Below are 144,179 nucleotides of genomic sequence, written 5' to 3'. Positions count from 1 at the left end.
CTTTGATGGAGAGTGGAGAACTCACATGTGTCATTGTGGGCATACCACAGCCACTGCCTAAGCCCAACACTATGGATCTTACACTTATGACACACAGGGGTAACGGTGATACCCCTAATCTTCTTGGTGTTGCTTCGCATCTTGATGAGACGTTAGTTGATAGTGCATTTCGTATACCTTTTCGTATTGTGAAAAGTATACCTCGTGCTTGTCGTTTGAGTTTTTCTGGTGCACTGAAATCTGCTCTCTGGGATATTACGGCTGACCCTGGTTCAGTTATGCCTTGGGTTCATTTCCTTCTTCTGCTGCGCTACACTCTGCAAGTTTTTCAACCATAGAATCGTCAAGAACGTCGTTCTGGTACTAGAAAAAACCTTAAGCAGAAACAAATTCTCCATGCTTTGACGACATGGAATGAGCCTGGTGGGGTGTTTCGTCTCTTATAATCTGTAATAGAGCCTCCTTCAATCCAGTCAACCAGGAAATCTGTCTCCACTCAGAATGTGCGTCGATGTTTACAGAAAATTGCTGATGGATATTTTGCTGCAGTAGTAAAAGTGTTGTCATCATCAGGGGTTGTCTCCAATATTGCGGAGACTGTACATACATTAAAAGAGAAACACCCGATGTGACAACCACCTGTGAAACCAACGGTTCCTCTTGTTGAGCCCCTTTTATTGGTAGAGAGAGACACATTATCGTCATGCATTAAGTCATTTCCGAAAGGCACTTCTTGTGGTCGTAATGGTCTCTGGGCTCAACACTTGTTAGATGCTATGAGTGGTGCTGCAGCAGCTATATCGTCTTACCTGTTAGATGCCTTAACTCATGTGGTGAATCTTTGGTTACAGGGACGATGTCCATAGCCGTTAGCGGAATTTGTAATGAGTGCTCCGCTTACCCACTCTTTAAGTCGGATAATAGCATTCGTCCGATAGCCATGGGTATGGTTTGGCAACGTCTTGTTTCTAAGATTACAATGAAAGGAGTTTCCAAAGATGTGATGGGGTACTTGCAGGATTTTCAGTATGTGGTCGGTGTCCTTGGTGGAGCAGAGGCGATTTTGCATGTTGTCAATCGCACGGTATACGCTAACGGTGACAGTACATCTCTTTCTATGTTGCTAGTAGATTTTCAGAATGCCTTTAACATCGTTGATCGGACTACTATGTTGAGAGAGGTTCGCATTCGTTGCCCCATTATTGCTCCTTGGGTCGAGTATTTGTATTGTCAGCCTGCGAGATTATACTTGGGGGATGATTACATACGATATGCTTCTGGGGTTCAACAAGGTGATCCTTTGGGTCCCCTTCTCTTTGCACTTGTGTTGCACCTTTTGATCCTACAGATCTAGTCCAGCTGTCAGTTATTGCTCCAGGCTTGGTACTTAGATGATGGGACTCTGATTGGGGATACAGAATAGGTGGCGACATCTCTGCATATGATTCAGGAAGAAGGACTTTCTTATGGGTTGGTTCTTAATATGGCTAAGACTGAGATATTTTAGCTATCACTGGATCCACATCGCTCCACTCTCGGTCTCTTTCCTTCAGATTTATCCTGTCCTTAGATGGGGGTCAGGTTGCTTAGAGGGGCAGTCTACACTGATTCTTCTTTTGTCATGAGCCTTACTCGCAAGCATGTTGAAAAGGCTATGACTTTGATGTATCGTTTAGCTGTATTGGAGGATCCACAGTGTGAGTTAGCACTCTTACGAGCATGTGTTGGGCTCTCCAAGTTGGTATTTGCGATTCATACTTGTCCATCATCATTTTTTAGGGATGAACTAAGACTTTTGATCAGCACCTTCGCATGGTTCGGCAGGGTATTATAGTTTCTGATGGTCCTGGCTTTGGGGATTTGTAGTGGCGTTTAGCGACGCTTCCATTACGCCTTGGTGGGGTAGGTATCTATTGTGCATTTGATGTCTCTGCTTTTGCTTTTGTGGCATCCCATTTTCAGACTTTAGAGCTTTAGAACCACATTCTTAGGAGTTATGGTCCAGTGCCTATGGGTGAGATCCTTAATGATGCCACTAGTGCATTGCATCTCTGTCTTTCTGATTTTGACCTTGATTCTTTGGCTGTGAATGTTACTGTCTCCTCAAAACCACAAAAAGTTTTGGCGGAAGTTTTCTACGGTAAAATTGTTGTTAGTATTAAGAGGGAGTTTGAGTTATATGCTCGTTAGAAAGCAGTCATAGGATGCTTACAGTCGGAACATGCAAAAAAATTTCTACTTGCTATTCCAATGGAGGGACTTGGACAGCATATGTCATAGGTGGAGTATCATGCCATTCTCCGGTACCGTTTTATGGTTCCTCTGTAATCTGATGGTGGTCTTTGCCCTGTATGCAAAAAGAGTAGATTAGATGCTTATGGGGACCATGCAGCGTATTGTAGACATTTTTCGGGTTTTAAATACCGACATGATCATGTTATATTAGAGACATTTTGTGTGATGCATTTTGGAGGGCTGGAGTACAAGTAAAGAAAGAAGCTCCTGTTAACTTTCTCACTAATCCGAATGAGGGCAGATCAACACTTTGGCCTGCGGATGTCTTGGTTTACAGTTCGTCTAAGGGAAAACATGCATGTGTTGATGTAACTGGAATCTCTCCATTGGTAGGGTTGGGGAATGGTGACTTTGAGGTGGGATAAGCAGCTAAGAGAGCAGCGACTGGGAAGATGGAGAAGCATGAGGAAGCTTGCAGGGCTAACCAGCATTGCTTCATTCTGTTTAGTTTCGACACTTTCGATTTCTTGGAACAACAGTCTGTTGAGCTCCTCAAGAGACTTTAGAAAGTTATGGACAGTAACGTTATGACAAATGGTTCTAACGAGTTTGTTTTTAGAAGGATAAGATTTGCTATTCAGAAGGACTTGCGGCGTAGCTTGTTACACGTTTGTCCTAATTATTTGTAAAATTCGTTATCATTATCAATAAAATTTCCACTTAGAAAAAAAAAAAAAAAAAAAATCGCCTCCAAACCATTTCTCACTTCCCACCTTTAATTTCCCCTACAAAATTCGCTACAATTCCCGATTTCCCATTTGAAACTCAAAGTAGGATTAACATCGTAATTTATTGTTTCCATGGTTTATTAATATTGTGAATATTTTTGCTTTGCACAATGTTCTAACATTTATTTCTGGGATTGTTACAATTTCAGAATACTGCCATGATTCAAGATTTGCAGTTCCCGTCTTACACTTCAAACGCGCAACTATGGTCTTATGCCCCTTTTTCTGAAATTTAGTTCTCTATTTTTATTTTAGTTTTTTTTACATGTATGTTGTTGGATTACTATATATGTATTTCTCATTCATGTCAAATATATTTAGTAATCATTAATTTTGTGGTTCCTTTTCGACAAATTCTTTTTTTTTGTTCCTCTCTATTTAACACTTAATTTGTGTTTAGTATTTAATAATAATTTTTATTGATTATCAAAAAATAAAGCAATCATTTTTATTGGGAAACTATTGTGTATGTGGTCTCATCATAGTCTTTGGTTTCCAATGCTTTGATAATACTTCTTTCCAAATTTGTATGTCACAACTTCTGTCAATATTTCTCATTCTAAAATGTGTTTGAACCTTTACCACATTGAATGATAGGTTATCCTTGTTTTCATTGAAGTACTATGAACTTCATCACATATTGATCTGAATGGATATTAAATATATATGTACAAAAAAAAAAAAAATGAATACACTATTTAAGTTTTAAATGTTTGTAGATTGTTCACTTGGGTTGGTCGCTTAAGATATCGGTTCTCATTCATATTTCCTCAATCTCATTTTTACTTATATCGACTCAATTTGGAACTTACTTGAGGCTTGAGCTGACTTGATTTTAATGTAAATACAGATTTTTATTTGGTTTTCATTAAGGCATTATATATCATGTAAACGACCATTTGAGTTAGCAATGAACATGCTTTGATTTTATTTCGTAATAGTTTGGTGCAATTTTAACGTAATGTATATAGATTGAAAAGTGACCATTCTTGCAGGTTGCTTGACCAACCAATTGTGATGAAATAAATGTGGCATATACCTTTACTCTATCACTGCCCAATGCTTGAGGGTAGAACAACTACCGTTGATTAAACAAAGGTTTGCTTCTCTCCTTTATACTATTTCCAGTCCACAACCACGACACAAATATTATTCATTTTTTCTACCGTTGATGATTGAAAATTGGAAATCGACATTTGAAAGAACTACTACTTAATTACAGTATTGATTTTGGAATTTATATATTTTTTGGTAACTATGTTGAGTATTTGTCCAACAAAATGTTTATTATTGAGAGAAAAGTATGAATTGTCTACTAATGATTGTTACTAATTGAATTATAATCAAATTGCTTCTACTCTGCTAAACTCATGGATTGTCCCTCTCGAGTTCCATTTTGATCTGGCTACAAACATGACATGTTTTGTGGTGATCGTGTTGAGTCCCATCGAGGTTTTGCTTTGACTCCTCTCTATTATTCCATTACACTATATATTTTCTGAATGTTTATAATTAGTTAGTAACTTACGGTTTTTAGTTTTTAGCCCCTACACAATGTCATCACTAACAATCACAACATAAACAACTCTAATTTTCCATTTTGGGTTAATATTTCCTATGGTTTTACTTTTATCCTATCTTCTTTATTTTTTTTCCCTTTTTTTTGGGGTATGTTCATCTCAAATTGAACAGAGTTGAAAATGAGGCATTTTGTGTTTGTATTTGTCGTTTAGTGACACCTCAGTATGTCTAAGTTTCAAGGTCATTTCATATATTCATATGAATTAATTTTTTTTTGCTCCCCGTTGCTTATTAGAAGAAGAAAAAAAATCAATTACCACTTTGTTATGCAGGTTACACAATAAACTAGATCTGTAATCATCAAAGTCAGAAATTATTGATGCATAAGACATTTATAGAAACTGATTAGTGTGTTTTTTATTCCTATTAATAGTCTTCTTTAATCGTAGTTTTTAAAATTGCTGTCATATATCAAGGTATGGCTTGATTTGATTCAAGTGTCCAAAATGAGTGCTTATAGCTTTATTTTCTTACTTCTTCATTGCATAGAATTACTCATCAAAACATGATTTATTTTCTTACGTATGAATTGGCATGTTATATGTGTGAATAATCTAGCTCCAAAAGATCTACCACTACACGTGAAGATGTACTACATGCAAGGAATGCACTAGGAAGGAACAATCTGAGTGTATACACTTCTTTACCTGCAAAATTGTTTGGCTAGCTAGACAAGAATTAGCAACGAATATTATTTGCAAATCCATGAGAGGTACTCCTATTCACAACAACTAACGATTGTATTAGGAAGGAAGGTGTTGGATATGATGACTACATGTCACCAAACATTTGCATGTTCAATGCACGTGGGAGAATATATGTGAACTTTGTATGCTTAAATAGCATGAAGTTCTTCATTGTGTGCGACTCATGCTTATGTCTCATGCATTATGTACACTATGTGGATTGAAGTTGTTGTTTCTAGTGGCAATAAATTACTATCTCTCATTTGCGTTATTTTTCTCCAATTGAGTCAACTAGAAAACTGAGCAGTACACCCATTAGATTCTTTGTAATACTTTGGGGGTATAAGAATACTTATGTTGTGAGGGGAAGATACAAGATATATCTTTTCCGGTTTGTAAGGAAACATTTTAGTTTTACGTGCCTTTTCGTTTGGAACTAGTATTTTGCCTATGCCTACGATACTGTTTCCACCCTGGCTCCCCCACTACAACTGTCCCCCCACACACGACACAACTGGCCCACCGCCCCCACCAATAAATTAAATTAAAGCAGCTTTTCTTTTACTTGAAAAAGATATAATACTCTCGCTGCCAAATATTAAACACTACATACACCTTATAAGTCTTTGGATCTGCCAAGTCATAAATTAGATCTAATGGGTTTTAGGTGGGTGTGGGGGGCCCACACCGACCTTTATTATTAGATAGATATGTTTATAATATTACTATGCTATCTGGTACTTACAAAACTGTTGTTACTATTTTCACATGCCCTTTGGTTTTTTACTTTTCATTTCAAGCATAATGTGTTAGTAGGTACTTTTCTCCCAATTACCCAAAAAAATGTACTTTTCTCCCTTAGTAAACATTAAAAAACAACTATTGTACCAGAAATGCATTATTAAGCCTTGAGAAAAAAAAAATTCTAATTGAACTCAAACAAATTATTATTGAAATGCTCCCCGTTAATCATATGCATCATGTGCCCTCTACTAGTAATATATAATTTATTACCGACATGTTTTCACCATATCACGCTTTCAAAATTTCCAAACTATGTGTAAATTCTCAATATTAGTTATGTTTAATCGGGAAAAGTTCACAAATTTGCAAGTGTAAATGTACAACTTATTACAGATTTGTCACAAACTTGCATACCCAATCCAGCAATAAAAGTGTCATTCCTTCTGAACTCGGTGTAGCCCGTGCCTTCAGTTTGTAGTATATATCAATTTGAATTGAAGAATTTCCACTAAATAAGTTAGTGGAGATAGTTAATTGACTGTAAGATGGTTCAGTTAGTAAAAATTAATTTGTTGTAAATCTGTTAGGGACAAACTATATGTCGAAGTAAGCATCTTTATTGAGATTATAGAACATGATGTCAAGCAATACAAAATTGTTTAAAGTGATGAACTCAGTATGATGAGAAAGGGCTTTAAGAAATTTCGAAGTTTTGAGGATAAGGAAGTTTCCTATTTCTTTCTCCTTTGAAATGTATGTCATGTGGATCATTCAAGAGTTCATGTAATTATCAAAAGTTTTTTTTTTGGTCAATGAAGTCATCTAAATTGATTGACCCTATACAGTATTAAGGAAACAATGCTGGGTAGACACTTATTATTTTTTTTTTTAATTTTTTTTTTATGAAGGTTACACAGTGTTGGATGTCTAGTTAGATGAACCTGTTGTTAAGAGTACAATAATTCTCTTGGAAGATGTGCATCTTGTCCCTGACTGAATGTGGGTGTTTGTCAGTCTGTCACTCTGTCCAAACGTATTGGACTGATTGTCCTTAGGAGTTATTTTTTGTCATAGAGGGACCCAAAGAAAAACTAAAATTGAAAGTCCCATTCAAGTTGAAAAGGCAATGACAATATTGAAAAAAACAACAGAATTATATTCCTTTTTTGTGGAAAAATGAAACAAAAATGTACAATTTGGTAGATTTTGCATAAGATCTATTGAAATTCAGTGTCAGCCCTAACGTAGTTAGGCCATATGAAGTAAAAGTCAGTTCGATTACTAGTTTGCTTAATGTTCTTGGTTGTTAATGTGAAGGTTAGTAACAACTTAAATTGAATGAGGGATAGTAGATGTATGATGTAGCAAGAGCTTTCCAAAGTATACAATGAGGAAATCATATTTTGTGCTTCAAAGGTCTTCAAGATTCATTTCAATAGTTGTAGTTTAAAGATAATTTGAATGAGCATATGTCAGTGGCAACTTCTGAATTATATAGTATGGATCATCCCGACGACAGCAAGTACAAAAACCTAAGAAAAAAAAAACACTTTAAAAAAATTGATGGGAATTCTCAGAGCACTTTTTGTTTAATAAAAATATGAAGACCAGCTCGAGAGCACTATAATTGACACCTTATAAGAGAGTAAATAGTCGTGGTAGGGATTTTCTCTGGCGCTGAATATATATCAAGCAACCTTGAAATGCATGTTTGGGATAGTAGTAATGCCCACATGGAATACAAATACTAAGGGGTGTTTTTTTTTTTTTTTTGCTACTAATAAGTGCTTAACTACTTGTAAGTGTGTGCTACTTATAAGTTTTTGTAACTAAAGCTTTACTACTTACACTTATGACACTTATAAGTAGTAAATACATACCATAAAAAGGGTCTACCACTTATAAGTAGCTGAAAAACAAACACCCAAAAAATAGTAGTCCACCATTTACAGTTAGAATAATGGTCTACCAAGTTTTTGGCGCCGCTGTCGGGGATTACAGTGGTGTAATTGAATCTTATAGTCTTACTATATGTAATTCATGATTCTTAGTTTAAGTTAGTTATAGTATTTATTAACTGATATTTTAAGTGTCTGCTTTAAATTTTCTACATACAACCCCAGAAATAAGTTCCTGACGTCTGTGGGATTGGGTTTGAAAATTTGAAGTCCAACAGTAACGAATCGAGGGCACACACCCCCTTGTATTTTTTTCTGAAATTAAGCATAAGGGTACACACCCTCCATTCCTGTGTTTTCTAAAGGCGCACACCCCTTCAATATTGCTGATTGTTCTTATTCTTTGCAGGCTACATCCAGTCGCTTTGTGGGATCCAGAACTTTGTTCGTATAGTGTTCTAGTGTTGCAAGACACATTGATAGGGGGAGGTACACTTCTGAGTTGTGGGGTTGAATTTGTTTGCATTGGGTGTTTTGATTTCGTTTTCGATTTTCTTGCATTTATGAAGGTTAATTCACCTTGACCAGCCCTAGATGATAGATACCCTTACCACCTTATTCTTCTCGACTACAGACTGTGGTTTTTAGTTAAAGAGCTTTGAGAAACAGAAGAGGTTTAGTTTGCAAGCTAGAAACTAATAAAATGTTTAGATTAGTAGATACTCTTTTCGAGAAACAATATTGGTTTGATTAATGCGAAGAGGGATTGATGGACACAAAAGTAGAGTGATAATATATTAAAAAGGGGTTCTTGGAGATAGTTATGACAGGTTTTAAAAAGTAGTGTTTGATGAAGGGCATGTGGAAATAATTATTGGGGGGAGGGGAGAAGGATCTAAGGAGACATGTAGGGGTGCTGTGAATAGGGCCTTGTAATGATGCTTTGAATATTGAGGGTGGAAGGAAACATGCACTTGGTTGTGAATATAATATTGTTTTTTTTTCAATCATTTCTAATCGTGTATAGCGAAGGAAGAATGCAAGGAGACACATTAGAGACCAAAACCACTCGCTAACTACTGTGGCCAGACCGTTTTGAGCCACATACTATGCATTCTATACACAATGCATAGTTTTAGACAATTAAAACTATTTGAAGAACTATTTACACAGGACAGAGTCATTTAGGAGTTTTTTTAGTATATCAATTAAAATTGAAGAAATTGCACTAAATGAGTTAGTAGAGATAGTTAATTGACTATAAGACGGTTTAGTGGATCGAGGGGTGGAATTTATTATTATTATTATTTTTTATTGTTTTGATAGAGTCTTGTTTTTTTTTTGTTGAATATAGGGCAAGATTCACTTTCACTTGGATGATGTTGGAAATTTGATACTGTATAATAATATGTTTTAAATTTTAAACGATTTACATATTTGATTTTTTTGGGAGGAGGTAGTGGGGAGGCAGAATTAATTAGGTGTGTATGTGTTGTTAAAGATAAAATATTTAAGAAAAAAATAAGTACTTTCAACATATGTCCGTACGAATTGTTTATTAAAAGAATTGTGATATATATAATTGTATTTTTTAGAAATTGTTAGGGTAAAATAGTATTTGAATATTATTTATTTATTTAATAATAATAAAATGTGAAGGTCGGTTCACATTTTATTTATATATGGGTTGCGACTCGGGAAAATTGTATCATTTTAGACTTGCCTCGGTAGTTCTAAAATGGATCCTTTGGATATAGTTGGTTTGTTTTTGTTGACAATGATGAAGTTATGAGTAATGTTGGTGCGTTGGATGATGGAACTGTTATTGTCCGAACCGATGCAGTTACATCCGGTGTTAAGGATAAAGGCAAGTGTAAAGATATTGAGGAGCCTAAGAAAGGCCGTGGAAGAGCTTTTTACACGTTTTCAGTGTGTCTGTGTTGCTGGTAGGTGTGGTCAAAGCAGTGTTTCTGCTTCTCAACTAAGCATAAATCAAGAGAGGACGTTACTTACTAATGGAGTTGGTGTTGGACGTACGTGGAGCAAGCGTTGATAATGTTATTTTGAATTTGTTGATAATGTTATTTTGAATTTGTTGATGCTCTTAATGGATTAAGCCTTGTCAGTTTAATTTTAATGCTTATTTTTTTTTCTTTTTATATTTTTCCGATGATAAATGATTTTCTTTTCTGCTTATTACCATTTTTGTTTTAGGTGCAACTGATCCTTGATGGTGTGGGCCGTCTTTATAAAGAATCGTTGGATTTTTAGAGTTCTTGGCTTGTTAGTTTAGAGGCTCAAAACGAAATGCTGGATGTCGAAACCAATGTTTCTAGCAGTATTACAAAAGAAACTGAAGAAGTAGCAACACTAAGGGTTCAAGATGCTCATTTGGAGGAGATGAATTGTCGTATCACCGAGTTAGAGGAATTGAAGCTCTAACTCATTATCACATGCGTGTGGAGGAGGTGGAAGAAGGTCAGACGACTATGAAAGCTGAAACCAAGCTAGGCCCAAGAGTTTGATCTCAGATGGCATGATGGATATCATTCGTAGAGCAAAGAGCAGATTCGTAGATTGGAGTCAGAGATAGGGTGGTTAGAGGCTGAGATAGTCTGGCTTAAGGACCTATACAATCTCTTAGTTGGCCGGTTGGGGAACAAAAATATTGAGGTTGTTACAGGCTTGAACCAATTGAAAAAATTAAAGGCGAACAGGAATTGTATCTTTGTGACATATACAACCGGTTGTTTGAGTTATACCGGAAAGATATGGGGATCTAGACGGATTTGCCCCAATGATTATAAAGGGCAAAGATGATTAATAGGTCGACCACTTAATATATAAGGAAAAATGGGATATTTAGATTTTGGTACCACTTTTTAGATCGATATTAGGAAATAATACCAAATTTCAAAAAAATAAGGAAATAGTACCACTTCTGTTAGTTGACCGTTATTTAACCGAGTTGACCGAAATTAAACTGTTTCAATTTGTTCAGATTTTCATAATGTCCACAATACTCTCATTGTGGTTTTCACGTGAGTAGGCATAATACCGTTGGAAATCAACTTAATATACAAATACATGTGTCAAGATCAGAGATTCAATCCAATGGCCCAAAAAAAGAGTCATTGGGGGATTTTGTTATATAAGTGTTGGGTTTACTTGTTCATGCAAGTCATCTTCTTCCTTTTCTACAAATCATCCTTCATTCTAGCAAATAAACGAAACCATGCATGGGTGGTAAGAAGTTAATTTTGTTGTACTTGAAGTATTTGCTAAACTAAACTATAATGGTAGAGTAAAATTCCAAATAAATAAATAAAAAATAAAAATAAGAGATCTGATTTACAAGAAACGGAAATTGGTGCTCACGCTTTAGTCGTCATAGTTGTCAATAATTTACCCAGATCATTGGTGCTCACGCTTTAGTCGTCATAGTTGTTGTCGCAGTCTCAGAATCAAAATTCACCTTGGCAACAGTAGATTCCTTTTTGGGAGAAGTGACAACTGGACCATCTCGAAATTTTGATTCTTCATTTACTAGTCAATTTAGATTTCGGCTGTGATGAAGTCTCAATTTTTGGTGTCTATTGATTCAATATTGATCGACAGTTTCTATAAAGTTGGTCTTATTTGACAAGCTTGCAATTTGTTTGATGAAATGAAAAAAGATGGTTGCGCACCTAAGTGAGAAGGGTGTCTGACGCAAATGAACTTTTTGAAAAGATGTTGTCAGCTGGTTGTACTCCAAACATTGTCACGTATACGGCTTTGATCGATGGTCATTGCAAAGCTGGGAAGATTGACAAGGCTTGTAAGATTTATTAAAAAATGAGTGGAGATGGAAGTATCACAGATGTTGACATGCACTTTAGAGGTAATGGATGCGATCCAATGGAACCCAATATTTTCACTTACGGGGCTTTGGTGGATGGCTTGTGCAAAGCTCACAAAGTAGCAGAATTGAAGCTCGTGAATTATTGGATGCAATGTCGATGGCAGGGAGTGAACCGAATCATGTTGTCTACGATGCTCTCATTGATGGCTTTTGCAAGGTCGGAAAGTTAGATGAGGCACAAGAGGTTTTCGCCAAGATGTCAGAATGTGGCTATATTCCCAATGTGTTTACGTACAGCTCTTTGAGCTCTTTGATCGACAGAGTATTCAAGGATAAACGACTAGATCTTGCATTGAAGGTCTTATCAAAGATGCTTGAAAATTCTTGCCGTCCAAATGTTGTCACCTACACTGAGATGATGCATTATTGATGTCCCATGCTTTTGGAACAGATGGGCCGGGTTAGGGGTGGGAATTTGCCCTAACGACCCTAACCTGGCCCTGACCGACCCGACTCTAAGCCCTATAAAGCCCTCACAACTAAAGCCCTCACAGAGTTTAGGGCAGGGCCGACCCGACCCTAAGGCCTTCTAGGGCAGGGCTAGGGCTAAGGTTCTGAAACATAGGTCCGACCCTAATTCAGCCCTAACCAAGCCCTAGTTATAGTTTTACATTTTCACTATAAATACACGTACCATAATTGTCCAACTCTTTGTTAAATATTTTAAATTAAAATAACATTGTCTTTTGTAATTTATCACTTACATCCAAGGGTACTTCCAATAACTTGTCTTATATAACAAAAACTTGTCAACCTATCTAGCAGCCATGAAGAACAATGAGCACTAGCCTAATAAAAAAATAAGACTTTATTCCTTTGATCATCAAATCAAAGTCTAGAACTTATTATTCTCAATTTATTTTCCCACTTACTTCTTATAAATTATATTTTTATTCACATGCAAGCCAAGTCTAAAACTAAAGGTTTTTGTCCACACCATTAAAGCGAAATACAGAGCAGATATTTGTAACACAGAAACAAAAAAAACAACCTTTGTCTGAAAAATGGCATTTGTAAAACGAAGAAAAATATAGGCCCGGCCCTAAAACCCGATCTTAAAACCTGACCTTAAAGCCTTTAAAGAGGGCTTATGGTAGGGTCAGGGCTTGAGATTTAGACTTGTGACCTGGCCCGACCCGACCCTATGTTGACTTTAGGGCCGGGCCGACCCGACCTTAATATCTAAAGAGCTTTTAAATGTTTAGGGCCGGGCTAGCCCGACCCGGCCCATTGCCCACCCCTAGGCGGGGTGCAAAAGATTGTGCTCCAAATTTTGTCACATATTGAGTGTTGATAGACCAATATTGTTGTAATAAGAAGAAATATTGAGAAGTTGAGAATATAGATCTGATGTGATGAAATCAACTAGGTGAAGCTTTTAAACTGCTTGTTGTTCTTTGTCGTCTTCTTGATAATCCATTTGGAGCCCACGATAACCAACCTCAAAATTGACGAGACGAAATTTGAAGATAATGATGAGAGATTAGAGAGAGAGCGAGTGTTAGAGGTAATGATTTAGTGAGTCTAAATATTTTAATGAAAGAGAGAAATCAGAGAATGAGTGTTAGCGTTTGAATGAGAGAGAGAAGAAGATGGTTACGGGATAGAGTGAGAGTGATATGTGGGAGTTTCCCTCCTTATTTCACCAATTTCATCGAGATCAGCAAAATAAAAGATAAACGGCCAAGATTAGATTAGATCGCACAGACCAATAAGAATGTAACATGTGGTGACTAGCAACTTAAAAAGTGGTACCAAAACCTAATTACCTAAAAAACGTGAGAGGTACGGGAGGGGTAATGTCGCCATATTGAAAATACTGCCAAATTGACTGTGGTCAACTCGGTCAACTGGCGGTCAAGAAAAAAAAGTAGTGCTATTTCCTAATTTTTTTGAAAGTTGCTACTATTTCCTAATATTGGTATAAAAAGTGGTACCAAAGTCTAAATTATATATATATCAGCGACCACTTAATAGGTCGAGATGTATGCCTTTTACAATTTTAAACGTTAAAGGCATAATTTGCAATGTTTGAAACACTTTTCGTTCAAAAACATATATTGTATAAGTCTGTAACATAATAGTATGTGCTGGTGTTTTAAATTTGGGAACCCTAACAGCGTTGTCTTCTATTACAACCAATAAGAGAGACTCGTCAACTATCCAAAGAGAAAATAATCGTTAAAAAATTTCGTTCTAGAAATATCCATTTTCATTTGTGTCACAATGTGAACTTTGACTACACATTGTTTATTTGATTGACAACTATTGTTATGTGGGGTACTGTTTATGACGCTGCATACATAATTTCTGTATTGTTCAACCTAACATTGACTTTATATAAATTGGTTTTATGTTATGGTTACTTTAGTAGAATTATATATTGATTGCTATTAAGATAATACTGATGCATGTCAATTATTTTAGATTATAAACTAAATTACATTATGAAGCTCTATACATTGGAGATAACATTTATTTTTGAACAACTTATAATAGGTCATAATACAATATAACAGCAATGAAAACTATGTACATTGGAGATATGATTTATTTTTGTGCATTCAACAGTTGGTCATAGTATAATTGTATAGTACAAAACAACATTCTAGTCGCAATAGCAGAATTATTGGTTGAGGTCTTGTTTTATTGGTAGATTCTCTTTTGAAGTATTGAGAACGTCTCCTTTAAGCTAATGGAACAAAAGGTTTTATTACGAATTTGGTTAGTGGAAAAAATGAAATATAGATTACACATACCAAGTTGTTCAATTGTGTCAGATTAATTTGATTTTCCATCATCAGATGTCAATGTGCTTATGGTTCCACTTGAGGATGCATGAACGGTGCTATGTAAGTGTTAAATATATTAATGTTAGATTAAAGAAAAGTTTAGCGAATTACAATGATTTTGGGACTTAGGTTTTCAACTTCTAGATAGACTTTTGAGAGAGTGAGGAATTTGTTTTTCTATCGTTTGTTGATGTCTGTGACTTTGATTTGAAATGTAGCTTTATATCCTGCTATTTTGTCAAAAACTTGTGTTTCGACCACCACCTACGTGGCAAACGTCTATTAGTAGGGGTCTCTATTTTATTCATTTAATCGATAGGGCTAAAGCTCAATTTGCAATATCATAGATCAATGTACATGCCCATTAACTCATGTATCTAAGGCTGAACCTTAACCACATGGCTTGCCACTAATGTACATTGATTTATGTCCAGATTCATTTCTTATCAAAGAGATAATTATCAGATGAGAGTTATAGTCTATCACAATTACTCAAGCTACAATATTACTTGAGCTACAAGGACTCTCTACTCTACCTATATAAATACCATATTATTTTTCATAAGGAACTACGTGGAAACTTGATCCCTAGAGAATAGATCTTGGGTACATAGGCAGCCATTATTTGGTTCAGTTTCATCTCCCCCAACATCAAATTCCTCTGTTTCTTAGTGCGTTATTTACCATTGCTCTCATTGTGTTGAAGCAGTTTACTGCCGAAACATAATTGGCGCCGTCTGTGGGGATTTTAGAATTCATTATCACGTGAAACAATCAAGATGGTAAGCACAAGAAGCAGACCAAATAGTCAACATATTCCTCTTGCTAATAGGAATCGCAACCCTCGAAATTCAAATAGGCCAATGCAAGAACTGTTGAACAATCAAGTTGCTCCTAGTGGTAGGATCAATTCTCAACATCCAACTGTAGCAACGCCACCGCCACTGGAAAAGGCAGTGCAAGCGCCGCCACCACCCCTAACAATCTCGCAACAAGAAAACCGACAAGTCAATAATCTTCCATGCGGTCCGCCGTCTGTCCATGTCGATCCTTCAGTTGACATGGATATGGACGTGGACATTACTCTCACACCAACTAACGGAAAAGGTGATAGTAACAACCAATTCACCCCTAATATGGTTGAGCGTGAGTTACGACGAGTCAAAAATTTAAATATGAACTTGAGAAGGAAGCTGGCAAAGAGGCAAAGGTCGGTGGATGATGCTGCAAATTCAACAACATCAAGGCGACCACGAAGGGATGCAGGCCATTCTAGTGTATGGGACCGTCTTGAAGATCCACTTCATCGTCCTCAGCAACGTGTTATTTCTCAAGCACAATCAACCAGTGCACACTCTAAGAGTAATGACCCTATTACCCGTAATTATGGGGAGAATCGGATTGGCAGGGATAACTACTACCCTAGACATGTCCGATCTCAAAGGGAAGATTTACCTCTGAGAAGCAATTTCAGGGAAAACCGCCATCCGAGATATGTCCGACATGACTGGGAAGGCGGGCATCCCAGACAAGAGCAACAAAACATGGAGAAGTGGTATAATTATAATCGACCACCGGCCAAGGGTGACTCACCGCCTAGACAACAGCTGGTTACGAGGATAGACAAAACAATCACCGCTCGAGAGCTAATCGTATGCGTCCGCCAAAGATCTCTAACTCCAATAAGAGATAATGGAAGGTATCCTTCTCCACATGGGCACGACCGGGCGCCCAGTTGTTCGAGCCAATACTTTAACTCTAACGTAACAACAAATTGAAAAGAGTTGATTGCAAAAAGAACTTAACGATAGAGAATCAAGGGATGTAAGAATGAAAAACTTGATGATCAATAATGGCGCGTTGATAAGTTTTAAACCGACATTCAGAAGTCGACCACCATCCCGACTTCAAACAACCCGATTTTGAACTTTATGATGAGTCGGAAGGAGATCCTGGCTTGCGTGTTCTATCGTTCAAAAATAAGTTGGTGTTATGGGGTGGAGATGATCTGCTCATGTGTAAGCTCTTTCCATCAACTCTAAAGGGAGAAGCATTACGCTGGTTTAGTGAGTTGCCTCACCAATTCAATGAACTAGAAAATCAGTTTGTTAATCGTTTCCGCCACAATTGCAAGACGCCAAAGGATGTCGACTCATTTCTGAACATCAAGCAACAACGTGACGAAAAGTTACATACTTTTGTTACTAGATTCCGAAAGGCAACAACAGATGTTCTAGAAGTTTCTGATGGGATGCTTCTTTTCGCATTTAAAGAAGCATTATATTATGAAAGAGACAGAAGTTTGAATTTCATTGTAAGGGATCTTTACCACTCTCTAATTAAAGATGTCCCTAAAACTTGGTACGATCTGTATGTTAGGGCTGAACAACACATCCGTATCGAGGAGAACCTATCGCGAAAAGCAAAGAGGAGACAAAGATATTCGAGTAAAGATTTTTCTCGACAAAGAAGAATTCTAAGCCGGGCAAGGACAAATCGGATCAACAACATAACGATGGAAAGAATGACAATCGAAGCAAGTCAATTTCAATCGCGGATGGAAAGACTCTACCGAGCTAAAACCCGACCCGCCAATGCCAAGTACTCTGTTATATATGAGAAGTTGAAAAATGGGAATCTTCTTTCCCCACCTTATCCACTTTCAAAAGATACCAAAGGTACAAGGGACAAATCCTTGCGGTGTAAATTCCATAATGACTATGGCCATGAGACAGAACTTTGTCGCTCTCTCTGGGGTCGGATTCAGAAATTAGTGGAGAAAGGACTTTTAAACGAATATCTTACTAAAAACTCTCAACAGGCAGTTCCTGCAACTTATGAGCATGTCATTAATGTTTCCCATTCTCATGTTGAGTCTCTTTCCAAAAGTCAGAGTAAGAATAAAAGGCGTTTGAAATTTAGTTATGTTGGTGAGTTTAACCGTGTCAACAAAGTCGATTTTGTCAAAGGAATCCAGACTGAAACTTTTGAAGAAGAGCCCCTCCGATTCACTGATGATGATCTCCTTGGTGTATATCACCCTCACTATGACGCAGTCATAATTATTGTGTCTATAGGTGCTTCTCGTATTCAACGGGTTATGATCGACACAGGGGCCACTTCCAGCGTCATTTTTAGTGGATGTTATTCTCAGATGCAACTTCGTGAGGGTATGATCATCGCCGAAAACAATCCTATCATCGGTTTTGACGGGACAACATCTTCAGCGGTTGGAAGAATTACCTTACCAATCAAATTAATGAACAAAGAAGTTGAGCTCGATTTCTTATTGATGGACTGTCGCTCCCACTATAACGCAATTTTGGGCAGAGATTGGATACATTCTATGGGGGCTATAGTCTCCACATTTCATCAGTGTGTCAAGTTCCCATTCTTTGGGCATATTTGCAAGGTTCGTAGTGACCATGTATCTGCCCATGCCTGTCATGACAAAGCAATGGATGACTATAAAAAATTGGAAGTTCGTGGTAATACAATCCTTGCAAGTGCCCTGCCCAAGTTACAGTTACCAAGCAGTGTGCCCTCCATCTATAATATTGAGGCTAATGTGAAAGGGCCGCCTACAGTGGATCGACTTTTGGAAGTGTAAGTAGGAGATTCAGTAGAAGAAACCAGTTTTATTTCCGCCGAACTTTCGAGCGTAGAACAAAAAGAGTTGGTTTCCCTTTTACAGCGAAATAAGCGTATCTTCGCTTGGAAAATTAAGGAAATGCCGGGAATAGACCCTTCTGTCACCTATCATAAACTTGACATTGATCCAAGTTTCAGGCCAGTTCGCCAAAAATCAAGAAGAATGGCACCTGATCGGAAGCTCAAAGTTAAGGAGGAGATTGATAAGCTACTTGCGGTTAACTTTATCTGACGAGTTACTTACCCAAAATGGTTTGCTAATGTCGTCGCAGTGCCGAAAAAGAACAGACAAATCAAAATTTGTATTAACTTTACAAACCTTAATGAAGCTTGTCCGATTCATCCGTATCCGTTGCCACGAATTTCCGAACTGGTGGACGCCACTTCAGGCTTCCAACGCCTATCTTTCATGGATGCTTCTTCAGGGTACTACCAGATATCTTTGAATGTGGATGACCAAGAGTTCACCACCTTTATCACCGACCAAGGCATTTTCTGCTACACTGTTATGCCTTTTGGTCTGAAAAATGCCGGTGCAACCTACCAAAAGCTTGTCAATATAATTTTTTCTGATCTGCTGGGAAAAATAATGGAGGCTTATATCAATGATATAGTCGTTAAATCGAAGCTTACTGGTGATCATCTTTCCGATCTTCAACTTGTTTTTGATAGGCTTAACAAGTATAATATGAGACTCAATCAATCCCGCTAAATGTTCTTTTTGCCTCTCTTTTGGAAAATTTCTAGGATACCTCATGACTCGTAGAGGTATTGAGGCTAATCTTGATCAGATACGCCGCCGTTATTGATATGCCATCACCAAAAAATAAGAAGGAAATTCAACGGCTTAATTACTAGTCGGCTTGCCGCTCTTCATAGATTTATTTCTAAATATTCTGATCGTTGTCATCCCTTCTTCCAGACTTTAAAGGGGGCGGCAACTTGGAACGTTGATTGTGAGATGACATTGCAACAACTGAAGAAATACTTGGTCAGTCCTCCTATATTGACAAGTCCTTCAACGGGTCAACCTATTGATATATACCTAGCAGCTACAACTCAAGCTGTTAGTGCTGTTCTTTTCATCGATGATGGTAGACCCGTCTTTTTTATCAGTAAGACGTTAACCGGAGCTGAGTCTTGTTATTTAAAGATAGAAAAAATTGCACTTGCATTGGTTCATATCGCTCGCCGATTGAAACCATACTTCCAGGGGAGGTTGGTCAGAATTTATACTGAAAATCCCTTACGCAAGATCTTTCGTAATGCATAGGAATCAAGTAGATTAGCCGAATGGGAAAGTTATCTTAGTGCATATAGCATTGTCTTTGAAAGTCGTACTACTAAAAAAGGACATGCTCTGGCTTCTTTGATAGCTGATTTTCCGATTAATGATTCTCCTATTGACGATTTCTTGCGCCAGGAAGAATCTATGGAAGACATTCTGCAGCCAATAACTGGGGGCGACGAAGACCAACATGAAAACGCAATTCCTAATCCCATTGACCTATGGATTGTTTACTCAGATGGCTCCCATAGTAAATCTGGGTCTGGAATTGGATGCGTTTTTGTTAAACCCAGCGAAAAAAAGATTGGGAAATCTGTGCGACTTGGCTTCGCCGCTTCAAATAACAAAGCCGAGTATGAGGCTGCCATTTGTGCCTTGAGAACAGCTTTGACACTGGGGGCGCGAAAGCTCCAGTTATACATGGATTCTCGCCTTGTTGCCAATCAGTTTGGTGGGTCTTTTGAAACAAGAGATGAGTGTATGGAGGTTTATCTTAGTTTGATACATAGTCTTGCTCGACAATTTGATAGCATCTCTATCACTCAAAGACCCCAAAATGACATACGTCATGCAGATTCATTGGCTTATCTCTCCGCCGTCGTTAGAAGCGAAGGGTCAAGACACATCACTTTTGCAATCATCTTTTCGTCAGTCTAAGTTTGAACGTTTTTATGCTCGCTTAGTTCGTTACTCTCATTATGAAAAAATTTGACGAAGTTACCATATTTAGCTTCATCAGTTTATGCACCGACCCTCTCAATATTCTTACCGAATGTTCGCTCGACAGCCTCCTTTCGTTTCCCCACAAGAACACATGATTTCTTGACAACCCCAGTCGCTCTACCTGATCTAGGCATCTCTATTCCAGTGCAAATGACTTTTCCACCTAAATAATAAACTAAAAAGGGATCCAAATTAGTGAGATTTGGTAGTGGTGGGACAATTTCCGTTGTTTGATCGCCGGTTTGGATGGCGAGATATGGTGGTCGGTCGGGATATGATCGGTCAGGAAGGTTGTGAGAGTAGTGTTTTTTTTTTTTTTTTTTTAAGGAAAAATGAGAGAGAGGAAACACGGGTAGTCTCTAGAGAGAGAAGAGTTCGATCCTTATCACTTCGTGTCTCTACCATAGTGGCTAAAGCCTTATTAGCAGCCCATGCCCAACTCGCCCGATATAACTAGGCCCAAAACAATAAACAGGCCCAATATAAAAATAACCGTTAATGAAAAGCCCATAATCATTAAAGGCCGCCAATAATATACGTTACCACCCTGCCAATGATAAACGTTAAACCCCGCCATATATCTAATAATTAACCGGTTCCATTTTAATGGTAACACACAATAAATTTGCATTAACTTTGGAATTCACTGCATCAAACACCCATACCAAAAAATTGTAATTACTAGAATACTTAATAAAACAGATACCAACACTCGTCACCCACATCAATCTACACCAATTATTCTATAGTAGCACAGAACTAACACGTGAAATGACTGGATTGTCCTTGGGTAAAATTCCAGGTCATTACAAAGTTATTTGAGTTTTTGCAAGCATGTGATGAGCCACCACGTTGAGAACCAACCGGTGACCCTTCTCCCAAGCTAAAACATATTGAAAGTCATTCATCTAAAATCACCAAATCTTTTATCACTCCACCTTTTCAAAGGAACCTCCAATTTGCACTTGAGCATTTTGCCTCAGACGTCCTTTAGGACTTTTTGAACCCTCACGATGAAGAGTTTTCGTCCAACATAAAAAATCATGAATCCAACATACCTATAGTTGAGAATCATGTTTTGAATGTGTGTTTTGAGAAAACTAGTTTGTCCTATATTTCATCATTTGAGTCTCATGAAAGACATTTACAACCTCACTCCCATTGTTTCTTATCTCGGGTATCCCAAGATCATCTTTGGGAGCACTTTCACTCTCTTGGACAGCTACAACATGAAGAGTTATATGACGGGATCTTGCATAAGTTCCATGATGGGTTGCACACATTTTTCTTTGTTATTCTGCCCCTTATAATCCAAAAGCATCATTTCATCATGTTTATTATATCAAGTTTTTATGGCTAGATGATCAGCTCCCAAATGTGCATTTTATTACCCGTATATTGCTACATTACAGTCCATCTTACGCTTAACGAAAAGACAACTCATAGCTTTTATTATCTTTTTCAAGTTAAGGAGTATTTTAGATCACTTATCATAAAAGCTGCATCTTAGCACCAAAAGGAGCCTTAATCACGCTTATTATGAAGACTAATAGCTGCTATGGAAAAATGCTGAAAAAGTCAAAGTCAAAAGTCAAAGCCCTCAAATCATAAGACCAGAGATGGAAGCCCTTATCTCAAAATATGATAACTTTCTCCCTAAACCCACCTTATATTAGTAAAAAATAAACCAAAAGGCAAAAGCAAAAGTGAAGTGTGAGGTGTCTAGTTTGTAATGTAGAAGGGCAAATCTGTAAAAAGCAAAAGTAGTGATATATAAGCTAAAAGCAAGGGAGAGAGAAACCATCCATTGTCTTAGGATCCAAACCATTTGGTTTGTTTAATTTCTTATTTAGTTTTTTCAATTCATGTTTTTACTTTCTTGTTATTTACTTGTTCTTATTTCAATCTTCCTTTCATCTTGTTGTTCTTATTTCAAGTTTGTTTCAATCTTTCCTTCCATATTTTCAAGTCATTTCAATACCAACAATCAAAGCTTTCAAGTTTTCATTAGCTTAGAATCATTCTAATCCATACAAGAGTCTACCTTTCTTCTTCACATCTCCCTCACTCAAACTTTAAACAATTTAGAATGAATCTCACTTCTAAAAGAAAACTCTTTTGAAGTTACTACCACTATCTAAAGCTTCAAATGGCGCCACCATCATGGATTAAAGGAGTAAGAGTGATTGGTTGAGAATCTAAGAAGGGAGCATCATTCTCATCTCTCCGTTTCTATTTTTTTTAAAAAATTTGTCATTTTATTTTATTATTTCTCAGTATTGATCTACTTTCTTACAAATCAGGTTACGGGACAACAAAGCTGGAAAGGAGCTGAAATGACAGAGGAAGAACGACCAAAGTTCACCGGCCCTGGTGGGCAACCGCGAGCTTGGTGGAGGGAAACCACCTAGACACGTCAGCATACCAGTGCTTGATTTTTTCCAGTATCGGTTGTTTGGAAGTGTGTACCTGTACTCCGAGCCCAGATTTTGTAATAGAGTAGGAAAAGTTAATGGAACTTGTTTGTAATAGTATAGTTTGAGAAAAAAAGAAAAATGAAAAAAATTAGGAAAAATTGGTTTTTGATTGATTTCTTATGATGAACATGAGTTAAACTTGGTTTTTGATTGATTTCTTATGATGAACATGAGTTAAACTTGGTTTAAGTTATATACTTACCAAGGGATTAGAGTTTTAAATGCCTTGGAAAGTCCAAGTGTGTGAGGCAAGTTATGGATCATAGCTCACACACTATGGATCAACTTGGTAATCAACACTCTAAGTCCATTTGACTCTAGTTAATCTAGGTTATTAATCTAAAACTAGTTAATTATATTAGTATAATCTTAGTTTAGTTTTTAAGTTTGGTCCCTTGAAGGCAAAGTTGTAAAAATTGTCAAAAACCCAACTTGTGGGCTTTTTAAGTGTGCCTTTATTGTAACTTAAAACATGGTAAAGCTCAAAAGGCTGGGCCTGATTCTCATATCACGCGCCAACTGATGTCGCCTTCTCCTCAAGCAGCGTGTAAGCATGGCTTGAGAGGTAAATTCTAAACCTCCTCGAAGCCCAATTAAGAGGATACCTTGTGTGTTCAAGCAAGCTTACTTGATTATTTGAAATTTACTTTTCGCACTGCAATTTACATTCGCGTATAAGACTGAACCCGAGCCACATAACAACTATTGGGAAGTCATTACCCAATGTAGTTAAATTAGACATTGCTTGATTCTTAAAGCCCTAGACCAAAAAAATTAATTAAAATCAATCAACTAGAGCCCAAAGTAGTCACACTCCTCCAGAAAATGACAAAAATATAGCCACGAGGATTTAGAGTAATCAGTTACCAGATTCCGATTGATTTTCTACCTTCCTCACTTTACTCCCCCAGATTCATCGTGAGTGAGATTCTTGGTAGCACACCACTTGGTGAAGTGACTGCCTATTTTTCTGAGACGTGTAGTAGAGCCATCCTAGTCTCGCGCCCAGTTGTTCCTCTGAACAGGGTATATTAAAATATTGACCCGAAGCAAAGTTTTAAAAACTCCATACTTGCAAAAACGAATTTCGAATTCTTGAGCATACATTGCACCGTTTACACATGTTAGGATAGTTTTGGGGTCTTCCTAAAAGTGTATGATACTGCATTCAAGCACTTCTAGTATTAGCAAGAATAAAACTTACTCACGTAGGAGAGCTCATTGCCTTAGACAATCTCCTATTTCTAGTCCTCCATCTCTTAAGATGGTTGAAGAAGTAGTGCAAGCTGAAGAGCATCTCTCAAACTTCTACACACCGTTGCAAGATGGGCCTCCATCTTGTATATGACTCAAACCGCTTACGAGAGATTTAAGGATTCCACCGAACGTCATTATCCTATTTACAAACACGATGGTCTGGTACTTTCATTGTGTCGTTATTTCTTATGTCATTATCCTTTTTACAAACACGATGGTCTGGTCCTTTCATTGTGTCAGCTGTGACCCATTATGGGGCAATCTCTTTGCTTAATCCACAAGACAACATTGAATTTCAAGTAAATGGACAACGCCTCAAACATTACCATGAGTTACGCTCCCCAACTGTTGAACAGACTCTTCAGGATCCGGTCTACATAGACTAGATGTTTCGTTTTACGTACTCAATCTTGTTTCTCTATAAAGGATACATCCTTTTGGTAGCCGGGCCATCTTCTATTTTATGATCTCAAAAGTACTTTGAAGTGTGTGGTTGCAAGCGCTGGAGTCGTAGTCCACAAAAACTCTACTTCAGAACTGAGTATAAATGTCTTCTGAAATGCAAGAAAACGTTCCTCCTGGTAAACGATGGGTTCCAAAAAAATTTCCTCTTTCTTTCTCCACTCTTTTCTACTCTCTTCCTGCCCACATTCAAATCGTCATTTGGACAAAGTCTCACCCCTCTCGAATTGGACAAGCTTGCAGTATTTTTGCTCGTCGACGACGTGCGCGTAGAATGGGGTGGTGTATGCATTGTCAAACCCCTAACTGCCCTGGTCTTCAGCCACTTGGTGAAGACGTTAATTACAACGTATACACTTGTTTGACACCAGCAGCTTAAGATCAACTTTGCCAGGTCATTCCTCCCACGGGTTGGGAATCATCTTGAGGATTTGACGTTAAACGACTCTCAAACGTCTTGAGGATCTGACATTAAAAGACTCGATTCGTCTTGAGAATCTGACGTTAAAAGACTCACCTTGTATATATGTATATATTGTTGTGCATATAGAGATTCGTGTTCAACCTCGGATGTTGCCTACTTTGGATGCTCACGAGCAATGGATTCCACCAGGCCAACCCCTAGAATTGGTTACTATGAGTTCCCTTTGGGACGGACCGTAGCACGCACGGTCCGAGATGGTACCGTCCTACCCTTAACTCCATAATACATAAAGGTGAAGCCACAGTCTGTCTGGATTTGGGTTCGCTCTAAGAGCCGACATGACAGTTACCTAAGAATTTAGATACTGAGTCTTCTGGTCCAGTGTTGTTCATGTTAATCTCCCTTGTATAGAAATAAAACCATATAAAAAAAAAACCATTGTTTATAAATAAAACATCCCTCCTTCTTTTCAAAATCACTTTTGGCTTTTGAGAATGACTCATATAATTGGATGGAATTTTTCGTGCTGATCATTTTGGTAGCTCATTTATCCAATTTGGAGTCCGAACGAGTCATGTGTGCGCGTTTACATTTTTTAGGTTCGATTTGGGCTTTAGGCTTGAATTGGGCTTGGAAAAAAATTTGGGCCCGACCAAATCTCGTTATTCTCTGCCCATGTATAAACCGAGACAACCCTCCCACGCGTCACCATTTCCTCCTTTCTTCTTCCCCATAATTTGAATCTCGTCCCCTCCCGTTTCAATCTCGCATGAAACAGCTCCTAGCTAAAATTAAGTCTCGCGCACGACCACCACAGCTCAGAATCTAATTTCCTTCTGTCAGCAACTTCTAATTCTTCCCCTTACCTCAAATCAATAACCATCCTCTTCCTGCGATCACCAATAGCCAGAAATAGGTGAATTTCGGTGGAAATTTTTTTTGGATTGCTATTTGAAAGTGGAATGTTTGCGCCATTTTTTGATACAGAAATATACTCTGGAGGATGGGAGTATTTGTTGTATGCCAATGGTGGGGTGTATTCAACGGATTTGGTGTTGAAATTTTACGACAATGGTGGCTTTAATGGAAACCATTTTTGGGTCACCATCGACGGAGTGCGCCGCAAAGTCACACCCGCTTTGATCTCCGGGATCACAGGCATACCTGTTGTCGACCATGTGCTGACTCAGCAGCAGTCTGTGTATCCACGGACTTACGACCTCATGCTTAACACGCTGATCGAGGGTGATTATAATATGGCAGGGAAATGTGTGTATCAATGCTTGGTGTGACGGAACCAGTTGGTCGTGACTCAATGGCGGGGACAGAATGTCATTGGCACCTCGAAGCCATCGGACATCAACAAGACATTTCTCCACCTACTCTGGATCATCTAGGAGCGCAAGGGTAACTTTTGCATAGTCACCTTTCTTTTCGATATCATTATGCATGCCACACTCAGGTCAGCCCCTCTAGCCGTTCTTGTAACATAAGTTATGATTAATTTGGGTTTCCTGTCTGCCACCCCGTTAGTCCTTATGCTGCCATATGAGAATATGCATGTTTTCAAGAAGTGCATACTGTCCCCATGGGAACCCACCACACGCATGGCAACTAAACACGATCACGTGGGTCCAAATCACCCGCCCCCTCCACCTTTCTTTGATGAGGCTGCTATGAGCCAGATGAACCATCCTATGGATGCCTTATGCGCCATGAATAGTAGCATGAGAGACATGTATACTCGCCATATATCGATGGAACATACCATGGGCGAGTTCACGGAGGATATGACCACTCGCCACGAGTCGCTGACAGACACCATGGGCACTTCAGGTTAATATGAATACTTGCCAGAATCAGTTCCAGCGAATGCTCATGGCGAACCAGCACCAGTTTCAGGACCAGGTGATGCAAACTCTAGGCGATATCCTGGAGCAATTAGCCTCCATGGGAGCTCGTCCTGCACATTGACGCAGGACTCTTGGTTCCTCTTCAACTACCCCTGAGGATTCTCAGTAAACATTTTATTTTTCCACACTTGTATTTTATTTATGTCGGATATTTTATTTACGCGTTTGCATTTTAATTTCCTAGCCTAGTATGTCTTATATTTCCTTCATTTTCCAAAAATTTCTGCCTTGTCATTTATAATATTAGATCCTATATATTTTCAAGTAAAATATATTTATATATATATATATATATATATATATATATATATATATATATATATATATATATATATATATATATATATTGTTTGACGTCACACTTAACGGCAATTCTACCGTCAACTAACGTTTTTGAAACGGTCAGAAAACCCCCACCCCCACCAAAACGGTCAAAAAGGGTCAGAAAACGGCTCCATTTCCTTTCTATAAATAGGAAGTTCACCAAATCCTTCACATTCACTCCTTTCATCTTCTTCTCTCTACATTTTTTTTCTTTAATTCCAATTACATTTTTTGTTACGTTCTTACCAAATTTGAGCTTTATGGATGCACTAGAAAAGTTCGAGCAGTGGCAAATTGAATATGCTACTCAAGTCTTCATGTTTGTTTGTTTTATTATCGTAATATTGTTAATATAGCATATAGTCCTATCTAATATTTAGATTTGTATTTTTTTTCGTTATCATTATGGTTTATTTTCACATCCCTATACGTTGTTACAATTTAATGTAAGATCTTATCTACGTGCTCGTATTGTTTAATTGTTTTATGAATATACAAGTTGGTCAAACTATCCTGTGCAACCTTCTCTTGTATATTCCATCTTTTCCCACGTCTAATTCACAGTATCAGGGATTTGATTTTAAACAATCTTTTGGACAAGCACCTCGACAAAATTATTTTAGAAAATACACGCGACCTAACTACCCTGTGACACCTCGATCCGTATTTTCTAAACTTTCGGATTGGTGCCTATATATAATAAGGCTAGACACCTATCAATTCCATTCTTCCCCTTTTCATTAAATTAGTTTCACCATTCCATTCATTCCATCTTTAATGGCCTTCAATTGAATTTTCGTGCCCGAGCAAAATTTTATGAAAAATTTCCAAAACGGTATTTTTCTTCCATTTTTTGACACATAAATTTTACGTCGAGGATGGTTTCCTCTATTACAGCATAAGCAGGCATTTTATTCTAGAGAATTGATCCTACTATTCTATACACAGGGTTATTTCCAAAACGGGCAATTTTTTGTCCGTACAAACGGATGCGAGTGCGAATTGACTCCGGAAATCATCTCCGAGGTCCTTCAAATTCCCATAACAAACCTTGGGGTACATCTTCAGGATTCACTATTCGACAATTTAAGGCATCTAATGTTTGCAACTATCATTCACGGCAAATATAATCGGAAAAACCGCATTGTGTATCATCGATCCTTGTAACGGAACCAATTATCTGTGATCCAATGGCTAGCTCATAATGTGCTTGGCACATCCAAGACTTCCGAAATAACAAAATCCCTCCTCCACCTACTCTGGGTCCTGCAGACTAAATGCAATGATTTTTGTATAGTTAAATTTCTCTGGAACGCCATCACACGTGCCAGGAAAAAGTCAGCTCCTTTGCCAACCATTGTGACACTTATCATGATGCATTGGGGTTTTCCAATTACTGCTCCTAATACACCTCTCAGAACATCTAACATTCTCACCATTCACTAAGTCTATATGAACGGGTTTTGGACACCAAACGTTGCAAAGAACCATGCCGGTGTAGAAACCGGCGAAGCTTGTTCCCCTATCGACATTTTCATTGAAAATGCAATTCACAACTTATTTAATCCTATGGAAGGCCTTTATTTAATTCACCAAGGACTAATGACATTATACACACGTCAGAACATCATCATCACCAGTCTTCTTGAGTTTTACGACCTTCGGGCAATACAAGACGAGGAACAAGCACAATTCTTGCACAGCCACAACCAGTTCTTGGCAAATCACACTCTCATAATGGAGAACCACACCGAGATTTACCAGACACAGAGCGCCCTGTTGCAACGGGCTGTTGCACGGATTGACTTCATCGAGAATCTTATAAATGGATTTCTCCCACCTACGGATCCTCGCCGTTACTTGGGCCCCCAAATTAAATTTTGCAAATTTATGTTCTTTGTCATTTTCTTTTTAGTTTTTAGTATAATGCAATTTTCCTATTATAATAAATGTCATTTGTTTTTACTTAGTCATTTCCATCGTATTCTAATTTTTGGTTCATCTTTATCTATAGGTGGTATCTTTCATCACACTTCTTCTGCAATGGCACCTCCAAAGATTATCGCTGAATAATCATTTCATGCTTTGCTGAATTCTCTTGCATATGGACATCTTTTCCAAGACCTTATCACGCAAGTTGGTTGGACCTCCTTCATTCTGCACCCTGAGCAGACATACTCTCTAGGTTTGGTAGCTTATTTTTATGATCATATGGAGGATCCTCCTACTACACGTGGTTTCTTTTTGAACGGATTTGCAATCCGTATTGGTAACACCAGACATCTCTTTTACGAGCCAACAGTTGCTATGGCTTTAGACCTTCCTTATAATCAGCCAATCCCCCCCATTCAATACATCATACAAAACAACTTTAATCACTACTTTTGGGAAGATTTTGCTGGCCTCTATGGCGATGGCCTAACCCAAGTCATTGAACGTGGGGAATCTGGCAGATGGCCGGTTAAATCAATCCCCCTAGCCAGTATGATAATGAATGTAGGGACGGCCATGTTGTTTGTCTTTTTGAACATCATGGGGGATTGACATTTTTCTACTACCACCGAAGCAGCTTGCAGGACTTTTCATGCTCTAGCTTAGCAACATACCTCCTTCAACATCACCAACCTCGTAATTGAGAACCTGAAAAGGGCTCGTCTTTTTCGACAGTATTATATCATATTGCAGTTACAGCACGCGCATGCCGGATAGTGAGGACATTCTTCCCACAGTTTGCGGCCACTTTTCATGACTGGGTACGAGTTGATTCTATTTGTCCTACAAATAGGATAATTCGTTCTTTGAGATTTAGGGTCTGGCGATGGCGCTCTTCAAGGTATCTGAGGTACGTTCGTTGTTTCCCTAAAGACAAAGACATGATAGCCCATTCGGACACTTCTAGAAAGAGGAAGTGGAGCGAAGTCTGGCAAACTGTGATTAACTGGCGTGACGCAAAGGAATGACATTTCGATAAAGATGAAGCGAGAATGGACCTACCCCCAATTCATAATTGGGGCAATGTAAGTTGATGTATATATTTGTTGTTTTACGTTTTGATGTGAAAAATAAATAACCTAACAGTGTGCTTTCACTTTTGTGTTGTATAATATATGTTGTGTTACCATAATTTTTTATTGAAGATGTCAGCTATATTTTTTCTCAACCCTCTTAGGTATATTCTTTCTTCCTCTTGACACTTTGAGGACACAGCATCCATTTGTTTGGGGGTGGTGAGAACCTTTCGCAAAAATTAAGAATTTATAGGTTGTATATAGTTTTATTTTCTGTCTAAATAAGTGTATTTAGTGACAAAGTCTCGTTTCCTTTTCGGTGATGAAAAATATCTAGAAATCTTACCCTAGCATTAGAATTAGGATTTGTTCTTAGAAACTTAAGTTAATACGTATGCAATAGTTTTTACATCTTTTCATGAGCATTCATGCACTGACTATCATTAAATGTACTTAGCATTAGAAATATGTTTCCAAAAATCAAAAGAAATATCAAAGTTAGAATTTTCTCCAAAATCAAATCAAAAGGGAATACGAAAGCTTAAAGCTAAGTTTGGAAACTCATATTAGAAGCATGAAAGAAAAGAAGGATTTCTCTGGTGTAAACATCTTGAAGACCTTATTCTCTCATACGAATTATTTTTTGATTTTTCAATTCCATTTTCTTCTTCACTACCACCTAAGCCCCAAAACACCTAATAAAGACCTCTAGCTCAATTAAGAATATGATGGTGTGATAATAAGTAATAGGAAGTGAATTCTCTACCTCGGCTCTTGTGACTGTCATTGAGTATATGAGAAAACGTGTGCCTACTGCACACTGGAGTTAGCAAAACTTAAGTGGAAAAATAAGAGAGAAATTGTGTTTCGACACATACCTGTGAGAACTTACTTAAGGACGCTATCCAAAGGATCCAGAAACGGCCCTGCTCGTTCATTTTGTTGTAAAGATCACTGCATGCATGGTCATATGTAGATGTTTTGATTATTGTATGTATATTAATTTGAATTTCGAAAGAATTAGTCCTTGCTTCCCCCGCTAGTGAGATGTATAGATATCTGAGATTAATTAAGGAAACAAGCATTTTTTACTGAGTCGTTGTAGTATAAATGAAGTTTGTGAGTATCTTCTCTGGAAAACTCTCACGAGGCTATAACTCGTTCACTAGGGAATTCCTATTGGTTTAAGGCCTTGTTGCATACGGTAAATGCAACTGCACTCTGCGAAATGAGACTTAGTTTAGGACAACACATTTTTGGCCACTTATCGTTTTAATGTCTCTTCTTTGCTTGAGGACAAGTAAAGTGCTGTTTGGGGGTGGTGTGATAAGCACCCAAAACTGTAATACTAAATCCCGTAGAGACATATTGTTTTGGTTAATTATGTGTTTAATAATCATGAAATAATTATATTTTCGTACTTTTGCAGGTTTCTGCAGTTAACGTGAATATGATAATAAAACATGCATCAAAGTACGGGAATATTGTGCATACTTGAAGTCTTCCCACTCAGCCTCAGTGAAGCCCAACAAAGCCTTACTAGAGCCGAAGTTTCCAAAGGGACAAAACCAGTGTAGAACGGGTCCACGTGTAAAGAAGCAGCAAACTTCCGAAGCTTACATCTTTCAAACCTGGACGCCGAGTTCGGAAAGTGAACTACCATAACGACCATGGCGACGAGCTCTACGTAAAGACAGAAAGTTGTAAAAACGCCAAAATCCAGGCCGCCACTGGATACAGCACGTGGACCCACTCTGCAGGGCCACAAGGCATCACGAGTCAACATAGGCAGGTGGCAAGTGATGGTCACAATTGTGTGACATCTTGCACATAAGAAAAGATGAAACAAATCAATTTATGAATTGATTTAAGGAAACCAACAAAACCATAAAAAGTTTGGATTGTTTGAAATTAGAAAAAGACAAAACATAAATGAAGGGGTTTTACGGAGACCAAGAGCTATATATATGAGAAGGGGACCTTACCTTATTTTGGCTGGAGACTTTAGACATTAGTGGTTAGCTTTATATTCTTGTGTTACTTTCATTTCCAGTACGTAGCTTTCTCCTTCCAGTAGCTTTTCAAGCTTCAAGTACTGTAAGTCCTTTACTTAATAAAAGTCAGTTCTTTTCAAGTTAAATTCATATTCTTTAATTACTTATTTATTATATACAATAAGATCATTTAATCATCCATCATGACCATGAGCTAAAATCCTCCCAAGGGGGAGGGTTAATGACGCTCATTTTTTGATCAGGTTGACACTTTAAATGTTCCAGAATCACTACTTAGAAATTAGGTGTAGATTATGCATCCGGTCCCAAAATAATTGAGACTGACCAAGTTTGGAGTACTGACACTCCAGAACAGTCTCGCGCGAGACTTGGATTACACTAAGTCCAGTCTCGTGCGAAACCCCATGGCGTCCATCAGCACTCTGGTTTGTCCAGCTGATGTAGAATCAAGCCAGGAGCTAAAATGATATTCCAGAGATGGAATATTAGTTCAACTCTTTATGCTAGTGAGATGAGCTTAGAGATGAGTGCATCTCACTAGGGATCGATAGTCGACATCGTCTCTGGTTTGTCTATGAACTCTAGACATATTAGAGATGTAGTGAGATGGGACTCTAAATTTGGAAACTGATTTTGCATGAGTATAGTTAAATCTTTTCCTGTCTCTCTATCCTTGTTTATTTTAAGTAGAAATCAATCGTTATTATTTTAAGTTTCTTGCATTGTCGTTAATTCATCTAAACCTAAGAACATAAAATCCTACTCACTAAAAGTTGTAAATCCAGTTGTGAACCTTCCCTAGCTCTAAGGTATGGACGATCCCTTACTCGACTTATCCTACCAACCCACGTGAGTAAGGTAACTTGACTAAACGGATGTTTACGGACTTAGGACTTCGGACTGCGGACTGCGAACTGCGAACTGCGAACTTCGGACTAAAAGAATCAAACCGGAAATTACCGATTATCAGCTATCTTACGGCATGCATTAATGTTGGTTAGGATTAGGCCTACAACTGGCCTATCACAAATTTTCTCCTACACAACTTGCGACAGGTAATCCAACGAATATATCCCACTTGCGCAAGTTCGGATGTGCGGTTCAAGTCCCCATCCCACCACCTCAGTGCACTAAGATGGGCCCCCAACGAAGCTAAGGTTGGGGATTTATGTTGGTTTTGACTCACCGTCTATTATTCGGTATCTAGGACCAATGACCGGAGATGTATTTATTGCACGTACGCTTTGGAGACTGCTATTTTGATGAGACAGTATTCCCGCCGTTAGGGGGAGATAAGAAAGTTCTTGAAGAACGCCTTGTCCTAGCAGGACAACCTGTTCCTAAAGAATGACGAGAATTGAAGTGGAATACTCCCACTCTATCTCATCTAGATCCTAAAACAGGAGAACCTAGTGTAAATATGAGGCTAGGAGAATATTGCATCTATAAGAAATTGCAAATAAATTGCCTGATGCATTCAATGATGTAGCAAAAGTGACTAGGTCACATGTTCCAGCTATGAATACACCTGTTAAGATTAATGTCTCTGTTGGACAAAATTTGAATACAACTGCAAGTGAATCTGTTGCACAACATAAACGTGGCAGACCTATAGGCTCCAAAGACTCAGCGCCCGAGAAGAGAAGGTCCATTGGAAAATTATGCCTCGATAATACTCTAGAAGAAGTTATGCAAAACACTCAAGAAGAGGTTATGTACAAATTACCCACTTTTTCTAAAACCCCGGTAGAGGTTATGAACGAATCACCTATGGAAACCTTTGAAGAGGAACTAGTACCAAAAAATGATGAGATCTCAATATTCCATGCGTATTTGGGAGAAGTGTGGGATAGAAAGGATATGACCATCGATGACGTATTTGCATATACAGTAGCTACTGAAATATCCAAGGGCAATGAAGAAATTGAACCACGCAGTATAAAAGAATGTCGACAAAGATCTGATTGGCCAAAATGGGAAGCTACTATCAAGGCAGAATTAGAGTCTCTCAATAAACGTGGTGTATTTGGACCTATAGTACAAACCCCAGAAGGTGTTAACCCTGTAGGTCACAAATGGGTGATTGTTTGGAAATGAAACGAGAAAAATGAAATTTCTCGATATAAGGCACGTCTTGTGGCACAAGGTTTTCTACAAAAACCTGGGATAGATTATGAAGAAACATAGTACTCTCCTGTTATGGACGCTACAACTTTCAGATATCTAATAAGCTTAGCAGTTTCTGAAAGCTTAGATATGAGACTCTTGGATGTAGTGAGTGCCTACTTGTATGGGGACATAGACAAAGATATTTACATAAAAATCCTTGAAGGATTTGGTTTGCCTGAAGCAAAACCAAGGAGTATGTACTCAATCAAACTAAGACATTCATTGTATGGCTTGAAATAATCCGGAATATTGTGGTACAATCGTCTTAGTGAATATTTTTCTAAGGAAGGGTATGCAAACAATGAAATTTGCACATGTATCTTTATAAAGAAATCCTTAAATGGAATTGCAATTCTAGAAGTGTATGCGGATGACATAAATTTGATCGGAACTCCAGCAGACCTTGAGAAAACTGCTCAATACCTAAATAAGGAATTTGAGATGAAAGACCTTGGAGAAACAAAACTTTGTCTCGACCTGCAGATTGAGAGAATTGAAGTTCTAGTGGTGTATTACTCCACCAGACTAATTACACTGAGAATGTTTTGAAACATTTCCATATGGACAAGGCACATCCGTTAAGTACCCCAATGGTCGTCCGATCACTGAACATAGAAAAAGACCCATATCGACTTAAAAAAGAAAGTGAAGAAGTATTGGGTCTTGAAGTACCATACTTGAGTGCAATTGGTGCATTAATGTACCTAGCACAATGCACTAGATGGGACATTTCTTTTTCTGTAAACTTGTTAGTCAGGTATAGCTTAGCGCCTACTATAAGACATTGGAATGGCTTAAAACATGTCTTAAGATATTTGTGACAAACCACGGATTTAGGTTTGTTTTATTCAAAGGATTCTAAAGGCTCCATGTTTGTGGGATATGCAGATTCAGGATTTCTGTCAGATCCTCACAAGTGTCGCTCCCAAACAAGTTATGTATTTCTTAGTGGTAATGCTGCCATTTGTTGATGTTCTACTAAACAAATTTTGGTAGCAACTTCCTCTAACCACTTTGAAATTTTAGCTCTTAATGAAGCTAGCCGTGAATGTGTATGGCTAAGGTTATTAATTGGGCATATTCGTAGTTCTTGTCAATTACCTTCTATAACAATTGTTCCCAGCATTATTTATGAGAATAATGCAGCTTGTATAGCCCATACTCAATAAAGATTTATAAAGGGAGACAGGACAAAATACATTGCGCCAAAATTCTTTTACACTAACCAACTTCAGAAGAATAAACAGATTATGATCGAGCAAGTTCGTTCCAGTGACAACCTTGCTTACCTCTTCACTAAATCACTACCGAAACATACATTTCAGAAGATTGTATGGGATCGGCATGCACAGAGTTCACCACTGAGTCCTGTAAAGACATTTGTCTTTATCAGGGTGAGTAATAGAACAAGGGGGGCATCCTGAAGAATGTGTCCCAGGACATATGCACTGTACTCTTTTTCCTTATCTAGGTTTTATCCCACTGGGTTTTTCTAGTAAAGGTTTTAATGAGGCGGTATTAAGCAAGTCCCAATACTATTTCAATGATTCTGAGGAATGTTGTACTCTTTTTCCTTCGCTTTGGTTTTTCCCACTGGCTGTTTCTTAGCAAGGTTTTAATGAGGCAACTGTCATTGGCTAGTCATAGAGCATCCAAAAAAATGCTACGAAATATGCACTCTTTTTCTTATAGATTTGTTTTATCCACTGGTTTTCCAATCAAGGTTTTAATGAGGCAACAAAATACCCACCAGAATTTCCAGAAGAATGGTGGACATCCAAGGTGTAGTGTTATGAAATACGTTGGTCTATATGGATGCCCACCATTGAGCCCATATGGATCACCTCCTCATATGTTTATATTCTTGTAATCTTTGTATCTTGGAAAGGAGGTTACCTAATTATATATAAAGGTTTCTCTCGTATTCATGCACACTTCTATCAATAAGATTTCTCTCTCTCACTCTCCATTTTTTATCTACTTTAGTTAGTGTAGTGTTCTCTCTAAGACTAGTTAATTCTAACAACATTCTCTTTTTTCGTAAAAATGTTATTTCAACTGAATTAGAGGCTTATAAGAGTTGGCCTTGACAAGTTCAAACAAGGGTAGGGATCGTAACCATGCGTAGCAACTTGTATATATTATTACCATGTGCAGCAACTTTTGATTCCTTATTTCCGTTCACTAGGATCTGAAATATTTTGTTCTTATTTTATTTCTTTTTTCTTGTGTTTATATTGTTTCACTTCACTATCCCAAATTTTGAATGCTTGCTAATCTCGTGATTCACTGCCTAACTCCTATAATCCTATCTTAATGCAAAGCTCCAGATCTAGATCTTTGAAAGGTTAGAAATCAACTATGATTTCTTATCAAGTATGTCAATGAACTAAATACTTAATTGGAAGAGTTATACTTCTCAAAATGTACATTCTTTGAGAATTTATTTCATTGTTAGTTAATTAGTTAAAAAAAAACACACCAATAGGTCTTTAGCTTAAAGGGTAAAGCACCTGGAACTCTGGAAGATGATTTCCAGAAAATGGCAGTTTGAATCCGCCAAAATCCTTTGATAACACAGATGTGAAGCAGTACATCAGTACATCGTAATTTCTTTACGTTCTAAGAAAAGAACAAAAGTCTTAAGTGGAGAAACACATGGTTTATAGTTCTAATAACAAAAGACAATGCCTACATAACTGATCATTCATTAACGAGACACATTTTCATATATAGTGCTTGCGTATGTAGGTAGTCATCAACTCTTCTTTGTAAAAAATAACGATTCCGCTTCAAGCTTTGTAGTACAGAGTCATTCAAACTGGTGCAGTTGGTGTAATTAAGGTTTGATACCACTCTTCCACCATCAACTTCTCTACAATACTTGGTGAAGTTGAACTTTGTTGCCTCTGTAATATAGAAAACATGCAATTAGAGTGGTATGCTCAACAAATAATCAAATATTGATTTAGCTTATGTTTAGTTTTAAAGATTACTCGCAACTTGCTCGAACTTAAACATAAATATGTCGCTGTAAACTTAAATATGCTAATGTGAACTAAAATAGTCCAATAATTGTGCATACCTCATGTTGGCGGTTTGAGCAATGATTGTTTAGTATGAACAATGATTGTTCATAGTCTAATAGGGGTATGAACAATGATTGTTCAATGGGCACCCTTCCAAAAAGCAGATAGACTTGTTAGACCTCGACTTGTGAAGAGATACCAAAAGCACACTCGATGTATATAGTCTAAAATTTATGCAAGTGCCGACTAGCAAAATCGGTAAAACTTTTGGGTGATGATACCAGAGGTCTGGGGCTCGAACCCCGCTAGCATCAAAGAGTTACTGATCTCATTTAAAACAGGCTTGCTAGTCAAAAAAACAAATATAGTCACAAATGAGGGCTACTCTGCTCCTATAAGACAAATTTAAACTGGTAAGAAGACCCTCTACATTATCGACACAGAAGGGCAACATGACTAGCCAAAACTCATTGCTAACTCCATTCCTTCTTACCCTATTTGGCTTTTCGCACTTGTCAACACCTCTCTTGTAGGTTGAATTGCAATCTGCAGGGAGCGACTCTCAAGGAAAAATCCCCCGAAAAAGTAACTCTCAACACTACCTTTTTTTTTAATCACTCACAAGGACCAGGTAGATGAAAGGTCAAGTATAACCCTTGACGCGAAATAAAAAATGGCTCGGGTAGATAAAAGGTCAAATATACCCCTGACTCAGTGTATATAGTATTAACAATCATTGTTCATATACAAAACATGCGAGCTCATTGTTCGTACCTATTGGCGATATGAACACTCATTGTTCATACCTCATTGATCATACCTATTGTAAAATATGAACAATGCGTGGTCATACCTATTGGAGCTATGAACACTCATTATTTATACGTGTAAGCAAGTATGAACCATAAATGTTCATATCCCCAATTATGAACATGAGCTATGAACAATCATACCCCCTATTGGAGTATGAACAATGCGTGTTCATACCTATTGGAGCTATGAACACTCATTGTTCATGCGTCTAAGCAAGTATGAACCATAAATGTTTATACCCCCAATTATGAACATGAGCTATGAACAATCATACCCCTAATTAGAGTATGAACAATGCGTGTTCATACCTATTGGAGCTATGAACACTCATTGTTCATACATCTAAGCAGGTATGAACAATAAATGTTCATAGCCCCAATTATGAACATGAGGTATGAACAATCATACCCCCAATTGGAGTATGAACAATGTGTGTTCATACCTATTGGAGCTATGAACACTCATTGTTCATACCTTTAAGCAGGTATGAACAATAAATGCTCATAGCCCCAATTATGAACATGAGCTATGAACAATCATACCCCTAATTGGAGTATGAACAATGCGTGTTCATACCTATTGGAGCTATGAACACTCATTGTTCATATCCCCAAATATGAACATCAGTTATGAACAAGGATATAAATAATATGAACATGAGTTATAAATAAACATAATATAAATAATAATAATAAAACACATTAAAAACACCAATATTTAACTTTCATAAACAAAATATCATTGTGCACAAAAAACACCACAAAATATATTGTTTTTTGCCTTCCTCACATTCATTCAGCAAACAATCCCTTTCTAAAATTTTCATGAAAATCATGATAATCTTTACTCCAGCTTCTCGGCAAGTCTGAAAGCATTTTGCATGCAATGTGAGGGCGTAAGTTTTGTATTTCCTCTTCATTTAACAATTGAGAGAAATTCATATGACCTTGTTCATGCAAAATTTCCATTATTTTGCAGACATGAACGCCACAATCAACGCTGCAATTTAGAGAATACACAATCAGTGCTAAGATATGAGGAATCATTGTATTCATACGTATTAGAGTATAAACAAATATTGTTCATAGTTCCTATGGGTATGAACTATGATTGTTCATAGCTATCTGATGCATGAAAAGTCATTGTTCATACCTATTTAGGGTATGAACAATCATAGTTCAAACATGTAACACAAGAGTACTGATTGGGGTATGAAAATAATTACCTATTTCTTTGCTGAGGACATTTTTGAGAAATTATTCTTCCTTTATTACTGAGAAACTGCATTTTCAATTCCTCCTTGCTGACAAGATTGTTTATTGACTCAACTAATCCCTTTTTCTGCAAAATTACAAGAAGTTACTTATTTATATTTCAACATAAATTTTTTTATGTAATTTAAGTGTTTAGTGTCGAACTCACAAGTTCTTTTGCTACTTGCAACGGTTTTTTTGTCTGGCTTAGGGAGTTGAAGTGATACCATTTAGCTTGTTGTCCCTCCACCAACTCCAGCACAAGTAGAGTCCAATGTCTGTCGGAATGAATTGGAATTGCTATGAATTTTGAAGAGAAGTCGATGCTCTTCAATATCATTTCCAATCCTCCTTCTTCCATCATTCTCTATGTCAACAATTGTGTTAAATAATAAGAATGTCACAAGAATAATAGATGAAACAGTATTTTGTTGTAATAAAAAATTCATATTAGTATTTGCAGAGATTAGACAAGTCTCTGCTTTTCCAATCTTCTTCTACTGAAGTTCTATCGACCACCAGTCGATGACCTGTTGAATGTATAATTTTTTTTAAAATTGGCATCACATAAAAATCCCATGATTATGAACAATGATTGTTCATAGTCCAATTGTGGGTATGAACAATGAGTGTTCATAGCTAAAGACTATGAACAATGATTGTTCATAGTCCAATTGTGGGTATGAACAATGAGTGTTCATAGCTAAAGACTATGAACAATGATTGCTCATAGTCTAATTGTGGGTATGAACAATGATTGTTCATAGTCCAATTGTGGTATGAATAAAATTTACCTGGTGATCAATTTCTCTATCAAAGAGAAGATCTTCAACTAAAACACCTTGCACTTGTAAAATTCCATTAGACCAAGCGACAACACTTCAAAAACCATAAGACAATAACTTGCTTTCGAACCCGTCCTACGAACGGGTGCTGATATATTAAATTATTCTGATAAATATTAACATCTATGTTGAGCTATGATATATGAATATTATATTGATCACCCATTCAAATTTCTTGCAGCATGAAAATTCCACACTCCGTAAAAAGAACGAACCCACTTCGACTTTTTTTTGTCAATTAATGTAGAATTTTGATAAAACTTTTGTGAGAATGCCCAATGAGGCGAGGATTATATTGAAACTACTTGAATTGCAAGACATTCCCGATCATATGAAAAATGATATGATAAACACCATTCTAACTACAAAACAGTGCTTGTAGAGACATTCTCACTCCTATAATATATAACTATGTTTTGAGGTTAGTTCAATGCATTTGCATCCACTTTCCAATTTTCCATTAATTATTCTTTGAGGTTAATTCAATACAATTTTATCCAATTTTTGACTTCCCGTTAAATATTCTTTGAGGTTATTTTGATGCATTTGTAACCAATTCCCTATTTCCGATTAATTTTTCTTTGATGTTAGTTTCACGCAGGTGCACCCAGTTTCCGATTTTCCGTTATTTATTATTTGAGGTTAGTTCAATGCATTTGCATTCAGTTTCCGATTTCCCGTTAATTATTCTTTGAGGTTATTTCGATGCATTTGCATCCATTTCCAATTTTCCGTTAATTATTCTTTGAGGCTAGTTGCATCCAGTTTCCGATTTCATGTTAATTATATATTATTTGGGGCTAGTTCCTTGCAGTTGCATCCAATTTTCGATTTCCCGTTAATAATTCTTTGAGGTTGCTTAATGTTGTTGTATCCAGTTTCTAATTTCTCGTTAATTATATTATGAGGTTAGTTCAATATGATGTAGTTGCATCCAATTATTAATTTCGCATTAATTATTCTTTGAGACTAGTTCCATGCATTTGCATGTAGTTTCTGATTTCCTGTTATTTATTCTTTGAGGTACGGTTAGTTCAATAGTTTTCGAGTTCTTGTTTATTCTATGAGGTCAGCTCAACACAGTTGCATCCAATATAATTGTTTATTTCCCGTTAAATATTCTACGAGGTTAGTTCCATGCATTTGCATTCTATTTCTAATTTTTCGTTAATTATTCTTTGAGGTTAGTTCGATCAATGCATTTGCGTCTAGTTTATAATTTCATTTTAATTATTCTTTGAGGCTAGTTTTATGCATTTTCATCCTGTTTCCGATTACCCGTTAATTATTCTCTAAGGTTAGTTCAATGCATTTACATCTAATTTATGATTTTTTGTTAATTATTCTTTGAGGTTAGCTACATGTTGTTGCATCCAGTTTCTGAGTTTTTTTTTTTTTTTAGGTTAGTTCAATGCATTTGCATCCAGTTCCCAATTTCCCCTTAATTATTCTTTGAGGTTACTTTCACGTAATTGCATCCAATTTTCGATTTCCCGTTAATTATTCTTTGAGGTTAGTTCAATGTCGTTGCATCCAGTTTCCGATGTCTCGTTAATTATACTATGAGGTTAGTTCGATACAGTTGCATCCAGTTGTTGATTTCCCGTTAATTATTCTTTGAAGTTAGTTCAATGCAATTGCATCCATTTTTCGATTTCCCGTTCTTATTCATTGAGGTTAGTTCAATACATTTGCTTCTAGATTTGATTGTTTCATTTTGTGATTTTCCGTTAATTATTCTTTGAGGTAAATTTAATTCATTTGCATTAAATTTTTGATTTCCCGTTAATTTTCCTTTTATATTAATTAGTTTCACAGAGTTGCATCCGTTTTCGATTTCATGTTAATTAATCGATCTTTGATGTTAGTTTCATGTAGTTGCATCTAGATTCCGATTTCCAGTTAATTATTCTTTGAGATTAATTAGCTCGATTTAGTTGTATTCCGTTTCTGATTTTCCGTTAATTATTCTTTGAGGTTAGTTCAATGCATTTGCTCTCAGTTTCCGATTTTCCCTTAATTAATTTATGACATTAGTTAAATGCAGTTGCATCCAATTTTTTATTTTCTGTTAATTATTCTAAGGTTAGTTGAATGCAGTTGCATTCAGTTTCCGACTTTTCGTTAACTCTTTTTTAGGTTAGTTCAATGCATTTGCATCGAGTTTCCGATTTCCTGTTAATTATTTTTTTTATGCCAGTTTAATGCATTTGCATCCTATTGCCAATTTCCCGCAATTTATTATTCTCTGAGGTTAGTTCAGTGCAGTTGCATTATGTTTTTGATTTCCCATTAATTATTCTTTAAGGTTAGTTCAATGCATTTGTATCCAGTTGCCGATTTTGCGTTAATTATTCTTTAAGGTTAGTTTGTTTCGATGTATTTGCGTCGAGTTTTCGATATCTCGTTAATTATTCGTTGAGGTTAGTTCAATATACTTGCATCCAATTTCCGATTTCTTGTTAATTATTCTTTGTGGTTTGGTAAATGCATTTGCATCCATGCCAGTTTTCGATTGCGCGTTAATAATTGTTTAAGGTTAGTTCAACATTCATATCAAGTTTTCGATTTCCCCTTAATTATCTAAGATTGTGTGTAATACCAACTTCTATTGATTCTTATGTTGTGTCCTTGCTTTGCAAACATAACATTAAAAAAACAAAACAAAAAAAATTAATTAATTAAATTAAACATGATTCGTTATATGGTATATATCATCAAAGAGACAAAATTATCTATGTTACGATAAAAACATAAATCCAAATTAGAAGGTTTTCCGTTAGGTTTTTTTTTGTGATTTACAATATTTAATCACATTGAAAAGGGAAACACATTAGTCTTTAAGCTTTTAGAGACATCTCAAATACTATTTAGGCGGCTTAGGCGTTTAGAGAGATGAGAGATCTCAAGTGCTACACTGTGGGATTTAAAAAAGTATTATGTTTCCATTAACGTGCCTTGACCATGCCGTGGTAGCAATATTGAACAATTGGTAAGAATTACATCTCGTGAACAGTTGGAGAATCAAGTTGTTGAGCAAATATATTTTATAGAATATGCAAGTATAATTTTATTTTCTTAATTACATTTGAATGTTTAGAATGGAAGAAAAGAAAAAACGTGAGAAAAAGCATGTGATATTGTTTTTCCAATATTTGTCTTCTTTTTTTTTCGGTAATAATGTTTGGTTTTTTTGGGAGCATACGTACCTATTTTCTCGTAATTAGGCAAAGTGTTTTACAAAAGTTGAAGTCTCTATGAAAGCTCCAAAAAATAGAGCCAAGAGGGTATAACTATAATATCTAAGGATCTCCTTTTTTTCGGTAATAATGTTTGGTTTTTTGGGAGTATATGTAAACTTCCAATTTTTTCTCCCATTTTCCCATAATTAAGCAAAGTGTTTATAAAAGTTGGAGTCTCTATGAAGGCTCCAAAAAATATAGCCAAAGTCTCTATGATAGGCAGCCCAAACATGAGACTAACCTCCTCTACAGTTAGCTTTACCATTCTTTTACCAATCTCAAATGCCTCCTCAGGTACTGATTTGCAATTGTCCAAGAGATAGAATATTTCTTTGTTTGGCTTGAATTTGTTTCCTTCAACAATCCCACTGTTGTATAATGCATCAAACATAAACCAGAACGGTGTCTTCTTCATTTCATCGACATGTTTTTTTGGAATTCACACTTCTTTGAGTTGTTGTACCAAACTTATCATGTGTGAGAAGGTACTTCGCAGCTGCACAGGTGCTACTGTGCTACATTTAACATTCTCTTTCTCATCTTCCTCATCTTCCTTCTTGACCACAACCTTCCCTTTCCTAGTATTCTTGACCACAACCTTCTCTTTACTAGTTTTCTCTTCCACCAGCTTCCTTTCCCTAGTATTCTTTGTCTTACGTTTTTTAGATTGGCCGGCTATGCTGCTCGACTCCAGTTTCCTTTTTTTGGATGCAGATCTCAAACATAATTTTTTGTTTGGTGTGTCAGATCTCAAACATAACCTTCTACTCACACTTTCTACTCACAGTGGACTTATCAACTTTCTTCTTCTTCTCCATATTGTTTTTCTTCCTTCCTCGGATTAAGTCCTACAAATAATTGAAGGTCAGACATGCAAATTATAAACATAGTTTTGTTATTGTAAAGGTATGAAATCAATGTTCATACACAGGGACTATGAACAATAATTGTTAGTGAACAACCAATGTTCATACCTACAGAACTATAAACAATTAATGTTCATACCCAGTGGACTATGAACAATTATTGTTCATACAGAGTTATGAGTAATCACTAATGTAAATGTACCTTTAATGGAACCTCCAAATCATCTTCTCCTCCATCTTGTTGTTGCTGTGCTTCTTGATTTCCAGCATTCAAATCCTAACATGCAAAACAAAGTTATGAAAAATCAGTATTCATACATATTTAATATCATGCTATATTACATGCAGCAACAAATGTTCATAGTCTAATATGAGTATGAACAATGAATATTCATGCCTATTTCCTATTTTACATGGTCCTAACATATTCAAATCCTAATATGCAAAAACAGACGTATGAACACTCATTGTTCATACCACTTTCTTGCAAAAAATAAAATCAATAATTTTAAAAAAAAAAAAAAAAAAAAAAAACCTTAAATCTTCTTCTTCTTCTGCATCTTCTTCCCCTTGTTCTTCTTCCTCTTCTTCTTTTTTTCCTTGTTCTTCTTATTCTTCTTTTTCTTCATCTTCCTCTGCATTTCCATCATCATCATCGGTATCTGTTTTCTCGTCATCTTCACTCATAACAACTCCTTTTGTTCTATCCTCCTCCTCATCTCCTCCACCTTGTTCTTCAATAGTATCATTTACAATACTTTGTACAACATTTGATATTTCTTGTTTGTGTTCTTCACAATAAATGTCGTTCTCATACCTAGGGTTTTTGCAATTTTCAGTATTGCACAAATTTTCGTCCATTTGATATATTTTGATTTTGATTTTGGAGAAAATTTTGGTTTAAAAAGGAATCTAGGGTTTTACTGTTTTTGTGTTAGTTTTGTTTTTTGCTTGCGCTGTTTTTGAAATGTGTGCAAAATGAGAAGTTGGAACCGTATTTGAAGTGGACATGAAACCATTTATTTAGAACGTGACACGTAATACCATAAATTTGGTGGGTATGAACATCCATTGTTCATACACGAAATAGGTATGAACACTTATTGTTCATACCCAAACAACCGCTGTGTTTCTCATTGTTTTATTCCCAAACAATAGTATGAACATTGATTGTTCATTCCCACCATGTATGAAAACTCAAAGTTCATTGTTCATAAATAGGTATGAACATTGATTTTTCATACCCACCAATTGTTATATCCATGTATGAATATTGAACTTTGAATTGATATATCAACATTGATTGTTCATACCATGTATGAACATTGATTGTTCATACCCTAAATAGGTATGAACATTGTATGAACATTGATTGTTCATACCTATTCATGTATGAACAGTGATTGTTCATACCTGTTTATACCTATCCATGTATGAACTCTGCAAAACACAATAAAAATTAAATAAATGAATGAAATCATAAGAGACTTTAAAAGTAGATTCTAAAACTGTATTAATAACTATCATTCAATCAAAAAATATTTAATACAAAAACATCAAACAACCTCACTAGTGCTTCCCACATCAAAAAATTGCGAAGACCTTAATACCATATCACCACTACCACTAGGCAACTCATCCCTTGCACTAGCCAACTCATCCCTTGTTCTAGATTCCACATCAGCAGTGTTATAAGTTTTTCCATGGCAAGTCTTTCGGTCGTGCTGGTCGGTTTTGTGGCATTTTCTACATTTGTGGGCAGTATAACTCATAGCACTCGTGCTCTCAATCCTCTTAACTCATGGTCTACCCAGAGCCCTCTTCACATCTAGTGAAAGAATTTCTACTTCATCATAAACATCCGAAATTGATGCCATGAGAGTATGTGTTGCTAAACAAAATGGCGAGAAATGCAACTTCAATGTATAGTATGAATACACTAAATTCCCTTTGCAATAAATACTTGCAATTGCATGCCGGCAAGGAAATCCGTCTATGCCCCAATTGTTACAAGTGTAATATCTACTAAGCAAGTCAACCCGATACTCATGCTTCTCCGTAACAACTTGAAACACGTGCTCATTTGACCTTGCCACAGTCACAAAACGAGCCTCCTCAATCCTCTCAGCCAATTTCACTTCCATTTTAGGGCAAAGAATAGTTTTCTAATTCTTGCACTTCATCCTCCGCTCCGATGCCATTTTCATCATCTTCATGCGAATTTCATCTAACATGGATGTGATAGGCCGATGACGCTCTTTGTCTATCCAGCTATTGAAACACTCCGCCAAAGAAGAGCACATCTCACCATACCTAGCGCCACAGAAGTATACATTAGCCCAATTATCATAAGGTGCTCTAGATAGAAAATTATATACTGCATCTCCACCTATATTCAACAATTCAGCCATGTGCTCCTAAAACTCCTCATGTGTGGAAGCATAAGTACATTTTTTGAATAAGCCCACCAACAATTTCGAAACACCACATGTCATTGACAAAGTTGTTCTAAGGTTGTTCTCTATGTGCCATAAGCAGAAACTGTGATATGAACCAGGTAATACAAGAGGAATATTCACAAGCAAACTATGATGTCTATCACTCAAAAAGGTATACCTTCTCTCATACCCAAAAGCCTTCTTAAACATATTGAGAAACCAAAACCAATTGGATTCATTTTCAATATCAACAACACCAACAGCAAGAGGGAATACTCCTACAAAACAACAAAAAATAACCAAATATGAGATAACTGAAAAGTTATGAACAATACATGTTTATACCTAAAACAGATATGAACAACGATTGTTCATATCTATTGGAGTATGATTACTCAGTGTTCATACCTTTAAACAGATATGAACAATGAGTGTTCATACCCACAACAGACACGAACAATGATTGTTCATACCTATTGGAGTATGAGCACTCATTGTTCATACCTCTAAGCAGATATGAACAATAATACATGTTCAACAATAAAATATGAAAGTAAAAATAAAGGAACACCTTGATCTCCATTTTTGGCAGTAGCAGCCAACAAGCACCCTTATACTCTGATCTCAAAAAGGATCCATCTAAATACACCATTACTCGACAGTATTTAAAACCATTAATACTCGATTCAAAAGCAACAAACACCCTTTCAAACTTCCCACTCTCTTCATTCACCTGAAGATCAACACAATTCACAGGATCTCTTCGCTTTAACTCCTTCATATACCACAAAAGTTTATTATAGGATAAAACAACATCACCATACAACTCTGTCAATGCCAACGTCTTACCTGCATAACTCATATGTTTAGAAATCTTAGGCCCATACTCATGACTATAAAAAGAAGTAATATCTCCCAATGACAAAGATGGTTTATCTCTAACAAAATCCAAAATATGAGTCATTACAAGATAAGAAGTGAGAGGAGGATGGTTGTAGTCTTTAAATACAAAACCACAAGTGTGTGTGAGATAATCTTCTTAATTCCAAAACTTCCATATGTATCGCAAGAGTGTATACACCATTCACAGTTTCCCTCCTTCTTATTCTCACAAACCGCGGTCACTCTAAACTCGTCATTCTTGATTAATTCATATTTGTAACCATTGACAATCGAATACTCTATCAATTTACAGTGAAACTTAGGCGCACCTAAAACAAATCGCTGCCCAACACCACCATCAAAGTTTCTTGCCTAAAAATCAGACTTGTAAGGTTTACGAACAACCACACCACCACCACCAACTGAAGAACTTGAAGAACTTGCAGAAATATAACCACTAGAGATAATCAACAAAGTGACACAAACAACCACTCTGATTTCAACAATTGCAATCTTCTTTGCAAAACAATAACAAGCCAAAGAATGTAACTCCCTATCAGATTTAATCAATTATCTTTCTCATCACGGTTGAAATACATATTATAGCATTTTAATCCCAAATCAGACCATTTTCCATGTAACTCTTGTGCAACACCATCAATAAAAGAATCCAACCCAATACGAATGGAAAGACTATCACCATTATAACAAAAAACTCCAATCACACTACGATCTATATAAACTGCAAAATCATAATAAAAAATGCATCGTCAAATGTATTTACAACTACTATGAACATTGGTTGTGCATAGCTATTTGTGTATGAACAATGATTGTTCATAGCAAAATGCAAAATCAAAACCTAAAGTTCAATTAAGAAAAGTACATAAAACAGCATTTTCAAAACAAACATGATATAAAAACTATATCATTGTTATAAATAAATTATATCTCAAAATCACAGATTTGATCTAAAATATGAACAAACAAAACATGATATAAAAACTAACGTTTTTAGACATCATTACAACACATAATATCATTGCTATAAACAATAGATGATTTCAAAACAAAATCAAATTAAGATTTCAAATTACTATAAACATATAGGTTATAAATACAAAGTTTGAATAAACATTTTTAGACGGCAAGAAGAAGAAGCTATGGATTGAAACCTTCAGTTGAGGAAATCATTCGATTTTCAATTGAGGCAAAAGAAATAATCGATTGAAACCAGAGCGCGTTGTTTATTTCTAATTTTGAAAACATCTTTCATTTATATATTAACACACGAAAAGGTAAAAGTGGTATTTAATAAAATTATAATGGACTGGGCCAACTTAATTTGTCATTGAAGGTTATTAAAATAAAAAAATTGGGTTCGTGAGTTGTTTCAATGAGGAAAATGGGTTTGAGAGTGATTATCACAAAACACTATCTTCTAGAATTGTTTTGAATTGAAATTGGGCCTTCCTGTGCAGTCTATTGGGACCAAAATGGCAAGGAATGTAATTTAGTATCAACATGTGCAACGGAAAATGATCAATTTGGTGTTGGGGATTATACCAATACCAATCGGTTCCCCCACTCCCAGATAACTTGTATATGAACTCAATTCAACTCCGGACAAAATCTAAATATCAACTACAACCTATACTAACATGCCCAACTCGCTAAACAACTATTAACAACAGATAATAATGTAAAGCAGTTAAAGCAAACCACAACACAAAGATTTACCGTGGTTCGGCCAATGATGCCTACTTCCACAAGAGCCAGTTCTTAATAAAGTGGGAAGGAAGATTACAATCTCTCCTTTTCAGTCTCTCACCTTACTAGATCACTCTTATCTCTTTACAGGGTTGTATATCTGTAAAGGTTATCTCTCTCTTTTGTTTTTGGTCTGGATTCCAATCCTTCTGACTTGTTTGGTTAGATTTTCCAAAACCTTGATTTTTGGTTTTATGTCCAAAAACCAAATTTCGCGGGTACTGTAGCAAGGCCCACAAAATTATGCTGGCCCTGAAGTCGCTTCGAAGACTGGAAGACTGAAGCCGCCTTGGCCTCGACTTGTCGATGCGAATTCGCTTGTTTCTCTCCGGCTCCGGTTTCTCTCCTCATGTGAGGATAACTCCATCAATCTCCCCTCCCAACGGTGAGGGGGATACCTCCATGCAATTGCCAAATCAATCCCGAGGAGGAGTGTCGCCATTTCGCAATAGCACAACAAACATCAAACTTACCTTTCGGTAAGACTTTGGTCATCATATCCGACCCGTTCTTGTCGGTATGGATCTTCTCGATACACAAATGCTTGTCTTCAAGTACTTCTCTAATCCAATGATAACGCACGTGTATGTGCTTGGATCTAGAATGAAAACTCGGATTCTTGCTCAAGTGGATGGCGCTCTGACTGTCACATAGAACTACAAACCGCTTCGCTTTAGCCCTAGTTCGTCGAAGAACCTCTTCATCCATAAGAACTCTTTGCAACACTCGATGGTCGCAATATACTCTACGAAGTGGAGAGGGCAACACACTTTTACAACTTAGATTGCCAAGAAACCGCTCCCCTCGCAAAAGTAACCGGATAACCGGAGGTGGACTTCATCGAGTCAACATCACCCGCCATGTTCCGTCGATTGTAGCCTTCAAGTAAGGGCTTACTTCCACCAAAGCACAAACATGATTTGGAAGTGCCTTTGATATATCTCAATATCCACTTAACACCTTCCCAATGTTCTTTACCCGGATTTGACGATAAATCGCTTACCACCCCAACGGCGAAAGCAATATCCATCTAGTACACACCATGGCATACATCAAAGCGCCCCATCGCGGATGCATAAGGAATCTTTTCCATCCGACTCTGCTCATGCTCACCCTTAGGACACATCTCTTTGGTCATGCGGAACCGCCACCAAGCGGACAACCGACTAGCTTCGGCGATCCATGTTGAATCTCTTCAACACCTTTCCAATGTAGCTTTCTTGAGAAAGCCACAACTTCCCACTCTTTTCATCACGAAAGTGATCCGCGCGTCCCAAGTATCCGCTTTGCTTGACCCAAATCCTTCATCTCAAAGGACTTACTCAAGTCTTTCTTCACTTGATATCTTGTTGATGTTTGGGCCAACTATCAACATATCATCCACATACAAAGAATAAAGACAATGAAATCTCCATCCGGAAATCTCTCGAACAAACGACAATGATCGGAAGCGGACTTCTTGTATCCTTGCTTCACCATAAAGGAGTCAAACTTTATGTACTATCGCCTCGGTGCTTGCTTCAACCCATACAAACTCTTTATCGGCTTGCATACTAGGTGCTCCTTGCCTTTGACCTCAAACCCTCTAGTGGTCCATGTAGACATCTTCTTCAAGGTCTCCATGAAGAAAAGTCGCCTTGACATCTAGTCTGCTTTCAACCTCTAGGTTCATACTTTGGCCATACCCAATACCACCCTGATAGAAGTCATCTTCACTACAGAGAGAAAATCTCATCAAAGTCAATCCCTTTCCTTTTGACCGAATCCCTTCACAACAAGGCGAAGCTTTGTGCCTTGGGTGAGGATTGTTCTCTCATGCTTGACTTTGTATATCCACTTATTCTTGAGAACTTTTCTCCCCGGGTTTCTCAACTAACTTCATAAGTGTGATTCTTATGCAAAGAATCCATCTCGCCATGCATGGCCTTCAACCATTTTTCTTTGTCCGTACCTTCAAGTGCCTCTTGATAGTACATAGGTTCTCCACCATCCGAGATAAGACGCGACGCATGTGGTGGATACCGTTGAAGCTAGTCTCTCTCGCCGGACCTCCTTGCCCCATCTGGCGGTGCCTCGGGAGGATGCACTTCGCTTGCTCGGTGGTGGTTCATGCATCTCATCCGCATCTTCTATACCAATAGGTTCTATCCCATCATGAAAGCAATAGGATTCTCATCATGAGCTTCAAACTCATGGTTCTCTCAGATTCTCAATGCCTACGCGCGCTCCACGGTAGGAACTTCGGTTCAATCAACAAGATCATTGGTGAAAGATCGTGGCTTCACCCTCCTCAAAAGTCTGCTATGGTTTGGTCTTCTAAGAACACAACATCTCGACTTCGATTACTTTCTTGTTAATCGGATCATAGAGTTTGTAACCAAACTTTTCATCTCCATAACCCGGAAAAATGCAATCGCTTGGCTTTGTCATCAAGCTTGGATCTCTCATCCTTCTGGAATATGCACAAATGCCCCGCACCCAAATACCCTCAAGTATCCATAATCAACATCTCTCACCGACCATACTCTCTCCGGATAATCACTATTCGAGGCTTTCTTCGGTGACAGTTGATCACATGCACGCACAGACGCATTGCTTCTACCCAAGAGCTTCTAGGTAGCTTAGAGTGAGATAGCATGCATCTCATCCTCTCTACAATGGTACGGTTCATTCTCTCTGCTATTCCCATTCGTCATTTAGCGGTGTCTTGGGAACGGTGCGCTCATGACGAATCCCATGACTCGCAATACTCTTCAAATGGCCCAATGTACTCACCCCCATTATCCGAAATAATACACTTCAACAACTTCCCAGTCTCTCTTTCCACCATGTTGTGGAATTTCTCAAACACGCCAAGTACTTCATCATCCTTGGTCTTCGGACTATAGGCCCATTATCTTTCTTGACGATCATCATGAATGTCAATGTCAAAAGGCTGAAACCCCCGGTGGGACTTCACTCTCATAGGACCACATAAGTCCGTATTGCACTAGTTCAAGGACGATTGTCCTTTCGTGAGACGGGAATCTTTGGAAAGACACCGTGTTGCTTTCCTACCAAACAATGAGTACACGTATTTAAATGTGTACCTTTAATGTCCGCACGGCCTTTTGCTTAGCAAGAACTTCCATCCCTTTTATGCCCATGTGACCGCGATCTCTTTTGTGCCACGCCTCGGATGAAGCTTTCTTCTTCGCGCGTTATTCGCTTTTTTACACAAACTAGCCTATGTTTTGTAAAGAGAGCAAGTTTTCTTTCCTCCGGCTCGCTACAATGGAACCTCTCGCTTTCGGTTTCCATACCCCGCTACCAAACGAGTTTACAAAGCCATCGTCATCTAATTTCCCAAATTAAATTAGGCTTAGCCAGATGTCGGGGACATGTCTTACATCCTTGAGTGTCAAGGTGTAGCCGACATTGGTTTCTACATGAACATCTCCAATGCCTATAATCTTCGAGACACCATCGTTACCCATCCTCACTTCACCATATTCACCACGGTAGGTAGTGAAGAATCCCCGTCGCGGTGTGGACGGATAGGATGCTCCTCAGATCTATCACCCACTCAGATCGACATGAGGTACTAAGACAAAGACACACCACAATGATCGACACAATTCTCACTGGAGGTCGCCGACTAGTGCGGTAGTATCTCTCCGCCTGTGTTTCCGTTCCTCCGCACCATGTCTTCATGTACACGGTTATTCTTCTCATCCCTCTTCGTTGTTCTCGCTTTCATATCCGAAGTGGCCTTTGGTGGCACAATAGTAACATTGCCTCTCCGCCTTAGGAGTTCTAGCTTCACCCCTAGATTTATACATCATCACCTCTAGAACGAGATGGTTTTACGCCCGACCTCTCCCCCGCTCTCTGTGAAAAGGACCTGCGAGTGAGAAGAGTCGCTTCTTGCACTCCTTCTAGTCTCCTCATTCAACAAAGACGTGGTAGCCATCTCCATGGTAACAATTCCATCCTTGGGTCGCTCCATGTAGAAACCGCTAATGTCTCCCAACTTTCGGTAGAGAGCCTAATAGAAACAAAGCCTCAACTTCGCCTCCCAAATTGATCTTCATCAAATGCATCCGATTGATGATATTCTCAGACTTCATTAAGATGCTTTCGGACATCAAGAACCTTCTTGGTACTTCGTGGTGCGCAAACTTCTTAACGACTAGCACTTTGTTTCCACCGACTTCCTCTCATAAAGGTCTTCGAAGTTTCTTCCATAGACCGGGCGTCAGTCTCTTAGGCCACATGGTGAAAGACACCGCCGCCGATCCATCGTCGAATGTATCCAATCGCTTTTTCGTCAAGCTTTTTCCACTTCACCTCATCGCCTTTTTTCGGTTTTACTCCCTCATTCTCAATGGGAAGTGCCAAGTCCTCGCGGTAGATAGCAAGTCTTCCATCTTGGCTTTCCGGATGGTGTAGTTTTTCCTATTCGGACTCATCATGCGAAGTGTTCACGGAATGGTCCATCTCTACAAGTTATTTAACCTCAAATCTTCTCTCGTGAATTTCGGCCAAACACCTTCCGACCAAGATTCGATAACACCCTAGGTTATTCTAACCAAGGCTCGATACCACTTGTTGGGGATTATACCAATACCAATCGGTTCCCCACTCCCGGATAACTTGTATATGAACTCAATTCAACTCGGACAAAATCTAAATATCAACTACAACCTATACTAACATGCCCAACTCGCTAAAACAACTATTAACAAATGGATAATAATGTAAAAGCGGTTAAAGCAAACCACAACACAAAGATTTACCGTGGTTCGCCAATGATGCCTACTTCCACAAGAGCCGCTTAATAAAGTGGGAAGGAAAATTACAATCTCCTTTTTTCGGTCTCTCACCTTACTAGATCACTCTTATCTCTTTACTGGGTTGTATATCCGTAAAGGTTATCTCTCTTTTTTGTTTTGGTCCGGATTCCAATCCTTCCGACTTGTTTGGTTAGATTTTCCAAAACCTTGATTTTGGTTTTATCTCCAAAACCAAATTTCTCGAATCTTGTAGCAAGGCCCACAAAATTATGCCTCGAGCGGCGCCACTCGAAGGCCAGCCGAAGAAGACTGAAGCCGAAGAATTCGCCTCTATGTTATTTCGAACTCTGGCGCCTCATCCGAAAGGCGGCGGTGGCGACTTATCTTGCGATGCCGAATTCGCTTGTTTCTCTCCAGCTCCAATTTCTCTCCTCATGTGAGGGATAACTCCAACATTTGGCTGGTCATTGTAACCCCTCAAATAATGGTTGTGCTATCGCTAGCAACGGTATTCGAAGTTGTCAAAGCCGCGAAATTAAGGTAATGCTTTCCCAACAATTACATCGGCAAAGTTATAGAAAATTTAATCTTTACTTTGGTGAGTTGGTGACTAAAGTTATGTCGCGCAAATTAAATAATGCACAAACAATAGAAGGAACAATTGCTTTTAACAAGAAAAAGCAAAGAATAGAAAAACGATAAAGTTCAACTTTCATGGGAGGATTAAAAGCAAATAACACCTTATCAATTTAAGGGGCATCTTACGTTATTACAAATCAAGTAAAACCAATTTACGGGGCATCTTACGTTATTACAAATCAAGTAAAACCAATGAGGTCAAAATTTGATAAATTGCAGAAACAGAAAAGGACTACACAGAAATTTTTTAAAAACTTACTCATTTAGTATGTTGGAGGTTGGAAGCAACCTCTCGCATTATTTGACAACTTCATACGCACATAAATATTTGCATATAAAGATCGCAAACACAGCAGCAAAGACGGAAGGCAGATCTACGCATATAAAGATTTGCATATGTTACCAGCTTAACAGTGTATATATCAACCAATTCTGCCAGTAATTTGCTTTCCCCATAGGTGACTACCACTTGATTCTCAAGATCGATCAATGCCCTTTGTAAATGCTAATTGAGAGGCCAATGCAATATGATCACTTCCCCATTTCTATACAAGGAAAAGAGAAAACAAAATACTGATCATAGTCAGAAATACGGGACGGCACAATTAGCGGTCAAATTGCAAAATTCGCACAATTTTTGGAAAGCAGTGAAAAAATCAATATAGTTTTTTCTATATGAAAATTTGATTTTCATAATGACCTTCATATTTAATATCCAAAACCCAAATCTAGAGTCACATATACATCATTATGTGTGGAAAATACATTGTATAAAAATCCGGAGAATCCCTAAAAATCAGTGAACATCAAAACCAGACCTTGTTTTTTAAGCGTTTCTACTGTTTACACATTTTAAAAATCGCCTTCCATTTTGTGAATCAACAAACTCTCCTCAACGCGCCTACCCGAGGCTACGCCAAAGCACCTCCGGTATGAAATGAAGTTGATGCCATCAGCCCAACTCAGCTCGCCTACAAAGCACTAAAATTGTAGATATACTTTTTCATGTTTTGGTATTTTGTGCCCACAGGTGGTCTCATTTGAAAGGTCTCAAGATTTCCAAAATTATAACTTCAATTAAAATTTGACTTACGAGTCAAATGCTATGGAAGTTTGAATTTATATACCCAAGAGGCTCGAGAACATGTTCTACCATCCGTTAAGCTTCAACAAAGATTTAAAAATAATTCCTCCAAAACCGACCCAAGGAAGGTGGTCTTCATTTATTTACTAAGTTACATTGACACAAATATGAGTGTCCGTATCCGACACGGATACAAAGTGTTTGACACGGTAAAATATCAAAAGTTGAGGTATATCACATAGAATATGTGTCCATGTGTATCCGACAAGAACACGGGGATACGTACCGACACGGACTATTTTTTAAACCTGGCGTGTCCATGTAAAATAGTTTATTTAGTACAAGTACCGCACTGGAAGTGTGGAACATGAACATCCTATGCCCTGCCCCCGGCACTCCCTTTTTTTCTTTACCCAGGGGAAAGGTGCATACACTTTCCTATCCAGATTGAATGACACTAAAGTAAATTACAAACATACCTTAGTTGGAAATCCCGAAGTCCACTGAAGAGCATGTTTTGGTATGGTGTGAAGCACCTTGACAGTCTGGAGACCTTCTGAACACCTGATGACATTCAGAGTTTAATTAATACTTCAAACATGTCAAACAAAGACAAGCACACAACTGGCCGATCTATTATAAGCTACAGCGTGGAGTAACTCTAGAACACTTTTACCCAAGCACAAATATTTCATATATATTTGGTAATGGAAATCTAGAACCTTTAGTCTTTCTTTTTTACATATAACCTTCTAAGAAATTACCCAAGACCTAAGAACCTTAGCCCACAAACTTGAATTTTTGGATCTCGAACTCCCAAAACCTAAAAAAAAAACATTGAAAGAGAAACATGTTTGGATTTATAGCATCAAACATACATACCATATATAGTCAACCGTCCCCATAAATCGTCTATTATAACTTGTAACTTGGGGTTCTCTGCTTGAGTCTCTCGTTCCCGAATAATCCTGTGAATATTTTTTGCAATAAGCTTTAAATTTCATTGGCCCAATTCTCACATCATTGACAGCATAGATTACCACCACATATCATTACATTCCATCATTCCAGGACCAATATAATACAAAAGAATAAATAAGCAAATAGTTAGGACTAGGAAGGTTAATATTGAAAACAGTAATATGTTGAGACAAACCTCAACTTCGGCATATGTGCTTTTTAACTTCAGGGGGTGCTCAAGAACAGTGCAGTCTGCATTTCCAGATGCTGTCATTATTTCCACTGGAGTCCACAAAGATGGGTCATACTTGTTTTTCTCCCCAACTGCTAAGTCTGAGTCAATGAATAAAATGGAATCACCCTGAATTTCATTACGTAGTGGAAGGGACTTCAATTTCTGCTGGTCAGTAGCATGTTTTTCCAAGTATTGACCTGTTTTGTCTGTTTCAGGTGTTACAGACTCACTATCATGGCCAATATCAGACTGAAAGACATAATCAACACTGTTAACTTCTGATGGCAACATACTACTATAAGCTTGACCAAAACTTCCAACTTCTTCAGTAGCTTCAAGTGAAGTGCCAAACAGCTTCTGATCCTCGTTGAAGTCGATATTTGTTGCTACATTGGAAGTCTCAACGTTGCAAGCACTTTGATATGAAATTGAGGAGTAAGCCTTCCCCGCACCACCATCAATCAACTGAACAGAGGATATTCCCGAGCTTTCTGAAAGAGTTATTTTATTTTCATCAGCAAAGGATGTAGTCTCTGGGACCAAATCCGGTCTACTAACATGAATAAAAGCATTCTCAAGCTTCTCATCAAGACTTGATTCTCTTATCAAAGAAGATACACTCTCCTTTGTGACCCGAGTTCCTTCATCCATCTCATCACGAACCAACTCATCTTGCAAGTTGGCAGTAAACAAACGACTCATACTCAAGTTTGATTGAGAATGTTCAGTTAAGGTTCGAGGAATAGAGTGATCAGTAAAACCACTTGACTGATTTCCATGTAGGTTCTCCGCAACCACGGAATTATCGTTTTGACATGCAGTTGAAGGTGTGGTCAAACCTTGATCCCCAACCTTTACTGGATCTACAGGAAGAAGTACTTCAACTGGAAGATCGCAACTGGAGCTTAATTCGTTCTTACAACTATCTATTGATTCACATTGCATTTCTTTTGATGATAGACTAGAGTCTGTCTTCTTTTCCTCTCTAGAGCGCGCATTAAAAGGGGTATCACTTTGAGGCTGGTGCAAATTGTTTACGAGTTGTGCATTTTCCACATCACTATTTGGTTTGTCATTGTTTTGTATCTCAGGGATGCAATCACTATGCTTCCCGTCAAACTCCTTTTCTTCAGTTAGCATAGAAGGTTGGGCTGAATTATTAGGAGTCTGGGACCTGCAAAGATGAGAAGATTTTCCATTCAACTTTAATGGATATTGAGATACAGCAAAAACCTGTCAAATTGTCAAGATAAGATGTCGCAGAAACCTGCCTAAAATTAGGAGTATATGGTCTTTGTGTGCGAATTTCGGCAGAGGACTGTCCAGACATTTGATCTCTAGCAAGTCCTGTCAAATCTAACTACATGGCAAAGACATCATTCATGAGATACTGCAAATGGAAAAACCATCAAGTATCACGATAGAGAACGATTTTAGTTGGGAGTGTTCACCTTCTGTTCTGCTATGAAGTTGTATAGTGGACTCTGATTCAGAAGTAAAAACAGAAATATGCATTAGTTATTGCTAGAAAACATCATAACCAAAACTTACACTACGGAAAAAAGAAACACACTTGTAAGTCTCAGACGATGAATTAATAGAATTAGTCTACCTTAGGGGTACAATTGAAATCCCCACAAATAACAACTGGAGCATCATTCCACAACTTAGAAACAGCATGAGCCCTGTCCAGAAGCATTCGCACCTGCCTTGTATGACCACACACAACATATTCTATTAGTGATCAATTTCCTCCCAACTTTCCCTATTCAACTAATACTATAAAGGCTCTTATTATAAATAGGTCATCAAAAAGGAAATTGTCAATTTCCAGTAAGTGGATTTTATGATTGCAGTAGCAGCTGGTATTACAGGCAAAAGACATACACATGGATGATTGTGAAATCTTCATTAGCGAAAGGACAAAAGTACAAAACAGTCTACCAGGGATCATAATATCATATCTACTAGAAATATAAATTCCCAACATAAATTATGCCAGGATGGTACAAATATTAAGAACGAGGAAGTTGCAACCAAACCTGAACAAAATGTGATGTGTCACGCACATAGAGTGCGAGGGCAATTTAGTATTTTCATTGTGTTTTAGGCCATGTTGGCCAAAGCCCAGCCCATTCGGCTTAGATAAGTTTTAGGAGGTTAGGGTATAGTATAAATAGATATGGTGCCTCCATTAGTTTCAGAGTTCAGTTGTTATTCAGCTTATGTTGAAAGAATATTAATTCATGAGTGAGTTTTATTAAACAATTACTCTTTATTGAGTGAATTGTTACAAGATTGTTCTTCGGCCGGTCTTAGTTCACATCAAAACGTCATGCAGATTGCATTTCATCTGTATGTACTAAGCGCCTTTTCAAATGATGGTACAATATTTTCTTCATCAATTGAGAAAAGGAAACTCAAGTACCCATGGCAGTTTACAAATATCACAGAAAGACTTGCTCAAGTTGGAGAGGAGGATGAGGGGTTTGAAGATCACTGACAACCCATGTCCACCACATGAGTTTGAGATGGGGAGAACTGAATAACAAAGTTATTGATATACTCGAAAGGCTAAACTACTGAACAGGCAAACCCTTACTAGATAATGAATTACAAGTTTCAACATAATACAGTAAAATATATTTCATTCCCTGAAAAGATTTAATGGAGGTTGTTGAATTTGCATAGAATGCCCTTGGTGAACATGATACACTGCACGAGGATTGTTGATCAGCCTCTGTTATAAACCCAGTAATGCCATCAAAAAGATGCATCTTTTGAAATCAAAGCACAATCCCATACCTACTGAGTACTTCATAGAGTGGAATATAGGGACTACTCTTATACCCCCATGGGCATTCAACATGTCGAGACTGATCCCTTAGTCTGATCCCTTTGAAGCATGGGTTAGTCCATGCCCAATCATATAGTTCCTCTTTGACCCCCTCCGTACCCTGTTAGTATCATTTTCAACATGCTCAAATACCCTAGCATTCCTCTCTTTCCACAAATTCCATACAGTAGCTCTGGGAAGGGACTCCGTGATCCATGATGCCTTGCAAGAAAGTAGTAGTAGTGTAAGCTTAAGGGACTACTCTTATACCCCCATGGGCATTCAACATGTCAAGATTGATCCCTTTGAAGCATGGGTTATTCCATGCCCAATATTTAATAAAGGTAGTAGTAGTAGATAAGCTTAAGGGACTACTCTTACCATCTCCTTGACGTACGTAGATAAGCTCCAATATTTAATAAAGGAAGAGAAGGATAGTTCCAAAATACCATTTGAGAAAGCACAAGCAAGAACAAGATGATCCACGCCTCTTCCATTCAAGATGTTGATGGATTTAATTCTCCCCAAAATGGCAACCGAACAAAAGAATGTTACACTATATGGAGAAGAGTCCATCCATATTTTGTTAGAAGGAAAATTATGAATTACCTTTTCACCATTGAGATGGTGTAGTATGTAATCCTTAGACAATACTTGATAGAAAGACCACGAGAGAACTCCTCTTTATCATCCCAAGCCCAAATCCTTCTATCCACTTCCCCAAACCTCTGCCCCTCATGATAGATGGTCTCCCCTCGTATGATTCAATCTCTCAATCATTTAGGCCCCTCAAACTCAATTCCATTACACTCTTTGCTCCCCTCCTTAGAGAACCAACAACACTTCCTGATCATTTTGATTATAATCCCAAGGATTTGTCCCTCTTTGCTTGACTAATATTTTAATATTGAAATGTTCTCACTTCTTGCTATTCATAGATGTTTGAAATGTATCAACCAATTTTTCAAAATTACTGTATTCAATCCTAAATGTCGAATGTGAACATTTATGAAACTTACATGTACTAATTTTTGTACTAAGTAAATTTAGTTTTTCTTTATGTATATGCACAGTGGGAATTAATAGAGGGCCAAAATTTGAAATTGGCTTTGAGCCACCAAAAACACAGGAGCCGGACCGGGATGTAAGACTTCGGTCTCAAGGACATCTCCAGATTCCATGCTTCCTTTTTCTTTTTCTGGTAACGAGAAGGCTCCTCTTTTGGTTTGTTTAAAAATTGTTGGTCTATAACCCACACATGACCGTTTGGTGGGTGTGGACATGTGTAAAAAAAGGTAAATAAATAGACCAGAAATAAAATGTTCATAAGGCGCGCCCTGTACACCTCACACCTTGATAAAATGTTCATATTCGCACATTGTGCCTGGTTGATAGCGAGGTACCAAAGTTGAGCCGTGACTCTAGTCCTACACTGGTTGAAGCCGACGGTTACTCATCTAAATGATGTCTGATGTAATGCTCTAGGCAGTCTAAGTGAAGGATCCATACACATAACCTATCTGTGCAGGATAGAAGGAACATAAAACTTATCAAAGTTTTAGCAAAATATTGTTCCTAAAAATTTATATACTTCTGACCTATACAGAATTCTTTTCATATTGCTTTAGAGATTATAACTAGATGAAATGCCTTGATTGTGTCCCAAAAGCATGCCGTCAGGGTAATCACGATTTTCACATTATCAAACCTATTGAGCGACAATATAGAGATGATTCCAGCACAAAGAACTTTCAAATTGTCCAGTAGAGCACATTACGGACAAGAAGTCAAAAACTACATTAATAATGCATTTTAGTGATTCCAAGTGGCGAAACATATTAAGTTTTGAAATCATCCATCAACCATGTAAAGGCAAGGGTTTCAACAAGAGGAATAAACTTTATAGGCAACACATACCTGACCAAGTTTAATCTCCCCTCTTCTAGGATTGTAAAGCACATGGGTATTACAGATGACAACTTGATTTGAACCAATTGAACTGCAAATATGAAATTTGTCATTAGACTGGATAAAACCTGATGGGTTTATCAAGTCTCTCCAAATAACGTGGAAAAATAAAGTATGCCGCAATGCAGCACACAGAAACAAGTAACAAAAACATTTACATGGACTACAAGAAGAATGGACCAATGCAGTGCCACAGTGGCCTCATTGATATTGCTAAATGGAAACAAACAACACAGAAGTTATACAGAAATGTAAGATCTAACAGAACTCTAAGTTTTTTTCCTATTTAGTTTTAGTTCTTCTCTGTATTCAGTACATGCTGTCAAGCACATACACTGATTTATTTTTGTTCACCCCTCAAAAATAAATTATCATTGTTCATTTGGAAGATTCATTACATATTATATATGAAGCATTGGGAGAAAAAATGTTGAATTGCAAATCCTAATATACATCCACCTAACGATATAAAGTATGTAAAGTATGTTTAAGCTATGCTGTCAAAGGTGACGCCTAGGCGTGCTTAGCCATCGCCTAGGAGGCACTTTTTGTTTGGAAAACCGCCTTGCCTTTTCAAGGTACCACCTCACATACCTTGCTTATGTTATACAGTATTATGTTTTTTGCCTTAAAAGTTATATCCAGCTTTAAAAATGAGAAAAAACCACAAGATCTAATTATGGCTCAAAAGATTGAATGAAATTGCTATATGATATGTTGTTTATTCGAGTTTATTGGGATCCCTGGAAAATGATGTGGCATGGCGACTAGGCATCACCTGGGAATTTGTGGACCACCCACTGCCCTGCCTCGCATATTGCTTGACAGCATAGTGTTTAAGAGTTGCAGGATCACCTATTGTCTCAAATCTTCAAGTTCTCAACCTATCTTCAAATATGCATGAGCACAATATAACTTACCAATCAAAGAATGACGGGTACTTCATAGTCTAACTTGACATAATAAGCATGTTGAAATGGATTATAGCTTATTCTTTCTTTGCAAGCAAAACATAAGAGAGGAAACCGAAATTACAAGATTTTGGCATGTTACCTTTGAGGCAAAGCATCTGATTTTAAGTCAGCACAGTTTTGATTTCTTGACTGCTCAACAAAGAAATGCCAAAAGTATTGATATTGAGAACTATCACAGCAGCAAACCTTCACATACATCTACAGTTTCCCAGGGTCTCAAGATAAAGTTCACTTATATTATATAAAGTTATACCTCCAAAACACAAATCTGAGCAACATTATCACGGAGTCCAAACTTGTTATATTCAATGCTCTCTTCATGTAGCAGTTTGAACCTGGTACAAAAAATATTAAACATTGTAATTGGTCATCAAGAAAGGAAGCTAATTGATGCAACGTAGAGTTTACATAATGGAAACCCCAAATTTAATCTCCAAATTAGTTACTGCTGTTATCATTATTATTAGGGACTTCTGAAACATAATTAACTACATTTTTTTTTAGGTGGGGGTTGGGGCTACAATTAGAAAAACTAAAACATTGGATCCAGAAGATTTAGTCAACATTATATCCGGGAGACCAAGAACAACAATCGATCCCATCTAACCATGAAGTGTGCATACGTACAAAATCCACATTCCTTGAAGACCTTAGACCACCAAAATAGGAAAACTATTATTACCATAATAACTCTCCTTTGCTGCCGCAACTCCAACAAATTACTTCCTATCTTTATTATTAGTTTGATCAGTAAAATAGTAATATCATTAACAGAAAAGGTGAGGGGGCGTACTGTGCCTGAGTGAGACACACTACAGACCACAATCATACAATTATTTCAAAAATCTTGATATACAATACTATCCCACCATACTGCAAACCTGTCAAAAGATATACGCCTCATAACAGGAAGAACAAAAACCCAATCCCATAGCATGCTTTTGATTGCAAAACTCGCTTGTTCAGCAGTACAAACTTTGTCTTCAGAAACCTTCGAATTTCTGTCTAACCAAATACCCAGCAACAAGCATGAAATAGCACTTTCCATAAACTCTTCCAGCCGAAAATAGATTATTGGCTATCCATCTCGGTAAGACATGATCTATATCAGGTGTCAGATCCAAAAGAATCCTAAACGGGAAAGGAAACTCTAAGAAGAGGTGAGAAATAAACTCCTCAGTAGAACAACAAAGAGTCCTCTCATCTTAAGGTTATCAAATGTAACAACACGTCCCCAAATTAAAGGCCAATATGAAAAAAGCACAGCTTCGACAGTAGCGTAGGGTTCCACACTCTTCTATGAGGAAAGTCAGACCAACCAATACTGGTAACGGAATTTTCATTTTTTATAACCATTCATACATCGATTTACCTGAAAAACCATTCGCTTAGCCAAGCCATCTTCTTCTGTCAGGGATCATATCCAATGTTTGATTATTAAGCAGCTCTAACAGAGGCACCATCTATTGCATTTCTCTCTCAAACAAACCACGCCGAAAATTAAGGTTCCATGATAAACTGTTGCCTTCTCTAACCAAATGGAGGTGCATAAATCCACCTTTGTTGTTTGATTTCACATAAAACTGACCAAATCTTTCTTTAAGTGGGACATCCAAACACCATTTGTGATGTAGAACATAGTGTGTTGCTGATGTTGCAGGCATGCGCCCCTTAGTCGAGTCCAAGCCCATTGGTCGTGAGCCCACTAGTTTAGTTGCTGCTTTATTGTTATTAGTATAAATAAGAGGCTTGTAATTAGGGTTCGGAGTGTTAAAGTTTATGAGTTGTAAGATTCAATAAAAGAGAGATTTTTAGGTCTTCTTTAATTTTTGTTTCAATTAAAGTGTAGATTTTATTTAACTGAAGCTTCCGCTAATTAAAATATATATTATTTGGTATCAAAGCAGATTGATTCACAGGATTATTGTTCACCGAAACACTGTTCATCGGGTATTGTTCACCCGGTTACTATTCGAATTGTTTCTTGAAAAAAATCAATTTTTATTGTTATTATGATGAATAACAAAGCAACTCGAGATCGTCCTCCCTCTATAGATACTCTCATGTTTCATTTAGAAGAAAACATAAAAAACATGACACAGATATTCCAGAACTTTACATAGAGGTGCAGCCGCCACCCCCACCACTTCGAAATATTGGTTCAATGGTTTCAGATACTGATGATGCGTCCTTGTAGAGTGATCGTACAATCCCTCTTCTAAACCCTTTTGCGCCTATTGCTCCAAAGAACAATGAATAATGACGGGGAAAGAGTCGTTGGAGAGAATAACGACATTCAGGTTCATCCCCTGGGTGCAGTAGGTGATCCTATTGTTGGAGATGGTCAAGGTGATGAAGGTGTTGGTGAACCCCCTGTGCGTGTTCCACCTATAGTGCCACTACCAATCCGATAGCTACCTATCGTGCGCCCCCATGTGCCACAAGATCCGATTTTTTGGCCAAAATCAAGGGCTACCCATGCAAGAGGCGCCTCGAGGTGTGCGTCTTCCTCAACAAGGGTGTGAAAATCTGCGTGTTAATTAGGTTCGAGGTAGAGGTCGTGGTTACAACGTCCTGTACACTGTTGGGTTGATGGTGATAGGAATTTTTGGGAACAACCCATTCCTCGCAATGCAAGACAAGAGAATAGGAGAATAAGGGCCGGTCCCCATCTCCTCCTTCTCCTTCTACTGATCAAAGTGGTCGTAGGGCAGACCGTGAACCAGGCAGGTGATTTTGAAAAGTATGACAATTTTAATAATTTTGATGAAGATCATGGTATTCAAAATATTGATAATGAGGTTGTTGATGTTAATCGTTTCCTCCGCATATTGGAGAGGAGTCAGGCTGGTGATATTAAAATCGATGTGCCTACTTTTGATGGTAAATTCGATCCTGATAAATTTAATGATTGGCTTAATTAAATTGAAAAGGCCTTTGATTATAAAAACTTAGATGATGGAAAGAAGATTAAATTAGCTGCTACTAAATTGAAGGGTTATGTTTTGGTGTGGTGGGATGAGTTAAATCTGAGGAGGGTTAATCAAGGTTACAAGCGTGTATGCACTTGGTCTACTATGCGTCGAGAGTTACATGCTCATTTTGTTCCTAAACAGTACCATCAAGATTTGTTCATTCGTCTATAAAATTTGAAACAACAATTGTCTTCAGTTCAAAAATATACTGAGCATTTTCAGCTGTTGTGTACTCGTGCTAGGTTGGTTGAAACTGATAAACAGAGAGTGGGTCGTTTTCTGAATGGCCTGCGCAAGGCAATTCGTGAAGCACTTATCATGTTTGAGATTGATAACATGGCTACCGCATTTAAATATACCTTGCGTGCTGAAAAAGCGTTTCACCTAGTGCGACATCAACACCTCCTTATACTGGTTTCACAAGTGCAGTTCCTACTGCTACTCCTGTGTCGGCTGCTGGTACATATAGTGCTGCTAGAAAGTGCTTTGAATGTGGCGTTATGGGTCATATTGCTGCTGAGTGTCCTAAGAAGAAGAAGCACCCTATTTTATTAGCTGAAGGTGAAGATGAAGTCGCAGATGTTGCTGCCAAGCCACTTGATCTTTTCCTAAATTTCCAGCATAAAGCTTGTTAGTGTTTCCAGCTTCAGGCGCTCCACTGCTTTAGCTTGTGGACAAACTTCTTTAACGTGGGGAGAGTGATGTAGAACATTAGTGTGTTGCTGATGTTGAGGGCGTATGCTCCTTAGTCGAGTCCAAGCCTATGGGTCGTGAGCCCACTAGTTTAGTTGCTGTTTTATTGTTATTAGTATAAATAAGAGGCTTGTAATTAGGGTTCAGGGGTGTTAAAGTTTATGAGTTGTAAGATTCAATAAAAGAGAGATTTTTAGGTCTTTTTTAATTTGTGTTTTAATTAAAGTGTAGATTTTATTTAACTGAAGCTTCCGCCAGTCAAAATCTACATTAATTTGTCTTCCCAAAATCGAGTCCTTGCTTAATTTCTTACTTGGTAACTCGGCCCTTCTTCAACATGGGTATGGACGTACGGTTATTCATTATAGCTTTCCAAAACGAGCAGCCACAAGTATTACATAGTTTCTTAGAAAACCAACTTGTAGGTTCAATACCATATTTATGCTAAATAAAATTTCTCCAAAGAGCTAGTTCCCCTTCCCCAAATCTCTAAATCCATTTAGCTAACAATGGCATATTAACTTCTCTAAGTCTTTGAAACCACCCCAGTCCACCCCAAGTCTTTAGGAGTACAATCAATAACTCAGGATATAAGATGATATCTATGTGAATCCCCTATTGTACCCCACAAGAAATCTCTCGTCATTCTCTCGAAGATATTGGCAATACTTTCCAAGAAGACTCACTGGCAGATATTAAACTGGTAAAAAAGATAGTGTGGACTTGATCAGTATTATGATATTATCCTGTTCCCTTAGACAAATTTTCCTCCTCCAATTTGCAAGTCCTTCTGCAAATCTCGGAGTCCAGGCTAACTTTGCCTTGTATGGAGCCTTTCTTTTTATCAGCAAAACAATTTATTATATTAATAATAATGAAAATGTTGTGTGAGAGATTCACACTACCCGAATTACATATATTGGCTAAGCCTCAACCAAAGAGTTCCATCTAAAAATGAGGTATTCCAATTTCAAACCTCTAACATTGGGTAAGAAAGACACCCATGCCAACATAAGTGTTACATTTGACAATAAATTACTGGACATCTCTAGTAGACCGTGTAACTGCATGAGCTACAACCTTTACCACCTACCGGCGGTGGAGATCAGACCATCTGGCTTGCACTTGAATTGCCCCATCAGACCTTGGGATGCGTCACCATGACACTTAAGAGAAAGCATGAAATAATCCCATATTATTTGTGCCACTTCACAATCCAGAAACAAGTGTTAAATGGTTTCCTCCTCCTTGGACCCTTGGAACACATGACACACCTGTTGACCAGAATTTTGCCTCTCTTACAAAGATTATCACATGTCAAGGTCCTCCCCCAGCACAAAGCCCAAACAAAGAATGAGACTTTGGTTGGAACTCTAATATTCCAAACTTTGATATATGGAAAATTAAGGCCTCCTAAATGCAAAGTTTGTATCTTTTTTCCTCAATCAACTCATACATCGACTTCGGAATAAATGGTTGAACCTTCCTTGCCCACTTCCATTTGTCTGTGATCTTTGTTAACCCTTTGAGTAGCAAGCAAATCCATAAAATCACTGATCTGTAGTAGCTCTCTATCGAACAAAGTTCTTCTAAATTTCAGATCCCACAACTGTACACCATTTTCCCATATAACATGTTATTGAACAGTCCCAGTCTTGTTACTAGAGATGACATACAAATCTTTGAAACATTCTTTTAGAGGCATCGGTGAGCACCACTTATCATCCCAAAACAGAATTCGTTCTCCACTTCCTAGCTTGAAACTTAACTCTCTCTCCACCATGTCTATGGTTCATGATTCCTTTCCAAAGGTTGTAGCCATGTGTGTTGCTAACTTTTTTAGTGAACCATCCCGTTCCAACAACTCCATATTTGTCCCTGATTACATCTTTCCACAGACCCTCTTCGTCACTACCAAAATGCCAAATCCACTTAGAAAGCAAAGAGGCGTTCACATCTCAAATACACCTAAATCCAAGTCCACCACACTTTTTTGGTAAGCACACTTTTTCCCAAGATATCAAATGGTAACGCTGCACCTCATTTGTCGTATCCTAAAGAAAGTCCCTCGTCATTTTCTCAAGGATTTCAGCTACCGATACTCCTTTTGACAAGTATTTGTGTTTCCAAAGGGCTAATCGTTTACTGTATCTTTCAATGACTGGGTTCCACACACTTTTAGCCTTAAAACCAGCAGCTAGCGGTAACCCGAGATATGAGGATGGTAAAGAACCAGTCCGACAGCCCAAAACCATGGCCAATGCATCTAAATTGGGGATCTTATACACTCCATACAGATTAGTCTTACTCAAATTAACATGCAAACCTGAGACCGCGTCAAACCACATAAGGATAGCCTTTAAATTGAGCACATGATCTTCTCTAGCATCAAAGAAAAAGATAGTATCATTGTTGTATTGAAGTATGGGAATACCCGAACTAATAGTTGAAGCTCTGAACCCAGAAATCCTACCATTATCTTGAGCTTTAATTACCAATTTACCATCCTTGTTAATGACTCCACAACAAGTACGAACAACAATGGGGATAGTGGATCGCCCTGTCGCATGCCCTTTGTATTAGTGAAGAATCCTTCTGAACAGCCACGCTTTGTATTGACCATGACTGAAACATGTGTTGTAGATAGACACGCTTTGATCAACCGCCTCCATTTAATTCCAAATCCATATCTACCCAGTAAGTAGTCAATGAAGGACCAACTTACACTATCAAAAGCTTTCGTAAAATCAATCTTACAAAACAATCCAGGATCACCATTTCTTCTATGGGCATCAATAAGTTCATTTGCTATCAAAACCTCACCTTGAATTTGTCGTCCCTCTAAAGATGATCCTTGGTATGCCCTAACTAGTTTGTGCATCACATTCTTAAGCCGAAGTGTTAAGACTAGCTATGATCTTATACACTCCACCCAGCAGGCTGATAGGTCTGAATTCCGCCACCACAGCTGCCCCATCCACTTTCGGAACCAATGTGATGATTGTCGAATTGAATCTCCAGTTAATAAAGGAGTTTTCCTGTAGTTCACGGACCACCTCCATGATAGAATCCTTCATAAAGTGCCAGCTACTTTTGTACACTACCATTGCAAATCCATCTGGTCCAGGGGATTTTTCACCAGCCAAAGAGTCGAGAGCCTTTTTGACCCCATCTTCCTCAAAGTTCCTCTCCATCCATACAGCTAGTTCCTCTCCTATACACGGCAACTCTAGTCCATCAAGAGTAGGTATATCCAAACATTTCTCTTTGTATAAGCTGGAATAATAATCAACAATGTGCTTTTTAATTACCACCTGATCCTTAACCCATTGACCATCAATTTTTAATTTCGTAATCGAATTGCAATGAAAATGAGCTTTAGCAATCCGATGGAAATATCTTGTACACCTCTCCCCTTCCTTGTTCCAGTTAGTCTTTGACCTTGAAAACCAATATGTTTCTTCCATGTTCAGTTGATGTTCCAAACTCTTCTTAGTTTCATCTTTAAGAACCAGTTCCTGGCTAGACAGATTCATCTACTCCTCTTTTTGTTCCAGATCGCACAAGGTTTTTTGACATTCCTTAATTTTCAGATCAAATCTACCAAACTTATCCCTATTCCATTCTCACAATTTGAGTTTCAAACGCTTAAGCTTCCTATTAAAGACGAACCCCGGCTTCCCACAACTATCATTCTCATTCTACCATCCCTCCATTAACCCAATAATTTCTCGCATTTCTAGACACATTAATTTGAATTTAAAGGGACAATGACCTCCTTCGGCATAACATTTTTCCAAGAGAATAACACAATGATCACAAAGATTATACCCCAGTGCTTGTTCCCCATGCTCATCAAAATGCTCAATCCACGATGACATCGCCAAGAATCTACCAATTCTGCTCATCTTGGGAAATTCATGGTGATTCAAGTATGTGTATTGAGCTCCTGACAGATTGAAGTCCATTAGGCCAAAACTATCAATAAAATCATTGAAAATTCTCATGTCTTTCGAGCTTCTGCGTCCGTTTCTCCTTTCTTCTGTGAATCTTATACTATAAAAATCCCCTCCTATACAACACAACAAATCCCACAAACCATTCACATCAGCTAGCTCTTTCCAAAATTGCTCCTTATATGCTAGATCAACTGGCCCATATACACTTGTGAACACCCACTATAATCCCATTCCAATAGACAGACAAATGAGTGATAATGAGAAGGCCCCCTTGAGAGTGTCCTCTACAGTCACTCTATCTGTATCCCATATCACCAATTGTCCCCCCGATCTTCCAGATAACCCAATAGAAGGGATAAAATCCCAGGCATGCACACTTCTCCCCATAGATGCATGATAAATTTCTCATTGCATACTTCCTTTTTTGTTTCTTGCAATGCCACAATCATCAGTCTGTTTATGAATCAACCTTCGTAATCTACAAACTTTTTCTTTGTTTGTAGATCCCCTCATGTTCCATGTCATGATGTTAGTCGACAGTAGAAACTGATTTACCCCTCCCAATCACCGTTCTGTATTCTTTTCTAGAACCTGAAATTCCGTCTCAGCCCTGTTGTTGATGGCTTTCAACAGATCCCCTGCACCTTTGCTACCCCCATAGATACTCCCAGCACTGTACCCAAAGGAATTACTGTGTCAGCAACCCAATTCTCAGATAACTGTCTCATTAACTCGAGAAATATTATTCGAGCCATTTGTTTTGTTTTGGGTCTGCAATGAGTCGATAAGAAGCTCTTCATCTTCATAATTCTCTTCCTCCACCTCTCCTGACGATGAAGAAGAAGCAGATCCCCAATTCCCATCGTCATCCTCTACTACTCTGTTCCCATCTGCACCCCTGCCTTCAACATTTGTGTCATCCCTTACCAAGTTACTAGAAGTGCGAACAACAAGATTTCTCACGCGAAATTGAGTTGGCGGTGGTGAATTCTGAACTATATTAAGATTAGGCCCACTATAAACCTGACCTGTAACTCCAGAAAATGTATCTGGAGCATAGAGTCCATCAGGACTTGTATCATATGGTCCATCAGAACCTAAATCTCCTTGGGCCTGTCCTCTGGGCTTGTGCACCTCCTCATCAGAACCGTTATGGGCTTGTCTATGCGGGGCTCCTTTCAGCAATTCTAATTCCATTTGAATTTGAATTTTGAATTTCTCAGTGTTGCTTCAGTACGAGCCCCAGAGCTACTAGAGCTACTGAGACAATGATCCCGTGGGTTTCTATTAATCTGACTCTCTCTATCATTACACCTCAGCATAGGAACGAGTCTGGTGTGTCTCTTGAGTCGACCCAGGATTTAATTCATCTCCTTCAAAAACTAATTTTCCAAACTGAAGATCATCAATTTCAGGCAGCACTCTAATCGGATAGGTAATACCTTCATCAATCAATGTGATGCAATCACAATTGCAAAGAAACGAATTCTACGAATTCTCAATTAAAATCAATTCAATTCAATCCAAAAACTAACTATGGCCAAAGGCCTACAACTCCTTATATAGGAAAAGAACTTCTAAAACAAATAAAACACCCTAAATTCGGAATTAATAATAATCCCAAAATACCCTTATACTAAATAACCTCAAAATACTAATTAGACCCAATTCTAGTACTCCCTAATGACATAGAAACTAATATAGGACTCAATTATCAATGTGAAACCCTAATTCACATCACAATGGTAAAATGTTAGGAATTTTAAGCAGATCGCAATCATCCACTATAACACGAAAGACTTCTCTATAATCTCCAATCTCTTCCTTGACCTTGTAAAACTGGAACACAGATTTCTGAAAACTTCTAAGAACCATAGATGCAATGGAATTCCAAGAAACTCAATCCATCGTTTACGTTTGTGCAGCCACAACAGATCAATCGTACCTCCTAAGACTGAGTTTAGCCTGTTGACACTCAAACCATGGGGCTTTGAGCAGTCTCTCAACTTCCTCTATAGTGGACAGCTCCATCAAAGCTTTGCAACTATTAACACGTCAACTGAGGAAGTCTATTCAGGTTGAAAATGTCATTCAATAGCTAAGGAAGTTTTGACCAGTCGACGACATTCTTCTTGGACTCCACCATTAGTGCAGAATTTCTGAGTCTTTCGGCACGATCTGCATACCCATGTTCACCAACATTCTTGCTGCAGCGGAGCCTTCTGTAGTAACACATCAGTTGTTGGTATTTGGCGAGTAACCTGTTTGGAGCGGATCTACAGAAAAGGAGTAACGCTTCTTTGAATGTTAACAAGCTGAAGTTCCACTCACCGACTGGACAGCAGATTGTAAGCACCCCCCTTCGAAATAAAGGATATGAATAAGCCAGATCTGTTGTTCTTGATCACGAGCAGTACATCAGTATCATCAAACCTCTTCTTTCCCACAATACGCACTCTAACTTCCTTGTTATCAAATGTAGCAAGCTTGTCTGCAATCCACTTACCAGAAACCATAGCCCTCTCCACAACAGTGATCGTCCTCGCATTGTTTTTCAATAACTCAAAGGTCTTCCATTCGATCAAGACTATCTTTTTAAGACGCAAATCCATCTCCACAAATTCTTCAAAAACTCATACTACTTCACCTTGAGACTCTCTCATTAGAATTTAGAACCCCATCTTCTTTAGCAATATCTTTTAGTACAAGAAACTGATTTTTCGCCTTGTATGGAACTGCTAGTGGTATACCTTAAACATTGAGCAGGTAAAGTACCAACTCTACACCCTATGACATAACCACGCAAGAAAGATTGTGAACTTCATTAACCCCATACACAACACTCTTACCAAAATTAACATGCAGCTTCAAACCAAATAAAAATCGCCTGAAGCATCCTGTGCATTTAACACCAACTTTGCAAGTGCTTCAGCCACCAAACAAACAAAACTGGTGAGATAGAGTCTCCTTGGCGAAGGCCCATAGGACTGGTTAAGTGTCCATGTGGAGATCCATTCCATAGGATTGAACAACATGCTGTAAAAATGCATCCATAAATCCACCTCCTCCATCTACTCCACACTAACGCAGGGATACCTTGTCTTCTACTTGAATCAATCAATTCATTTGCAACTGAATAGCAAGCACCTTAGCAATGATTTTACACACTCCACCCACCAAACTGATCGCCTAAAGTCCGTGATGTGAGGCCTTAGGAGCCAGAGCAATAAACATGTTATTAAACCGCCAGTTTATGAAGCAATATTTCTGAAGCTCTTTGACCACATTCAAAATACCATTTTTCATGAAACTCCAACATAGTTTATACATTTCCATTGGGAGTCCGCACGGAACTGGAGATTTCTTGCTAGCCAGACTATCAAGAGCAGACTTCACATTCGTCAAAATCTTGCTCAATCCACTTGGCCTTATCTCTAGAGATCATCCCAAAATGCAGTCCATCAAGGGTAGGTCCATTGCTAAACTTCTGTTCATAGATTTTTGTAAAATTAACAACATGAGATTTGGTTCACTCTTGATCTTGTGTGACCACCCCACCCCCCTCCCTGCTTCTACATAGATACCAGAAATAGTATATGCGCGTAACATTTGCAATACTATGGAAATAACCTGCACATCCTCACCCTTAGTGGCCCATTTCGTTTTAGACCTCACACACCAAAAAGTTTCCTCCACATTAAGGAACTTCCTGTAAGTTTTTGTTCAACTCAGCCTGTTACGCTCAAGCCATAAACCTCACATTCAGAAAAGGTAAAAGACTCCAAAGGCAGTTAGCAGATGAACAGAATGGTTTAAAAGTTTTGCAGTGTTTACTTCTCGATGTCATCTATCCAATCTCTTCCAATAAAAGGTCTACAGACCAACAATTTCAAAAATCTTCAAGCTAGCCAATTGGTTGGGACAGAGGAACAGCATGCACTTCCTGCTAACCTAGAAGTAAAGACCAACTGCCAATATGATTGGCAAAAAGGATATAGAATAAAACTAGCAAATTCCCAAGACTAAAGTTGTCCTTCCCATGCTAAAATCTTTGTATCCCTCTCTTTTTCTTTCAATAGATTTTCCCTCCAACAATCAATAACTTAAAATACACTCAAATAAGTAAACAAAAAGCTCAACCCAAATTCAATTTAAGAAAAGACCACATAACTTTCTTGTTGAGAAAAATTAAAAAAATTGCTCAACAAAATCAAAGGCAAACAAAATCAGCATACCTAATCGATCGCCAAAAGATTGCACATCCATCAACTGGAACACCACTTCGCATCTGCATATTATACAAAGAAAATGGTCTATTGATACCAGAATAATCACAAAATTACATAAAAGTGTAAAAGTTTTATTTAGATATTTAAGTATTATTAATTGTTGGATTGCCCGCGCCATATATTATTAAGGAGACAACCAGCAAAGCAAACAACTTGTCAACCAAACTATATGAACTTAAGAGCCTAGGTAACTCAAAGGAAAGACGGAAAAAATGAACAATTGAAATAAAAAATAATGTGTCCAATGTTAAACTGAGAAAAAACCAAGCAAAATCACCACAAAACGACATATAAAAACAAGTATTTAAAGGCCACATTAAAAATTCGAAACTTGACATAGTAGTTTCATAAACCATTGACAAATAAATTCACTAAGACATACCTTCCAAATACCACTATAACCATAGAGCTTCAGCTCCTCCTCTAAATCTTGGAATCTATCAACCTCCTGGAAAAAGAAAATAAACATAAATACATTTTTAACCGAAAGATATGAGCATACTAAAACGTGACCATTTTTACCTGAAGACACATTATATCAGGCGACCACAATCCAAACTCAAACAGTATCTTTCTCTTCCGCCACTCCCAATCTAAAATATACGGAGGTATATGAAAGTAGAGCTCGCGCCGATGATTTAAAGCCAAGTAATCAGCTAATATATTATACGAAAGAACTACAAATTTATCTGCAAATATAAAAATAAACATTAAGTGGAATAGGCCAAACAAATTTCTCGTATTAATGATAGAAAAAGACTAAAATGTTACCGCAACGAGAAGGCGGTTGAGACAATGCATACTCCCAATTTCTAAAATCCGGTGGTTTAGAGTTTAATGGTCGAAAATGTGGTGGGCGGTTATTATTAGGAATGGGAAAATTATATCCATAAACTTGACGGGCATTATAATTAGCGTCTCCAACGGACTTAAAATGTGAGTCACCACTTATATTACCACTTCCCATTGGTTGAGCCGAAATTCCACGTGGCCACCTGTGCTGTAAAACAGTAAGGAAATAAAAGGATTAGTAAAAATGTGAGTGAATGGAAAATAGAGGTTTTAGAGAGAATTACGGGAGGACGGGAAAAGGATGATGACATCTTTGTGTGGGTAGTGAGAAATTGAAGAGGAGATGATGAGAATCTCATGGTTTGATTTTAGGCATTTCAGATACGAGTTGGAATTTTAGGCATAGAATCAACTCTCTATTTAAGAGGTCCAGAACTTTGAAGAAAAGACATAATGACTAAAATATCCCCGTTCCTTTCGTTACCTCATCACCTACGGCGGCCTTCAGCAAACGCATGACTTGTCAAAATAAGCCCAACAGTATTTTTTGATATAAGACCAAGTCCACTGGATAGCTGCTAAAAAGTGCCAAATACATGTACAGCCATATTTGACCATTTCAATTACACTTTTTAGCATCTGTTAAATTTGGGTATCGGACGGGCAGAGTTTATGTCTGTTAAATTAATTAAAATGGGAGACAGACGGCATAGTTTCTGCCGTCTGTACATAAATAACTAACAAACGGTATAAATTATGTCATTCGTATCTCGAAATTTATTATGGCAGCTACTAGCGAAGGTCATAACTTTGGTTGAGTTTTTGACTCCTTCCAAATTTAAGACTTTTTAGCAGCCCCATTGGAACCACATTTTTGTGGTTGGAGTGCTATATGGCCCTTTAGCAACCCATATAACACCCCCATTGGACTTGCTCTAAGGCACACGGGTCATGGGTGGGAGTAGGGGTGCCATTTTTTTTCCCCTAAAATCTGATTTTTCTGAATTCCAATTCCGATACTTTTCTGAATTTGGTAATCATATTTGTGTTTCGATATCAGATTTTTTCGAAAAATAATTGGATCAGAAGTTTTCAAAATCTGATCTGATTTCCGATTAATTTTCGAATTTTTAATATATAGTTGTCTATTTCAAATAGTTATTAAATTAAAACTATAGATAGTTTACAGACCAAATAAAAACTCTAGAGAAGTAAAACATTGTCTCTCTCGCAACTTCAAGAAATCAATATTGTCATTCTAGTACATGTCTCTCTTTCTCTCATCTTCATATTTATTGAATTATTGCATTATCACGAAGAAAAAACTTGTTAGATGAACGTGTTAAAAGGTCTAAGTTGTTTACTAAATTAATATATTTCAAAATAATTGCTAAATGAATGTATTAACTAGATAAAAAATAGTTATCCTAAAAGAGAATCCGATTATATAATTCAAATTTCCGATTTACTTTCGAATTTTGCCAATTCCGAAATTAATGAATTTTTTTCGATTTTCCGAATTTGGAAAAGAAATTGTCATCCGAAAAATAATTAGATCAGATTTGGAAAATATATTGTCATCCGAAAAAAAAAAAAAAAAAACAAAAACAAAAAAAAAAAACAAAAAACAAAAAAAAAACAAAAAAAAAAATCGAAAGCCCTTTATCCGATCTGAAGTCACCTTTAGGTGGGAGTGTGGGACTGGTCTCGCATAAATGCATAATCACCCCTACACAAAAAATTCCTTCAAAGTCGAAAAAACCCTTCAAATTCAAGTCCTAAAAATCGAAGTGTAATGGCAAACTAAAAAAATCCTAAGTGTAGTAACTTCCAATAGACCTAACGAGGTTGTTTCAGTATACACTCAAATGGTCTCATTGTTTTAGCGTACACTGAAACGACATATTCAAACCGTTTGAGTGTATACTGAAACGACATATTCAGACTGCTTGCTAGACGATATGACTGGGTCGTTTGGGCAGTCTCCAGACCGACATGATTGGGTCCTTTAGGTACTCACATGGATGACATCACTGGACTGTTTGGACTAAAAAAGTTTAGAAGCTTATTTTGTTTTTACAACACTTTCATAAACAAAACACAAACACAAACACAAACAAAACACAAACACAAACTCAAACAAAAACAAATACCAAACATCAAACATCAAATTCCACTTGATAATACCAAACATCAAATTCCACTTGAAAATACCAAACACTTTCATATCCACTTTCAGTTACATCAATTACATCAAATTCCACTTGAAAATACATCAAATTCCAAAATTAACAAGTGTCATTCATATATATATAAATCAACATACATCAAATTCAAAAATCAACCTCCACTATTGTAACGCCCACCAATGTACTTGCACCTAGTCAAGTTGTATGCCTCTTGGAACTCGGACCTTACTTCCCCGGGAATATTATTCCAATCCAATTGTAGACCTTTCTCTAGCAAGCGACTAGTTTGATCGATGACGTTGTTATGTCGAAATAAGAATGCGAAACAATTATTATTTATAGTTTTAAAAGAGCGGAAAAAAATCACAATACTCACAATCAGTACATAATTGGATCGGAAAATGTCTGTAGTGAGAAATGAATTGAAAGACGCTAAGAATTTACCAATCGAATGTGAGAATGCCTCACATACCAATCCATATAGTTTGGATGACACTCCCATGGATAAGTAGAGAAATGTCCTCAATTGTTGAGTTGAATCACGAGATTATGTCATAAGTCCCAATATGTAGGCCCAATAGTCGTCTATCTCACGTCATACACACGTTCGGCTACAGTTCTCGTTGTCCAATTTGGTGTTAGAGGAGTTGCGGGCATACCCTACACAAGACCCAACTAACGCACGACCCTTGCAACAGCGTAAACCTCCACAATGCTAAAAAAACATATCAATCCCTAAAAAAAGACAATGTCATCGACCGGGCGTGTAGCTCTGACATTATTGTAGGGATGTTATTCAACCTTAAACAAAATAAAATGTGTTATTAATCATATACTCCAATGATTAATTACTAAAAAAATATAAACAAACTGAAATACTTACATTGAACACCACCATATCATCAAGTATCACTCAATAATATTGTAATGCATGACACGTGTCCTCATATTACGGAGTGGTTGATAAAACATAAAATTGGATAGTTTACCTACGAAATGAACGATGAAACTCAAAACGTAAGTAAACTAAAACTATCTTATGTGCTTATATGTTTATCAAAGTTTCTACTCTCAATCCTATGAGATATAGTGGAGTAGAGTGATTCGTTCCACTCCTAGTCCTTCCAAGATGTTAATGTTCTCTTCAGATAAGTACTCTTAACTCTAAAGTCTAATGAGATTTTTTACGAAGTGGCAACTAGACTACGATGCAACTACCCACAAGATGCAACTAGTCGATTATCGAACAACTATGGGAATGCTACGTTGATTCTATGATAAGGAGTTAGAGGGGATTGATTCCACCTTAACTTCGACTTAATCCTACTAACGATTAATCGTCAGAATCCGAATTGATCGCCCTTCAAGAACAATATGGTTACTCCTAATCCCTAATTACACATGGCATTCCTACTAATTCATAACTAGCATGTGAACGATTAAACCCATTCTCATGGTGAACTAATCGTTTCTAGAGTGGAAAGGAATTTACGACGACTCTACGATAATCGGAATCAACCTTTCATCAAGGCTTCTCAACCCCCTCTAATGGAGGTTTAGCCGAGAATCATTACGCAATCATTTCCGATTAAATTAAAACTAAACATAATATAAATAATTGAAATTTACTAATCTAATTTAAACAATAATTAAAATCTAATTAATAACTAAGAATTGAATAACAAGTAATAAATGAAATCAGATCTAACACAAATGTAACTAACAAGAATCGAAATTGACAAAAATAACTATTCTTATTTATCTAATCAATCAAGAACAATAATTCAAAGACTTAATCTAAAACAAGAATTGAAAATGGAACTTAAACTTAATTACTCTACTGAAAACTAGATCTAGAATTCTATATAGTTTTAGGTCTAACTAGCTACCTTAACTATCTACCCTATCTACCATTAACAAAGAGCTAAGCTTTGGTTTTTATACTTTCAGATCCAAAAATCGTGCATGGGATTGGAGCCACGTTTTGGGCTAGAGAATCAGGCCCAAAACCCAATTCTTTCAGTCCAAAAAGGCCTCTTCAACTGTAGTTGGCTTCAATAGACTTTTTGTCCACTTATGCCCCTCTGATTGGATCAAGGCTTAGACCATTGGAAATCTCTTTCCGAGCCGGTCGTTTTGACATAAGGTAGGCCCCATTCCGAGGTCTGAGTCCAAAGATACGACGCCGGAAGTTCTCACGACTTGTGTCTTTAGTTTTACGCCAGCGTCGACTTTTCAGCTTTTGACCGGGCTTTAGAAAGGCTTTGTCTTCTTAAAACTTGGTCTTTAATCACGGAACTCCTTAGTAACCGACCTTTGCTCCTTTATCTCGCTAAAGTGGCACATTTACGCACATAATGGACTTTGAAGCCCTGAAATGCATAAAACACGTAATCGGTGTTAACTCTTAATTATTACTCACATAATTGGTCTAATAATATGATCATACAGGGTTAAAACTACAGTTTGGGCTCTTATCAAACCACCCCAAAACAGCATTTTGCTTGTCCTCAAGCAAAGATGAGAAATTAGAATAAGTGACCAAAAATGGAGTTCTATCTACTCGTTTACTTGAGTCGCGATTGCATTGACCATATCTGACAAGGCCTTAAACCACTAGGAATTCCCTAGTGGGACGAGTTATAGCCTCGTGAGAGTTTTCCGATGAAGGTACTCACAAACTTCATCTATACTACAACGACTAAGAAATAAAACTATTGTTTTCGTGATTCATGCTCTAAATTAACTATACCTCTCACTAGCAATGCATATAGAGTAATCAAGTCGAAACCTAAGCTAATATATACATAATAATCAATCATCTAACCATAAACATATATACAATGAGTAATACTATGAAATGTCTAGCGGGTTCAATTCTTGAAACTTCGGGATAAGCGTCCTTAAGTAGGTTCTCACAATAATAGTCAAGATACAACACTCGATTTTTCCACTCGAAGTTCCATTACTCCGGTGTGCGGTGGGCACACTTTACCTTATAATCTCAATGACAACAAGGAAGTCGAGTCGATCAAACACATCTGCCACTTACTATCACACTAACCTATTCCTAATTGAGCTAGAGGTCTTTATTAGGTGTCATGGGGATTAGGAGATGGTTTAAGAAGGAAGGAAATGGATATTCAAAAGGACAAGTCTGAGATAATAGAGTCTTCATATTATGTAACTTGAGAAAACCTTGTTATTTTCTTTTGCTTCTATACTTTGTTTCCATCCTTAGCCATATTTTTTTTTCTTTTTCTTTTCTTTGGCTTTTGACTCCCTTTTATTCTATTTTTGGAGTTTTTATTTTATTTCTATTTTTATTTTTATTTTCTTTGGATGGAAACTTCTTTTCTTTATTTTTTGAAGCAATTAACTAACTTTTGTTTACACAGGTTTTTCTCTTCTTCTTTCTTCCTCATTCTATTCTCAGACTTATCTAAATTGGGTAGGTTGATTTTTTAATTTTTTAATTTTTTTTTTATTTTTTTTGTTTTGTAACAGGGTAAAGGATTTGTGGTTTATGAAAGGCTAAAGAAAGGCTCAGAGGGGCGACTAGCGGAAAAGAATTCATAGGTTTGAATTTCTGGCTATATCGATCCAAAGAGGGCCTAAATTCTCGCTTAGGATATGGTATAGTGATCAAGCAAGTGGACGTGTGATTTCTCTATCCGGATTTTACTTCTCCCTTGTGTCATTTCTCAAATGTTTTAGCTCATGTAAGGCTTTTTAGGCTATATTCTCACAGATTTGTAGAATAAGTACTCTAGCCTAGATTTGAAACTTATCTTGCTAACAATCATCGATACTCATGTAATATATTTATAGATAGATGCAAAGATTATTACCAACATATTAACCTAAGTTTCTAAAAATTATTCTGATGCAAAAGCTATGTGAGATTTCTAGATTGTTAAGAGCATAGAGAAAGAAAACAATACCAATATTCCTAAGTGTATAGCATAACTTATTTATTTATATTTTTGAATTTTTGAAATTTTAACTAGAAACAAATGCATATTATACATATCTATATCCTAACAGATGCCTTAATTACACGTGTTTCTATGCCCCCAAAAACAAGAAGCATGCTTTGTCCTCAAAGTATTGTAAATAAAGAGGGTAGGAAAAATACCATTGAAACGTGTGAAATTCAGGAACATCTGCAAAATAAAGTTATAACGTACTAAAATAGGAAATAAAAACTGACGCAACTCTATACGAGTTCTACCCATTATGGGGTTAACAAGAATGAAATTGCTTGGGACATAAGCAGACACTAACTAAAATGAAAACTTACCTTATCTCCCGCATTACTCATCATCTTCCTCATCCTCTTCTTCCATAAAGAAGTGAGGTTCTTTTGCGTCCTGCCATGCCATGATAATTTATCAGGTTTCTCGCCATTTATCATCTATTATTGCTAACCTATTAAGAGCCACTTGGTTTGACGGGGTGTAGGGTGCAACCTGATGAGGTTGTATCCTCCACCCTTTTCAAGTCATTGCACGGAAAGATCGAATAATACTATTGGTGGGTCCTACAATGTCGACCGTAATCCAATCCGTGAAACGTGTACAAAAAACAGGAAAGAAACATAGCATAATACGGGAAACTAGAACAGGCATAAGAAGGAACTTATGCCTCTTGCTATGGGATCGAGCTAAACTAGACATCAAGGTTCGGGAAGGTCATGACACATACGTCCCGTGGCTAAAAAGCAAGGAAGACGGCGCAAGTGGCATCATTCACGTAAGAAAAACGCCATTCCCCTAAAATGTTTAGCATGATTGAAAACATAACAGTTCCTATGTTCATGGACAAAGCTACCAAAGGCGACGTTATATTCCCTTTGGTCCTCGATACGGAAAATGCACGCCCCATAGGACTCATGCAAAACTCATAAGTGTAGACATACATATTATCTACCCAATAGCACCATGGGTCTTGTATTCATTGGGCATAGCAAGTCCAAGAACAAATGCTAGGAAGAACACGGTAATTTCCATTGGTTCATTATCAATGTTGATGGAGAACACTTGTTCTCCATCCGGTCTTTCAAAGAAAATGCGCTTATCGTAAAAATAAGATGCTAGTGTTGGAGAATAAAGTGCATCGTCTTACCATAAGCGGCTCCCGATAGCGTATGTGATCGCCACGAAACCAAGCACCATAAGTAGTGCTTTGGAACAAATCCTCGAAAACTGTTCCGGTATCAATGTTGGAGATGTCATCTCAAAATTACGCTCTGGAATAGTTCGCGAATGATCCGAAAACTACCCGCAGAAAACCGGAATTTTTCGGTCCACGGAAGTCGAGGCGCGAAGTCGCTCTGAAGATTTGAAATCCAGTGTTTGAGCGGTCGCTCGGCTTAGCCTTGAAAGTCGCTCGACAAAAAATCTGAAAAAATTGCAGAGGCGAGTCGCTCCCTCTAGAAGCGTGAGTCGCTTGGAGTTCTTTGAAACTTCGAAAAATGAGACGAAACGTGGGAATCGTGGGAGTGAAAGGTGAGTGATGGAGGTTAGGTGTAGTGTGAGTTGTGAGTGTAGAATGTATGAAGTTTATATAGGTTTTAAGTTGCTAAAACGCGGATCGGGGAAGTTGCCAAAAGGTTTTACGGCGGTTTCGGAAATACCAAAATTTCCAAACCCGAAAACGGAAACAACTCATTTTCTTTATTCTAAAACAAACCTAGTATCTTTTAGGTTGAATTTATGATAGAATCTACTTATTTAATCGAGATTTCATCCTACAATGATACTTATTCATAGATATGCCTAAACGGCCATATTTTCACCTTGACTCCGCAATAAATTCTAAGACGAGGGTCATATAAAAATAATGCTTGAATAGATAAAACCACCCCCAAACAATTTGGGAAGGTGGGATCAATAGTAAATAACCACGCATAATGAAAATAACCGCATTATATTAAAATTTTTATTCGAAGTACATTTCACTACAAAATTCAAATTACGGAAATAAAACTTACATTAAAATAAATGGCAATAATGAAACTACAAATAGAAATAGAAATATCAAACGATACTATCCCTAACCACTCCTGTACTGGTAGCGGAGGGCACACGGTCCGGAGATGGCTCCTGAGCTCCCGATGGGCCAGCACCATTCGTCTTTCGGCGACGACGCTCGTGCCTCGATGGTGTGTCCTCAGAAGGAGAATCCCCGTGAGGTGGGAATCGTGCAAGCATGTCGGTCCGGAACTGGCGCTGAGCTTCTAGCTCGGCCCTCATCTGTTCCCACCTTTCATCCTCTCTCTGGGTACGGATCTCGAAGTTATGATGGGCGGTTGCTGTCGAGTCCGAGAGGTCTTCGCAGATAATGTTGAAGCGAAACGCATGCCCACGATGAATTACGGCCATGCGTTACGCATCGATCCGACACCTCTCCGGGGGCATCCGCATCAAAACAAGTCAAGTCCTCCTCATCCTCCGAGGCATTCGATTTCCCCATCCTCCTCGGCATTCTCATTTCCACCATCCTCCTCGTCCTCTACCCTATCCTCGGGCAACCTCCAAACTCGTTGGATACACTCCTTATAGATCACGAGGATTTCGGTGTAGGGATGTAAGACCTATCGGACACTGAAACTTTCTCAACTTCAAAGATGATCTTGGTTATCAACACAGGGAGAGGTGCAAAGACTTCCCTACTCCCCTAATCATGCTAAGCAAAACTCCAAGATACTGAGAACTTCGTTACGCTCCCGGAGTATCCATAAAATGTGGAGGCGATTCGGGCCGATGTCGCCGACCTTCTCCTTCCCGGGATGTTCCGACCAATCCACCGAAGCCGCAGCGGCCCGGGTTGGTTCTTAGGGATGCCTGGCGAACACAATGCGATCTCACATTGTAGTTCCCTTCGGTAACTGTCACGTTCATCAATGGCTCTACCCCATTATATTGGGACTCTTACAACGTGACATCCAGATGGATTCTAGGCGGAATGCCTAGAATCTCAGCCAACAACCTAGTAGTCACTTCCTTCCTCCTCTTCGCCACCATAACAAAAATCCTAGTCCCCTCCAACTCCCTCGTATTGTAGAACCGTCGGACTAAGTCTTCGTGGTAATAGGCTTCCCCGGTTGAGTACCACAAGCTATTCCAGATCTCTATCATTTAAATTCACACCGTAAAATCGGCGAAAGTGGTCACCGATAAAAAGCTTGTTCTGGTAAAATTGGGCGTTGTTGAGCCATTGGAAGTTTGAATACGGTTTGAGGTTTGTAGAAGGTAGGGGAAAGCAATGAGGGACACCTCACTAAAAAGAACGATGGTGGTGGTGGTGTGGTGGCGCGGTAGCACCAATTTTTTTTTTTTTATTTTGATTTTCCGGTGGTTTTTGTTGATGTAAATTGGTGGAGGTTGTGGGGCGGCGCGGTTGGAGTAGATTTGGGTTGGGTCTTGGATTGTGGGCGTGGGTTAATTAGGTTTTGTTTTTAATTTATTTTTTTGTCGAGTTTGAAGCTTTGTTAATGGCGGTTTGTGGAAAAAAAATGATGAACTGATGGTGAAGGTAAGGGCGCGGGTTGGGCCCAAGCCCAATTCGAAATTTGTGAATTTTTCGATTTTTTGAGAAACTTCAAATCAAAATTGCCGCTTCGTTACCGGTCCGATTTTTGCGAATGAGATATGGAAATGATCAGGAGAGAATTTCCAATCCAATGATCCATAAAATACTCTATTCCGACCGTGGATGACATATAAGATAGTGGAAAATGCCTCGAAGTGCGTGCATGATGTACGTTATGCGAACGACTGAACTCTAAATTCATAGATTATGTCAACCCGAATCGGAATACAATTAAACGGCTTAAGCAATTCTAATGGGACATAAACATTCTAGGACGGAAACACGAACACCCCACCCCCAAACAAATTTTTTACAACAAAGCTTAGAAAATTTGTTTTTAGCAGTGGGTTTTTTAAAGTCAGATTCCCGAGACTTTCTAGATTACTATGTTTATATATATATATATATATATATATATATATATATATATATATATATATATATATATATATATATATATATATATATATATATATATATATATATATATATTTAAAAAGAAAAAAAAAATAAACAAAAAAGACATAATTCACCCCATAGAGAAACGTGACTCAAAAATCTGAGAAAACATGCAAGAGTGGAAAACGTGAATTATGTCAAACGTGGACTTAGGATCCGGTACTTACAGCCACACACTCCGTAGGGAGGGCCCGGTTACCTTAATGGTGCACTCACCAATATATGGAAATGAAAGAAAATGCACCAACCACAAAAGTTGAGTCGTTTATAGTCAGATATTCGAGACTTTATCTAAACATATGTATGAACATGCAGTTTATCATATATTAACAACCGAAATAGTTGTGGATCATTCCATAAATAAATATCACAGAAAACATATCCAAACACAATCAAGCACCAAGATTTCCTATGAGGCAACCTAGTGAAATGAAAGCGAAGTCGGACAACCCAATTACGTAACCTAGCATGTACCTTCTTTTTCATTTTTGAACGAGTGGGTGTTCTAGTAAATAAGTGTGGAAAAGTGAATGGTTGTGGAGAATATGGTGGATATGGATAAGTTGTAAAAGGACAGCATGTAAACAATGAGGATGTGGTTTTAGCACAAAACTTATTCATGGTGTGTATAGGGGATCATTTGTTTCAAGTCTGAAAATGAAGGTGTCAAAAACGCTTTTGTCTTACAAGTATTTGTTTACTAGGTAGATTTAAAAAACTTTATGAAGCCTGGAAGAAACAAAAGGATCGAGTGCAAACTCGAGATTCCTTTGGAAGGGTGGAAGGAGGAAGTCGAGGTGGATGTTGTGCAAAGTAGTTCTTGATAGGGTGAATCATCACCGCTCTAAGAAACTCATCGAATTGCTCATCTAGATTGGTCATATCCTCGTTACTATGATAGTCCTCTACATCTTTGAGAAAGTCATCTATCTCATCCTCATCCGTAATATGTGTATCGACTAGTGTAGGGATGGAAATGTTGGAGTCTGAACTTCCAAAGGAAAGAAATTTGGGCATATGATTATCAGGGAACGTGTTGTTGAAATAATCTCGAGCAAAGCTCTCGATCATGTTAACCTCTCCATCCATAGACGAATCGGGTAACTGTGTCTTTGTTTTAAAAACATTGACTTCAACAACAAGATGGCCAAAAGACATGGACATTGAACCATCAGCGACAATTAATGAGCGCGTTGGCAGTTGCCAGGAAAGGACGCCCTAAGATGATCGGGATAGAGTTGTTAACGACTTCTGTATCGAGGATGACAAAATCAGCCGGATAGTAGAAATCCTGAATTTTTACCAGCACATTTTCGACCACACCCTTAGGATACTTAATAGACCGATCGACTAATTGCAACGCCATTTTAGTGGGTTGCATCTCGTCTAGACCTATTTGTCTATACAAATAAAAGCGAAGTAAGTTAACACTAGCCCCGTGTCTAATAACGCCGTCGTCGATAAGAATCTCCTAAGGTGCATTATGCGATGGGACAACCGGGGGTCCTTGTACTTAACAATTCCATTATGTTTAGATAGAGTTGGGAATTGTTACGTTAAAAAGGCGTCTTTTGGCATATTGGTCTTACGCCTAGTAGTACCTGAATTCCTTAAGAAACTTAGAATGGTGTGGTAGCTTTTAATAGCTTCGAGGAAGGGAAGGTTTATAGTTAGATTCTTGAAAACGTCCCTAATCTCCTCATAATAATTAGTATCCCTATTTAACACGGCTAATTTTTTGGAAACGGTGGTTTTACGCCTCTATATTTAGCAATGGTATCACTGGATGTTTAACCGTGGCTTTCGTTTCTTAGGTTGTGTTGTAACCGGGTACCTCTACGGTGGTAGGCTCTTCGGTTTCTATTTCGATATCTAGTAAAATAGCGGGTGTAGGGCGACCGGGTGGGGTACCTATAGGCATAGTTACTTTGTTATCAACCACTCTGCCAGAACGGAGAGTGGTGATGGCCTTTAGCTCACCTACATTTCCATATTCATTACTAGTATTATCGGTTACCTCAAAGGCTGTGTTTGTTGTTTTAGGATTAGGTATTTCGTGACCTGGAAACACACCTTTGGGTTGGGCTTTATCTTGAGCCAACTGTTGGGTTAAATTATTAACGGATTGTAGAAGTTGTTGGTTAGATTGAGCCATGGTTTGGAAAAGTTTTTGGCTCACTTGTATGAAGGTGTCAAGACGATCCGGTTGTGTGGGTGTAGTAGTCACGGGTGGTGTGACTGGAACTATTTCCCGTGAATTATTTATCGGTGGATTTTGATAATTATTATTTACCGGAACGATACCTCTATTAGCATTATAATTATTATAACTACCTTGACTTTGTGCTTGACCTTGTCGAGGTTGCACTTGGTTGTTATAATTATTAAAATTACCCTGACCTTGTCCTTGACGTGGTGGAGCTTGGTTAAAACTGTGCGTTGGCCTAACATATTGATTATTATACCCTGGAGGTGTGACGTGTTGGTTATTTCTCCAACCGAAGTTGGGATTATGTCTCCAAGGGGCGTTAGGTTCACTATTAATGGAACAAGCCTGTTCATAGGCTATAGGACAGTGGGAGTCGAGATGCTCAGGGCTCCAACAGAAACTACATGGATTTGAATTTACGTTCATGACAGGGATATGCTTTTGTTGAACAGAAATGGCCTCTACCTTTTTAGTGAGTGATTCGATTAGAGTTTTAAGCTCGGGATCGTGTTTTAATTTCAAACATACCGGCCTTAATCAGTATTTGATGAACTAAGCGGAGCGGTGGATATTATCACTACCCCCCATTGTTATTTCGCTTAGTTTGATCCTCTAAAATTTATAAGCCTCCGGGGCTCCTTTGCTTAAGAAACTACCCCCATTCATTATGTCTAGGACTTCTTTATGGTGGTGTAGAAGTCCTTTGAAAAAGGCACGAACTAACGTGTCTTTTCGCTAAGTTATGATGTGGACACTCTATAAGGAGATTGGTGAAACGATTCCAAGCCTCGAAAATGATTCATGAGGATTTTGTCGAAAAAAATGAATCTTGGAAAGCATCTCATCCGTCTTTAGGGGTGGGTAAAATGTTCCATAAACAAATTGAACAAGTTTAGCCCACGAGTCCACGAATTAGGCATTTGGGAAGTTAACCAAGGCGCCGCCTTTCGGCTAAGGTGAAAGGGAATACCACGAGTTTAATTTGTTCCGCACCAACCGTAGGATGGTGGAATGTTGTTAGGACTTGTTCAATCCTACGCGATGTAGCGATAAGGTTTTTCATGGTCTAATCCATGAAAAGCGGGTAACAAATTAAAATATTTGGGGATTCGAAATCCCCCAATGGGTCCGCTAGAACGATGCAAGATTTGGGGCTATCGCTCGAAGGCTTTGTAGAAGTCGAGAGAGGAGTCTCTTCTTCGCTTCGGGCATTGTGTCGGTGATGTGTGTGAAATAGTAGCTAGAGGTGTAGTGGGTGGTATACTAGATAGACTTGTTTGTTGGCGTTGTTGGGTAATTACGTTCGGTGTTTTGTTCGCCGGACCTTAATCTCATACAAGGCTAAAACCAAACTTAGCTAAACACATCAACACTCCAAACAATTCGATGATATACTAGTATAAACCTCTAACGAGAGATGCGAGGTGTGGAATAAAGGAATACGATCGTCCTTGCTTCGCTTATGAATAAGCGTCTTGTTTACTTTGTTGTTCAGTGTATATAACAAGTTAGAACACCTGAAAAACTTGAAATATCAAAGTTCGAATCAAAACGTAGAATTCACGAAAAATATAGCTTAGAGGCGGTCAGCATCCGTGTAATCTTCAAATTACGGTGTTTTTTAGGGCTGGTCGCTCCACATGAGGCGGTCGCTCTCAAGGTTCCAGTATAGAGGCGCAGTGCGCCTTTATAAGCGCCGTCGCTTCGGTGTATTTTATCCCTGAACTTTTCAACGCTGAATCGGAAAACCACAGTAGGAATCAAACAAGGGTGGGTGGGTGAAATGGGACTTTAAGAAAATTACTTACACTACAAAAACAATGCGAAAGTGAAACTAAGATGGCAGCGGCGCCATTTGATAAAACATAAAATTGGATAGTTTACCTACGAAATGAACGATGAAACTCAAAACGTAAGTAAACTAAAACTATCTTATGTGCCTATATGTTTATCAAAGTTTCTACTCTCAATCCTATGAGATATAGTGGAGTAGAGTGATTCGTTCCACTCCTAGTCCTTCCATGTTAATGTTCTCTTCGCGTATAAGTACTCTTAACTCTAAAGTCTAATGAGAGATTTACGAAGTGGCAACTAGACTACGATGCAACTACCCACAAGATGCAACTAGTCGATTATCAGAACAACTATGGGAATGCTACGTTGATTCTATGATAAGGAGTTAGAGGGGATTGATTCCACCTTAACTTCGACTTAATCCTACTAACGACGAATCGTCGTAATCCGAATTGAACTGCTTCACAGAACAATATGGTTACTCCTAATCCCTAATTACACATGGCATTCTTACCAATTCATAACTAGCATGTGAACGATTAAACCCATTCTCATGGTGAACTAATCATTTCTAGAGTGAAAGGAATTTACGACGACTCTACGATAATCGGAATCAAGCTTTCATCAAGGCTTCTCAACCCCCTCTAATGGAGGTTTAGCCGAGAATCATTACGCAATCATTTCCGATTAAATTAAAACTAAACATAATATAAAGAATTGAAATTTACTAATCTAATTTAAACAATAATTAAAATCTAATTAATAACTAAGAATTGAATAACAAGTAATAAATGAAATCAGATCTAACACAAATGTAACTGACAAGAATCGAAATTGACAAAAATAACTATTCTTATTTATCTAATCAATCAAGAACAATGATTCAAAGACTTAATCTAAAACAAGAATTGAAAATGGAACTTAAACTTAATTACTCTACTGAAAACTAGATCTAGAATTCTATATAGTTTTAGGTCTAACTAGCTACCTTAACTATCTACCCTATCTACCATTAACAAAGAGCTAAGCTTTGGTTTTTATACTTTCAGATCCAAAAATCGTGCATGGGCTTGGAGCCACGTTTTGGGCTAGAGAATCAGGCCCAAAACCCAATTCTTTCAGTCCAAAAAGGCCTCTTCAGCTGTAGTTGGCTTCAATAGAATTTTCATCCACTTTTTCCCCTCTGATTGGATCAAGGCTTAGACCATTGGAAATCTCTTTCGAGCCGGTCGTTTTGACATAAGGTAGGCCCCATTCCGAGGTCTGAGTCCAAAGATACGGCCTTCGGAAGTTCTGGCGACTTGTGTCTTTGTTTTACGCCCGCGTCGACTTTTCAGCTTTTGACCGGGCTTTAGAAAGGCTTTGTCTTCTTGAAACTTGGTCTTTAATCACGGAACTCCTTAGTAACCGACCTTTGCTCCTTTATCTTGCTAAAGTGGCACATTTCTGCACATAATGGACTTTGAAGCCTGAAATGCATAAAAACACGTGATCAGTGTTAACTCTTAATTATTACTCACATAATTGGTCTAATAGTATGACTGTTACAGGGTTAAAACTATAGTTTTGGGCTCTTATCAGTGGTAATTGTGTGTCTATGAACATGCGACTCAGACAATTTATATTCTAGGTTTGGGATTGGCCTGAATAACGGGAAATACTCATAGATCCACACATAGATATATACACACACACAGTTAACATACTAATAGATTAATAAAATTAACATTAAAAAGAATCCCTAAAATACTAAAGTTTTACCTGTAGAAGAGTCAGGTAGCCTGAAACACCTTTCACCTTGGCACACGTGGCAATCTCAAAACCTTTATACAAACATGTCAATATTGCTGCACCCCAGACATAGTCTCTGATCTTACTAAATTTCAACAACGGCCTCAATTAATAAACAGGCACTCCAGTCCCAGACTTGTTAGTGAAGATGGTACATCTAAAGAAAAAAAAATATAAACTATTACAGCCCGCTGTACGTACCTCCCTCAAAGTCGACGCCTTCTCCACCACTTTCCCAATTGCGTTGTGTATATCGTTATCATGCACCTTCCCAGCAAACTGGTTTCGCAAAAATTCTAGTCTTACTTTTGAAATGAAGTGGTATGCTTTCATCTCCGCCTTAATCAGAGGCATAGGGATACCTAAAGCACGGTGTAGGAGATTCTCCAATTGTTCACGGCTAAACTCCATGTTCTCTTGTACTGCTCTTCCTCTAACTGCGACTCCTAAGATTTGGGAGACATCGTCCAAAGTGATAGTCATCTCCCCAAACGGTATATAGAAGGTGTTGGTCTCTAGATGTCATCTCTCCACAAATGCAAATACCAACGGTGGATCGTGATGGTCGTAATAACCAAACACGAGATCATAGAACCTAGTCCTTCTAAGCTCATTTTCAAATCTTGGAGAGTTTTTTAATTCATTCGTGAAATCACATTGACTTAACTTGAATAGGTGCGGAACACACTTCAACGCTTCGTGATCCAGCTGAAACAACAAAGACTCAATGAAGAGATGCAAAAAGTTTTGTAAGGAAAAATCAAGATACTAAATGTATGATATTACATTCTTTTCCCAAACATTGTGAGCCATATGCACCGCATAGTGATATGATCAGCTCCCAAATGTGCATTTTATTATCCTTACATTACTGCATTACAAGCCTTCTTATGTTTAATGAAAAGACAACTCATAACTTTTATTGTCTTTTTCAGGTTACAGAGAAATTCAGACCACTTGTTATAAAAGATGCGTCTTAGCACCAAAAGGAGCTTTAATCATGCTTATTATGAATACTAGAAGCTGCTATAAAAAAGTACTGAAAAAGTCAAAGTCAAATGTCAAAGTCAAAGGGCAAAGCCCTCAACTCAGAAGACTAGAGATGGAGGTCCTTAGCACAAAATATGGCATTCTCTAAAACCTATCTTGATCAAGAAGAAATCAAAAAGCAAAAAGAAAAAAGAAAAAATATAAAGTAAAGGGTGAGGTGTCTCAAATATAATAGAGAAGGGCAAATCAGTCATTGGCATAAAGTAGGGGTATAAAAACTAAAAGTTAGGGAGAAAGAATGCACCTAGACTTAATCTAGTGTCATGTAGGATTTATTTTTGTAGTGTTTTTTCATTCAAGTCATTTTACTTTATTGTTCTTCATTTCAATCTTGTTATTTGTTTTGTTATTCAATCAATCAATTTTCTTTCTAGTTGTTATTTCTTTCAATTAATCATTTCCTTTCATTGCTTTCAAGTTATGTTTTTCAATCATTAAAACCATTAAACTTTTGTTCAATGTTCTTCATAAACTAGTAAACAAAACTTGTCCTAAACTAAAGATCCTACGTTCCTTTCTTCAACTCCCAATCATTCAAACTCTAAACAATCTATGGTGAACCTCACTTCAACTACTTTGAAGATACTTCCTAATGCTAAAACTTCAAATGACGCCGCTTTCATGGATTGAAGGAGCAAGAATGTTTGGTTGAGCATCTAAGGAGGAAGCACCACTCTCACCTTTTCACTTCTTATTTTTCTAATTTTCGTTGTTTTTCATTACTGAATTACTTTTCTGCAAATCTAGGTTCAAGATCAACATACTGGTGAGGAGCTAAAGCTGCAGCTAAAAACCGACACAACTTGGACAAAATTCGACCCGCGATCGCACTCTTGCCGGCGGGTGACCGCGAGGCCACCTCATCATTCCAGTGTCCAGTTTTTTCACAGTTTAGTTGTTTTGTGATGTGTAGTTGAACTCCGGACCAGATTTTGTAATAAAGTAGTATAAATCAGTAGAACTTGTTTGTAATAGATAGAGATATAAAGAAAAAAAAAAAAAAAAAAAATATAGAAAATACGAGTTTTGATTGATTATGTAGATGAACTTGGGTGAACACTTGGTTGAAGTTCTAAACTTACCAAGAGATTAGAGTTTTCATTGCCTTGACAAGTTCAAGTGTGCAAGATGAGTTGTGAATCATACGCTCGCACACTTTGAATTAACTTAGTAATCAACACTCTAACTAAGTTTAACTCTAGTTAATCTAGATAATTTATCTTAACTAGTTAATCTATTATCTTAACTAGTTAATCTATTAGATTAGTTTAGTATTAGTTTAGTTTTATGTTTTGGGCCCTTGAAGGCAAAGTTGTTTAATTATCAAAAACCCAACTTGTGGGCTTTTTAAGTGAACTTTTATTGTAACTTAAAACAGGGAAAAACTCGAAAGGTTGGGCCTGATTCTTAGATCATGCGCCAACCAATGTCGCCTTCTCCTCAAGCAGCGTGTAAGCACGGCTTGAGAGGTAAATTCTAAACCTCCTCAAAGCCCATGTAAGAGGATACCTTGTGTGTTCAAGCATGCTTACGTGATTCTTTGAAATTTAATTTCTGAACTGCAATTTACATTTATGCATAAGGCTGAACCCAAGCCATATAACAACCATTGGGAAGTCATTCTCCAATGTAGATAAATTGGACGTTGCTTGATTCTTGTAGCCCTAGACAAAAAATAATAATAATAAAATCAAATAAAATCAATCAACTAGAGCCCAAAGTAGTCACGCTATTCCAGAAAATGACAAAAATATAGTCACGAGGAGTTAGAGTAATTAGTTACCAGATTTCGATGGACCAACTATCTTCCTCACTCTCCTCCCCCAGATTCATCGTGAGTGAGATTCTTGGTAGCACACCACTTGGTGAAGTGAATGCCTACTCTTTTGAGACGTGTAGTAGAGCCATCCTAGTCTCGTGCCCAATTGTTCCCTTGAACAAGGCATAGTAAATTATAGACCAAAGCAAAGTTTTCAAAACTCCATACTTGCAAAAACGAATTTCGATTGCTTGAGCATACTTCGCATCGTTTGCGCATGTTAGGATAGTTTTGTGGTTTTGCTAAAAGTGTATGATACTGCGTTCAGGCACTGACCAATCCCCAAATGTGTGTTTTATTACCTTTATAATACCTCAATTATGCCCTTCTTATACTTAATTAATGAATAGACAACTTATAGCTTTTCCTACCGTTTGCAAGATACAGGCCATTTATGAAGCATATTCCTAATACGTGCATTTTAGCGCAAAAGGGATTGCAATTTATGCTGCTTGGGAAGATTCCACCTTAGGAGCAAAAGTGCTGGAAAATCAAAGTCAACTGTCAAAGTCAAAGACTCAAGGACTCAAAGCTGAAAGCTATGGACTCAAGGGCTCAAAGCTGAAAGCTATGGACTCAAGGACTTAAAACCAAAATCAAATAATTATATTGTATGGGCTTAGGTCAAAAGCCCACAAGGTTGTTTCTAGAAGGAAGGGCAAAGATGTAATTGGTGTCCTATATAAACCAAAATTGTAGAGAAAGAACATTACTCTAGAGCTAATCTTTGGTCGTTATGAGTAGATTAAATGTTTTAATATAATAGTATAATTTTATTTTCTTGTTTTCCATTTTTATATTCTTCAAGCTTTAAGTGATTTAATACAAGTTTTCAATATTAACTTTGATACAAGTTTTCATTCTTCTTTTCAATAAAAGTTTTCTCTGCTTATTTTATTTTTGATTCACTAGTTATACTCATTTGACAAGTTCAAATGAGCATGACTTTGTGAACAAGATAACCACCAAAACCAATTTCATTATATGTCTTGATTCAATAATAAGTTAAAAGCAAGTCTTAATCCCTATACAAATCAACTAAGAGTTTCACATTAAGAAGTAATTCCAAATAGCCATTAGAAAGTAGGAGAGAAGAGTTACAAGTCTAATTTTTCCATCCATTAAAACCATCCTCCAAACAAAGGATTCAAGATGACGAACACTTTCCAAGCTTTTACGTATTTTGTTTAATTAATCATTAGGGAATAGTTAATTAGCTAAACGTAGTTAAATTTTCATGTTTGCCGCTTTTATAGTTTTAAGCCCACGAAGGCAAATTTGTTTTAGGCCCACGAAGGCAACCAATTGTAACTTATTGGTTTTGCCAATATTTAGACCCGACTTGTGGGTCTTAGTTAGATTAAACTTGTAACCGTAAGGAAAAGCTCAAATGGTGGGTTAACACGCAAGACACCAAACACTTCGTCAACTCCACCACGTCGCCTTCACCCCAAGGGTCGTGTACGCACACCTTGGGCGGTAATTTATAAACCTCCTTGCTATAAAGTGTAAGAGGATACTTGTGTGTTACTAAGCATGCTTGGACGATTGTGTGATTTACATTTCAATTTCATCTTTACATTAACGCTAAAGCTAAACCCAAGCCTTAAAAGAACAAAAAGTAGGATTAAGACCCACTTTAGAATGGATGTTGCGTGAAATATTTGTTACATAGACCAAACTAAAAAGATAAAATCAACCAAGTAGAGCCAATTTAGTCACGTCCATCAGGACAAACATCTAGCACAAACAAAGAGAGTAGTGAACTACCAGATTCCAGTGAACCAACTACTTTCCTCACTCCCCTCCCTCATAAATATCGTGGGTGAGATTCTTGGTGGCACACCATCTGGTGAAGTAGCAATCTTCTCCCTCGATATGTGTAGTTCCCAAAACCCAGTTTCGTGCCCACTGTTAAATTCAAACAGGGCATAGTATCTAATCTACAGACATTGCATGCAAACTTTTCAAAAACTTCAAAGCTATAAATGAATTTCGCTGTTTAAGCATCCAATACATTTGTGTTCGCATATAAGTAGATTCTAAATAGTCTCGCAATCGTGCATGAGACTACGCTCAGGCTATACAAAGCTTAACGTGTTTAAAACTTACCCACGTAGGAGAGCATGTCGATCTCAACATACTCCTATTTCTCATCCCCCAACTACTAGGATGGTGGATGAAGTAGTTCAAGCTGAAGAGCCTCTCTCTAGTTTCTACACACCGTTATCTATCTTGTATACGACTTACACAGCTCAATAACGATTTCTGCATCCTACCGAACGTGTTCAATCTCTTACCCGTCTATCACAGTCTCAAACACGAGTTACCATATGAGCATCTACGCCGGATACATGAGGTATGCAGTACGTTCAATCATTCGGGCGTTTCTGATGTTCAGGTTAAACTGAGAGTGTTTCCCTTCACTCTAGCTGGCAAGAGCCACGCATGGCTTCTATCATAGATGCCCGATTCATTTGATACATGGGAAAAGATAGTGTTCTCTTTCATGAAGAAGTACTTTCCACCGAAGAAAATAGAAGAGATAGTAAGCAAGATACAGTTCTTTAGACAGAGTCTGAGTGAGACATTCTCCGAAGCATGGGATAGATTATCTGACCTACTCCATTCATGTCCTCACCATAAACTAGAAAAATCCACTCTTGTCCAATGTATTTTCAAAGGTCTTCTCTAAGAACACAAAGTCTACCTAGATATCATGAGTAATGGAAACTTTTTAGATAAAGGTGCTACCGAAGCTCTAACCTTCTTGAAGACCAAGTATAAAAGAGTACTCATTGGGACAACACAAACAATTCCAGAACATCCCAACCTAGTACTTATAAAGCCAATGGTATCTTTGAGGTAAAATCCGGTCTAGAGATGAAAATACTAATCGAAACCCTCACAAGAAAGATATATGCCCTTGTAACCAAACAAAAAGACCATACTCCCCAGCCAGTCATGAACATCGATATAGCACCATGCACCTTCTGTCTCGATCTAAATCACGTATCAACCCACTGTCTCTTGCTCAACAACATAGCATCACTTCAACTAGAAGAAGTCTATGCTTTAAATGTACCAAATGTATTATGAAGGCAACACCCAAATTTTCAATGGAATACTAATCAACAAACTCAACCACCTCCAGGGTTCACAAATTATGTCAAACCATAAAATACATTCAATCAGTTCAGACAAAGACAAGGTACCTACAACAATCATAATAGAGCAATGGTTCCATCCAACTTTAACCAGAACTACCAAAATCCACCAATCAACAACCAAATAAACTTAGCACCAGTTGCCCAACCTACTAATGTCCCATTGGACAAAACATCTGAGATGATGCTATCCTTGATGCATCAACAATCTCAAATCTTGGTGTCCATACAACAATCTCTAAGCCACCTAACTCAAGGGAAAGCTAGAAAGGTGTGTTCCCAGGACAAGTAGTTCCTAATCCTAAACAAGCGAACTCAGCCTCGGAAGCAACAAGCACCTAAAACACTATCATGAGTTCCGGTCTACGTATGTAGAAGAAACCATTCTCAAAGATCCTATCTATGAGGATTAAATCCTCTGTTCCGTGATATATTTCCAATCCTTTCATTCCCTTACATCTATTTTTATGGAATACATCAGAAAAGGTAACCAGACCCTCCATTTGGAGTGTGTGGTTGTAAGTGTCGGAGCCTTGAGTCCACGTATACTTGCATATTCCTTATTATCACTTTTACTCGCAGTTTGAGTAGTGTACATCTATGGAGCAAGTATACAATTTTCTTTTTATTTATTTTACACTCTTTTTGTTAAAAATAGCTTTTTCTTGTTGTTTTTATAAAAGTTCTTGGTTTTTCCAATTTTTATAATAGAGGATTCTCGACACAACATTAGTCATGTGTTTTTGTTTCAAAATGGGTAATGGATTCTACACGAACCAACTCCTAGAAAATTGCAAACTAGGGTTGGTTTGAGATTAGTTTTGCTTATTAAGGGTCGCATATATCACCGCACTATTTGCACGGGTCAGGACATTCCATGTCTTGCACAGTAAATCCCCTAACTCGTATTACTGAAACTTTGTCTGTCTTGATTGGGTTCACTCAAATTGACATGAAAATTGCCTAAGACAATCTGTTATGGTATGTTTTTATCACTGCTTTTGTACGAATCTTTTGTATATATCTCTACATAGTTTTCAAAAACTTGAAAATATAAAAATTTAAAATCTTACGTCCCAGAGTAACCAAAATGATACTGGATAAACATATGATTTAATCTTCTTGCAAAAACCCTCTATCTTGTTAGAGATATCTTTTAAGAAAAACAAGAACAAAAAAAAAAAAAAAAAAAAACTTGATGATATGAGGCGTCGAATTCTAGAATTAAACAAATGGTGTAACCCAAAGTGAAACCATGATCTGTTTAATTCTATCATGCACCTCTATATTATTGTCTAGAGAATATGACGTTAAAAGACTCACTTTGTACAAATTTTCAAAAATTTCACCCTCTTTTCTAAAACTCTACAAAATTTCCAGTTGCCAAAAATTTCAAAATCTTCTTTTCTTCCCCTCTTCTACAAACCTTTCAAAATGTCTAAAGACAGTTCTTCTCTATTGAGCCTTCTTCTCCACTGAGCAAGGCTCAATGGAGACGTGTACCCTCTGGTTATGAAGTTTTTGCATCTCTTCCGATTGCTATAAAACATGATATCTAGAAGAGAATTCACACCATCACACCTGGTATAGGAAAAAGTTCCTACGTACACAAACGGTGCAGTTAGGGAGAACTGGTGTTTGAGATGTCAAACACTAGACTGCCCTGGGCTTCAGCTACTAAGCGAGGGCTTAGTATTTAAAGTCTACATGTGTCTTACACCAAAGCACATAGCCCAGCTTCATAGAGTAATCAAACTATCTGGTTGGGATTGACTCGAGTCTTGGGGATCTAACTAAAAATGACCCACATTTTTATAGTTTTTCAAAAATATAATCCAAAAAAATTAATTAGTCTTTAATTTCACGTTTGTATATTCTTTCCACCATCCGTTCCCTTTGCTCTCGTAACACTCTTTTTGATTCATTCCGCTATTTGTGTGCTTTGTTTTCAAGTTGGCATACTCTATTCTTTTTAGAGCTCATTCGTATATACAGCTTATGTCATCTTCACGCTTCAAGGTGTTCATCTATCATTTTGTGTGTTATACAATCTTGGATCAAAGCATGTGATATACCGTTGGATAGGATTTTCCGCGCTGATCGTTTAGACAGTTTGTTTGTCCGAATCGGACTAGTAACAAAGTGGAGATTTGCATTTTACTAGTTACGAGACGGAACGGGACCTTTTCGGTATTTCTGCATTTCATATGGGCTTAGGCCAAAAATTTCAATACCTAAAAACCTAACAACTGATGGTCGTACGGGGGTTTAAAATCCAACCATGCGACCGCTCAACGTATAGTCTTCTCCACAAAAAACCTTAGCTCACAAAATCAAAGCCGACACGCGCTCGCGCCTACCCTAACCCGTGTCGCACCTCCTTCTTCGCTAAATAAAAAACAGTTCCTGCTGCCACTTCAAAACCTTCACCCCACCTCACATCCACTTTCATTTCAACCAAAACACCCTCTCATGGCTACCAATCGAAATATTGTATCCGAAATGGATTTTTTAAATCTATTTGATTCAGGGTTTTTGATGTTTTCTTCAAGGGACAAATCCTTAGAAGAGGTTGGAGGCCACTCTTGCTAGAACCCACCGCTCATTACTCCCCTTCCCTTGTTCAAGCTTTCTATCGCGGCTTAGCTCGCGATAACTAAGGCTTGGTTACCGTTTCATTTGGGGGAGGCAAGCATGTGTTTACTAGGCAGGCAGTTGGTCGGTTTTAGGTATCAAAGTGCGACACGAGGTACCCGAGAGTCAGCAGTTCCATGGCACAGTGTTTGATTTGATGCATATGACTATATTAGAGGGCGAGTACATCAGTGGTTCCACCTGCGCGAGGTAGACTTCTCTGAGAAAGAACCAGTTGGCAGTGGCAATGTGGACTGCGCACAACCTTGTGGGGATGAAGAAACCTTCGGATATCAGTAAATCGATCCTTCACATTCTTTGGATTTTACAGACTCGGAACAACGGGTTCTATATTAGTTCTTTCCTGTGGGACCAGCTTTCTCAGTCTAGACGCAGTACTGCTCCCCTTCCTACCCTTGTAACTAAGCTCATGCTTAGTTGAGGAGCAGTAGTTCCGAGTGACTTTGTGGTAGTAAAGTCTGCCACATTCACTCCTGTATATCTTCATTGCGTTCAGCACGACTGGTCCCCATAGGATGTACAAGAGATCGAGCACGATCTCGACGATGACGAAGCTCGACCTCCACCTCATGTCGACTACTTTGCTCCAGGAGCTCTGTCTCAATTCACGCATCCCTTGGATGCTTTGCGATTAATGCATGAGGGTCAGCGTCAACTACATCAGGAGTTGAGTTCAATTCAAAGACGAAGCAACAAGACCTTTTCGTGCCAAAGACTCTCTAGATGCTTCAGGAGCTGTGAGACGAGTTAGTTCCACAGGCTTCTACGCCTGAGAGATCCCGATGAGAGGGAAGAGACAGGAGTAGCTCGACATCGTTAGTTATCCCGCGCAGAATCTGACTAGGCACACTACCAAAAAAAGGGCTTCTTGCGGCGATGATTTTGTCGCGGCCATCGATTTGGAGGCTACAAGTACCTTTTTGTAGCGGCCATACTTAGTTGAGGAAAAATGTTGTTTCTAGCTTCGGCTTGTCACCATCCGCGGCTAAATATGCATCTCTAGCCTCGGGATTATGTGGGCCGCTGCTAAATGTGCATCTCTAGCCTCGGGATTAAGTTGGCTGCGTCTAAATGTTGAGCTTTTAGTGGCGAGGTAGGGTTGGCCATGGCCAAATGTTTTTTTCTATTGGTTTATTGGTTTATTTGGAAGGAAAAAAAAATGGGCAAAAATTGACCCGCCCTTTATTTCCATATCCCGCCCATTTCGCCCAAAGAAATCAAAAACTAAAACCCAAACAAAATAGACGACCTAAATATTTTCTCTTTCCCAAACTAAACTATTACTGAAATCTCAAAACCCATTTTCATACCTTACCGAAAGCGAAAGATTTCAACACGCCGTACTACTAATTCACGACCAATTGGTAAGCTTTAGTTCAATGTATTTTTTTTCCTTCTAAAAATTCATTTAATTTGAGGTGGAGATTCAATATTTTCTGTCTTAAGTCTCCATCGACTTGTAGGTATAATGTTTTGGATGCTTATGTTGATTTCTTCAACTTTTGTTTTGTTGTATCCTTGTTTGAAGATAATGCCCTATGTACTACTGAGTGGTGTAGAAGAGCGTGATACATTTATTTGCTTCTGGTGTCTTTTGATTGTTTTGAAAGTCCAATGTTCGCGAAATATTGTGCCTGAGTGGTAGATGATGAACCTGTCACTTAAAACTTAAAAGGGACCCCGCATAGACTCATAGTAGCAAATAATAAAAAAAATAAAATCATAGTTTGGTTTTGAACGATGTGGCATGAAAGATTCCACTGTGTTTTTTGAGATTTTAAACCATGCATGTTAAAGTTTGGATTTTGGAAGGACCAAACAAGGGAATCTCGGCTAAAATGTAAACTCAACTAAAGTTTTAGACTTCTGGTTCACAGTTCACACACAAACACACGGATACATTTCTATCTTTGACAATCTTTCAGAGTTCTGAAACTTTTGCCTTTTGAGTATTTTGGGACCATGACCATGAGTCTTTATATCTGATGTTCTGATCTTAATAGCACTTACGCAGTTAGGCAGAGGACCCTAAAACAAAATGGTTCGAGACTTTGAGCTAAGAATAAGGGTGAAATTATCATTGGAAGATGACAGAAAATATCGTTTAGCTTAAACAGTCGACAGACTATCCAACAGCATGCCCAAATTACAAATAGGCATGCCCAGATACAGAGGGCATTGACTGTCAAAGTATCCTTGTTTGAAGATAATCATCTTTAATAATCTGCAAAGCTAAATTGAAGATACTTATTTGGTAGAGTTAGATAATGAGTTTTAAGGGGAGCATTTGGGATTTCGAGCTTGCTTTTTGTTACATATATGTTGTTAAATATTTGAAGGAATTTTGTTTGCATTCTGGAATCTGATAACAGTCCATGTTAGATATTGCTCAAGTAGGTTCTTATACAATGTTAGAGATTTCTATTCAAGGTAGACTATCATTTGGAAGTGGTTTTTCTTTTTTATATTTTCAGTTTTGATTTTTATCAATAAAACACTTGTTGAAGTTTGAGGTAGAACTGTAAGGCAGTAACTAGAGAAACATAGAAGAAAGATTAGGGTAACAACATGTCCCCCCAAACCCAACACAAGAGTAGAAAAGCGGTCCACTACTTCACTCAAAGAACCAATAAACAACTAAACACAGAGAACAGAGAACAATCCTTAAGGTCTGGTACTTTTTTTGAAGGAAAGTAGCCAGCCATGGGAGAGAATTAGGGAGCCTCATGCCCTCATGTGTAACAATTAAGTCCATTATACACTTCCAAACGTCTGCACCTGATATTTCTTTTGTTAGTGCCTCCTACTACTCTGTAACCTTAATCACACAAACCGTGTACAAGGTAAATCGCTCCCAATCTAAAACCACGGTTTGGCGAATTTCAACCGAAAGCTTTTAAAATCCGCGCTTTGAAATTTCTAAAATCACACTCTCAATTTTTCGAACCGCACTTTCAGTTTTTCAATATCTTTTGGGCCTTATTTTTTATTTTATTATATTGCTTGTTTCATTAGATTAGTTGTATAATGCGTGGACATGTATTGTATTAAAACTCAACATGTCATTTTCTAAACTAGATATTAGCTTGCTTGCTTGCTTTGGTAGGGATGTCTAGCTTGCTCTAATATGATATTCAACATATGTGTCATCTCATTTTATTTGCTATCTACTACTAAACCATTTTAGGGTGATTAGTTCCTTATATTCACTGAGAAGTTGCAATGCTAGATTTGTATGTACTTGGTTTGAACTCTTAATATTTGTTTCCATATCATGTTGTATTTCCTCATTGTTTTTACTTGTTATTAAGTTTAACATGCTTGGGCTGAGATAGTAAAATATGTTAAATGCTTGTGTTCTGTTGTTGTAATCATACTCCCCGTTAAGTACGATTAGCATAGGTAGGTCTTCAAGAAACGGATGCCTTTTTCCTATTTTATTTTATTTTAGTGACTTTTCATCCTTGATAGATTTCAATGTTAATTAGGCTTCTTATGTATTAAGGAGGATTCTCTTATATGTTTGGTTATGTATTTGTTGTGTGTTAGTTAGCACTTGATGGATAAAAGTTGGATGCACCCGACTGTTGGAAGGTCCAATCGCAAGTATATTCTAGGTTGTGAGGAGTTTGTGAACTGGGCATGGGATAATCGACCTGAAGAGTTTGGTGATGAGATTTATTGTCCATGTGTTCGATGCATTAATAAAGTGTTGAGGCCCAAAGATGTAGTTCGGGATCACATATTAAATAAGGATATAGTACGGTCATATATCCGTTGGACCAAACACGGAGAGGGAGATGAAGTGGATGCTCGCCATGACTCTAATAATGGTGATGATATGCACCGAATGTTGCAAGATGCATTAGGGTTTCCAGACCTAGTTGGAACAGATAGTGACACACCAACTATTCCTATTTCTAATGAGGCTAGTTCGAGTGAGCCTTGTATGGATGAGCCAAACGAGGAGGCACAAAAGTTTTATAAATTGTTGAAGGAGGCTGAGACACCACTGTATCCTGGTTCTACTAAAGCTTCAAAATTATCTTTCCTTGTTTGCTTGCTTCATGTAAAGTGTCTAAATGGTTGGAGTAACCATTCATTTGACATGTTGCTTCAAGTGTTAAACGAGTCACTTCCTGATGAAATCAATATGCCAAAGAATCATTATGAATCAAAAAAGCAACTTCGGGACCTTGGTTTGGAGTGCATTAAGATAGACACTTGCCCAAATGATTGTATGTTGTATTGGAAGGATAATAAGCCAATCGAGGACAAGGATGAATGCGATATATGTGGTCAGTCAAGGTGGGAACTTACTCCATCTGTGACTGATGAGGAAGGAAGTAATTCTACTGTGAAACACAAGAAAAAAGCTGCAAAAGTCTTAAGATATTTTCCGTTAAAGCCGAGGCTTCAGAGATTATTTATGTGCTAAAAAACATCGAAGGACATGAGGTGGCATGCAGATTGTCGTAGCAAGGATGGAGCATTAAGGCATCCAGCTGATTCTGAGGCATGGAAACACTTGGACGAAAGATATCCTTCTTTCGGTTTGGAACCTCACAATGTTAGGCTTGGTTTGGCCAGTGATGGTTTTTGCCCCTTTGGTAGTCTTAGCACTATGCATAGCACATGGCCTGTGGTTCTTCTTCCATATAATCTGCCACCATGGATGTGCATGAAGCAGCCTTATTTTAGCTTGTCACTGCTTATTCCTGGCCCTAACAGTCCTGGGAATAACATTGATGTGTACTTGCGACCTTTAGTCGATGAGTTGAAAGAGTTGTGGACGGAAGGAGTCGAGACATATGATGTATATTCCAAGCAGAATTTTCAGATGCATGCAGCTGTTTTATGGACAATTAATGACTTTCCAGCCTTTGCCAACTTGTCAGGATGGAGCACCAAAGGCCAACTTGCGTGTCCTTCTTGCCATGAGAAGACTTGTTCAAAAAGATTGCAGCACGGTATGAAGTTTTGTTATATGGGAAGTCGCCAGTTCCTACCACTTAATCATCCATATCGAAGGAACAAAAGTTCCTTTGATAACACTATTGAACTGAGGACTGCCCCAAAACCACTAAGTGGAACTGAGGTTCTTGAGCAATTCAGTGGGTATGAGCAAGTCACATTCGGCAAGCCGATTCTCGATAAGTCCGGTCAAAAGAGAAAACGGGAGATAATTTGCCGCATAACCGGAAGAAAATCAAGATATTTTTGAACTCCCTTATTGGAAAGACCTTCGCTTTGCCGCACAATCTTGATGTTATGCACATTGAAAAGAACAATAGCGAGAGTTTGCTTGGGACATTGTTAAATTTAGAGAAGAAAACAAAGGACGACTTTGAAGGCCCGACAAGATTTGGTGTTGATGGGAATTAAAATCACTTCACCCTATACCAAAAGTCGGCAACAAATACTACCTACCCCCTGCCCAGTACACATTGTCTTTGCAAGAGAAGAGGAAGCTTTGTCAATTTTTGAAAGATGTAAAGGTTCCCGATAATTATTCATCCAATATTTCACGTCATGTTCAAGTTAAAGAAACCAAGATACATGGCCTGAAAAGTCATGATTGGCATGTTCTAATGCAACAACTACTTCCAGTTGCAGCACGTGGAATTCTACCCAAGGAACTAACAATGGTTTTGGTTGAGTTATCCAATTTCTACAAGCAATTGTGTTCTAAAGTGTTATGGGTTGAAGAGTTGGAGCGTCTAGAGTATAGTATTGCTGTGACTCTTTGCAAAATGGAAATGATTTTTCCTCCTGCATTTTTGATGTTATGGTTCACCTACCAATGCATTTAGTTTTGGTGAAGCCAAGCTTGTCTTTGACCAGTGTTTTATCGATGGATGTATGCGATCGAAAGGTAAGTGAAGACAATATGAAAGATCAATTTGTTTTCTTCCTAGGTAACATATATACTTATATTTATGTTTCTTTTATATGTATATATATAGGTATTTGTATAAGCTTAAAAGTATGTGCTAACAAAAAGTCGCCTGAGGGTTCAATTCATGGAAGGGTATCTTGCTGATGAGTGTTTGACATTTTGCTCGATGTACTTAGATGGTGGGGTAGAGACAAGGTTTAATCTACAAGGGAGGAATGATGATTGTGAAGATGTAGAATCAGATGGAAAGTTTTCAATATTTGCTGGAAGCACTTGTCCTTTAGGGAAAGGAACCTTGAGGAATCTAACTAACGAAGAGTGGGAACAAGCTCGTTTGTACGTGCTAATGAACTGCGAAGAAGTGAGGCCGTTTGTTGAGTACGACAAACTTCTCTTTTCTATTTAAAAGAAATTATCTATGTTTGAATCACATATATGTTCATTATAATAAAAATGGTCTATTGTACAGGAAACACAAACAAATGATTAAGGATGACCATGGGCGCCTCATAAGTGCTAGGAACTTAGACCGTATTCATAATGAGAGATTTGGTAGCTGGTTTGAAAACCATGTATGTGGTAGTCGACTAGTCGTAGTATATTTTATTAAGTATAATCATATTTATTGGTTTCATTTAGACGTGTTAATTTGTTTTTCTTATCTAAATAGGTTCAACAAATGAAAAGAGATGGTGAGTTGGTCAGTGAGCAACTTGATATGTTATCCTTTGGTCCTACCCGATTTACCACCTGTTTTAGAGGGTGCATTGCAAATGGATATAGGTTTCACACAAAAGATCTCGAGATGCGAAGAAAAACTCAAAATCATAGAGTTTTTGTATATGCAGAAACCTCAAGCTTTGCAAGTGCTAGAGATATGAATCCTGTTATAGGGAGTGTCGGTTATTATGGTATCCTAAATGATATAGTGGAGCTTCGTTATGGCAGTGGGAATCGAGTGTTTATGTTTAAATGTGATTGGTTTGATGGCTTGAGCTGTGCTGGAGTGAAACAAGATGAATATGGTTTCACCACTGTGAATTTCACACGAACCTTAGCTACCAATGAACCTTTTATTCTTGCATCTCAAGCACAACAAGTTTTTTTATCTTAGAGATAATTTGGATGAAAATTGGCGAGTTGTGTTGAAAACACAACCAAGGGACTTATATGATATGGGGTCAGAGGTTGAGCCAATCCAAGATAACTCATCATGCACACACCAAAATGCAAGTAATCCAGTTGAGAACACAGACACCATTGAAAGCTGGACTAGGAATGAGGTTGAAGGAATTGAAGTTGTTGCCAATACTGTTGAAAGAGAACAAGACTTCATTGATGATAATGAATGTGATGAAGACTTAAGTGAGGATAGTGATTGTGATGATGACTTCATTAATGACAGTGATCCAGATTATTGATGTGTGGAGTGTGATTTAATTTAGTTTTAGTGTTGCTAAGTATGACATTGGGTGTATGCATCTTTATTAAGACCGGCGTATTCAATTTGTTATGAATGCTCTCTCTTGATAGTTTATTAATTTGATTGATGTTTCTTTTCTTATGAGTGCGTTTATTAGTCACGTTGGGCATTCCTTTAATTTTCTTGTATAACATAGATAAGTGCATGCAATGGTAAAAAGACGACGAGAAGATCTAAATAGCGATGAGAATGGTAAGATTTGCAACTGATTTTTGAATTCTTAGGTTTTTAACTATTGAGTAATATCTAACTCATATTATTTGTTGTGCTGATATCTATATTTAACATTCTAAATAGGTGGGAAATGGGTTAGAGGCACTTCTACCCTTCCTAAGGTTTTTAATAACCCATCTAGTTCGAAGTTGAAACTGACTTGGAATGGCAATAATCAACCTGATGGACCAGATACACATCCAAACTTGTTTGCAGAATCTATGGGAGTATTGATGACATCATCGCATCGATTTGATTGGACTAAATATTGGGAGCAACGCAAGGTGGAGATGATAAATTATGGCTATGGAACACGCTTAAGGTAAATGTAATAACCCTGAATTTACCTGAGACTAATTCGACAGTTTTCTTGTATGCTTAGGATTAGTATGGTGAGTAGCATGTGTAAGAGATCCATCTGCATTAATTAACTTCCCCATTCTCATCTATTGCAATACCACCATAGCCATGACCACCAGATCCTTCTCCAAGTTGCAAGTTTTAATAGTCTATGAACTGGAACCCTTAGATTTTTTAAGGTACGTAGATTAATAGTCTTAAAGACTCTCATCCACTCCCTGTTGGTATTGATCGATAGTATTGAAAGTAATACATAAATGATGTTTAAAGAATAATAAGGTAAAAATGAGCTGCCACATCTTCTATTAGTCATTATAGTAACATTCTCTTAAGTAAGGTATTAAGTGTAATGTGTTGATTATATTGTGCAAGTTATCCCTACGTGTCCTGTCTTGTCCTGATTGGTTTTATTTACTCAATAAAGTGCCACCACCTGACTTGGTTTTATTTAGAGTTTGATTGCAACTTGTAGTCAGTATCCATGTATGCCACCATTTTGATTTTGTTCTAGGCAAGGTATCAAGGTTCTAGGTTTGGCTGTTTATATACACCATGATATATTGTACATATTTGCACCGTGTTTTAGGATTCGTGGGAGCTTGATGAGAGCAAGAAAGAAACTACTTTGGGTCGAATTGCCTCAGATGAATTCAGGAATAAGAAGACTAAATGGAAAAAGAATTTATATTCACGCTATACAACATATGAAGAGTGTATAGCGCACAAACCAGAGCAGCTATCACAACAAGAATGGGTCAATCTTGTGCAGTTCTAGGATAGTCTCGAGCATCAAGTATGAAGAACTTTAGTGTTCCATTTGAAATAGTTTTCACAACTTATATATTATTTTTGTTTTCTGTGTATCTAGGTAATTTCTGAGAGGAACAAGCGTAATCGTTCTAAGCAAATAGCAAAGCATACTAGTGGTCGAAAAGGTTTTCCGGAAATGAGAGCACAAATTGTATGATATTTATTGTTGTCTCTGTTGTGAACTTACATTTTCAGATTGGCTTATAAGAAATAAGTCAAATAACAATTTGCTTGTGTCTGGACAGATTCGGGAGGAAGGTGCACCCCCATCTCAAGGAGACTTCTTTGTGTTATCCCATACAAGTCAGAAGACAAATGATGCACTTGATAGACAATCAAGAGAGTATATAGTAAGTGAAATTCAAATCTAATAATGATGTTAAGTGAATATAATAAATGGTTTTCTTCTTACATATATTAATTCGATTTGCAATATAGGAAAAAATGAAAGAGTTAGCTGGAAGAGATGAAAATGGAAATCAACAACCCCTTTCCGATGAAATCTACAGGCAAGTTATGCCACGTGAGCGACATGGGCGTGTGAGGTTGATGGGTCGTGGTGCGACACCGACTAGTTATTTTGGCTCTCAAGCATCATCCCATGGTACAACTTTTGATCGTGTTGTTGAATTGGAAAATGAGATGGCTGAAATTCGAAGGGTAGCATAAGAAAAAGAGGAGGAAAGGCAACGTGAGCTTGATGAGATAAAGAGAGGGTTCGATGCACGATATGAAGCGATGGAAGCTCGATTTATTGAAACACTAATGCAGAGAACTTCCCTCTTTAGAATGCTGTAAGTTAAACTTGTTATGTCTTGCTACCTCTAATTCTTTGTGTCCACTTCTAAAAAAAAAAGGCTTGTTGTGTCCTTTTAAAAGTGACACAAGTCAATTGTGTCAGTTTTGGAATGAATTTGAAACCGACATAAGTACCGCTGACACAATAAGTTTAACAAAAACCGACACATCAAGTGACTTTGTTGTGTCGGATTTGGATTACCAAAACAACCTCACTAGATGATAAAACCGACACATCAGGGTTGATGGTTTTGTTAAGATTGTTCTGGTGGTAACGTGGAGATGTATGTATGTTAGTTGCATTGTATAAGTCGTGTATTAGGGTTTCTGGAATAGTGTTTGTATATTTATAGTTTTCTTCTTATTCGAGAATTGGTTACTTGACTTAACTGGCATTGGTCGAGATGGTTAAGTAGCTGGTTCTACGAATCAGTATATCTTTTAGTAGTTGAATTTACGACTGAGGTATGAGGTTTTATATTTGGTTTGGATGTATTCTTATTAAAATTTCAAGTTATGACAGGTTTTATGTTTATGAAATGTCGATAATCTGAGGGAGATTCTCGTCGAATTTTTACTATATATGCACTTTATTTACATTCCTTTAGATTTTCATCTATTTTTGGTGTTGTCCACATTCACATGGCTGCTTTTATACAAACTCTATTTTTAGGGTTTAACATTTTTTTTTTTTTTTTTTTTTGTAGAGATGAACAAGATGAATACTAGTATTGGAATTGATGACCCGCGTTTTTTGCATACTTGAATTTGGTTGGATAAGCATCATTGGAGCAATGCTAAAGTTTTTTGTTTTTGCGGATTGGAAGCGGCCATTATATCGGACTAGTTATAAATTCTTTTGTAGATTGGAAACTTGTGAAGGTTTTTAGATTATGGTATTGGCCAAGTTTAACGTGATGTAATGAATTTGACGTTGAATGTTATTTATTTGTTTTGGTCGATATTTGGTTAATTAAGTATGTTTCTTATTATTTATTTATGAAGCTTGCTGAGATATAGGTTCAAATTGAAGTGATTTGAACAGGTGCAAAATTGAAAATATGTGCCTTTAAAAAAACCACATTTAGCAGCGCCCATGGTTGCAGCGAGATGTAGTTGTAGAGTCTACTGGAGAATTTTTTTGTGGCAGCCACCCCTGCAGCTAAAGATATTTAAAAAGTTTTGGCAAATTCAAAATTAGGTATGAGGTTTTATATTTGGTTTGGATGTATTCTTATTAAAATTTCAAGTTATGACAGGTTTTATGTTTATGAAATGTCGATAATACAGAGGAGATTCTGTCGAAATTTTTACTATATATGCACTTTATTTACATTCCTTTAGATTTTCATCTATTTTTGGTGTTGTCCACATTCACATGGCTGCTTTTATACAAACTCTATTTTTAGGGTTTAACATTTTTTTTTTTTTTTTTTTTTTTTTGTAGAGATGAACAAGATGAATACTAGTATTGGAATTGATGACCCGCGTTTTTTGCATACTTGAATTTGGTTGGATAAGCATCATTGGAGCAATGCTAAAGTTTTTTGTTTTTCTGGATTGAAGCGCCATTATATCGGACTAGTTATAAATTCTTTTGTAGATTGGAAACTTGTGAAGGTTTTTAGATTATGGTATTGGCCAAGTTTAACGTGATGTAATGAATTTGACGTTGAATGTTATTTATTTGTTTTGGTCGATATTTGGTTAATTAAGTATGTTTCTTATTATTTATTTATGAAGCTTGCTGAGATATAGGTTCAAATTGAAGTGATTTGAACAGGTGCAAAATTGAAAATATGTGCCTTTAAAAAAACCACATTTAGCAGCGCCCATGGTTGCAGCGAGATGTAGTTGTAGAGTCTACTGGAGAATTTTTTTGTGGCAGCCACCCCTGCAGCTAAAGATATTTAAAAAGTTTTGGCAAATTCAAAATTTTCAAACTTTTTGTGGCAGCCACTCCCGCAGCTAAAGATATTTGAAAAGTTTTGGCAAATTCAAAAATTTCAAACTTTTTGTGGCGGCCAAGCCGTGGCAACACATATTTGATTTGATTTTCTTTTTTATTTTTTTATATTTCAAAAAACATTTTGCCGCGGTAACTCTCCTGTGGCAAGAGATTACTTTTAGCCGCGGGTGCACCTTTTCCGTGGCAAAAGATATTTTGTGACACCAAATAGTGCCTCGGGCGTATTTTGTGGCAACTGCACATAATTTGTGGCGGTTTTGGGTATTTTGTGGCAACTGCACATATTTTGTGGCGGTTTTGGGTATTTTGTGGCGGTTTTGGGTACTTTTGGCCACGGCCGGCGGCCGCGGCAAAAAGCCTTATTTTTAGTAGTGGCAACTCCCTAGTGTTCGCATAGTTATATGTAATTTGTTTTCGTTGTAGTACATGTCTTTACTTTATGCACTTCTAGTTTTCTTAGTATTATCTGTTATGTTTGTTTGTGTTTTGTGGAATGTATAAAGATTTGTTGTATATGAGCAGAAAGAAATACAAATACATCATGCCCAAATTTTCGTATTTTCTATACTATGCATGCTTTTACAAATAAAATTCAAAAAAGCCAAAAATTTCATGTTAGAATAATTACGTTTTTTACCATTTAGATAAACCATGTATTTCTTATTCTATATCTATCAACTCACGCTCCAAACTTGTTTGGGGGTGGTATATTTTCATAACGAAGAATAAAGTACAGGTTACTGCCGTTTTTGCTAATATTCCTACGGTAATCTCTTTCATTTTCTTCATACTTTGAGGACAAAACATATTTCTGTTTGTGGGTGGTATAGTAACATTCTGCAAAAACTAAGTATTTATTATATTAGATAGATTTAGTATATTTTTTTCTTTCTTAAAATATTTTGAAATGATCACTAGTAGAAAAAAAGCTTTTTGTGACTGTTTTAAAATGTTATTTGTGACTGTTCTGTTCGAAACGGTCACAAATGGCAGAAAAAGGTTTTTGTGACTGTTTAAATTTTTTTTTGGTGACGTGCGTTTTCGAAACGGTCACAAATGAATTTTTTCTAAAGAAAGTGTATATGTGTGGAGAACTATTTGTGACTATTTCACTAAAATAGTTACATATTATCCGACTTTAAGTGACCGTTTGACCTATTATTTGACCCAACTAGTTTTTGGTCCAGTGTGCCCACAACTCCACTAAAAAACAACTAAATTCGAAACACAACACACCGACGTTCACTCTCACCTCCCTCTGTCTCCACTTCCTTCAAACTCTAAGTACCTACTCAAAATTTGTTATTTTTTCTCAATTTATCTTGTGTTTTGGAGGGTTGTTGGCACACCTATATGTAACACGCAGGGCTGTACCAAAAGATGGTGGCTATGAAGGTGTCTTCACAACGTCCTTGATTTCACTATTCAGTCAAAAAAGAGTAATAGCAAACACCGGAACAAGCTGAAGCGACTATTGCATTTTCTATACTATTCAAGTTGTTTCGATAAGCACATTTCAGAGTTAGATTGGCAAATTGTTAGTCCTCATAAAAAATTGTTTAAAATGTTGTGATTTTATTTAACAGTATGGTCCAATTTTATTAATATCAAAACAACTTTTAATATACTAGTTTTGAGCACGTGGCTACGCCACTCTCTGCCACAATTTGCACCGACCATTTTTTTCAAAAAAATTCTTAATACATTTTTACCCCTAAAACATAACAAATATTAAAATAATATAAAAACAATTATCTTGTAATTGAAGATGCAAAATAAGGACAGAATCGTCCAATAATTTGTATTGACAGAGACAACTCAACCAAGAAAGTTAGCCCACGCCATCAATAAAGTAAATTTCGTCTTTTACCGTTTAGCCCTTAAATAAATCAACTATTACATTTGTATTTAGCTGACTCTTTTGTATTTTAAGATAGAAACTGGGGGTATAATCGTCTGAATTGGTGCGAACGGAATTTGCCATGGCAAATGGCTCACTGGCATGCGCCTCATTACAGACTACAGAGTAGATGTGAAGACTATTATCTTCACCCGAAATCAACCCCCACTTCAGTTCATACTTCATCATTTCGCAGATAATTGAAAAAGTCATATGTTAGAGTTTGGGTGCCTAAGTTGCACCGAAGCAACTCTAGCCATGACTCAAAAGAAACTGTCCACGCACTAAGGGCATCTCCAATGGGGGGTGTAAACCGTATAGAGTGGAAATTTTACACCCCAAATATAAAAAAACTCTCTCCAATGGGGGTGCTAAACCGTAGGTAATAGTGTATTAGCTAATAGAGAGGGTGGGGAATTCCCCCTCTCGCTATTAGTTAATAAAAAACCCGGACGTCACTTAAAATAACGTCTGTTTAACTTAAAAACTCGGACGTCACTTCAACACACGTTTGAAGCTTTATTTTTTAACTCGGACGTCACTCCAAGTGACGTCCCAATTTAAATTAAAGAGGGACGTCACTTGGAGTGACGTCCGAGTTTAAAATCTATTTTTTTTACACTCTTCCATTGGAGAGTATAGAGTGTGGATATTTATGAGCTATACAATACTATACAATTAGAGGTGTAAAATCCTAATGGCACCTACGTGGAGCCTAGGTGGAGGTGTAATTTTACACCCCCCATTGGAGATGCCCTAAGCTAGCACTCCCAAATTCCCACCTCTACACGCCTGCACCTGGACTTCTCTCTCTTATCCCTCTGTAAGTTATTTTTTTTATTCAAATCCACCAAATCAAGACCAGGAAGAAAGTGGATTATAAACGGTGTTCCGATCTCGGTTACAAAGTAGTTGAGAAGATGATAAAGATGGAGGACGAGAAAGGGATAAGAGAAGTATCTGATTTGAAAGTGAAACCTTTATGGCGTTGGTGCTCTAACTTCGAGGTGGACGATGAGAGAAGGGTAAGAGAACTGTCAAGTCGATTTCTTTGCTTCGGCCAATCGAACCAAGTTAGTTATTCTCGGGTTTCTTTTTTTTTTACCCTTTTAATTTGCTAGATTTAATTAAAGTTTTTTCCCCCATTATATTGAGCTTTTGCTTTTGGCCGGATTCCATTTCTAATCCTTCGTTCAATTGCACAAGAATGAAAAGGTATCCCAGTTGACAACGCTCTTCGTCTATCCCCAGCATCCCATGCTTCAGAACTAGCCCTTGTAGGAGCAAGGCTGCCTCCAAATGCAAGGTTCCATTTTTATTCTTCAGCAGCTCCTTCATTTGAGCTTCCTTTACATGACAAGCTTCGTTCAGGAGGCTCAACTCCACCAAGTAGAACTACCTTCTCGGGTATTGCCCAGACTCCTGCTTTCTCAGTTATTGCAACCCATGCACCTTCCTCGACGTCTTCTTTAGAAGGGAAAACCGAAGCATTTAGAACTTTCCCTGCATCCCAAGATAAATCAAACTGATAAAGTCGTGTGGTATTTCCCCTGTAGTAAGAAACTGTTGCAGTTCCATCACCAGAGAGAATGATTGCTGATCCGTAGGCTTGCCCCTACACGGAGTTTCATGGAAAACAAGAAGTTTTCATCCTCTACTATTGCTTTGGGCATTATCACTTGAACAGGAGCTTTTTTCTCCAGAACCCGTTCAAGTATTGGCTCACCATTGTCAGATGGAGTATTTATCCCAAGTCTATATTGGATCGTTAGAAGTAAGTACTGCATGTAACTAGAACTGCTCAGTCGATCCTTACAAGAATGAAACCTGGCTTAATTAGTTATTTCTTATTGCATTTGCGAGGTAATAGTTTTGCTTGTCGTCTATCTTGGTGAGCAATTGTTTGCATGGATGTTTGGAAAGCTCAACTGCCTCCGACAGTCATGGCCAGCAATTTTTACTCGTTTTGGTTAGGTACTATTATTTCCCTTTCTCCTATATAATTAAAGAGCTTTTATTGTTAGTATGGGCTTGGTGTTTTGTTTCTTCGTCATGGCTTGGTCTTTTTTTCAAGAGGACCTTGTCACAAGTTAGTTTGATCCTAATTTCCCTTAGATGAACATTAGAAAAACATCTTTACAATTTTTACGCTGCAAGTTCTGCACTAGCACTTCTTAATCTTTCTTGGGTGGTGATGAACATTAGAAAAATGTCTTTGTTTTCAACAAATAAGGAACACATAATTGTGCTTTGATTTTCCGCCATTGGATAGTCTGACTGTTTGTTTTAGAAGCAAAGTTATAAAGTTATTGCTTTGACTTTAAGGAACTCAAGGGGTCTCTTTCATTGATGTCCCACTGCATACTAAAATCCAAACTGACTGTTTGTCTTAATCTTTAATATTGGGTTGAACTAAAGATTCCCTACTGAAAATACACTTCAAATTTATTTACTCAGTTTCGTTGTTCACATTTAATCTTTTTTTTTTTTTCAATGAGTAGGCATTAATGGGATTGTTACTTTGAGGTTTCTTCTGTGATCAAAATACTTATTGGACATTTGGTGTTTGATTGCAAGCAGGAATCAAATGCATATATGCAAGGAGCCAAGGAGTGAGTCTTTTGATAGCTTGTCTAGCGCTAGCCACAAGGATTGAAGAGAACCAGCCTTAGGCTGAGTCCAATGGCTACCTATCCCTTTAAAAGTAGAGCTAAAGTCAACAGATTTTACTCTCTATCATTAATTTCCTCTTTATATATACAAAGGATTTTACTCTCTATCTCTATTTTACTCTTTATATATATATAGAGAGTAAAATAGAGATAGAGAGTAAAATCCTTTATATATATATATATATAATGATAGAGTAAAATATGTTGACTTTAGCTCTATTTTGTTGACTTTAGCTCTATTTTATTGACTTTAACACTACTTTTAAAGGGATAGGGAGCCATTGGACTCAGCCTTACAGCTGATAATTTTATTTTTTTCTCACATTAATTAGTAGAGTAGATAAAACATTAATTGTTTAAGTGCTTTCCAATTATTGATGAAATGGAGTTGTGGGAATGAGATGGACTGGAATTGACTTGGTCCAAGCTGATAAGTAACCCAATTAGACTCCTTAAATGATGAACCAGCTTATTACATATGTAATATTTGAGTTTCGGCTCGTTAAGAATAGAATCTACACTACCCCTATACATTGATGGTTGAGATAGATGGAACCTCCTATGATATATAGAATGTATGCACTATTTATATGTGTTATGACCAAGAAATTTGATTGTTTGGTCCGTTTTGTGCGGAGACATGTATATACATATACTTCGTTAGCTTTTGGACTCCCTCCCATAATGTGATAGTTCAAACAGGATTTGACCATAGAGCATAGGATTCTATTGATTAAGACACATTTACCTTGTGGTCCTTATACAAGTTGCAAAGTACAACTAGTTCAATAAATGTGGATTAGTTTTCCCGCTTTGAAGCCATTTGCTTGGTCAAACACTTATGCAACTTCTTGCTGGTATAAGGATTAGACAACTAAACTATTGCAAGCTATCAAAACTTTCTATGAGTCTATTGACTTTCGTATGCTCACTTTTGACTTTGTCTCACACCTATTTTTTTCGCTTTTAACATACATTCTTTAACAGATAGCACACTACGCTAACTCCATTAGTAAGCACGAGTATGACACAGTTTAGAAAAGCAACTATGTCATAACGATTTTAATTTTAATAAATTTGATTGGTCGAATATTAACTATGTTGTTTTTTGTACAATGCCAAGAAGAATCTTTCGAATTGAGATTGTACAGCTATGAATTTTGTCGAACTACCACCACGATTCATCATGGGCGGCAGGAAATGCATGTGGCTATATTTCACACGTCTTTTTGCTATTGAATTTAAATGTCTCTTTCTTTTTTTTGTCTATGTACAGAGATTGAGATGTTCAAGTGGAATTAATGTTTGTAATGAAATATTTTTTGAAATGTAACAAATTATATGAGTTTATGAAGTTATATCAAGCGTGTGTATTTAGTTGCTTATGAGTGCGAAATTAGTGTAGAATGAGAATTTTTTTTTATAAAATAGAATGATTTTTATGATAGTTTTAAGAAAACTAATGTAAATAACAGCTCTTTTATGACGGTTTACAATTCAATTTGCAACTGTTTCACCAAAATAGTCACGGAAACCATATTTTTAGTGACTATTTTTTACTATTTGTCACGGTGTTAAGTGTTGTTGGAAGGCTACTATTGAAGGAATATTTGTGACGGTTTTGGGAAAAACAAAAATGACATCAACTCTGTCACGATTTTGGGAAAAAAAAACAGTGACAAAAGACTTTTTGTCACTGTTTTTAACAGTGATAAAGCTTTTTTTCTTGTAGTGTGACCAAAAATATTTTTTCTGTTTAGTATTAAAAGTCTTGTTTTCCTTTTTCTATGATGAATAAATGGTTTAGAAGTCTCATTATAGCAATAGAGTAAAGATTTGTTCTTCGAACTCAGACTAAGATACATACAATAGTTTCTGCACCTTTTTATGAATGGCATGCATCAGCATTTGATTGTATATAGCAGTGAGTTTCTGAGACCAAGGTTAGAACAGTTAAGTTCCATATCCAGTGAGAATCTAGCCAAAAGCCTCATCTGAATGATTATTGAGTGATGACAGAAGAATGTCCGGATAGAAAGATAACACGTTCACTTGCTTGATCACCACGCCATATCCTAAGAGAGAATTTAGGCCCTTTTTAACGGTAAAAACCCAAAAAGATAATTTTTCCTCTAGTTATCCTCTTTGAGCCTTCACCAATTTCTAAAAGCCTTTTTATTTCTTCGCCATCAATCCCTGAACCATTACTACACACACAATAAAAAGCGTACCCAGCTGACGAGTTGAGAATTAGATGAACAGTAAAAAATGAAGAGAAGGTCTTGTACAAAAACAGAATAGTTAGAAGCTTCAAAAGAAAGAAAAGATTCAAAAATCAAAATCTCCCAAAAGTTCAAAATTAAAAGGAGTCGAATTCAAAAGAAACAAAAGAAAAGTTAGAACTCTCTAAAATCAAAATCATATGGAGTCACAAAGCCAAAGGGCTAAAGAATGAATCACAATTTCGGAAGCAAAGAACAAAATGAGGTTTCTTTTCTAGTTACAAATATCTTGAAGACCCAATTTCTCAACTTATCAGAGTTTGTTTTCCTTTCCCTTTATTTCTAAACCACTACCTTAGCCCCATAATTCATAATAAAAGACCTCTAGTCCAACTAGGAATATGATGGTGTGATAGTAAGTGGATATTGTGATAAATCGACCTCGGTTTCTTTGGACGTCATTTGAGTATGTGAGGAATATAAGTGCCCTCTGCACTTGAGAAAACGAAACTTGAGTGAATCTATCAGAGATTTGTGATTGCAACACACCCTTGTGAGAACCCAACTTAAGGACGCTCTCCAAAAGTTTCGAAAACGACTCTGCTTTTGCATTGCACCGCTCATGTTTTGCACGTTTATCTTTAGATGATTAAACTACTATATATATATTATTCTGAGTCCAAAGGAGCCTTTCTTTATTCCCCGCTAATGGGATGTATAAACCTCTGAGAATAAATAAGGAAACAAGACCCTTTGTACTAAATAGAGAAAATTTGTGAGTACCTTCCCTGGAAAACTCTCACGAGGCTTAAGCTCGTCCACTAGGAAAATCCTAATGGTTTAAGGCATTGTTGCATATGGTCAATGCAATCGCACTCCGGGAAATGAGACTAGTATAATAAATCACACATTTGTGATCTTAGTTTTTTCTCTCTTATCTTTGCTTGAGGACAAGCAAAATACTATTTGGGGGTAGTTGATCAGTTCCCAAATGTGCGTTTTATTACTTTTACAATACTTCAATTATGCCCTTCTTAGGTTTAATTAATGAACAAACAACTTATAGCTTTTCTTACCGTTTGCAGGATACATGCCATTTAGGACGCAGATTCCTAATACGTGCATTTTAGCGCAAAAATGATTGCTATTTACGCTACTTGGGAAGATTCCAGCTTAGGAGCAAAAGTGCCGAAAAGTCAAAGTCAACTGTCAAAGTCAAAAACTTAAGCACTCAAAGCTGAAAGCTATGGACTCAGGGACTTAAAGCCAAAATCAAAGAATTCTATTGTATGGGCTTAGGTCAAAAGCCCACAAGGTTGTTTCTAGAAGGAAGGGCAAAGATGTAATTGGTGTCCTATATAAACCAAAGTTGTAGAGAAAGAACATTACCATAGAGCTAATCTTTGGTCATTAGGAATAGATTAAATGTTTTAATTTAATAGTATAATTTTATTTACCTGTTTCATTTTTATGTTCTTCAAGCTTTAAGTGATTTAATATAAGTTTTCATTCTTTTTTTCAATACAAGTTTTCTCTACTTATCTTATCTTTGGTTCAATCCCAAACACTAGTTATACTCATTTGACAAGTTCAAATGAGCATGACTTTGTGAACAAGATAACCACCAAAACCAATTTCACTCCATGTCTTGATTTAACAACAAGTTAAAAGCAAGTCTTAATCCCTATACAAATCAACTAAGAGTTTCACATTAAAAAGTAATTCCAAATAGCCATTAGAAAGTAGGAGAGAAGAGTTACAAGTCTAGTTTTTCTATCCATCAAAACCATCCTCCAAACAAAAGATTCAAGATGAATAACACCCTCAACACCACTATTTCTACCAATTCAGGCACCACAAGTATTAGCGGATTTAATTGTGTTCAAGATAATTGCTTGATACACTTTCATACAAGTTTCAACAATGAATAGAGAAATGGGGACCAAAGCTTGGGCGACTAGTTAGGACATAACTTAAGTTATCTCAGTGATCTAGTACTCCAATATTTGCCACATTTAGTTAAAAAAACTTTTGGTACACTATTCTTATCCTAAAACCCTTGATGTTCTTTTCCTTTTTGGGCAAAAACCCCATCGCTGTTAGTTCGAGCTTGGCAAGGAATTATCTTAGCCGGTATTTCTTTTGGTTTGTTTATCCTTTCTCCAGCAAAATCCTCCACTGATTGACAGTGTGAGTTTGGGAAAGATCGCAATTTCTTTGTTGTCTCTTGCAGGTAAAATCCTCCACTGATTGACAGTGAGAGTTCATGGAAGAAATCAATCCTTTGCTTTCCTTTGACGTGGTAAAATCCTTCACTGTTCGACAGTGAGAGTTTAGGAAGGAAGGCAAACAAGAATGGACCTTTATGAGTTTGAAAACCCCAATTTGGCTAGGCAAGTTGTTTCTGATGTGGAGAGAGTTTTGACTTGTATGCAGGGTTCTGTACTTGAAACAAGGCAGAGGACCTTTGCTGATATACTCTGTAACAATTCCTCAATTGGTAACATTACCATTCAAGTGCCCCCACAAACGGTTCCTCTAGGGTTTGAAATGGACCGACATCATGTCAGTGGAACATTTCGGAATGGAGCAGAGACATCCTCACAAGGAAATCTTTACAATAGCTCTGCTGACCCCACAAATGTGGAGACATATGCAGACAAAGCTCGAGGTAGAACGAAACAAATAGTGGATGTTTCAACTTTACCGATTCCAACGCGAAAAAGAGATAATCCAGCAATTTCAATCCCTCGGGCTTCGATTGAAAGAGAAATGGAAGCTTGCAAGTTCACACTGATAGCAAGAATGGATGTTAAATCCCTAAATTTAGACACCACCAGATCGGTAGTCAACATTAAGTGGGGTCTAACAGCACCAGTTAACTATCGCCTCTGGGGAAAGGATACATTTTATTTAGGTTCTCCAATGAGATGGATTTCAGCAAGATACTTTTTGGTGGTCCATGGTATATACAGGGAAAAATGGTTAGATTCATCAGATGGATTCCCAATTTCAACATTGAAACGCACAAGCACACTATTGGGTTTGTATGGGTAAAATTCCCAAGATTTCCGTTTGAATACTGGGAAATTGATATCTTGATGAGTATGGGAAGAGGAGTGGGAAGCCCAATTCGAGTGGATATGAATTCACTGGAATAAAGGAACGGATATTATGCGAGTGTTCTAGTTGAAATAGACTTCAAGAATCCTCTCCCTAACAAAATATCTGTCGAGGTGCCTGAGCTGGGAGTTGAGTTTTGGTAGGAGATACAATATGGATCTCTTCCAAAGTTTTGTAACCATTGTCAGATTGTGGGACATATTGTTGCAGAGTGTAGATAGGTCAACAAGGACAAGGATGCAGCAGCACAAGTCAACATGGTAGAAATTCCTCAGATAAACAATAGAGGGAAGGAACCACTGGAACAGGCAGAACCAACAGAGGGTAGGAGATTGTCCAAGAGCCAAAAGAGGAGTCTAAAAAGGAGAAACCAAGACAAAGAATGGAGACCCAGAGCTGCGCAAGGTAGGACAAATGAGGAAGCAAGGCATAGTAATGCACATGTTGAAGGGAGTTCTGACAATGGCCCAGTCGAGACAAATGAGAACTATGAAGGGTTAGGGACAAACGAATCACCATTAGTTGTTCCTACTGACCCAGCAGATGAGTTGGTAGAGGCACAATCGATAGTAGTTCATATGAATGATAATATTGAGCCCTTAATCTTGGGGATGGAAGAAGAAGACTTTATGAGGTTTAGCATGATAACTAGTAGATTTCACTTGTTGTCAGATATTCCTGAGATAGGAGAGGACTCAGACAGCGAGACTTCAGACAGAGAAGTTGAACACTTCCATGATCGCATCAGGAATAACATTTCCATTATACCTGAACCCACTTCTCCTGAACCAGTGAGGTCATGAATGGTTACTTGATCTGGAGAGAAGTTTGGAGGGGGAAATAGCAGTAAGCAGAAAGACCCTCTAGTAAAGAATCATAACAGCGGCAAGAAGGCAAGGGGCAGAATAAGAGGCTCTAAGAATAAAAACCACCTATTATGACACCTATATGTTTTTGGAATGTTAGAGGTACTAATGAAGTGGAAAAAGCTAGGGAAATTAACAACGTTTGCCGGGAGAAGAAATTGAGACTCTTCAGTATCCTAGAAACCAAGGTGAGACAAAATAAGTAAGACCTCACAAGAAACATTTGTTTTCCTTCATGGGAGCACATAAACAACTATGCTAAAGATCCAGCAAGTAGAATTTGGATATGCTGGGATCCTTATCAGTTGGAAGTCATCAAGCTACAGGAATCAGACCAGTTCATTCACTGTAAAGTTTTCTTCAAGCCTACCAATGAGAAATTGCTCCTTATGGTGGTATATGCAAGGAACTCCAAAGTCCTAAGAAAAAAGTTATGGGAAGATATTCTCTCTATTCAAAGTTCATTAACTATGCCTTGGACAATAGTAGGTGATTTTAACAACATCACCAGAGCAGAGGAGAGGTTTGGAGGTAGTCTTATGCACCCAAGAGAGGCAGAGGAATTTGTTGAATGCAATCAACGATCCAGATTAGTGGATTTAAGCTTTAATGGCTTCTTTTATACCTGGAATAACAAGGTAGAAGGTAGAGGTAGAATAATGTCTAAGATTGGCAGATGCTTAGTGAACAGCTTATGGAATGATGAGTATCATCTTCAAATGCTGAATTTCTACCTCATGGAGTGTCAGACCATTCTCCTATTCTCGTTTTTTGGAATGACTATGGAAGGAAAGCTCCTCCCTTCAGATTTAAGAACTATTGGATTGAACAAAGAGAATTCCAGGACATGTTGAAAGAAGTTTGGGAAGTTCAACTATTCTCTAATCCTATGTACGTTATCATGCAGAAATTGAAGAGTCTAAAGGAAAAAATTAAGCCTTGGGCCAGGAGCAACTTCTCGAATATTCATGGGAGAGTGGTTCAAGCAAGGGAATTCTTAAAATGATATACAGCGAAAAGTCCAAACCAATCCGAGGGATCCTTTTTTGGGCCAGCAGGAGAAGGAAGCACTAAAAAAATATAGTGAACTGGCTAGGATAGAAGATGCAGAAATCAAAGGTATGCAAGATAATGAATGGATGAGAGAAGGAGATAAATGCACCATGTTTTTCTTCAAATATTTGGAGGAAAAGAAAGCAAGAAGGGGAATTCGGTCCCTTCAGAATTCCCAAGGAGCTAGTATTTCTGGCCAAGCTGACGTAACCAGAACCATAGTTGATTATTATGCTGAAATGCTTGGTTCTAAAGCTGAGGAAATCAGTGGAGATGAGTTCTTTGATAGTTTGAAAGTCAAAGCTATAGTTTCGCCACCCCTACAGAGATCTCTTGAATCAGAAGTCACTTCGAATGAAGTCAAGACTGCCCTTTTCGACATGAAAGACAACATAGCTCCTGGGCCAGACGGATTTACTCCTTACTTCTTCAAGAAATGCTGGTCCCTTGTTGGTCATAACTTTACCTTAGCTATCTTAAATGCATTTAAATACTGTAAATTTCCTACACGTGTTAATGTTACGTTCATCTGTCTCATTCCTAAAGTTAAGAACCCCTCAAAGGTTGAATAGTTTAGACTAATAACATTATGTAACACCATTTATAAATGCATAGCTAAGATTATTTCAAAAAGGATCAAGATTTTCATCAATGATCTAGTCCATGCTAATCAATCAGCTTTCATTCCTGGCAGATCAATTCAGGATAACCTCCTGCTATCACATGAGTTACTCAGAGAATATGACAGGAAGCATGGTACTCCGAGATGCTCAATCAAGTTGGACATCAAGAAAGCTTACGACATGGTCAATTGGGAAGCTATTACGACCATGCTCAAAGTCTTCAACTTTCCACCAATCACGATTAAGTGGATAAGAATGTGCATTGCAACTCCAACCTATTCGGCCATGATAAATGGAGCTCCCGAAGGTTATTTTGGTGGAGGAAGAGGCTTACGTCATGGAGATCCGCTATCCCCCTTTCTCTTTGTCCTAGTGATGGAAATCTTAAGCTGTGTTCTTATCCAAAGCATCTCACAAAGATCGATTGCATACCATTCAAAATGCAGGAAGGTGAAACTTTCACACTTAACTATTGCCGATGATGTGTTGATGTTCTGTAAAGGTGAAAATATTTCAGTCCAAGCTATCAAGGTATGCCTAGAAGAGTTCGGAAAAGCTACTAGACTACAGATTAACAAACATAAGACTCCTCTTCTGGCTGGAGCTTTAAATGATCAAGAAGCCTCCACTCTTGTTGCCATTCTAAATGTGAAATTGATTCAACCTCCAGTTCGTTACCTTGGGCTTCCTCTCATCTTAGCAAGATTAGGCATTCGAGAATGTCAGCCTCTAGTAGAGAAGGTCACACACAAAATCACAAATTGAAAGTCCAGATTGCTATCCCATGCAGGAAGGCTGATCCTGATCAAGTTGGTATTGTTAGCTTTTCACATATATTGGGCCAGAACATTTATTCTCCCGAAGACAGCTCTTGAGCAGGTGGAAAAAATGTGTGCTCAATTTCTTTGGACAGGCTCTACCATGAAAAAGGGGCACCATCAAGTGAGCTGGAGCTCTATATGCCTTCCGAAAGAAGAAGGAGGATTGGGAGTAATGAACCTACACTGATGGAATATGGGAGCTTATTATGGTCTAATCTTCAAGTTGGTCACAAAGGAAGACACGATTTGGGTAGATTGGACGTGGAAGCAACACATTAAAGATCAATATTTCTGGTCGATGAAAATTCCCAAAGATTGCTCTTGGACATGGAGAAGTATATTGGGAACCAGGAAAGAAGCAAAGAAATTTATTAGATACACTATTGCAAATGGTGAAGACACTCTTCTTTGGCATGACATCTGGTGCTCTCGATCTCCATTGATAGAAGACACAGAAGCCAAGGCAGCTTGGACGTTTCCATTGAACTCTAAGGTTAGTGCTCTCATTTTGCAAGGAGAATGGAACTCTGCAGTAACGGATATGAGGTCTCAAACATTGAAGGAGGAAATCATGGCTATAGAAATCAGCAAGCACATTGACTGTGACAACATTGTATGGACCCCTCACCAAAGTGGTCAATTCATGTCAAAGAGTGTTTATTTAGCCCTTTCTCAGGTACGAGAGAAAAAGAAATGGCAAAGCATGGTTTAGGGGAGATGGGTACTGCCGCGCCACTCATTCACAACCTGGCAACTCTTCTCCAATAGCTTACCCACCCAGGATAGGCTGATCCAGAAGAAAATTATCTCTCAATCGTCTTGTTGTTTGTGCGACAATAGTAGAGAGTTTTCCTCGCACCTGTTTTTTGAATGCTCCTTTTCGAAGGTGATTATAACCAGAGTCAAACAGTTGCTCGGAATTAGAATCGATAATAGAAATGCCAATAGAGAATAGACTGCACTCATGAGGGCATGTAAGGCTACAGACGTGGGGGAAATATATAAGGTGTTCATATGTGCTGCTGTGAACAGTATTTGGCAGGAGAGGAATGCCTGCAAATTTCAAAATGAGAGTAAACCAGCCGATGTAGTGGTCAATGAATTGGTTAGAGACATGAGGAACTATTTACAGGTGCTGAAGCCAGAGGTTAGAGACACGCATACATCGAGAAATAAGATGCAAAGATTAAATGTTGAGTTTCAACTCAAGCAACAGAGGTACTCAGAGTGTTCATGGAGGTCGCCTCAAGTAGGAAGAATCAAAGCTAACACAGATGGGGCGTTAAACAGTAAAGGCCCAGGACATGGTGGGGTGATGAGAAACTCTGGGGGAAGAGTGTTGGCATGTTTCAGTGGGAGTGATGGGATAAAATCGGTGATGTTCCAGGTACTAAAAACGATAGAGATTTGCCTAGGCAGATGCATTCTAGAAGGATACAAAGAAGTGGAACTGAAATCAAATTCGCTGAGTGCTATACAGGCAATCAATAAGCTAGAGAAACCCCCTGGTACTGCAAAGATATTCTGGCTTCCATAGAATCTAAGAAGTTTGAATTTAGTTTCATTTCTTTTAACCATGTATTTCGCGAGGTTAATAGAGTTGCAGACTACTTAGCTAGTCTAGTGCAGGAAAATAGCATTTGTACGGTACATTTTGGGCCTCCTCTAGATAAAGATTTACAAGAATATGTAAATGCATGAGGATGCCAGTGGACGAGTCTATGTAAGAAGTCTCTGAATTTAATACAGGTGAGGGTCTGCATAACCCTAGCTTATTTGTGGAAAAAAAAGAATAAAACTTACTCACGTAGGAGAGCACATCGTCCTAGACAATCTTTTGTTTCTAGTCCTCCATCTACTAAGATGGGCGACGAAGTAGTGCAAGCTGAAGAGCCTCTCTCCAACTTCTACACACCGTTGCAAGATGGGCCTCCATCTTGTATACTGATCAGCTCCTAAATGTACATTTTATTATCCGTATATTGTCGCATTACAGCCCGTCTTACGCTTAATGAAAAGATAACTCATAGCTTTTATTGTCTTTTTCAGGTTATAGAGTATGTCATACCATTTATCATAAAAGTTGCGTCTTAGCACCAAAATGAGTCTTAATCACGCATATTATGAAGACCAGAAGCTACTATGGAAAAGTGCTGAAAAAGTCAAAGTCAAAGTCAACGGTTAAAGTCTATAAAACCCATTACATATCCTTGACGATTTTGAGTAACATAAGTGTAGATTGAGTAAAGAGATGAGCGTAGAAGGTATTAAAAAGTTCTTCTGAGTGACATAGCATGGAACTTTTTTTCTTAAATTAGTTAAAACTTTAAAGAAATGTAAAGAAAATGCAGAAACTCCTACTGTACTGAAGGAAACAAACTATTTATTACTATGTTCGAATTTAATAGTTGGAGCAAACGACGTAGAAGAAGAACGAAAAGCGGCAATCTTAATGTGTCAAAACACAAACAACAAAAATTATTATAAAATAAATAAATCGATGAAGATGGCACTTGAATTCGAATTATGTTTCTAGCTATTCGTAGTGAGTCTGTTAGTCGCAGGTGTGTGTTCGCGGGAACAGGTTGTTGATGGGACTCTGATATTAAAAAAAAGTGTTAAAAAGAAGAATAAGTTAGACGAAGGCAAAGAATAAAGTTTTAAACATAATGAGATAACTTTTGGCGACGGATTAAGTTAAAATCGAACCTTTGTTAACGTTATAAGATAAGCGTTGCTGATTGATCTGCTTTTGATAGCGATTTCTACGATTAATAGATCGCCTTTGTCTTTGTTGTTCATTTTCTGGACCTCTTCTTCTGTCAGTGATGCGAACCATTTCGGTTATGTAAAACACAAAAACGAAAGTGGGGAGGAAGCAGTAATGTTTAATTGAAATGAAGAAAAAACAAAGTACCCCTAACATTGGGACTTTGACTAAATGAAAATGAATTAAACCGATGACAGAATAAGGGAGATCGATGTTTTGGAAACAATTAATAAAATTTGGTAGAACAAAATGAACAAAAAAGAAACATTGAATTAGAATTTGTGGGTGAGAGAGTTTCAGATGATGATGAAAAAGCGATGGAGATCATTTGTGTGCCGTTTTATTTTTTTATTTTTTTATTTTTTATTTTTTTTTTCGTTGTGATTTAAGCCGTTTTTTTTTCCGTTGTGATTTAAGGAGAGTTTTTCTCGGTTGTAATTTAAGTGATCTAAGAGCATCATCAACGCATTTCTAAATTTTGTTGTGACACCTCAGCATTTTTTGTGGATAAAAATGGTTAAAAACGAGTCAAGTACCAATGCAAAATCCAAAAATTTCTTGTTTCGATTTCACATGACACAAGTTGTCCCGTCCAGACAAATTTTTTCCAATCATTGTGACGGTCATTTTTGTATGGTTTTATGTACTAGTTAATGCCCGTGTCAGTCGGCACTCGAGACGCATTGCGTTTAAATAACTCCCAAAATGACCATCTCCATGCTATAACCATTTCTAGTAGTTTTACACTTTAAAATCATTTCATGCATACACTAAAGTGAGCTTATGACAATCCTATGCATTTCATTTCTCACAAACCAACTCATTACACATACCCCTTACACCTTTATTAATTTAACCCGTATGAGAATGAAGAACAAATGAGGGGAGAGAGACTAGAATTAGAAGCATCGTTATTTTATCTTATTTTTAAATATAAAATCCAGCATAATCTCCTCTGTATTTTCAACATTTTAAACACCTAAATCTTGTCATAACCTGAAAATCAAAACAATACAATTCTCATAGATCATAAAATCAACTCTACTCATATTTATAATTTTACATTTATACATAACACAAATTACTTCTAAAGCTAAAAAACAATTCATTAAACATTAAATAAGAGTCCACGTAATATTTCACCTTGGACTAATTCTTGTAACCAAAGGAAATATATATTAAATAAGAGTCCACGTAATATATATATATATATATATATATATATATATATATATATATATATATATATATATATATATATTTCTCTCCTCTACTGAGCTCCTCATTTCTCTCCTTCTCCCCTTTGCATCTTACTTGGTACTAACTTTAAATTAATTTGGAGGTCCGGGAACAACTTTAGATGGTTGCACACTACTATCCTCCGTTATATATAAAAATGCACCACGGACCAATGACTGTACGAATTGATACACAAAGTTAAATAATGTCACAACTGAAATGATGGTTTAAGAGAGCTCTAAGAACATAAGTGAACCAAATGTTATACCTGAAAATTTTCATTTGGTTTGAAAAAAGCTCTAACAAAAGAGTAGGACGAAGACTCGAAGTAGTAAATTGTAGAATACCTAATTGAAATGCAAATTAAATTTGAAAGTTAAAGAAGGCATAAGAACTTGAAATAAATAACCAAGCAAAAAAAAACTTGCGAAATTGAAGAATATGACAAAAACTAAAATTAAAATCATACATCAATGTTATGGGTGAATCAAAGGCCCGTTATGGGAAAAGATTGTTCACAATGTATTTGAAGAATCAATTAGAATACCCTACCAGGCAATTGCTATTATTTTAAGGGTCCCAAAGTGATTAACTCCCCACTCCAATCCATACGTTCAATTCCTTCAAATGAACTTCAAGTCTTTGTCTCTTTTCAAACACAACAGTCAACAGTGCTACAAAAACTCAAAAAGTGAAGGATGGTTCAAAGCAACAAATGCATGGTAGTTCAAATCCCTCTTTAAGTAGGGTTTGAATAACTATTGACTAAGTATGCATTGTGAACAATCTTTTGTACTACCCAGTCTAATGCCTGCTCAAACTCTGATGCATCCAAGCTACATTATGAAGTCAATATAAATATAGAAACTCTGGCCAATTAACACCTATATTCCTTAAAAGATTTCTCCATTAGTAACTTGGCCTGGTGTAACAACTCCAACACTAAGAGTCACTCTAAAAATTTGAACAAACATAAGTACTCATAAAATCTCCTAAATTGGAAAGTAATGGTACAACTCAAACTCATTGTTTGGTTCCAGTGATATCACGCTAGTACGACTTTAAAGCTCACATTTAATCCTAATCTTTCTGTTATATTTTAGCTTTGTGATGTCAGCTAGAGTTTCTAAATCTATTCATGTGCCACCATGAAGAACAAATTACACTCACGATGGTACCAAGAATTGACAACACCAAGGTGGAATGACAACATGTTACTATTGTGTTGCATCCCATAAGCTGACATCTAACACGCCTTGTATTGTGAAAGTCGTCATTGTGACATCCAAATTAGTTAGGGGGATTCTTTGGTTAACTTTAACATCCTGGCACGCAAATGTATCCCCATCATCTAACTTAGTAGTCTATCCTTACAACAACTAAAAAAATGCTTGTGTAATTTGTCGCCTATACGATTGTACAGTAAAGTGTATATTTTAGAACCCATGCATGCAAAAAGAAAACAATCAAATTGGGTGTGTTACAGAACTAAAAAGTATGAAAAATAATGGCTTCGAAGAAAACTTAATTTAATATTATATAGACTTGAAAAAACTATGGATCATACAAACAAATGAAACACTCGATGTTTCTAGTTTACCCTTAGCAAATTGATCATTATTGAGAATAAAGTATTCTAGTACCTAGAGTACCGTATCACTAATGGGGTTCACACATAGTATGGAATATCTGCAAAATATGAGAGAGTGTATTTATGGCAACAATGCAACTGTAACATATCTGCAGATATGTGATGACCACTTTATATATATATTCTATTGTAGTTAGGGTTGAGATAATTAATCTCAGCCCCCATTCTCTCTAACACACGAATTCCCTTTCTCCCTCTCTTTCCTTCTTCATTGTTTCTGATTTATTCTTACTTTTAGATCGTGGTATAATGTTGACACATCTAGATAACAAATAGCATGGTATTGGAAGATAGGATATTCAAAAAAAAAAAAAAAAAAAAAAAACAGTATTAATCACCAAACTAAATTAGTATTTCAGTATTATCCATCATCCCCCGTACTTTGATTTTTAGATCAGTTCTGTAAACCCTAATCAGATATGAGTTTTTTTTCTTCTAATATTCAAAGTGTTTGGTCTGCTATTTATCTCGACCAATAAAATTGTATTGAAGCTTCTGCGATGGCTGATTCACAAGTAAAGAATGGGAAGGATGTTGAGCAAGCAGAAGATTTCGTTTCGTCGACTAACTTTTTCTCTTTGGGTATGACATCGGTAAAACTTGAAGGATCTTCCAATTACCTTCAGTGGGCAAAGGCTGTAGAAGTATTTTTAATTGCCAAGGAAAAAGCTGAATACTTGAGTAATGATAAACCTGATGTGAAGGCAAAGAACTAACGTATGGATCAAGGAGGATGCTCAAATCAAGACTTGGCTATGGAAAAGTCAGTTTGCAATAATGTTCGATTTCTGGATAGCTCGAAAATCATCTGGGATTTTCTAAAAGATTCATATTTAGCGGAAAAGAATTCTTCACGTATTTACGACTTGTATGAGCAGATTTTCAAGTTGGAACAGGGTGATATGACCCTAGGAGAGTATTATTCCCAACTTAGGGGGATGTGGGAAGAACTGGATGTATACCAATCCCTTGTGTTAGATCTGGAGACGATGAAGCGTCAACAAGAAGATTTTCATGTATCGAAGTTTTTATCAGGCTTAAGGCCTAAATATGAACATGTTCGTTCACAGATCCAAGCAGAGAGAGCTCTGCCCACTTCTGCTATTGCACACTCGAGACTGTCAAGGGTTGCTATTACGCTTCCTGCCGTTGACAAAGGTGAAAAGTCTGCACTAATTGTACCTGCCAATCGAAGTGATAATTTTCGTGGTAAAGTCCGTGGGCGTGGGGGACGTTCACGCGGTGGTCGTGAGTCTTGGGGACGTGGTCGAGGCCGAGGAGGAATCGGTTTTCAACCATGTCAGAATTGCGGATTGTCGAACCACGCTACTAAGTTCTGCTCGGATTTGGTTGGGAAACCACCACACCATAGAGCTAACCAGACATCTATTGCAGAGGATAAGAGTCATGGGGAGACTCTTTCACAGTTACAAGAGGATATGGATCGACTTCTAAAGCGAATGCAGGCCATGACTGTTGCTTCTTCATCATCTACGACTACCTTAGCTGATACAGGTAATATTTGCCTACACTCAAGTACCTCACACCCCTCGGTTATAGACTTCGGGTGCCTCGATCATATGACAGTAAATCCAAGATCTTTCAACATTTAAAAATTGCAATTCCACTTCCTTTGTGACTCTTGCAAATAGGTCAAAGTCTAGTATAATTGGTAATAATGCACAAGATATCCAAGTAAAGAATTTCCCTCTCCTCTCAGTATTACTCGTTAATCAATGCCCCTTCAATCTTATGTCAGTTAGCAATATAACCAAGTCGCTAAATTGTTCACTCACATTTTTCCCTACACATTGTGTTTTTCAGGATCTAAAGACCAAGCAAACGATTGGTGGGGGGTATGAGCAAAGTGGGCTGTATTATTTCCAGAACTAGAACAGTTCCGCACTTGCAGCAATATCTCCACTTCAGTGGAACCGGCGCCTTAGACATCTTCCGTTGAATAAACTTCGTAGTCTAGTTCCTAGTATTTCCAGTTCAGTTCATTTAGAATGTGAAGTCTGTGATTTGGCCAAACATCGTAGGTCCACTTACAAACTAAGAGTTGAAAGTCGTAGTAGCAGTCATTTTCATTTGGTACATTCAGATATATGGGGACCTTGTCGTACTGTTGGTTTACTTGATGCCAAGTATTTTGTGACATTCATTGATGATTTTTCACATATGTGTTGGGTTTACATTTTGAAAGATAGATCTGAATTGTTTACCACGTTTAAACCTTTTTACTTTGAAATTGTCAATCAATATTCCGCATCCCTACATATACTTCGATCAGATAATGCAAGGGAATACACTGCTGGTCCTTTTCGTTCCTTTTTGAATGATAATGGTATTCTAACCCAAACCTCTTGTGTTGACACCCCACAACAAAATGGGGTGGTCGAGCGCAAAAATAGGCCACTTTTGGAAGTGGCGAGGTGCCTTATGTTTCAAATGAATGTCCCTAAGTTTTATTGGGCCGAAGCTATACTGACTGCATGTTTTCTTATTAACCGTATACCATCATCATCCTACATGGCTAGTCCCTAATCTCTGTTTTATTTCCCAACCAGATTGTATTTCCTCTTCCTCCTAAAGTGTTTGGTAGCATTTGTTTTGTTCATAATTTGCAAGTGGGTAGAGATAAACTTGATCCTAGAGCCATTAAGTGTATTTTTCTAGGTTACTCTCGCACTCAAAAAGGGTACAAATGTTACAGCCCTACTCTTCGGAAATCATTTGTATGTGCCGATGTTACATTCTTCGAGTCCACCCCATACTATTCAACGGAAGGAAAGCATTTTGAAGATCCATTTCATAATACAGTTGTAGTACCAGCATTAGTTCCTTTTTCCATGACCCCCACATCAAGATCATCAAAGTTCAAAGTATATAGAAGGCGCAATAAAGTTCCAACCACAACAGTGAGAGATGATCCAGAACCAATACAGGACAACTCAACCCTAGGCAATGTTGTTCCTAGTGTTGACATTTCATCTCATGATGCAGATCCGGTTATGGCTGATACCGTTGTTCTGCTGCCTTCCCCCATTGTTTTGTTGTCTAATGATCCGGTTCCTAGTCCACGACTCCAATTCAGATCATCCCGTTGCTTTCAGAAAGGGTAAGCGTACTTGTACTATTCCTAGTCCATGTGAATCCAATGCAGATCTTCCCATTGCTATCAGAAAGGCTAAACGTACTTGTACTAATCATCCTATTTTGTATTACATGTCATATGATCACTTGTCTTATTCGTACAAGAACTTTGCCATATCCTTATTGTCTATGTCAATTCCAAGAAATTACAGGGAAGCTCTCTCACAACCCGAGTGGAAAAAGGCTATGATCGAAGAAATGAAAGCATTACAGTCAAACAAGACATGGGTACTCGTGCGTCTTCCACCAAGGAGAAGAAAGTGGAGTGTCGTTGGGTTCTTACCATCAAGCAAAATCCAGATGGTACAATATCTCGTTATAAGGCACGACTGGTCGCCAAAGGATACACACAGACATACGGGATTGACTATACTGAGACCTTCTCCCCTGTTGCAAAGCTTAATTCTATTAGAATTGTAATTTCTCTTGCAGCAAATTTGCAATGGAAGCTACACCAGTTAGGTGTGAAGAACGTCTTCCTTCATGGTGATCTTCAAGAAGAAATTTATATGGAGCAACCACCTGGTTTTGTTGCTCAAGGGGGGCTTGTATACAGACTTCCGAAACAATTTATGGCCTAAAACAATCGCCTAGGGCATGGTTTGATAAATTCAGCAAAGTTGTGATTACTCATGGTATGAAGCGAAGTACGTATGATCATTCTGTGTTTTATTGCAAAACCACTAAGGGTATTGTTTTGCTAGTAGTATATGTTGATGATATAGTTCTCACAGGATCTGATGAAGCTGGAATAATGGTCCTTAAACATCAATTGCGCAAGCATTTTGATACAAAGGATTTAGGCCCTTTAAAATATTTTTTGGGTATTGAGGTTGCAAGATCAGCCATTGGTATGAGCTTATCACAAAGGAAGTATGTTTTGGATTTACTGACGGAGACGGGCCATTTGGGTGCTAAACCAGTTCACACTCCTATGGATTCTAACTTGAAGCTTTACGCAAATCAAGGAGAGCTGCTCTCAGATATTGAATCCTATAGAAGACTAGTAGGTAAGTTGATTTATCTTACCATTACACGCCCAGATGTATCTTACGTAGTGAGTGTCGTGTAGTGAGTGTCGTGTCACAATTCATGCATGCTCCTCGGGTTCCCCATCTTGAAGCAGTGATAAGAATCTTGCGGTATTTGAAAGGCACTCCTGGCCGCAGTTTGTTATATCAAGCTAATGGTCATTGGATACACCGACTCAGATTATGCTGGGTCTCCTTCTTGGGTCTCCTTCTGATAGGAGATTGACTACAGGTTATTGTACATTCGTAGGAGGAAACCTAGTAACTTGGAGAAGTAAGAAGCTAGCAAATTGTGGTGGCTAGATCAAGTACTGAAGCTGAGTATAGAGCCATGGCTCATACGACGTGTGAGCTTATATGTATTCGAAATCTTCTCAAGGAATTTGGGATCCCGTTCCAGGAACCCATTTCAATGTATTGTGATAATCAAGCTGCAATCCACATTGCATCAAATCCAGTATTTCATGAAAGAACGAAGCATATTGAAGTAGATTGCCACTTCATTTGTGAAAAGATAGAAGCTAAAGAAGTTTGTACTCCATTCGTTAACACTCAGAGTCAACTAGCTAATATCTTCACTAAGTCCTTGCCTCGTACGTCTTCTGATCGTATATGTTCCAAGCTGAGCATGGGCAACATATATGCTCCAGCTTGAGGGGGGGTGTTGAGAATAAAGTATTCTAGTACCCAGAGTACCGTATCACTAATGGGGTTCACACATATAGTATGGAATATCTGCAAAATATGAGAGTGTATTTATGGCAACAATGCAAACTGTAACATCTCTGTAGATCTGTGATGAGCACTTTATATATATTCTATTGTAGCTAGGGTTGAGATAATTAATCTCAGCCCCCATTCTCTCTAACACACAAATTCCCTTTCTCCCTCTTTTTCCTTTTTCATTGTTTCTGATTTCTTCTTATTTTTAGATCGTGGTATAATGTTGACACATCTAGATAACAAATAACAATCATCAAATCAAATTTCACTGGCGTTAGTGCGTTACTAATTTTTTAGTCCCCCAAAACAAATATAAATAAAATAATTTTTTATTTGATCCCACATCATGTTAAATGAAAACTGACAGTAAAGAACTTACACAAAATTAAAAAAAATCAAAAGATACAAAAACAGTGAAAAGGGAATTACTTACTTGCATGAGTCAAAGATAGAAATCGACTCGAAAAGCATGGTTTTGTGTTGTTTCGATTGTACGGATAGATTTAACTATTGAAAAAATCACACTTGGGAATCAAAGAAAAGGGGAAAATTAAATGAGAAGACGAATTTAAAAGTTTCCCAAAAATATAAATATTTGTGTTACTGTGGGTCGAACTCGCAACTTGATGAGCGTAAAAGTCGGTGATAACCAAATGGGAGCCGTTTTTGTCGATGTCAATGTTTGACAATTAAATGTATCACTATGGATCATCTTAGGGATTATCAGTGTCCCGTGGCCTTAGATGGTGCTATAAATGATCGGCGGTTATAGCACTTGCCATTTTCTCCTGTCTTAACTGTTTAACATACACAAATAGAAATGTAGAATTCACTCCAATGAAACCTCTAATATTGCACAATTTGAGATACTCCCCTTTCAGTCTGCTCACTTGCGGCTGAAAAAAACAAAGCAATTACAAACTGAGTTAATTACCAAAAATAATTAAATTATTATTTTAAATTATTGCTTCAGAGTAAATCAAATGAACCCACTTCATTATGAATCACTAATACAAATCAAAATACCATAATATATAACACAAATATCTGAAAATTTTAAAACATTAGCAGAATATATAGAACTAAACACTAAGAGACCACTTACATTGTATTTGAGCGAAACGAAGTTTTGAACCCATAGAAGCACACCAACAAAGCTTGACGACTTTAAATTGAATAGATGACCAAGCATAAGGAATCCATTGAATCATAGAACCAATTATAACCGATTCTTTCGCCATTATGGTATTCTTCTAAGGTTCCTAGACCGGTACAGATTGATGATAAACTTTTGTAAATTCATGATTGGGAAAAGTCGAGTTAGTAGAAATTAGGGATTTAAGGTTTTGGGGATTTTGTTTCAGGAGGTGTGTTTTTGTTTGCAGGCAAAATTATAAAAAAAAAGAGTGCAAAAAAAAACAAAATTGATGTTGGGCTCTGACTCGAACCCACAACTTAGTGTGAGAAAAGCCCGTTAAAACCAAGTGGGATCCGTTCCGTTAGTGTCCGGTTTCAAAATTCTAATTGGAATTCTCTTATCTCGAGGTTAATCGGGTACTCAGTAACTAGAAATGATCTGGACCATCCTTTATTATAATTTTGTTCTGCAGCGGAAAAAAAAACCCATAGATACGCAAAAAATTGCCAAATACGAAAGACGGAATTGAATCAAAACCAATTGAAATTCTTTAGTTTACTCAATACGGAGACCATGCAAATAGATCGATTATCATGCCACACTATAAGTGAAGACAATAGATTATGCATAATTTGGTAGAAAAATCCAAACTAATGTGAGCGTTTTCTTTAAAGTCATAGGTTAAGTTTTTATTAATAACTATGCAATTATGTCTTAGCAATCGAAAAAGCAAGATCCAATAGTAACTTCTTTAAATCTCGAAGAATTCACGACCAAGCCATGGAAAGACTTGTTTTTATCAGGAAGAGGGGAAGTATCTTGAAGAATGTGTCTCAGGACATATACATTGTACTATTTTTCCTTATTTAGGTTTTAAGCTCATATTAATCTCACATTCCTTAAGTTTGGAATGTTAGCTTCCGGGATTGGGTCGGTTACGGGATGTATTTTCTTGATGTTGTCGATGGTGAATGTGATTGAAATCAGGCTTGGCGTACTTTCTTGTGGTAGTAACTCTACCATTCGTGCTGTTGCAACTTTGATAACATTGGTGTATGCTGGTTTAGTGACTTATATATCAGCGGTTGTGTACGCCTTCACGCCGCGGCTGATTTTGGCGTGTTTGTGTAGATTTATAATAATGTAATGATATTAGATGCAGATCCTGAATTTTGAACTCAAATGTGTGATTCACTAGTCTTAGTTGTTAAATTATCCTAGCACTTCCAACTTTGGGATTTAAGATGTTTCATGCTACATACAACTGTTTTCATAATGATTGAATTTTGGAGCGTCTTATTAGCATTCCTCTTAAATCTATTCACGAGCAGAGCATGCCTGCTGTAGAACCCGATACAAGATTTGAAGGGCAGACCGCAGGATTTCCTTCTAAAAATATTATTGAAGCAAACTACTTGTGCCATTTCAGCCTAATCAGCCTTTTAGGCGTGGCTGATTGAAGGATTGGTATATGCATACAAGGCTCCTAGCAAAGTCACTAGGAAGTGGGAACAACATTTGTTTAATTTCTGAACTACAGCGCATCTATCTCAGATAAAGAGAAGTCAGTCGGGCTAAACATTAGATCATTCACCTGAGGAATAGGCAGTCAAGCCAACCTTTCTGTATAATCACTCAAAAAGTAAAAAAGGAGAAAGACACTGCCTGTGTTGAAACTTTAAACAGACGTTGGATAATGGAACAATCCAGTTCAATTGACTGAGCCACCACATGCCAATGACCATTTTAAGAAATTGTCGAATACTTCAGCAGTAGAAATTATTTGTAAAAATTTCAGCAAATCAGTGCTATGTGCCTATGACTCTCATCATTTGTACATCTAATAAGAGCTGCAGTAAATGATGAGTTGAGAGGAGTGGTGAAACTACTGCATTAATAATTCTCAAAATACGTTTAGCTAGTATACTAATGTTACAGACTGAAGAAAATAGTAAAAAGTTAAATTCAACTAAAGCTGCCCTAGCAAGAGTGTAGAAATCTAGTAACAGAGACCACCTCCAGAAACTTCATTAAAAGATGAAGTGGAGCTGCCTCCCAAGTTTGTCACGAAACTTCACCCACAACTAGGTACTACAACTGAATGTAAAATGGAGGAAAGGAACACCATAGTTCCCCACATTTCTGCAAACCCAGTTACGCAATGAGCTTATCTTTAACCCATAGAATGCAACGAAAAAGCATTTGACACCCTTGATGCACATGCTACCTTGAAAAAGCTTCTCTAACTGAATCGACCACCTCTTGCCTGTTTAAAATTGATATTTACTATGTAAGAATAATAACGGTACCTATTCATAACAGAATTCTAGATCCGGGCAGTCTTAATACTAAGAGGTACATCAATAAAATCACAATTTTCTCATGATCAAACAAATATTCGTCTTTATACCAAGGTATGTAATAGCAAAAGTTGTTTGAGCGCAAGAACCATTGTGAATGATTAGGCCAATGTTAACAAATAAAGACATAAATCAATAAAAAGAAAAAAAATGTGAAGAAGTAGAAAAGAAAAAGAGAGTACCTATATAGTATCATTCCTTATTCACGACTTGAGGAACTTTAATGTAAGGATCATCGTAGTTTGGAACAGCAGCTAATATGGCCTCTCTGATTTTCAGAGACAAGAGTATTCAGTTTAAGAAGTAAAGCGGATATGAAACAAGCTTTATGGAAGACAACAACTATCTCGCCTACCTATTCTCAAAAGTTTCAGGTGTATCTTGTCGCAGGTTGTCCCCTTCCGCATCTGAAGGCAGTTTTTGAAATGTGAGAAAATGACCAAAATCACGTAGCCATTAACAAGCGGATAACTAGCACCAATAAAAGGTACAAGTAAGTGGTACCTATAAATTCCACAATCAAGTTAAAAGCTAATGCTCTTGCAGAAATGCTTCAAATTCATAAGGGACACAAAGATTGTTAATCCTAAATGAATAGCATAAAATTAAACCGTAGTTACAATTGACACACCACGTAGACCAAATATATCTCACTCGCATCTGAAGTTCTAAACTACCAACTGTTGGAGACAGGATCGCAACATAAATCATACTAGTACAACAAGTTCTACCCAAACAGTATTCCTTTCTTTTCATATCAAGCAGCATAAAAACCATTTGTGCTTGAAATTATTGTTCCAACATTGCATTGCATGTATCCATCAGAGTCTCAATTTGCATGTGAAATTGGCAAGGGGAATTCTAATAGTAGTACTTTGCAATTTATATGAAAAATAAAAGGAAAGTTTACGAAAGACACCTGCTCGAAGTGCAGGCTCAATACTTTCAAGATCAACAGCTTGAAGTTGCCCAAACCTTTCATGAGAGGATAAAAAACCATTATAACTACAAAATAACCACAAGAAGTGAGAAATTGACAACAACAAAATATGGGAAGAAACTACATGAAAGACTTCTTTTGGATGCAGAAAACAAAAGTGTGGGACGGTCTATTAGGAAATTGATGACGATTGTTTAGACACATAGTGCTATACATACGACCTCTCAACCTTTCCTAGATGGAGGCTCTTACAATTTTAATGACATTCCACTTCTACCCAGTCAATGGAGTACCCAACTTCAGTCCAGAATCACAAAGACGGAAGTACGCACTTAGTAGATAAGGCTCCACAGCCTTGGATAGGACTATTGGGACCCTGAAATTCTTATGTCAATAGCTAGAAGAGTGAGCAATCTAAAATGCAATGTCCATTGATGCAGGCCTCTCTTAGCCCATTTCGGACCAACATGTGTATCAGTGTATGTCAAAATCCACACCAAAAGGTTTGGAAAACTCAATGGTGTGATTGGCAATGAAAACGGCAAAGAAGTGGAAAATGATAAAAACAATCAAGCTATTGAGATGTATGTATAGGAAGAGGAAAAGAAGGAAGACTAAACAAGTCAATGTAAATTAAACCTAATAGCTAATGGTCACAATACTGATGAAAGTCACAAATAATGAAACCACTGCAACTCGAAAATGTGGAAGCACTTAAGAAGAGGTTGGACATAAGGACAACATACCAACTAATATGATGGAAAAAGATTTGATACTTTGGCTGTACTTTTGAAAATGTGATGCAAGGTCAGAATAGCTCTTTAGATATAGTTGCTAAAGATGATGGCAGCAAAACCCTCTTTAAGGTTAGTAGCAACAATTAACTTAATGAAGCGCTAGACGCTGAAAATAATAGGTAAGCAATTTCTATCACTACTTTGACAGCTTCAGTCGAAAGCAAACAAGCTAGCGACTATCTCGAGACATCATTGGTGGAAATTCTAGAAGCCCCTAGTCCCTCTGCAGCAAATGAGGAGTTTAAGAATTCAAATGTCAACTCAATGGGGAGATATTCTTGATGAACAGCTTGAACACTCACATCATTTTTCTAACTGCATCACAACTCAAGGTGACATTGAGGTTGCAATGGGTCCTTAATGTAAAAGTGGGGCGATCATCGATAAACTTATGATTTACTAAGTGTATTAAACTATGGCTATAATATCATTTCAAAGTCACAAAAGGGCTTTCTGATAAGAGTCTCTTCGACGAAAACATGACAACGAGGTAATTAGCAAGAAGAGTCATCCTCCAGATCGATTTAGTATTGAAGCTTGTAGGCCTTTAATTGTATACTATTATTCTTTATTTACTATACGTTGCAACTTTGTTTTCCTTCATTTAACGTAACGATAGGGTTGCACAATACCTTTCTCAATAACTAATCACCAATGCAACTTGATCATTTCACTGATAGGGTTCTAGTCACGAGTAAACAGATATTATAAAATGTATCCATCACTGCATACTGGTGCTTATTCTACATATTAGTGAAAACATAACAAAATTATCTGTTACTTACCAGTCTATTACTTGTTGAATTTTGGGAGCAAACTCCTCAACCTACAATAATAATAATAAATAAAAAAAACTAGTTTTAGATGACGAAAAAAATTACAACTGCCAAATAAAAGTTACTAACGACTTTACCTCCTTGTCAGTAAGAGAGATTCGAGCAGTTTGAGCTAAACGGGCTACATTAGGAGGAGGCAGAGAAGAGTGGGCAGAGAAGTTACGAGATGTTGATTTAGATGATGAAAGTGGCCCATTTACAACGAACGGACTTCTCTGGTTCAACTGCTTTCTTAACAGTGGTACACCTCTAACGATAAATACAACACCACTAGCCATCATTACTATATAGGAGTCGTTTGTTTTTTCGAGCCTCTGAATGCTAAATGCTAAATGGCCCACCCTCTGAATGCTGAATGTTGATTGCTGAAGTCTGAAAAACATGTTTGTTTTATGTCAGAATGACCTGGCTTTGAATGCTGAATATAAATCATTTGGACAATTTTACCCCTGTTATCAATTTTGAACACAAACTTATAGTTTACAAAAACAAAATATCTGATTTTTTTTTTTTTATAGAGTTTCCTTTGTTTATTCAACATTTTGAGCACATGTATGACATCTAAAACATTGCCTATAAAAATATAGGATAAAAATAAAACTAAAAAGAGAAACATAAATAGTTTTACAACCATAACTCCAAAGTACATTACAAATAACTTCAAAATGCAAATATTTTAACACCCCAAATCTCAAACAATTATACACCTAATATACGTGACTTTTCTAGAAAAATTTCGACATAATCTTATCTGTATTTTCAATATTCCATAAACAAAAATCCTGTCATAACCTAAAAATCAAAGCAATATATTTCTCATTGGTCAACCTAGCTACTTAACCGTCTCGATCAATGCCAGAGCAGTTAAGTAACTTGATTGTTTATAAAAACAAACGATATAACAACAAACGATATAGAATAATTTCGACAAAGTCTCTTCTGTATTTTCAACATTCCATAAACATAAATCCTATTATAACCTAAAAATTACAGCAATATATTTCTCATTAGTCAACCTAGCTACTTAACCGTCTTGACCAATGCCAAAACAGTTAAGTAACTTGATTGTTTATAAAAACAAACGATATAGAAAAATTTCGATAGTCTCCTCTGTATTTTCAACATTCCATAAACATAAAATAGCAGTTATATAGAGCAGCCCGAGGTTTTGGTGAATGGTGACATTTACTTCAACACAATAAGATCATGTTATCGTAGTCCTGGCTGCAGCTCGAGGCCTGTCTCTGTAAGTATTATTGTTCCTCTTGGAGAAATCCACATTCTTCTGTGCTATACTCTTTGCAAGCATATTTTGTAGGATTGGTGCTAACTAGTAAGCGGAGAGATCCTAATGCAAATTCTAAAGCAAACTACTATATATAATTACTTGACCCATACTGGATTGCTTTTCCCTACTTTATCTGCTTAATGCCACTGTTAATCTACCTCTATCCGGAGGAAATGGAACTCAATATACTAGTGAAAGATGGATAAGCATGCAAGGGTTAATGGTATGTGGCTCAAATTTCCTGTCCTAGATAAAACAACAGTTAGCATGAACATACCAACAAACACCATTGGCGTAAGTAGGATTGAGTTACCTATAAATCATTTCGTACTCATCCTGCAAACTCTATCAAAGATCAAGTCTTTTAAATGCTTCAACATCTGCAACCGCTATACCACATGCCTCCTTTCGGAGCTGTACTTAGAAAACTATGGGATCAACATCCACTGCTTCTCCAACTAATTCAATCAAGATAAAAATCATCGTGCAAACCACCAAATAACAAAATCTTGTGCTGAGTTGTCTGAATTCCATAACTTCCATCCTGTTTCAAACTCATGCACCTCTCTGTCACTATGCACTTCAGGTTTCCATTGATCCCTACCAAAATTGTACAGACTAACACTACACCCCATTTCTACCAACAAGACATTTTATACTCATCCTACAAACTGCATCAAAGCTTGAAACTTTTATTTATATTTCCCCCGACATTGCTATACAACGTGCGAGAGTCTGTATTCATTGACATGTCTCTATTGCAAATGTCTGTAATCATTATGGGATTGAAAGAGTGATTTTCAACTCTATAGAACGATAAACATAAATCGTGTCCTGAATCTTAGTTGCACGCCTAATATACATGAACTTAATGCACCTATACATGTAAAAGGGCACACTATAGCGTTTTATTCTCATTTGAGTTTCTTGGTTTCCATTAAACTACCACAGCATTACAATTTGGCTGACTTGCATAGTTGCATCTCCTATACAGAAAATCTCTTATCAACTTTCGCTGAATGCTCCAGTCCACCACTAATCAAATTCCTGTGC

General features: G+C 37.4%; 5 protein-coding genes and 1 pseudogene across 10 annotated transcripts in view; 3 read left to right on the top strand and 3 right to left on the bottom strand.

The window, feature by feature from the left end:
- Nucleotides 1–43,611: 43,611 nt before the first annotated feature.
- Nucleotides 43,612–55,285, bottom strand: LOC147510592 (uncharacterized). 2 transcript variants are annotated; one of them, XM_086602505.1, is made up of 5 exons: nucleotides 55,151–55,285; nucleotides 47,397–47,674; nucleotides 47,004–47,103; nucleotides 44,590–44,664; nucleotides 43,612–44,369 (listed from the first exon to the last, which is right to left on the bottom strand). In XM_086602505.1, the coding sequence occupies exons 1-4, from the start codon at nucleotides 55,152–55,154 to the stop codon at nucleotides 44,609–44,611; spliced, it is 438 nt and encodes a 145-aa protein (XP_086458631.1). In that variant the 5' UTR covers nucleotides 55,155–55,285; the 3' UTR covers nucleotides 43,612–44,369; nucleotides 44,590–44,608. The 2 variants fall into 2 exon arrangements, with proteins under 2 accessions (XP_086458631.1, XP_086458632.1); XM_086602506.1 differs by lacking the exons at nucleotides 43,612–44,369; nucleotides 44,590–44,664 and adding an exon at nucleotides 45,884–46,700.
- LOC147510591 (DNAse I-like superfamily protein) lies at nucleotides 54,976–76,100 on the bottom strand. 2 transcript variants are annotated; one of them, XM_086602503.1, is made up of 15 exons: nucleotides 75,941–76,100; nucleotides 75,636–75,864; nucleotides 75,387–75,553; nucleotides 75,247–75,312; nucleotides 74,811–74,863; nucleotides 63,202–63,283; nucleotides 63,028–63,077; nucleotides 61,924–62,005; nucleotides 58,783–58,875; nucleotides 58,622–58,654; nucleotides 58,442–58,530; nucleotides 57,132–58,344; nucleotides 56,858–56,943; nucleotides 56,455–56,539; nucleotides 54,976–55,436 (listed from the first exon to the last, which is right to left on the bottom strand). In XM_086602503.1, exons 1-15 carry the CDS (start codon nucleotides 76,013–76,015, stop codon nucleotides 55,368–55,370), a joined length of 2,472 nt encoding a protein of 823 aa, XP_086458629.1. In that variant the 5' UTR covers nucleotides 76,016–76,100; the 3' UTR covers nucleotides 54,976–55,367. The 2 variants fall into 2 exon arrangements, with proteins under 2 accessions (XP_086458629.1, XP_086458630.1); XM_086602504.1 differs by lacking the exon at nucleotides 54,976–55,436 and adding an exon at nucleotides 55,838–55,862.
- Nucleotides 76,101–103,944: 27,844 nt separating this feature from the next.
- Nucleotides 103,945–104,823, top strand: LOC147510590 (uncharacterized). The gene has a single exon (XM_086598189.1). It carries the CDS (start codon nucleotides 103,945–103,947, stop codon nucleotides 104,821–104,823), a length of 879 nt encoding a protein of 292 aa, XP_086454315.1.
- Nucleotides 104,824–104,838: 15 nt separating this feature from the next.
- Nucleotides 104,839–107,398, top strand: LOC147510589 (uncharacterized). The gene is made up of 4 exons (XM_086598188.1): nucleotides 104,839–105,355; nucleotides 106,461–106,653; nucleotides 106,754–106,856; nucleotides 106,955–107,398. Exons 1-4 carry the CDS (start codon nucleotides 104,839–104,841, stop codon nucleotides 107,396–107,398), a joined length of 1,257 nt encoding a protein of 418 aa, XP_086454314.1.
- A 24,178-nt stretch (nucleotides 107,399–131,576) lies between these two features.
- Nucleotides 131,577–133,982, top strand: LOC147510588 (uncharacterized; annotated as a pseudogene).
- A 4,800-nt stretch (nucleotides 133,983–138,782) lies between these two features.
- LOC147510587 (glutamyl-tRNA(Gln) amidotransferase subunit C, chloroplastic/mitochondrial-like) overlaps nucleotides 138,783–144,179 on the bottom strand; it is a 6,828-nt gene continuing 1,431 nt past the window's right edge. Inside the window, exons 2-7 of one of the 4 annotated variants that reach the window (XR_015218942.1) lie at nucleotides 141,916–142,210; nucleotides 141,788–141,828; nucleotides 140,185–140,240; nucleotides 139,621–139,769; nucleotides 139,448–139,533; nucleotides 138,783–139,171 (exon numbers count right to left, since the gene is read on the bottom strand). Coding sequence is in view for 3 of the 4 variants with exons in the window: in XM_086602500.1 (XP_086458626.1) it covers nucleotides 139,458–139,533; nucleotides 139,621–139,672; nucleotides 140,185–140,270; nucleotides 141,788–141,828; nucleotides 141,916–142,119 (459 nt within the window). In the remaining variant the exon portion in view is untranslated. Of the gene's footprint in view, nucleotides 139,172–139,447; nucleotides 139,534–139,620; nucleotides 139,770–140,184; nucleotides 140,271–141,787; nucleotides 141,829–141,915; nucleotides 142,211–144,179 lie in introns of those variants that run through there. The other 3 variants (XM_086602501.1, XM_086602500.1, XM_086602502.1) reach the window with 3 other exon arrangements.

The sequence above is a fragment of the Coptis chinensis genome, chromosome 3, assembly GCF_015680905.1.
Source record: "Coptis chinensis isolate HL-2020 chromosome 3, ASM1568090v1, whole genome shotgun sequence".
NCBI classification, from domain to species: domain Eukaryota; kingdom Viridiplantae; phylum Streptophyta; class Magnoliopsida; order Ranunculales; family Ranunculaceae; genus Coptis; species Coptis chinensis.
This window is presented reverse-complemented; position numbering and strand designations above follow the sequence as displayed.

Coding starts and splice junctions, on each gene's coding strand:
- LOC147510592 (XM_086602505.1), bottom strand. Junction 47,104..47,396: donor TGCCAAAAATGGAGATCAAG/GTGTTCCTTTAT, acceptor GTTGTTTTGTAG/GAGTATTCCCTCTTGCTGTT. Junction 44,665..47,003: donor GCTTTTGGGTATGAGAGAAG/GTATACCTTTTT, acceptor TTTGCATGTTAG/GATTTGAATGCTGGAAATCA.
- LOC147510591 (XM_086602503.1), bottom strand. CDS start 76,015: ATGAGATTCTCATCATCTCCTCTTCAATTTCTCACTACCCACACAAAG. Junction 75,554..75,635: donor TCAACCGCCTTCTCGTTGCG/GTAACATTTTAG, acceptor TTATATTTGCAG/ATAAATTTGTAGTTCTTTCG. Junction 56,540..56,857: donor GGGACGGTTGACTATATATG/GTATGTATGTTT, acceptor GAATGTCATCAG/GTGTTCAGAAGGTCTCCAGA.
- LOC147510590 (XM_086598189.1), top strand. CDS start 103,945: ATGGATAAAAGTTGGATGCACCCGACTGTTGGAAGGTCCAATCGCAAG.
- LOC147510589 (XM_086598188.1), top strand. CDS start 104,839: ATGAGGTGGCATGCAGATTGTCGTAGCAAGGATGGAGCATTAAGGCAT. Junction 105,356..106,460: donor TTCAAAAAGATTGCAGCACG/GTATGAAGTTTT, acceptor CGATGTACTTAG/ATGGTGGGGTAGAGACAAGG. Junction 106,857..106,954: donor GTAGCTGGTTTGAAAACCAT/GTATGTGGTAGT, acceptor TTATCTAAATAG/GTTCAACAAATGAAAAGAGA.